Genomic DNA, 142755 nt, shown 5'->3' with positions numbered 1-142755 from the left:
AAAAAACATTCAGCACACCAACATGGCTTAAAAGCATAACTAGTCTGGGCACAGCTTTCTGCACCCGTCTTAAATCCATCGTCTGCCCATTGGGTAAGGGGAGTTGAGGCTCCCGACGGCTCAATTCACCGGGGGGGGGGGCAAATATGACAGCGGGGAGTGTCGGGTTAGTTGGAGGGGTTAAGCTCAGCGCAAGGGGGGGGTTGGCTGACTTTTGCCCAAATATGGACACACGGACTGGGAGGGGCGCATGGTGCTGCTAGAGGGCAAAAGAGAGGGTGGGCTGGGTGGAGGTGAAGGGGAAACCTGCCCGGCACCACCACAATGGCCGCCTTACTCCCCTCTGCTCCATCAGTGACGCTCCTTATCCCCTTACAGTCTGCTTCACACGCCGGCACAGGCTTCGTCTCGGTCCAAACGCTCTCTGCCCGCCGGAGAACACTTCTGCAGCTCGGATTCCTTCGTACGTCAAGCCGAGTTCATTTTAGAGCGCTCGCGGGTCTCGCCAAGAAAGCATAAATTGACTAACGCAGACTCACACTTAGTTGAGTCGATGACGCTGGAGCGCAGTACTCTGCAGCAGTACTCTGTTGTTCAGCAGCTGGTTCTGTGTTGCCTTGTGGTTCAGTCAGCTGGGCAGTTAACACTTACAGACCCATCACTATCCAACCCACACAGCTGGTTTCTGGAGCAAAGAGGAACAGGGTCATCACAATGGCTGCGCAGACTACAACCCATAGTGGTCAATTTTATCCTTTCATAGAACTCGGTGTGTGTGTATTGGGGGGGGGGGGGGGGTATCGTAACAACAACAACTCATAGAAAAACAAAGTGGACTACAGGGGAACAGCCTGGCAAGACCTGTGGACAGACAGAACAATGGACGAAAGAAAAGAAATAATGCTAAACCCAAGTAGGAAAGCTAAGGAGGATGTCTGGTATTTGGAGAGGAGGAGGCAGAGTACCCGTCTGTCTACTGCCAGCCATCGCCGCATAGAGTGGGACTCCAGGCGTACAAATTCCTCCTACGACTCTGCTCAATGCCACTTCTGTTCTGCCAGCCCCGCACATCAACAGCGCTGCAGATACAATGGGAGCCATGCTTGCGTGTGACCGATTCCAGTATGGAACCAATGCTGCTGCTGACTGTGTACGGAGGAGCATCAAGTCATCTCCACCCATACATGGTCCTCGTCTGCTGGCTGGACGCACCCAAGACAGACCGGCCGACACGTCGACACGGGGACAAGATAATCTTGACCAACTTAATCAGACGTATGATCCACTGGCAAAGTGCAACTCACAAAGTCAGGGGATTGTAGCACGAAATTATATTTTGCTAATATTGTCCGGCAGTAAACGCTGACACTATAGTTCAGGGCTAAGAGGAAATGTTTCAGGGTGATTTGTGTAAAAACATGCTATGCTAACAAATCAAGCGAGGCACGAGGGTGTTCCTCATGAAAACAAACCTTTATTTACGGCCTTCCTTAAACACCGGCGACGGATCAGCGCTAATCACTTCAGAATGCCTCACATGGACGATACTGGACCTTTACAGACCGTGACTTTTGCCTTGGGGTAGACAAGTGTGTTAGCTTGATCAAGGCACGAATCCAGCGCTCTCGGTTGGTTAGTCATGCAGCATTTCCAGGCTGAATGCTGCTTCAGTGTTATTCTTGACTACACTAAACGCGCACAGCGACAGATAAACGAGCGAAGCACAGGCAGAACATGGAGGAAGGGAACTACCGAAAGTGATAGCAAGGCTTTGTTATGTTGACCTTTACCAAATTGAGGCGCGACTAGTTTAAAAACAACCAAGCATTTTTATATTTACGCACACACAGCATTAATCACGCAGTCTTGATTTGAACGGAGCAGGCAATTTAAGATTAATACTCGCCATTGATTAGCAGTCATCAATAGATCGTAATCAGGATCAGCGTTTCTGTCATTACTGTTCAGCCCTTTCTCTCTCACACACACACACACACACATTAAGACAGTCATTTTGAGCTTCCCAATATTACCGCTGTCACGGACAGTTAGCGTGCATGAACAATAAACAGCCGTACATTCCTGAACCACTGAGATTGGTGAGAGTGCTACTGTGGAGCAAAAAAAAAAAAAAAAAAAAACACACACCACAGAGGGAGGACAAAATCCTTCAGCCAGCTGTGGACATGCAGAAAAAAAACAGGTGGTGAGCTAGCAAACATTTAGCAAGCTAATCGCTGCCGAGGTAAAATTGTATGTTTTATGCATTAAGCTAACTTTATGCACTGTAATGTATAGGTTATCATAAAGATTTTTAACATGTCTTTGGAAAAAAAAAAAAAAACAGGCCCCACGATAAACTGGCGACTTATCCAGAGTGTAGCCGACCTCTGCCCGTAGTGAGCTGGGATAGGCTCGCGACCCGATCCACGTAAGCGGCTGAAGGTGCAACGATTACCGATCGTCTCGCCTTCAAGAAAATTAATGTTTGGAAACAGTCACAACATGATTCGCTCTCTATTCGGGGAGCAGCTTGATGCCGTGAACATCAATACTGTGCTGCAAGTTCTATTCTTCTTCTCCTTGTCCTCTGTATATATCATCATTATAATCTATGATAGATTGATTGGCTAACAGCTGTCGATGTAAATGTTCAGGCTGAAAACTCATAATTGATCCGGTGCCTGTAGCACAGTATAAATATGACAGGTATTTTGCAGGCTGTGACGTTCCAGACGAGCTTCTTGCTGTAACATATTTTCCAAAGCTTTCCAATTTTCCAGTGGCCTAGAAAGTAAGATGCTTTGGGGCATTTGTGCATGAATAAACTGCCAAAGCAGCAACGCCTATAGTTCCAAACTGTTTGCACCACATTCACAGCACAGATGGCATGCATTTTTAATGACCCTGTTGAAAAACCACTCAGGTTGATGACATGCTGCAACATTAAACAAAGCCAAAATAAAGCTAGCTACAGAGGAGAAAACATGGATGCAACCATTTCTCATTCGAGTCGGCATCAAAAAGGAAAAGAGGTCGACTTGATTTAAACTCTTATACATTTAGAATTAGATTTGCAAACATCATGAAAGATAAAAACAGAAACTGAATTGAGTTTGACAGAGCACATTAGGGTTTGTGAACATGGCGGAGCTACGATTACAACCAGGGAACAAGAGCACACAAAATAGACTCACAGAGAGCTGTTGTCCCGCTGACAGGATGCGAGTATAAAAAAAAGTGAAACGTGAGTGGGAAGTGTGCAGGGTCATAAAGCAGCGCAGTCCGACACACTTATTTTCACAGACAGACTGGCAGGCAGACGGGTAGTTATGGGTAAAACAGGAACTTTGAGCCCACAGTTTGATTCGCACTGTATTTTACTGTGACAGGCATGGTCATAAATAATTTCCTGAATCCTGAGTGGAATAAAAACAGGAGGGAATCAAGGACGGCCAACAATGAATGTAAATACTGGACTGTTATTACAGGGTGGCATTCATTACTGCTGGCCTAAATGTTAGAACACGCTAAGCTCTGGAGACAGAAGCAGTTCTAACCGGCGACTGAGGATTTGTGTTTATTTGAGTCTGTGTGCCAGTCACCTTACCAGCTGAAATAAAAATGCTCTTCTCTTCTTAACAACAAGCTACTTTTTTGTAGAAAACGCGCACGTTACTAGCCTTATCATTGCTATTATTACCGGTATATTTCCGCGTCACATCATGTCTTGACAATTCCACAGCAAGCCGACGTGAATAATTAGGAATTACAAGGCAAAAACTGAAGTAAACAAAGCGAAATGGAATTTAATCATATTTTGCTTTTAAAATGCACACCCTTATTTTAGTGGTTGATGTCACACGCACAGCTTTCATCGAGTGGGAACACTTTAATGTGCACAACCGTTCAGTTCATTTCATTTTGCAACCACTCTCAGTCACCCAACAGGATGTCGTTCACTTTCTTCCTATCACGCAACACCACACACACACACACACACACACACACACACACACACACACACACACACACACACGCGCTCCCTGTTAGCTGACCATCTGAGGCTCGAGAGCCGGTGAGAAGTCTGTTGTACTCTCTGTTCCAGCCCAGATGGCAGCATTGGCTGAGTCAGCGGTGGCTGATGGTCTGTCCACTGTAAACCGAATGATTATTCCTCAACAACAGAGCCAAGTATTAAGAGCTGAGCGCGGAGGGACCTCTTAGCCAGTGTGTTCTGTCTGAATGAATTCATAACTTCAACAATGTAATATGATGTATGAGAATCTCTTGAAACGATGTGTACGACTGCAGCCATGAGCTGACGAATAAAAACAAGACGTTTGAGGCTTCACATGTCATTCGTGTTTCGGAAACATTCTGAGAGCGCAAGCCAAGCGTAGCCAAATTTTACAGACATAAATGTGATTGAATGTGGCAGAGAGCGGAGCTGTAGGCTAATTTCACTTGGCACTGCAAAATAATTATATAAGGCAGTTTTATATTGTTGTTCAGCAAAACCCTGAATGCGGATACGAGACTTAGCACGGGTGCAATGCTAGAAGGAAATCGTTTAGCGTGACACAACAACTTGTGACTCGTAGCTGAACTCTGAAATAGGAAGAAAATGTGTCTGGTAATATGAAAATACTGCAATGCATGTATTGTACTATGACTGTAATGTCTGCAGTCCACATTAGAATGCAGCATCAACGACAGCTTGCTAACAATGTTTCAGGTGGATACTGCATTATCATGATGAAAACAATAATGCCAAGCATTATTTATATATATTTTTTTCAAATTCTATTTTCAACAAGAGTTATGACAGCTAAACATTGCTAATTATGTGCATCATAAAGTCTCACCCTTGCGGCTGCCAGTCTGCAGTGTAAATTCTAGAATTGACGAATACCCCTGTTGGAACGGCCGATGAGTGTGAAACGCCATTTCCTGTTCTCTGTCGCAGATGCGGTTTGAGAAGAGAACAAAACGACTAGATTTCGAACTGCAATAAAACGGCTCTAAACCACATCAAGTACAATTTCACACACACTATTTGCCGATACATTTATAAACGTCGGCAATGTCTGCTTCCGTTGTCAGAATCATCCCATTTTCGGCACCAAATCACATCAACAAGGCATCTAAAACTCTTCGCGTGCCTCGCAAGTACCACGCAAAACGCAACAGGAAGTGATAGTTAAAACCAGGCCGCAGAGACATAAGGCTCATCACAGGGATGGTTCCAAAGTTATGCATGAACTGGCTACGAAAGAGATATCCTTTAGAACTGAACGTTTAGAACGTTGAGAATCATGAATAATTGAATAGTGAAATTTGAAGCACTTTCATTTTATCATATGGCTTTTATTCATTTGCAGACAAAGCTCTGACGCGTCGGCGGAAGCAAAACAATCAAGAAAAGGTACTTTTAAACCAAGTGCAACGTCACGTGGGCCTCCTTTAGTGACTTGCTACTTATAGAAATGGCGCGGCGTTTCCCTTTTAGGCCTCGTGTGCCCATACGCTCTATAAGTGAATACCGAGGCAGACAAATAAATCAGAGAACAGACAGAACATGCCAAGCATTGCAACGTCTCCCAAAAGAGATCAGGTTCATCCACAAGTCATTGTCCTGTGCTTCAGTCAGAATTCAACCAGCATTCCATTGATGCTGCAGTTAAAGCCTGGTGTACCAAATGAAACAAAACACACACACATACACACACGCACAGCTTTAGAGAAGTGCAGCTGTCGCTGTACGTCTTCGGCAATAAAATAGCGCCATTTCAGAACACTAAAAGGCCAAGATAAAGCACAAAAAACTCCCGAAAACTCTCTTCACGAGTTGATTTCCAACGTAATGCTGGCCAATAAATACCTGTAGCTTTTAGATCAAACCCTTGCATCGCCATGTAAACTGTTTTTCTTGATCAGAGATGATGGCTTGCAGACTTCAAACAATCAAACTCAATTACCGGAATATCCATAGTCATGATCAATTAAAACAAACAATCAATACCATCCCCTCAGTACCCGTCATACGCCTCACAATATTGGAGTGAATGAATGTATTGCTTTTGTTGGATGACTTTGTGCTACACAGTTGCTAGGATACAGTGATTGAGGACTGGAAGAGTTGTTAAATTTAAATTGTGGTCAACCACAATAACACATATAATTTAACACACCGATTCCAGCTGTAAACTGGAAAGAAACGCACCTGGTATTTGTATGCTACTTGTAGCTTTGTTTTTTTTGGGGGGGGGGGGGCTAACCAAACCCGATGGTACTGCAGCCAACTAAACTTCAAAAGGTACTTCCGCAGTAAAACCGAGTGCAGTACATTAAACGAGGCACGGACAACAACGTATAAAAGTCCTGCTGCACTTCCCTTACGGTTAGCGCCACCGCACAACCAATGGATGCGCCTGAAAGCTAGCTAAAGTTAGCTCGTGATTTAGCCTCCTCCCCGGCATCTCTTCCCATGTGCAATCTTCATTTGACAGTCGCCGATTCCGCTGGGTACGCCATCCAGCGCAACGCCGGATGCAGCGTATCCAGCAGCGCCCTCAAAACACCAATAAAAGTTGGTGAAACGCCAGAACTCACCTTCACGACTATTCCGGATGTAATTTCTAGGATTTTGTTTGAAAGACTTCTGGGGCTCGGTGCGACTTCAGCGAGCTGCGCTCCTCTGCTTCACCCCCAGAAGGTACAGACAACGCTCGCAGCACGCAGCGCTTCCTCCGCCACTGTAAAAGTGAAGAAGAAGAAAAAAACAAAACCTAACGTCAAGCCCCGCCTATTCGCGTTTGTGATTGGTCAATATTGGGGACAGTGCGGAATTAACCAATTAAATCCTTTCTTTGCGTAATAGTAATGCTTGCACGTTTTACTTTACTTCTGCAGTGCCAAGACATAAAGCTCCTTATTTTTTAGGATTGTTGCGTTGTTTTAATGATTTAATATCAGACATTTTAATCCTAATTTAAGTATTAAATAATCCATGTTTTAAGGATACATAATTGGTGTATTTTTGATCACCCCTCATGCTTTAAAATATGTAAATATTTCCCATAAAGACTGCTCTTAGCAAAAAATTACATATATTTATTCCTATTACATTTTACATTCATTTTTTTACGAGTAAAAACATTTATGACATTGTTAAAATATAATGAATGATTTCAGTAAACAAAATTTGTTTTCCTTTTTTATGTAAATTGATTAAATTCAATTCATAGCACACGTCTTGCATCTAATGACCCCAGCCAGCATTAGGATTAAATGGCATGTTTGATGAGCAGTTAAATGGCATGTTTGAACATTAGGGAGTCTAAAGTTTTGGAAGTGCTTTCATATCTAGGTCTGAGGGCTACGATATAATGGAAGAGAGAGACACAGAAAGGCCAGAGAGAGGAGAGACGGCTGTCAGCGGTGTGGTTGAAGGTATGTGCAGGGTAAACACACCTCCACAGGACCATGGGGGTTGTTCAACTTAGACGATGGGGTCAGCGTACACCCAAGTGTTCCACGACCACAACAGCCATTTGTCTTTGAGTTAGGTTTCCTTTGCAGAACAACAACAAAGAGACAGCACGCTGATCTCCAGTATCCTTTGCCAGGCTGGAAACATCCATTGTGAAAGTTTACATTGGACTGTATTTATAGTATAATAAGTCTCTGGTGGAGCCATGAAGTCGGCCGGTGGTGAAAATTGTCCAAAGGTGGCATCTGGTGGTGAGTATTGGTGAGTTCCTATAACTGCAGCAGTAGTAATTTATCACACTGTCACAACAACTTAAGATCAATTGTACAGTGAAAAATTGTACTGCATGGCCCATTTGATACATATACCCATGTAGCATTTACATAGTGCTAAACTGTTGAAGTTAAACCTTCCTGTGTACAATTTGGTACAAGTATATCAGAGCAAGTTCACTCCAAAAATAAAGATACTCAAAGTACTTTGCATTAACACCATTTAATGTTGACACAGAACAGAATCTTTGGGCGTATCAGTTTTTGAATGCAAGACTGACTCGCCCTGGCTTCTGGAACAAAAATATTGTATTATAATATTTATAATATGACATATTTAAACACTGCTTGTGTTGTGTTTAAAGCCAAAAAGTCATGGAATTGTGATCGAGATCACTTGGTTTTAAGATGCATAGCACCAGTTCTTCACTAAGAACACATTTTGAATCCTCCCTATCCTCTTGATGGCAGTATAGCTCAGCACACTGCTACCCCAGCTGGCTTTGACTCTGCCGACACAGACTTCAGCTGAATTTAACACAATGCACATCATCTTTACTTCTGTGAATTATGCATGGCTGTGCACCGAGACTACAAACTACAGCATGTGTAGCTTTTGCAAGCTTCAAAGGGATTTTTCATGTACTGTATTTCTTAATTCTTATACTCTGTCCTTTGCCTGTGGGTGACATTCACCAGCAGGTAACTGTTGTGTTGTAGGGTTATACTATGCTGTGACCATTACCATAAATTGTTCAAGTATATCCTCCATACATACAGCATGCCAAACATTAATTAACCTGTGCAGTACAATGCCTCTTTTATTGGGACATGACAGAATCCCTTTAAAACCATGTTAATCATGGTGATTGCATTGATTTTTTTACAATTATTATGGCAAAGAATGATGAAATATCGGTAGGTAGACTAGAAAGGCCAGCGGTGACCCCCGCAAGGACACACAATCCTTGTTTACTGTCTGCACTCCAAGGATGGGGATAGAAAATGTGCATAATATGGCAACTGGCTGTTGTTTTCTAAGAACGGACTTCAGTTGCATACTGAGTGTAAAATAATACATACTTTGATATCAACATTCAGTCGCTGGAGGTGGAAGCAAACAGAAAAACAAATGCCATGTTTGTGCTCCTTTCTGTGTTTGCCCTTGGTGATGAGCAGAGTGGAGTTTGTGTTCTTTCATCTCCCAATGTCCACACTTTGGCGGAATGCCACAGCACTGTTGCTAAGGGCTGCACGGATTTGTTTGGATTATCCTAGCGGTTCGACAGTACATTCTGAGAGTATATGAGGACATACGAGGGAGTGTATTTGATATACACAATAAACATTATGCAGCATAAACGGCTGCATTCTAGCTTAGCACTAATTATGCTTACCCTCCTTCATTCCCGCCTTTGCGTGTTTTGCAGATCCATTTGGCTCCTTTGGTTCTAAGCAGAGGCCGGGAAAATGTTAAGTGATATACATGCCAACATTTCCATTTTATTTGTAGGTCAGAATTTAAAACCTGCCAGAACAGATGTAAGTATGCATAGACTCTAAATGTCACCGCTGCTGCGCGATGACAAGGCTCTTCGTTTCCAATGCATTGGATCAGGGGCATTGAACTGTATTTGCTACATCCTCTCAATGTCTCTGTACAGGAGGGCATTCAAATGTCAGTGCCTGCTTTGATGCAAACATCTATGGACTTTTTCAAGGTGACTGGAAAGGATAAAATTAAACCTTTTTATTTTGCTGGTCTGGTGAGCCAGGACTAAACTGCTCCACCCTGTTTTTACTTTACAGTGTAAAAACTATACCACAGGGAGTGTCAGCTTAAAATACAACAAGTGAAGCCTCACTCGACCTTGAGGCTGCTGGCCCAGCATACAGTTAGCTATCTGCTTTCATTGAGGCCATCCATCCCGACTCGGAACACTGCATGCTGGCTTCCAGTCTGCAGAGGATTCTCAGGTTATTGATGGCAGCAATGCCTCCTTTTGTGTTCTGATTGATGGTAAGAGGTCCACAGTGGAATTATTGGCGCTGTCAGAAAACAGTGCAGCCCCAGCCACAGCTCCAGATATAAAGATCGACTAGATCACACCAACAGTGTAAAGAAACGTCCTTTATATTTAACCGAAGGAAAAACAATTTCAGAATCTTTATCTAAATTTAAATCACCGCTGGAAACCGTCCCATAGCCCACCGCCACAAACAAACAGCTTTGTTTGGACCTATTGTGTTTCCAGTCCTCTTTCCACAGGCGAAGACTTGAGTGGCCGTTTGACGCCATTGTGTTATGCAATCCGCCGAGGCATCGGAGCGTGACTGTCGAAGAGGCGCGAGGGACGACCATGTGCCAAGAAGAATGACTGCTGCTCCTCAATGCTAGGAGGAAGAATGGGGGAAAAGTGACCATGAGGGAGGGGGGGTCAGTGCATCAGTCCATCCATCTAGCCATCCATTTTAGCAGGTCCTTACCTAAGTGCTAACCTTTACCTGCAAAGAGGACGTGGCGACAGAACAGGGGAAGACGTCAGGGCTAAAACCTTGACTCAGACGAGTCAAGGCTGATTTTATGTATGAGGCTAACATCCTTTTTGTTCAGGCCATCCATCACTGACAGCTCTGGGCGCTGCCGTCAGGCTCGCCTCTCATTCTACCGTCCTGATGGTTGCCGCCTACTCAACACTGCTGCTGGTAATGATGCTGTGAATGTACACACAGTCTCCTATGCTCTGAAAGTAGAGCGTGTGATGGAGAGGCAGTGAAATGAGAGAGAGAGGGAGAGAGAGGAGAGAGTTAAAATGTAGCCAGAAAACTCAAACACGGCGGCAGATGGAAAGAGAAAAGGGACTGATGGAGGCTCCGCGTGTGAAAGAAGAGAAACCTTGAGAGCTTTTCTTTTGTTTTAAATACTATAATCAACCAGACTTTTCAGAGCTTTTTCAAAAATACATCTTAATTGAGGGAAAGGGATCCTGAAGGGAAGAAACATCAAGCACAGGTAATGTTTTCCCCTCTCCAAAAATTAATACCACGGCTTGATGAGGAAACAAATGCAGCAATGACGATCTGATTCGCTGAAGTGTCACTAAAAATGTATCCAGGGTGTGCCTGAAACCAAAGCACCATGTCCACACCATCATTACGGATACGATGGATCCGCAGCCGAACCGGATCCAGTCGGTTTATGTAGGTAATGCTAGAGAAAAAATGGTTGCCTAGTTGCTTCTGGGAACCCTGATGAATCCAACCTGATTACCGTAAACAGGACAATTCTTCCTCGAACAAATGTAAAATAGAATTTTCCATCAATGAAACAGTCAGTGCTCTTCAGGGTGTTGTTGCTACGGCATTAGCGCCCTGATCCGCAATGACAGGTGGTTTTCTCACAATCAATCCCGTGTAACTGACGACCGAGTGAGTTTCCTTCCTGAGCTGCTTTCACACACTTGTTTAATTGCCACATGGGGCAAAAGTGGGCCTAATCATGCAAATGTACATCTTGCTTAAAGCTCAGCTGTTGCATCCACAATCTTCTCAGGAGATCTAACCCTAGTTAGGGTTAGATCTCCATCTAGTTGATTAGCTGTACGCAGCACGGAGAAGTTCAAATAGGAGTTGGAATAAACGTTAGTCTTCACATAGGTACCGCACACTTTCAAGACAAATAATATTTGTGTGGGGTATTGTTCCCGCGACGCCATAGGGACAGTGTTGTTCACTGTTTCCTAATTAACTCCATAAGAAAGCAGCATGAGGGAAGAAGAAAGGAGCTTCTTTCGGTAAATAATAGATACTCTTTGAAATATACATGAAAGCCTCCATTCGACAGTCACAATTATGCAATCCGGGGCTCTGTGGCTCCAACACCTCCCAATCGCACTCCGAGTTGGAGTTGTGTAACACTGAGGTGTACTCAAAGACCTGGGGGGGCATCCGTTCTTCTTAAGCAAACGGCTTACCCTGCAGTGAACAGAGGCAGCTGTTACCGCCTCATATAAATATAACATATAATTGCAATTTTTGTTCTCTGTTCTCTCTCTCGGTTCTTCTTTTATTATTCGACACCCACACACGCACACTGGCTGCCGAGCCAAGCCAGACAGATGCCACTGATTGCTTTGCGTTTTGCTTTAACGGGGACAGACGTGCAATCAGTCGGTTGAATGTTGATTCCTGTGCTGATGGGACATGGAGGAGCTTTTGGCATCATTTGCATCAGGTTTAAATACATAATTAAACACATACAGTTTTCATTTCATCTTACACTGTCTTCCAGATTGTACATTTCCACAATAGCAGGTCATTTCTGCCCCCCCCCCCCCCTTTTGAAATAAAAGAACAATTAAAAATTCACTTGACACAGTGGTTTGTATAGAATTGATGTGGATAATTGATGATAGAGCTCTATAAAGGAGGTGAAGATTTGAATTACTGTTCTTGGGGAGTTAATCAATAGCACAAATGAACCTTTTTAATCCTGATTAGCTCAATGGCTGTATCACCACCAGCAGATGCAGCCACCAAAGCCCACCAAACACACTGTATCAGCTCAGGCGGAGGTTTTTCCCGGAAACCTTGGCTGTGATTCATCCTTTTGATTCTAAGAGAGAATGACCCTTAGTTTTTTTTTTTATACCTTGCCTTTTTATCCTTTGCAGTATAACGTGACAATTATCTGCTAGCAGAGCTGATCCCCACTGATTTATTATTGTGCTTCCAAGGGCAGGCATGGGATTGGCAAAGGACGATGCAGCCCCACGTGGTCAGGTGAGATGTGCCACACCCAGTTTCCATGTCCCAAGGTGAAAGCGACAAGCAAGACAAGGAGGCAGAGGCTGCTTTAGTTTTTCATTCCCTTCTTCACTTTGCAGCTCGTACAACGTAATCCACAGCAGACATGATCCCACTCCAGTTTTTTTCACTTTTTATGAACTGGTCTTCCTGGAAGCTGAGAGAATGCAGCAATACTGCAGAATCGCAGTGATGGCCATGCCGTCGGACGGACTGTCCCGTCAATAGAGCCTCGGTGACAGATTCAGCATCGACCCAGAACCAAACCAACAGCTTCAGACAGATCTCAGTTCATCCATTTTAACAATATTAATTGCCATAAACGTTAGTGCGGTCGTATAAATTCCCCAAAAGGGATGAATCACACTGACCTTGATGGTCCAGTGACTTCAAATGTCACCATGAGGTTGACGTGCAGGGTTTAAGGCAAAATGCATCAATCTTTGACACAGACAGTTCATGGATCAACATTGGAACTTGTTTAAGACTTTGCTTTAAATATCTCCAAAGCTATTTACAATTCCATCTTCCCCAGCTGCACCTTGCATAAGGAACAACTTAGCAAGCAGCGTACCTGTCACACTGTCAATAATCAATTCACCGCATGCGCAACAATCTTAAGCTCGACAGTGATCGAAGACAGCAGTTTCTGACCTGTTGAGAGAAAGACAAACATTTTCATTTCCTTTACTGCTTTGTTATTGCTTTTTGCATTTCGCCTCGAGTCAGAAAACATCGCAGTTTGGCGATCGATGAACGCATCAGCCAATAATGGGGTGAGAATCTTCTTTCATTGTCTTGCCGAGATGGATTGTCTTCGTGTGGACTGCAGTTGGCACCCACACCAACCGCAATCAAAACCTTTCGAGTGTCAGGAGACGGAGTCGTCCTCCTGCTGAACTGCTCACTTTGATGTAACACCGGCTGATCGAGTGCCCACATTTTAACAAAAAGCTCGCAGTGTCCCCGGATGAAAAAAAAGTACATCTGGACAGGAGGCAAACTTCAAACCATTGCTTCTTATTTTTTTTTATGTTACTTTATGTTATGCATTTGATTCATATCAGGGTGAATAAATACATAAGGATAAAAGAAGACCAATGTTTATCCTCTGTTTTATAAATATCCTTTTGAATGAGCCGTAAGATCAAGGACTTCATCCTTTTGTCTTTTTGTCTTTTTATTACCTGAGTGGTCCTGAATGGCAAATATAATATACTGTTCATTTAGACAGCACGTAACAATAGCAACGATACTTAGGCTTCGATGTTTAGTTACACTTAAAGTATGGGGGGGGGGGATTCAATCAGTTCCCACTTTCCTTGGATTTAACACCAAATAGTTGAATAAATATTTACTTTCCAAGCGAACCCCTGACTGTCAGCTCTCAGCGACGACGTCAGTCTCAAATCGGTAAATTCATGAATTAACTGAAGCAAATTAAAATTCCATCTCTGCTCTGAATGCATTTTACAATTTCACTGCCTCCCCCCCCCCCCAGCCTTTAACACCAGACACCCCCCCGGGCCGCAATCAATGTGTCTTCCATTTATAGAGACGGTCAATACTGTTATCGAGACAAAGCTGAAAGCCTCTGCCGGCACCTCCTGACTGTCTGCAGCGACCTGCCTCCACCCGCCCCGCTCCTCCTCCTCCTCCTGCTCCTCCTCCTCCTCCTCCTCCTCCAGCAGGGAAAGCCTGAGAAGGAGAATCCCTTTGTATAGACTGCAGAGCTCTAACCCACTCAGCCAGGCAGGTTGTCAAGTTGACTGCAGAGGTGAGGACGTGGAGGAGACACAGCCAGATGTGTCTGTTTGCATCTCTCCCTCTCTTCCTCGCTCCCTCTCTTCCTGTCTTGCTGGGCGGCTCGCTCTCTCTCTCTCTCTCTCTCTCTCTCGCTCCCTCTCTGATTAGTATGCAGAGTCAGGCCTGCTCAGTTCTGCAGTGTGGGTTTGTGAACGCTGCTTCGTGTCAGAGCGAGGAGGGAATCGCACTGCAGTGGCGGGTGGGGCGATCACGCACATCTGCACACACACACACACACACACACACACACACATTTGGACATGCATTTACACACATTTACAGACACACGCACGCACATTAACACACAACCTGACACATGTTTTCACAGTGAAAACTCACAGAATAAGAGGCTGGCACACTTTATCTAAGTTCTGAAGGTGACGAGGCAAAAGCAGGAACACAGACAGCTCTGAGTTTGTGGATCAAAATGAATCATCGTTTTAATGCTGGAATATTTGACATTAATGGTCCTAAATGAGAGCAGACTCCAGTGGATGGAGAGCATGTGTATAAATATACACATTTGTCAACACATTGTAAAAGAAAACTCACTACTTCACTGATCATTGTATGAATATAAAGACAAAAAAATGAATGTTTGTGTTACTGGTTCATGTTAAGTGGAAGATGTCTGATGCCCTTCATACAGGAAGGGGAGAACTGATAACTGGTTTTGGAGTTTTATGCAGTCCTCCTTCCACTGGTGGCATTTATTATTTTCTACTCTAAAGATATTCAGATGTTTATCTCGGCACATTTAGAAGAATCCCTGACAGCGCAGTGCGTTTCAGGTTGAAATATTGCTTTAGGTTAAATCCTCTGCAACAACAGATAACAATAGTTTGTTTTAATGTTCAAACGTATTTCATTTGGATAAACCCCTTGAGAAGAATCGCCTTTGTTTTTGAGGGAGTTCCAACGTCTATCAGAATCATATAAAGGGAGATATTCAACAGAAACATGAGTGGGAAATACAATTGATCAAATAAAATGACTTACAGAATAATTTATTAATTAATAAATAAAAATAAATATCCACAATATCACAAAAAACATTCTTGCAACCATCAAAAACAGAATATCTGATCAGCTCTCAGTTCATCACATGACCTATAACGATCAATCAATACACAGTAGCTATAAAAACGCAGGTCTCCCCTTGGTTGAGTTCAAGAGAGTAAATATGTTTCTGAGAGCATCCAATTAGTGACGCTTCACTTTTACAAAATCAGCTCCACGGAATCTGCTGGATGGATTTCACAGCAAAACCCGTTAAAGGCGCGCTGTCAGCATAATAATGTTGTTTTTTTTTTTTTTTACTGCTCCTGCAAAGAACCCGGCCTTGTCTATACAGTGTAGCTGCAGAACAGTAATCAGGTCCGTGCTGTACTTCAATCACGATGATGTTACAGCAAATCAAGTCAGAATGCACTGGAGTGGAATCCCCATCAGACCCAAAGCAGCTAAGGAGGATGGAAAACCGAAGCATCCAAAATTGAGGCGTTCCTTATTAGCACCCCCTTTGCTATTATGCTATCTAGCATCATTCAGTGTCCAGTTTAGGAGCGATGCAGCAGGGATGTGGGAGTCAGATCAACAACCTGCCCTCCACGGCCCAGAAGAGGAGGCTTCAGCGGCTTTTCTCTCCTGGTGCTGGTTGAACCCAATTACCTTTGAAGCAATAAATCCTTAGTAATGCAATTTCCCTTCTAGACAAGATCTGTAGGGCTTCCCCCCCCCCCCCCTCCCCCCGGCTCATGCTCTCCACTCCTCTTCCTTTCTTCTGCAACACAATCTTTCTCTTTGTCCTTCCACTTCTTTCTTCCTTCTCTGGTCATTTGGTTTTCCTCCTTTGTCTTAGTTTATATATCTTTCACTTCTTTTACCCTCCTGCCCCCCCCCCCCCCCCTTGCTCTTCATCCTCCCCGCCGGTACTCCCTCGCTCTATTATTACACGGTTCTCCCCACGACCCCCATCGTTCCCTCCTTCCTTTTTCGGCATGTCTTTTCCACTTATCGCCGCGTCACCTTCCTCCCACCGTCGTCTCATCGTAGCCCCCCTACATGTTCCAAAGCACCTTTCTCTTCGATTACACGCCTCCATTTGTCTCGCTGTCAAAAGCCACACGTCTCTCTTCCTGCACCGTTCCAACATTTCTCACATTTTCTTCCTCCCTCCTCTCCATGCTGGTGTTTTCCCAGGTAATTACAGGGAAAATATGAGGGATGCCTTTGACTCCTAAGATGATGCTGCGTTCCATAAAACATAGAGAAGATTCCTGTGCTTGCTGCAAGAGCAGTCTGAATGAAACTGTTGTTAATAATAAGGTGGTAGAATTGCTCAATAGTCTTTATTGAAGATGTATCAACTAATGCCGACATTATAATAGTCAGCTTTCTCCAAATAAAATTAAATTTAATTGCCAAATTTTCATGCTTGAGAATGCAGCTGTCAATAAAGCTTTAACTCTAGTTTAGAGTTGACTGAGCCTGTGTTTGTTCCTGAGTGATAAGTCATGTGGATCAAACAGCAAGCTCTGACCCTAAAGAGGATTAAATCTCTTTGTACATTATCTCAGGTTTGAAATAGAACCTGGGCTGCAAAAGGCTCCTTTCTGGGCCGCAAAACATTTTGACACAAGGGAAATGTAACACTTCTTAGGTACGACTCGTATGTGTGTCTGAAGACACTGAGCAGGTCCGATGAGGAGTTCTGTGGGCTTCCTTTTGTACTGCTGGCCCACTATAATATAAACCCGGCTCTGTTCAGTTCTGGTTCAGTGCAGCTTGACATTCACTCTCATGCTTCTGTTGCATGGGTGGATTTACTGCTGATTACAATTTCATTGTGAGACTCTTGAACTTTATCTGGTTTCCAGCGTATTATCTTCTTGATGCAAAAGTGTAATCCATTTTACATTTGCTTGTTTTGATTAATTTTTTTCCTCTGGACAAAATAATATCAGATATTATTGTTTGTTGACGGCGATTTTGTACACATTATTGCCTCTCGACTTTCAATTCCATCATATTGTAGTTTACTCTTATAGCTGTCTGCATGTTTTGGTATGTTTGAATGAAGGGACTCTGATCTATGTCACGTTAAAAACAATGTTTTGTTCTTTATCCTAAAAGTAAACTTTATTTTAACTTTCTTTAAATCTTTTTTTTCTTTCTTTCAGGACCAACATGGAAACAAGTTGTTTTTAATGACATAAACCGGACACCTCCACGTATCCATTGCTCGTAAAGTGAATTTAGAGACAGAGATTCATTTATATTGCATCTTTTTTTTGGACTGTGGGAGGAAATTGTAGTACCTGGAGGGAACCCATGGAAGCACAGCGTTGTAACTACATCCGCTGAAGAAGAATAGCCTTATTTCAAAAGCTGAAGTCATGTTGCCAGGCCGCGGACATCATATCTGATCAGTCACCCATGCAGATTAACCTTTAAAACCTCTGAAGAGCAGCAGCAGCAAGCCTGTATACACGATAATACCCTTTTGACTTGATAAACCCAGTCTCCTATTTATGAAAGATATAACTTGCTCAGTAAATGCTCTGTGATGTTCACCAGCTAATGTTAGCTTAACCCCTTGAGGGAAATACGTTCAACCACCTGCTTCTGTGACAAACACACTTATTTTCACTTACAAAAAAAACCCCACATCACATAATATAATTCATGCATTTTCAGAATATAAGAGGAAGAATTGATCTAATCAGTGCAAAACATTAAAATTAATATACACAATCAAAACCTACTTTATTCACATTCATTCTGTATTTCACGCAGCCATCCGAATAATCAGCATGACATTTGCCGCAGCTCCTCAAAGCGTTGAGAACTAGAACTCGTCATGTAATTCCCATTCCTCCTCGAGGAGTTTTCCTCCTTCTAGCCTTACAGCCTGCAATCAGCTTGCAGAGCGATGCAGCGAGAGCTCTCCCCTATCAGTCACGGATTGCTTAAGATAGGGCTCTGAATATTTAATAGGGAATCTTCGGAATGTCCTATTTTTACCCGTTTGCCTCAATAATTCAAAAGCGCAGTTCCTTACCTGCGGTAAAGTTTATGTGCGCGTGTGTTTTGTTGACATGCAGGTTTGTCTTTATGCATGTTTGCTTTGTGACAGCGTGACAAAGACAATCAGCTGAGAGGAGAAGCTTGTTTCTGGGCTGTATCAGATAATGCATCTGTCGTCCCCCCCCCCCCCCCCCCCCCCACGATGAGTTATCAAACACTCCAAACTCAGGAAATTATTTTTGTTTTATGTGCTCCTGACCGGCTCCTTGTCCTGTCAAAGCCTGCCAAAAAAAAAAAAAAAAGAAAGAAAGTGGGATTTGTGACATTTCCAACAAAACCTGAGATGAGAAGGAAAGCATGAACTGACCGATTTTTTACACAGCTTGGAACTCTGGCTCCAGTTTTACATGTCGGCCCCCCCGGAGTCTTCAGTCTCTTCACGTAGAGGCTTGTTTTTAATATGAAAACCCCAATCAAGCTCAAGCATTCAGCACTTGACTCCCAATCAAACAATCAAGCGAGCAATCAAAGACCTCGCTTCTCCAGTCAGGACGAAGGGCAGGCTTATATAGTCGATGTCTTCTTCAACACGGTCCAAAGTGCTTTTGTTGGTTCAACGCATTCTTTGCAACATTCTTTAATCTTGTTTTTTTATATATATTTATATGGTTCTTTGTCATGCATTTCTTTTTTTTATGCATGCATTTGATTTAAACACACGGGATGAATTTGTATTTACACCATATGGACTCCTGTAATTGCATTAAACTCTACATGCTTGCAAACCAGGGTGCATCCATGCGTGTCCTCGTGCTCGTGGGCGTGAAGTCAAATTCACTGCAGGGACAGATGGCTCAGGTGCCCTCAACTTCCATGTGTGAGCACTGCTCATGCTCTTTTGCGTCGCTATGCTGAATGTGTTCCTGCCTGCGTGCGTGTTTCACGCCGGTGTGTCGCTCTCTGCAGTGACCGGAAGTGTTGCAGTGGGCCCTGATGGAGCCAGAGTCGGGAGCACCGGCAGATGGAGAGTCACTGGAGTCACATGGAAACATATCCCACAAAACCCACAAGAGAAGAGAAGGAACTTTGTGTTTTAACTGCGATCCGTCTGGATACAAAAAAAAATCTGGATGTCCCCATTTACTTATAATGGAGGCTTTTTCACTACGAGACAACGTTTGTCTCCTAGTTTTTGTGTCAAATGTTAAAATTGGGCCCCCAAAACCATAACTGTCATTAAATTAAGGGTAAAAGCAAAAACCTCTACGACAAATGAACCAAACATCCAACAGAAGCGGGTTAAAATAAAACCTCATATATGCAGAAGTATTCAGATCTTAGCGTAACAGTTTTTTGAATTCCTCCATGCAGCATGTGCATCTAATATTTGCATTACGCGGCGGTGTAATACTTCGAAATACGTTCACATATAGGCCGGACAGACTGTTCCCGAGCTGATGTGCAAAACATTAAGAAGGACTTGAACACAGAATGAGAAGAGCACGCTGTAATAATCACATAAATCTAAATACTAATGCAGGAGGAGGCTGGGGAGAGAGGCGGGTGGGTGGGTGGGATACAAAATGGACAGAATATAAAACATCTGACTATAAATTGAATTCCACGCTGGACTGAACTATCTCCAGCTCCGTGTAGTATATCCGACTTATACAATCGCAGACTGCTGCATTTGCACGTCTTAATGATACAACAGCAGATATAGACGTTGACTGTGTCGGCGTGGGTATTTCTGTTAGCGACGCCCACACGACGCTGCACATTCTAGTATTTCCCTTGTCGGTTGGGATGGATGGATGGCGATGTGCCGCCTCATTTAACGATCCATCCTCCATCTCCATCCTTCAACCGCTGTCATTCATCCATTCATCATTTCGCACTCCTGCTGCAGAAGCTGCATTTCTGTAAGAGATACTGCGCAACTAGAACACTAAAAGACAAAAGGAGTTCAGTGGAACTGCGTTATGGTTTCTGCTACGAGGGGAATGAATTCAAACGCCGCTCACTTGTGCTTAATTGTGTTTCATAGAATAGATGGAGGAACTGTATGTCGAGAAAGACTCTTAAATCTGTCATCGGAACAAACGGACTGATTCCCTAAGGTTGAATCCATTGATTTTATATTCGACCAGCAACTTCACGCCTTCGTTTTTGAGTGAAACAACTGTACGGTAGGACCATAGCATTTTCTTTAATTTCACGATTCCCAGAGGACGAATCATCAGGAGGGTTTTTTGGCGTTTCATGTAGCATCAGGATGAGGCTGAAAGTTGTAAAAAAAAAAAAAAAAATGAAAAAAAAAAAGTCTGATGATATTTGATGCAGATATTCATGTTTCCCTCGAGAGGAACCAATAAACACAATATAATCAAATACATTTATATATTCCAGTACTTTGGTTTGGTTTAAATTATACCCTCAAAACAAATATCTTTCCAATCAGCCTCAACTGCACTCTGTATGCATTCCTAATTAGCAGTTGCTAGCATGCTAAATTGCAGCACTGAGACGGGGAACATGCAGGTATCAATTCAGTTGGTTAAAATGTAAAACAAAAATTTTCTTAATCAAATTATTACATAAAAAGGTTCCACCTTCAGGTGAAACGGAAGTAAAGATTGTCCGTAGACGACACGTGCACGAATCCCGTCTCCGTGACCGTGCAGTATTTAGTATCGCACACTGTCCTCACCCTGAGTACATATACACATTTGACATTAGCGGAAGCCCCACAAGCCTGAGAACATCTAAATGCAATCAGCTGATCATAAATTGAATTAACCCAGCTGTGATAAACATGTGCAGTAATGAATTGGAAGTGCTTAGAGAACCAACGGTGGGTTGAAGCAGTAATTAAGCGATGAAGGAGAGCACCGCAGTGTTCCTCAAAGGGTTTTAGCTTATTAAAATATGATTTGACTTTATCAGGAGTATAGGCATTTTAGAGCACACCACTTTGCCTTTTATTTTGGCCCATCATCTCTCTACACATCCCAGGAGTCAATGATTATTAGAAAAAAGCTAGGGGGGGGGGCTTCCGCCTGATAATCGTACTTCTATTTGCTCAGTATTACCTGAGTCGAGGATTCTTTCCTGAGCCTCAGGGAGCTTAAGTCCTGAATCATCAGTCATAAAAAAAAAAAATCTGGTGCAAAACATGTGCTGGATATACTGAATATTGAAGGTCGGACATGGCTTTTAATAGGATGTACCTTCCTGCAGTTTCAACGTTATATAAAGTGTACAAGGGGGCGAAAGTAAGACAGCCAGCACTCTGATAAACATGAGGGAGGCCACTAAAATTAAACACTTCAAGCTGACGGAACAGCTATTTCCTTTTGGACACCCATGTGAGATACATTTGCAATTATCTCCTTTGTTTTCTATGCCCTTAAGAGAGAAATCAAAATGCATCAGGCAAACTAAGTACAAATAGGTTATTGCTCTCATCTTTCGTCGTCAGACGGGTGAAGGCTAGAACTTGCTTGAACGCTATTATTATTATTTTCTTTCAAAGGCCCGTGACAATCGTTTTATCAAGGAAAGGCAAACTCCAGCTGGTTTGAAGGACACTGCTAAGAAGCAGGGCTTTAAATCACACGCGTAGCCTTAACAGAGGAATTCATGTGTCAGCGAGGGCCATATTTTCCTCTCTGATTGATTAAGCCCTTTCAGTTAATTTGTCTACACAGGAAAAGGGGCTCAATCATCGTGAGTTCGGTAGCCTCAGTCAATTTTGAGTTCCTTGATTAGCATTTATAGCAATAACTTGTCACAATGGAGATCACTGCAGTTAACGCATGTGCTGGATGCACGTAGATTTGTAGCAGTAGCTATTAGTAGCACAAAAGACACACATAAACCTGATCCAGTGAATATGTGGCTCCGTCTATTTCAGTGCAGCTGGCTGAGGGCCCGGGTTCCACCGGGGGCTCGAACACGGCCACGTGAAATCCATCGACATGAGACGCTGGCTGGGGAACAGAAAGAGAGGAGAGCGGGCTTGTAGGCAAATGCTCTTAGAAGCAAAGACATGAAAAAATACAGCCATGTGTTCAAAATGCACCTACATATCGACGAAAACGCGTCAGAAATGAATTTAGAATTTGACACTAACGGAGATGTAGTCTAAAACGCAAGATACAGATCTCTAAATGGTCCAATTTCCTCCCTTTAAGTCCGTCAGCTGCAAAGTCGGTCTATGAAACGCACCAAACACAGCAGAAATAGAGACCATCAGCACGGTTTCCTCTTTCCTCTTGTTCACAACGTCTTTATTTGTTTTATTGTCAGTCTCTATTTGTTCCCCCCCCCCCCCCCCCCCCCCCTTCACCTGCTATCCTTGTATTTGTTAGCATGTCCATAGCACGAAATCCCTCTTGATGGTATGTTGCCAATCATCCTGAGAAACATTTAGCCCAATTTTTCCTTTTCCCCTGATCAAGAAATTCTTAAATTTCAGCCACATTTTGAGGACTGGGACATTCCTGACTGGCTGCAGACTGGGAGTACGGCTTGGCAGCGTCTCCTAACTGCTGCATTTTCTCATCAGTGCTTCATGTGTGGGACTTTAAGCAGTGAGCTCCCTTCTTAAATTAGCTCTCTTTGAAGTTTCGCCGAGGAAAACATTCTTGAGCTCACAGCAACCGATAGAAGTCATATTCCATCTCATGCCGCAATCACGAACGGGAAATTCTTTCATCCCAACTTGGAGCCATGTGGGACGTTGAAGACGTGTGTTCCTAAAGCATAGTTGGTGATTATGGATTCGGTGTTATTAACACAGAGAGAGTAAACCTATAGAGGCTCATTGAGAAGACACGGACGAGTGAGTCCATGACGAGGATGTTAAAGTCCTCACGTGCTGAACACGACGTCCTCTCCTCTCCTGTATGCATGCAGGGTGCAACAGATTTGACCTGGTTCTTATGGCCTTTAAAAGCACACACACACACACACACACACTAGCATTCAGAGCCATACACGAGAACAGATCTGACATTGCTGTACTGTCTGACCTTTGTTCTCGAGCAGCGCTGCTTAGACTTCCAGATGGGCTTTGAACATTTTGCTAAATGTCCACAGGCACACGCTGAATGTCCTAAAATTATTGCACAGGAAGGTTTGTCCAACGCACCAGCTGCAGCCGTGAACATACAGATATGAATTAGACGTAGAAGTGTGTGTCAAGACATCCAAATGTGTGACGTCCGACTGAAACATTTGCCTCGGTGTGAACACGCCATTCGATCGGTGTTTGGCACTTGTTCTCAGACCAAAGAGTAAAATGAAGTCTGTGAATCCATCCATATGTTTTCTTCTGCTTTTCTGCTGGAGCCTATCCCAGCTTGCTTTTGGGCGGGAGGCAGGGTACACCCCGAGTGTGTCGCCAGCACATCATGGGGCTGCAGAGAGATCGATAAGCATTCAACGCTACGGACAATGTGGAGTAATCAGTTCACATAAATTGCATATTTTTGGAGGCGGGAGGAAACCGGAGAACCCGAAAAAACACACGGACACGGAGAGAAAATACAAATGTTCTCCCTGTGTAGGATTCAAACACGCTACCTTCTTGCTGTGAGGTGCCAGCGCTAACCACTACACCACTGTGCCACCCTCTGTTACAATTAAATCATTTTTTTGAAGTATTCTTTGGAATAAAAAATTAGCACAGTATTCCTCGGAAAGGCTTTTAGCTCTGCATGAATTTTAATTAATTTTTTTAATTTAACATTATTGTTGTCTCGTATTTATTCACGAGCTTTTTAACTTTGGGACACATAAGAAGTTTATTTGTTTAGGTAGGGAGTGTGTGACTTTAGAGCTGTACTGGATGTTCATTTGAACACTTAGGCAAGATTATATTGCGGTGAGATTAGAAAGAGTGAAACCAGTGGGTTAGGAAAGTTGCCGAGTTAGTGAGAGATTTCAAGAACAAGCGTGTGAGTGAGTCAGAAGAGGCAATGAAAAGAATGGGAAGGGAAGGAAGTGAGTGGGTGAGCGAACAGACTGTGGAGACAAGCAGGGAGTGAATCACGGACCACCAACAAGTTATATTCTAATGCCGACCCGTACAGCCTGCTGAAGGTCAAGGCCCACCGAGTTCACACTGGAGCCATCCTGCCGTGTCATTCAGGCGCCAATAGATCCATTCTGTTTGAAGCGGCGTCTCTTTCTTTGTGTTTGAAATGGAAAAAAAACAGAACAACAAAAAACAGTTTATTTCCTACAGGGAAAGAGGCAGAAAGAAACACAGTGTCACCGATCGATTTAAATATTTATGATTTTCTCCCTCAGGTGTAAAATCTAATAGCAGTGTGCAGAAATGATGTTTGTTCCATCCAGCAAAGGATGCTGAAAGGCAATCTTCCCCATCCATGTGTCAACTGGTGATAAAAAAATCAACAACAACAACAAAAATAAGTCAGTCAATGAAAGCAAGGGAAAAAAGGTCGATAGGTTTATGGAGAACAGGAGTGAGATGGTCAGGGAGAAGGACAGAAAGTCCAATAAAATGTCTGAACGAGACGCAGATGGAGAAAATAAAAGGAACAGGGCTATTTTTGATGTTTGACAGGCGGAGAGATGTTTGATGTTCGCACAGCAGAGAATAATTCAGCACCGAAGGAGCTGCAGCATCAGTGCCGTTACGTAAGACTCTATCACAGATCTTTCTACTCTTCCATTCAGGGCATAGAAAAAAAGCACGCTCCTATTTCTGCTGTCTTTAAACAGCGAGATCCCCGCCTCCCTGCCTGATACTTCATTTAAAATCTGGAAAAATATGACAGCGACAGAAGAGTGGAAACCTACAATGCAGGAAACCGCATTGTCGAGTGCATGACTGACAAGACCGGCTGTCATTTGAAGCAAAGCTATTAAAGAGCATGGGATTTACTTACATGATTGTTCTCCGGTAATGTTAGCTCGGTGGATATTTCTGAACGGCAGGATTTACTGTATCAGTCAGGATGCAATTAAGGTCAACGTTGCATTCAGTGGTTCAGCGTTCTGTCTCTCTGATAACAAGTCCATGCTAAAACCAATTAAAGCCATATAAATGTATTTTAGCATTTGTGCATTTGGTCACATGGGACAGAAAAAGCAGCCCATTTCAAATAATTTCAATGGCGAAAATAGATTTTATATGAGCAAACTGAGCTATGACCTCGTTGGGGAAATAAAAGTCAAGGTGTCTTTGCACTTTGGTGGAAATATGGCACATGAGGAAGAAAATAATCCAATAAATCCTGGTGTGGAACCCAGAAAAAGAAAATCTAGAGATTTATTTATTTAAAAAACTCAAAACAATTAAAGTTCTAGCTTTGTGTGAGCTTTCTTTTTTGACAGCTGCCTCAATGTGTTTAAGTTCAAGCTCCATGTATGCTAACCGCATGTAAGTCTATCTCAGTTTGTTTCTCATGAAACCCCAAAACATTTGGCTTTAGAGAGGGTAAATAAAACTTCAGGGGCCGTTCACATGGCAACAAATTGCAAAACCTTTTACCGTTCGGTCTTTTGTTTACACAAAATGTTTTCAAAATGGTCTCAGAGTCTACTCCACTAAAATATATTCAAAAGTATTCACGGTGTACTGGGTATTTTCTCTGTCCTCCCCAGAGTGCTTACACCTGTGACACCCCTGGTATTTCAGAAACCCTCCATGCCTTTACGAGAATATATAACGAACACAACGGCCCCAAAAGGGAGAAAACGATTCTGCATATTTACTTTCTCTTGCCAGCAGACACCAACAGGGAATTCGCCTGACTTGTAAATGAGCTACCGGCTACGCAAAGATGCTCAGTGAAGCTGAAACCCTCCACGCCAGCGCTCAGGAGGTTTGCTGCGCCCTCCCACACACAAAGATAAATGCTGCAGCATTCGGAAAACCAAAACCACGACTGGCATACAAACTCCACAAATGATGCGACATAAACAGCATCCAATTTCTGCAGAGAAGAAAGCGCAGGTTATATTGATAGGGGAAGAATGTTAAACATGCTTTGTATTGCATTTGAGTATATTTCTCTGTTAAAGAAAGCAGCTGTAGATTCTTTGAGTTCCTGAGTAATCCACCAATTCATGTAGTAATCAGATTAGCTTCATTAAAGAGAGATTAGCGTTTACCAGTCTATATCTGTTTCATCGAGCCAGTCTATCGTCGTATTTCCGCCTTTCCTCTCTCTTTATCCATTTACACGATGCACCTCCTCAAGGAAGAGAGGGGGATCTGTGTGTTTAATGTTGTGTGATGTAATGCAGGGGCGGTGTTGGACGGTGGCGCTGCCGAAGGGATGGAGGTTTACCCGGTGGGTAAACGCCCTGCTGTTCCACAGCGTGGTTGCTTGGGTTCTTCGTCGTTTACCGCACACCCACATCGGTGGGGTTATAGCTGCATACACACACACACACACGGAATAAAGGCAGCGCTGACCTACAGCCCGACGGGCAGGATCGTTGCTGCAGGGCCGGAATCGGGAGCCATAGGCGAGGTTTGAGGTCGTGCATTTGTGCATCACAATGTTCATCTGCGTTCGTACTTTCACTCTGCAGGTTCTCGTAACGGCTTTGGGGAAGACTTACAATTTTATAATAATAAAAAATGTTAATTTATAAATGACTGAATGCATTTAGGCAAATCAATTGTGAATTCCCAATAATGTGGGCTTGATGAAATCCTTTCCTCTTACTAATTTGAACCAGCTCTCTAGCGAATATTAATCCTGATGACTCACAAGGTCCAAGGACACGCTGCAAATTAGCAAGTCTCAATCAGAGACTTAACACAACGGCCACACAAGTTACATCAAGTCGACAAGTGGAGATGCGTTTAAGCCGCACGTTAAAATAAATCCAGCGCATCATTAGCAGCAGCTTTCCACCGATGCTGTTTGTATCATCGTGAAGGCAGGTTTCATTCCGCTCTGAATGTGAACAGACTGAATGACAGCTAATTTGTGCGACCGAATAAAGAGCCAGGCTCGCCAAACTGATGTCTCCCCGTCACAAAGTCTGCGTTTCGCCCGCCAGCTCTTCTCCCTGCTCTGGTTTTGCTGCGTCTAGCTGTAATTACAGCAGCTGTTTCCCTGGTTGATTGATTCTCATGAGGGCCCTCATCCACATTTCCTCATCAGATGAGACAGATCCCCCCAGTATACAGGATATGATGGTGGCGAGACGCTGCACACATCTGCTAATCAGAATACAGCCTGGGCTCACAGTGCATGGCTGAGTTTCCCCAACTTGAAATGTGTATTCTTTTTTTTTTCCCCACCAAAGTAAATTTTTCCAGTGTGAAATCGGGTCTGAATGTATTGTTTCTATAGTGTCATGATTGTTTATTCTACTTAGCCAGGTAGTTTTCATTTAAATGCTAGCAAACGATAACAAAATTCACTCCTTGCTCAAGTTACAGTCTGTAAACCTATAATTATAGAATAAACTTTTACAATTAGATTTATTTGAACACAAGCAGTATATAAATTATGTATCTTTGGCTGGTGGTCCAGGGTAATACATTTTTATAATTATGTTGTCTGGATAATAAATACAAATATTAACCATTAGGCTTAGAATATAAATGAGTATGAGAGGTAAAAAAAAGATAATGTTGCAATGACAGTTTAGGAATCACAGTTCCATTGGTACAAAATACAAGAGAGAATAATTATTAGCAGTTGCAGCTGAATCTGCAGAGGCAGAATCCTGTACAACGATCCTCCAGAGTGTTTTACAGGTTACAGCAGAGGTTTCGCTACTTAACAAGCACTACATGCATGTTTTTCTCAAACAGCCCCCTCATTGGCTTATGCATCATATTATATAAACCTGTTAGGAACTGTTATATATTTAATGTGAAATATCTTTGTTATTTGTCAGAAAGATTTCAGCAACAAATGAATGCTTGCAGCACATCGATGGGAGTAGATTGATAGTCTGGAAACATTTGATCAATATAAGATTTAATTATGCAAGGGAATTACGTGCATATGATCAAGTATCAATAAACTCTTCCTTCCAAGCAGTTTCTGTACAAAGAGATTTTTTCACTCAAACTGCATCAAAACTGGATTCTCTCTGTTCTGACATCCTCTAACTCCCTTCTTTTTAAAGCAATTAATAAATTAACCCAAATGCAAACACTGTGAAGTAATGTTAAATTACTATTTTTGTGTGTGTGTTTGTCTCACTTACTTTGGAGATCAAAAACTTAAAATATTTGAAATACAGTTATAGAGGTTTGGTAGTCAAATGAAGAAAAAGTACACAACACAATTAAAATAATTATTTATAAGATGATTAACTGTCTTGACTGAATAAAATGTTTACATATTTATACGGTGCGTTTTACAAATGGTCTCACAGGCAGACTTTCTATTCATGCAGATGAAACATTAGACAATAAACTACGATTTAGGGCTTGTTTAAACTTTTAAAGCAGTGCACTGACTTTGCTTAACCTTAGTCTGAGGAGTCTCTTCCCAGACAAAACACAATAAAAATAGCCCCATCAATGTGACTCATTTAATGATTCTGAAAGTTCCATCATATTAAACACCAGGTGGACTGAGATCACCGATAAAAGACCACACTGGTGGACGTGCTTTTATAGATGATTTAAACAGATGAGTCAGGGGTGAACTCGCTCTTATTGGTGGTTTGGGGTTTGTTTTCAGACCTGAAGCTGCGTTGCCTGAGGTGAAAGACTGGAAGTGACATTTAACAGAAAAATCTATACAGCAATGAGTCACTTCGACTGTGTTGGAGGAAGAGTTTGTTGTGTGTGACGCGCATTCAGCTGCTAAGCGCCGGTAAAGTTGAAAGATGTTAAGGTAAATCAGACTTTGCTGTAATTTGGTTTGAGAAAATCAAAAAACTGTCATCTATCTATCCATCCATCCTGTGTGCCGCTATCGCTTTGCCAGAGAACATTCCCAGGAAGTGTGACGATGCCGACGCAGCTCATTATGATGGAAGATGCTAAAATAAAAATATCTTTATCGCCTAAATATATATATATTTCATTTCACAGCTACATTAGCACTTTATCATTTTGTTATTGGAACTAATCATCCACATACAAAAAGAAAGCTGTAAAGCCAGATGTTGAACATCAGTTTGGATGTGGTGGTGGTGGTGGGTGAATCAAACAAACCTCCACCCAGGGAACCAGCATTCATGTCCTGTTTGAGACTGAAACAAAAGAGAGACACATTTAAACTTTGTTTGTAATTTAATACTAACTCATACATGTATCATATACTTTCTTATCTTACCAAAAATGTTTTCCGAAACTGAAACAGCGAGTATTTATGCCTTACGTCTATCAACTTAAACTGCAGGTCACATGACCTGAAGTACTCACCAAACTGCCTTCGTTCCTGCACATCCAAACCTCATTAAAATCAGACAGTATTAAATGATTGGTAAATAAGACTCAACTGCGTGAAATGACTCATAAAATGTCCATAATAGTTCTGTGCTATTTATACGCCATCTCATTTAATCCTCCACTCTCTCTCTCTCTCTCTTTCTAAATCCTCCCCTCCCCTCGTCTATCGATCGTCAACAAACAAAAAACAAAAAACAAAATAAGAAATTCCAAAACTAAAACGTACATTTTTCACGCTCAGTTTCTGATGTTACACAATCAGGATTCATCCTGCTGCAGCCTGAATTCATGAATGCTTCAACATTTGCTATTCTAAGCCCAAAGTTTCATAATCCCCCCCAAAGAGCCAGCTGTGACACGCTTATAAAACCAAATATGATTCTTACGAACAGAAAAAAATGAAAAACACACCAAAATTATTGCAACTCTGTTATGTGCTGATGTCAATTCCTCTTAAATACTATTTCAGCAGTCAGAGGACAGGGCAGTGTTTCAGAAGTATGATTGAAATTCTTTGAAAATATGGAAACCTGTGTTCTTAAAGATCTTAAAACTGATCGGCACGCTAAGATAAATGGATACCGTCATCAAAATTGAAAGGCGCATGTAATTTTTGTGTGCCTAATTTCCATGCAGCAGTGAGCACGTGTCCCTCTGTCATGTCAGTCAGTTGGAGGCTAACCACGCTAACTTGATTTGGCCAAAGACAAAATATCTTTGTCTTTCCAATGTTTCCTCATCCTCACAATTACCGGTAGTGAGATTTAAATTCTTGCTGTGACCAGACCGGTAGTTGCTTGTCATCTCTCACAGTTTCCATGGTGATGATAGAGACAGGGGATGCCTCCACCTGACAGCAGCATAATTATTACTTTGTACTGGAGAACACATCAAAATGCATTTTTGCAAAGAGCAACATAGACATTTCACATCTGCCTCCTACAATGGGTGATTGATGAATTTTTCAACATTCAAATCTCACGTGAAGGCCGTATTAAAATGAATCGGCACGCGATACAAGACAAGACGTTTCGGTTTGCGTAAAGACCGAAGGATTTGTTGAGGGTCCCATCAGGATGGCGTAGAAAACAGTAGGCCCTATTTTCTCTACACATTATTATGATGAATTACAGCTGTCAGGAATATGGCTTTGCCCTCCTTATGAAAACCACTCCAGATTACTGAGAGCCAAATCATTTCCCCTTGGAGAACCTTGTAATAAACTTCTAGTCAAGTTACAAACATTGTAAAAGCAGTGGCTCATTTTCTGACATCAAAACAATTGCAATCCCGGAGGCTTATTTATTGGTTAAAATAAAAACAATCAATTCTCTTTGGCTGAATTCTGCTCGTTTGGCGCGGTGAACGTTCTGTCCTGATGCTGAAGAATAAATGCACTAATCCTACATGCATTTTCTACGCTGCTTGCATTCAGTCGCTGCTGTGGTTTCTAGCGAGTCTACTTTGTAGAGCTGTAATGGCGGCGTGGGCAGGTGACGTGCCTGAGATGGATACCGATGTTAGCGAGGAGATTTGCTCTACGCCTCTGCCTAAAGGGTGGGAAAAGGCGGAGGAGAAGTCAATAAGTTAGACATTAGAAAAACACATTGGTGCCTTGTTATTATGAAATGACTTCTGCGTGGACGCCGCATCAATATTCACATCCTTTATCTCGGCTCCGACTTGTTTCTGCCCTTGAGTTCCCCGCCCGTAGAGTTTTTCTCAATCGCGATCAATAAGCGTGGAGCAAAGCTATCAGAAAATCCTGTCCTATTTGCGAGTGCATCAGATACAGGAAGTGCCGCTCCTTCGTTGAGAGTTCATTTAGTCCTCCTGCAGGTGAATCTGTTGTTTTTTTGGGTCTGTTTTTAAATAAAAAGTGGTTGTCAAGAATTTTACCTGTTGAAATAAAGGTTTAACAAAGAAGCTTTTAGTTATGCTCATGCGATTTGATGTTTCAAGTCTCTTCACGTATGGATGCAACGTCTATTACTTTCTTTTTTTATTTCAACCTCTTCTTAGCAAAAATCAGGTTGCATTGAATTAGAGCTGCTGCTGGACGATGGTTTTAGGTATCTTTGACGAAACACTGTAGTTTTATTTTTATGTAACTCCTTTGACCTTTTTTTCGAACACACTGCATTTGTTGCTGCTCCGCCGCTGCGGAAAGCATTCTGAGATTCTCTCTCCGGCTCAAGCTGCAGGAGCAGATCGGGGAGCGGCTGAACTGATATGGCCTAAATTATTCTTCACTTCAGAGTCTTTTTCTGCTTAGCTCAGCACTGCAGCACCTGGTGCACACAGCAGAGCCTGGTTAAAACGTCACACATAGCAATGAAATCACTCCAAATCTCATTTTGTTATTTCCATTATGAGTGTATTTGGCACCAATTGCTCCATTTTATTGCAGATAATGTGACCTATTTGCCATGCATTGTTGCTATCGACCGTCTGTTTGATACCATTTCCGATTTATCACCCCGCTTTGTGTTGGCTGTCATGGGTGAAATCTAAAATGCATTATTCATCGTGAAACCAAACTGTTATTAGACTCTAATGTAATTTCCCTTAAGAAAAAAAAAATACCACCAGCTTTCTTTCATGCTACTCAGTGAAGTGTCTCAGAATATAAATGACTTGTTGAATCCCTGTCAAGCTATTATGCTAAGCCTGTTCAATACCCCCAAAGAAGAGGGCAATGAGAACAGTGAACCCGAGTCTCTTACTTTGCGTCGTCATGCAGCGATGAGAACGAGAAGACAGAGGCAGGCAGGAATCACGGAGGCTCACACAGGCACGAAGGGTGTCGGCGATGTCTTCAAAGTTCCATCGCACAACAAACTCAAACTCATTTAGAGTTAACTGTGTGTCGCCTGGGTTTGGATTCTTCTTGCAATCCACACCATGACCATGATCTGGTTAAAGGATTATTCCGGTAATACATAAATGCAAAAGGTGGCACAAGGGTTTGAGTTTTATACCCACCAGAACCTTTTTTGTGTGTGTCATAGTGAAATATATAAATCAGTACCGGTAAGTGCCCTCACTGACTGATGCCCAGATTCCAGAACTTTCATTTCGACGCACATTAGCCTCTGGGAGGAAGGAAATTAAGCATGGCCCAGTTGAACCATTTGGTGCACACACTGTTATAAGGCAGAAACTCGTGACACAAGCACTGAATAGTCCAATATTAAATTTAAACATCTGAGAGACTGTCATGTCTGTGCCATGGAAATGAACACGCATGGGTTTAAAGAGAGAAGAATGGGATCGTGCTCGACTCCACGAAAGGCTTTAGGTGTGTGTGCTCTCTTATGTGATATATAGTTGTGATCATTTGTAGCGTGCAATAATTAAAAGATCCAGCAGTTAAAATCGACTGCTAATAAACACAAAGTGCTTTGTTAAATTTCCTGTGGGCCAGTTTCCTGCACAATAAACATAACTCACACAGCAAAATTAACCGAATCATCGTACAGTAATTCCAGATCAATTTGAGGTTATCTGGAGTAGAAATGAGTTCTAGTAGTAATTAGTTGCTTAATTCCTTTCCATTATTGTCCCCATTGGCACGACTGATTATATTTAACATATCATGGTGATTATTAAAATAAACATTAAGCAGCTCCTATTCCTCTCATTAACAAACGCAACATGGCTTCGTTAAATATATGAGAAAGCCGTCATGATGGTTTCTAAACTTTTCCTTTCAATGTTTTTCTTTTGGTAATCGGCCATTTCAGCTCGGAATAATCTCTTGAAATTGTCGAACTTAATTGAGGAACTGATCCCAGTGCAGCTGGAGCGCACGTCACTTCGGTTGTCAGCGTCAACAAAGTGTTTGCAAATTTGACGTCCTCTAGCCTCGCCGATATTTTCAACAACATCATTACTAATCATTAAAAGCTCATCATGCGAGGACGTGAGGCTGTGGCTAAAAGGAACAGTGACAGGGCAGATGAGCTCCTTGCTAATGGAGTTTGGCATAAAGGCGGCCTATATAGGCATTAGCCTTTGATGGGAATGGCACTCGGGGGGCCGTCCACGAGGACCTGAAAGACTAATTGACTTTTCACATGAATTCTTCCCATGCTATCGATTACCATTAGAGTATTTGGTCCCAGGAGGCATTTCTTGTCTTCATTTACATATGTAACATGGGGACAGAAATGTTGTATCTGCATTAGTAATATGCCCATGAATTTACATCCCATCTAATATGACAATGGAATCTGGAGAAAAGACTTCTACTCATTACAAGTATTTTTTACTTTTTCTTCCAGAATAAAGCCCCGTCATGAGCTGAAATCTGTAGAAATGTGTTTTCGTATCCAGCAAAAATTCTGTCACCTTTCTTTAGCTGATCTTTATTCAGAGGCTGCAATTTAGGAAAAGCGCCAGCTGGCCTGGAAACTGCCGTCCTGCAGTGGCACCCACAATCTGACGAAACGCCAGCGAGCAGCCAGCGCGAACTCACCTACTGCCAAGTCGTGTGTGAACACGGACCAGAGGGACTCCGTGTTTTAAGAGGAAAACAGAAGGAGGGGGACGAATTTAGCCTTCTTGTGCGCCATAAATCTTCACTGGCAGTTTGAATGTCAGCTGAGGCCTAATTTGTTTAGAGGCCATCATATCTCTGCTATGAAATCTGTACATTAATATTAAAAAATATGTGCTGGAAGAGATTCTTTTTCTCTGTGGCTCCGTCTCAAATGGCTTTTTTTTACTCCACTGAACACTGTAGAGATTATACAGGGTAATAAAGTTACAGCGCGGTGCAGCATCTGTGAACTTTTGACTGGGGGGCATTTTCAGCACTTTGTTTGCTGAAGTATAGAATAGATTTCAGCTTATTGCCACTTGAGCTTGTTTTTTTTTTGTTTTGTGTGTGGCTTTTATCCATAATTTTCCAAACTTTGTTCACCAAAGTTATTGTTGGGATCTGGAAACAACTCATCTCCACAACTTTAATGATCAATGATCAGATGATCAGGTAAAAACCAGTCAATCATTTGGCATGATCATTCTAAAACAATGCATTTGGAGGTAAACTTTATAGATGGGGGGAACTGAAATGTCAAAACGGGCAACATGTTGGTTAAATATTTATTGACTATGGGATCAAATGCTATAATCCCCATTCTGATGAACTGACTGAAATTAACTCATTGACTGCCAGTCATTTTCAACTCAGCTATGTGCTGATTGCCCCAGTTTTTCATGCATTTGTCCCAATTGTCCAAGCCCCACAGAATATTCTTTACTATGACTATGCAAACGCCGAACCTACCAAATGAAAGATTAAAGTATCTTCTTTAATCAGGAAAAATAAGTGTGTTCCTATCATTTTCCGTTCTGGAGTTATTGGCCGTTTCCATCATTGATCGTCCTGCGCTACAATATAAAATGTGCATGAATCTGCAGCCACTAATGATGCAGTATTTACTCCTGAGCTTGAGCATATATTTAATTATTACCCCCATATGTCTTCAACAGGCGGAAATACCTTCATGGATGAACAACCCTGCCATCAGACCAGATGATTCTGCAAAACACTGACTTATGTTCGATGATGATTTTTGTTCTTTATCATAAAAACTAGTGAAAGATTATGGATAAAATAAACAGCGGCATAAAGGAAAAAATAGTTACATATAGGAAAAGGCTTCCTTATTTACAGTTAAATGGCTTCCTCTCTCCTCCCACATTGTTGTCATACTGATGGTGAGTCATCAAACTATCAGACAAGCCATACCATCGTCTGTGAGTCGGCTATAAAGCAGCCGTAAAAGGATGTTTCCGCTACAAGCCATTAGCACTTGTTGGGAAGTCATGCAGGTGCCAGGTCGGCTCACGCTCGAATTATAAATCTTTTCTCGATGTTAATTTTTTTACATTATTTTTCCCTGACTGATGCCAAATAACAAAGATACAACATCCATGGCAGCAAGTTCACGAAGAAGGTTCAGCTTCCCCTCGATCCAAAAATTTACACATGTATTTAAAAAAAACATACAAATAACTGATTGGAATTAAATTCAATCCTGGAATGTGAGAAAAAAAAAGTCTAAAAATGAAAATAAAACTTTTCTTCTCAGTCAGGGATTTCAACAAGCACTATGTGGAGGAGTGATTGAAGCAGTTAGGAGAGTAAGACCTGTGTGAACTGAGGGTTTATATCGTTCCACGGCAAATAAATCTCACTCACCGTATCGTGTGACACGCTCGACTCTCCAGTCGCACCTTTGGTGCTGCTTTTTACGTTGCATTGTACCGAGCGTCAGTTCACACGTCTCTCCGTGAAAGGTCTCGAGGTTCCAGCTTTAAAGTTTAAAACTCCCGTTTGATAGAAATACACGATGCTGAGCAAACTGGCTGCAAAATCAGCCTTTTTGGAGAGCATCAATGAAATGAACTGACTTACAGGTGCGCTGTTCATTGAATATGCCATGGAATATGGATGAAAAGGTGAACACAAAAGGGGACGAAATGGAGAAGAGAAAAGAGCCAACAAGACCTTTGGGCAGAGTAAACACATTCAATCCACACCATTGCATGTGTGCAGGATTTTTCTGTAATATCACGTGGCAGTGATTTAAAGGGTGATGCTGAAAGTAGTCTCTGTCTTTGCGTTGACATCTTAAAAACATAAATTGTAAAGTAGAACATTACAGTCCCATTTCCACTCGGGTTCCAGACGAGACTCGATTGTTTCTTGCATTTCCATAAGGTGATGTGAGACAGTTCCCATTCCATGTAGCACATGAACCCAGCGCCATTATAAAAGTTCAGATACTTTCGACCATTTCTCTCTCTCTCTCTCTCTCTCTCTCTCTCCACACGGGAAGAAACAGCTTGCGTCCCACTCCATATGCTACCCATGTTTGTGTTGAAAATATTAATCACTTCAACTATACAGTAAACTTGAATTATCATCTGTCATTTTAATTGAACACCCAAATAACCTGGGAACAAGCCTTGTATTCTAACCAGTGAGAAATTAATCTTAATTTGGGAATCTTAGTGAAGCTCATCAATTGCAGGTGGCGAAGAATAAAGATTTGATCAGAGCTCTGGAGAAGCTTTAGCAAACGACTACAGTTCTTTAACTCAAAGAAACAGTCTTAATCGTCCTTGATCGACTAAACTAAAATCTGTGCTCCTGTTCAAGCATCGCATTCAAGGTCTTTTTAAGGACTTTACGTGACCAATTCCCTGAAAAATGAAGACCCAGCCAAAATAGTTTGAAGCATGAATCAAGGTTCATTACTGTTATAATCACTCATGGAGACACATGTGACAGTTTTCTCCATACAAGTGGTGCAGTTCTATATTCTTGCATAAAATGCATCAATTTCTCTTTACAAGTTTTCAAAAGGCATCCAGGACCGTGCGTGTTCCCAGCTCAACTCACCAGGAGCAGCTTTGCAGAAGGGTCGCTAAATTATTAAACAGGGACGATCTCATCAATTCAATCCTGACTGGGACAAATCGGATAAGACACCGCTCCTCGTCTTCAGTTTTGCCCCGAAACAGACCCTCGGTCTGGTGAAGGCAAGGCTTTTAAACATTTTGACCAGGCCTTACTTCTACGCTGCTTCTCTATTTTGGCAGTGACGGTCGAAAGGCACGCCTCCGGGAACGCTCCAGCCCAGCCCTATCTCCAAGACCCCTGAGATCCTACATTACCATGCAGCCCCAGCACAGCTTCATTAAAGTTTCATTGTGTCTGGAAGCAGGCTTGACAGGCGCTCTAACCTGCCTGCCTGGATCTCACCTCCGACCAAAACGACAAATGTTCCTCCACCTGACACCGCTTCCTCACAGTTTTTTACCTTCATGTCTTCCTCTCTGCTCCTTCACTTCCTCTTAAGTCATATGAAATGCTCGCCGTCTATAGGCCTGCTATTTAATTAATGGGCCTGAAGACTTGCTTTTAGCTGCCTTTTCCGGGATCTTAGCTTAGAAACATAACAGAACATATGAAGAAGGTAATTATCTGTACACCAAACCATATAACCTTTCTGTCTCTGCCTTTAGAAGTCCATCTGTGAAACGGAAATAACTTTATTTTAGTTTGAGGCGGTTATGTGATGGCTTTTATCTGGTGTGAGGCTCTCTGATATGACATTAACAGTACTGGAGTGTTATCCTGGAGCTTCCCAGCAGCGGTTGTGTACACACCGAGCCAATCTGTCGATGGACTCGAGAGGATCCTCTGCTAAATGCAGTCTGGAATCCATTGGACTTCCTTGCGGCTGTATTTGTAGCACAGCAGTTACCGTCTGTGTGCCTTCCCTGCAAAGGGAGTTCTGCTTAAACAGAACAGGATCTCTGGGAGATTCTTTTTTTGGACCAGCCAGAAAGACAATCCCATCATCCCTGTTGTGGCAAACAATTAAATGCAATGGCAGCTATTGTATGTGTGGCCAGTGTGTCAATAGTTCTCTGCAATCAAATCATTGCTGTCATACCTTCTGAGCGTTTAGCAGCTTTTGAAGCTGCGGGAATTCAAAGATCAAGAGATTTGCTGCGCTATTAAAAGATACTGATAGATCTGCCTGTGCTCAGGGCAAAGATGCTATTTTTAATCCCATTTCTACACATCTTTAATTCAATGCCGTTGATCTCATTAGTCATATCCCGCTAACAACGTCGTTCTTACTGGTGAGGGTGACACAGCAGTGCTACTTATGCTCACTCTTTCCTGCTGCTTGGGCTAAGGTTAGGGTTATCTACCCATATCTACCTTACCTGATTCTTCTAAGCACCTTTACTGTGAACATTCTAAGTCTACAATAATCTTTAAACTCCTCACACTGAGCTGATTTTAGTGCAATAGAGGAACTGTCAAAGTGAACATGTTTAACAGGATCCCTTACTCCAAAAACACATCAAACATGCCTGTTATTTCCACACTGCCTCTATGCAGATGATGCAGGTGTATACCTTAGTTTACATTTTGACTTATGACATCCTGGCCATGCATTCAAAAGCACGCTTTCTATAAGTTGTTATAGGTCATGCCTTGTTTAGACTGGTCACCAGAGACACACAAAAACAATTATCATTACCAGCAATTACTCTCATCTCATTAACTGCTGACAGATTCTGTAAGCCACATCCTTTCAAATCCATCCTGCAGAAATTAGAGGTGCTTCCCCCTGAGGTTTTGGATGAGATAAACAGGCCAAATAATCAACTAACCACACTGTGAACATTCAAGCACTCAGCGGGGAAATAAGCATCCAGCGCCGGGCTGTGGTTCAGCACCGCCTCTTTTCCTCCTTGTGTCAACATGGCGTTTGTTTCTGCTGAGACAGGGTGAGCAAGAGAGAGATAGTGCGGCGGTTAACAAGTGAGAGATGGAGACAAACAGAGTGATGGAGGGACTGATGATTAGAGGGAGTGATGCATCCGCCGGGTGCAGCGGTAGGTGGGGGGGGCCGTTCAGCATCCAACGGGCCTGATTCACACACAGCAGCTGCAACACAGGGAGCAAACTAGTGTCATCTCCCGTAGATGAGTGATGGCTGTGGGAGAGGGACTGAAGATGTGGTGTGGCACATGGCCTGTTACCATGGTGATGAGTCCCATGTCGACCCACAGAATATAAATTAATTGCAGTTTTTTTTTTTTACGTGAACATTCTTCTCCGATTCTCGCTAAATTTCCGCATCAACCTCTCACCCACTTTTGTTCATGCAGACAAACGAGAGCCGAAACGCTCTGACATTTTTAGGTGGCGCTGATTGCAAGATAATATATCAAGCATAGCGATCATTTGTTATCACACAGCTGTAACCAATGCTGAAAGGCACAAAGCAGGAGAAACAAACTTGTCCCGGCAATGCTAAAAAAAAAACATGCCGATTTCCATTTTATACTGCACCTTGACGTGTCTGACAGGCTGCTGTGGAGAAAAAATTATTCTGATGTTCAGAAGATGAAAGACCGCAGGTGGCAATGAGCAGGAGAGAGGCGACCCAGCGACAGGAAGGAAAAACACAACGGCAAAATGTACAGACAATTCCTTCGCTCTTGTCAGTTAATATTACCGCTGGAGCACATCAGACGTGCGCTGTCGAGCAATTTGCATGATTTACATGAAACCGAGCAAATACTTAGAATACCCAGATTAATGCTGAATATAATCCCATAGCAAAAAGGCGCAGTAGTTACTTTGCATCTCATCTCAACGGCCGTTGTGGAGGCCGCTGTCTTGATTCACGGGACCCAGAAGGATGGGCAGCTGCTTAATCCACTGAGTGTTACAGTCATTTATTGCCCTTATAATCTTGATCTTTATTGGTTTTGCATGTGAACAGAACAGCAGTTTGAAAGGATATGAACCTGCAGCTCCCCTCATCCTGAGTTTTAGTCCGTAGCTCCAGCTCCGGCTACAAATCCAGCATGTGCCTCAGGTAGACTGCCTCCGCATGACAGTTTAGTTAGAAGTTGTGAGGAGGAGGCTAGGATGCGACTTGAACCACCCTGCAGCTCCAAATGTTTATCCTTTTGCCTTGTCTCCACCATAAACAGTCAGAATTAAATGTTGCTATTTCATGTTCACAGCAAATGCAGGCAGTGCTGGACCCGAACAGCGAGAAAACAAAGTACTGATGTTTCTGTGAAATCACAAATGCATTCAAGTGACTCCGGAACCACATTATTAATCTTCCACAGTTAGTAAAATTGGTAGAACACATGAAAGGTGCATCATGGGAAGCACAGAAGGAGCACAGCAGCGGTCTAGTACTAAAATCTAGCAACAAAACAAATAGATGATTGTTGCTTTAAGACTTCATTTCCCGTTCCTCTGAGCCATAGAAGGAGTCCCCTGTGAGCAGACACCACAGACTACGGGAAATGAAGCAACGCCATTGGCTGCAGCCTTTCTGATAGCATCCTGCGTCCCGGGCACAGTCTGTGGGCCGCTGCCACGGCGAGAGTCGAGCAGGAGGTGAGAAATATTGATCATCTTTGCATGGCACATGTAGTCACAGCGGTCGCGAGGCCCTCGTAGCAGCTGGAGATATAAGCCTGGCTTTGGAGAGTAAAAGGTTGGGGTTAGGGTTAGGGTTAGTTGGATTGGCGTAGTCGACGTGCTTTAAAGTGTCAGGTTTAAAGACCGAGAGGAAGAACATGAATTTTTGTGGGTCAGAGTGTTTGAAATTCAGCGTCTCCATGTCAGTTCTATGTCAGTCATGGTGTTTTGAATTAACTCTGATGTCACAACCGTTGAGTTTCTCTGATTAGGTCCTCATACACTGAAATAAGAATAGAGATCCAAATAATGTGTTTGCTTGAAGACTATCTACAGGTTGTCTGTTGCTTTTCTCATCCAGTCTTATTTGGCAGGAATGTTCATTTATCTTAACGTCTATAAGAGAGGGAGCAATATGGAAACAAGAAACCCGAGCAGAGGCAATTTCTCACAATCACAACCGGTTAATAGATTCTCGAAATTTGTTTTGCTGCAGTGGTTCCCTCGCGGACGGCTCTCTGGAAAGGAGGGAGATTAAAAAATAAAGTATTGCAGGCAAAATGTCAGTCCGACTCCTCGCATTAAAGTGCAGCTCATCAAAAAAACAACAACTTTGTTTTCCAGGAGCAATTCATACGGTTCTCAGTCAAAAGAAAAACAAGTGGATATATTTTCTGACCTTACTGGGAGGCCAAAGAGTCTGTTGTTCCACATAACATCCACAACACTCATGCTTATATATTTCCTCTATTCTCCACATGACTTCATCGCTCTGACCAGATCACGACACTTAAATAGCCTCGGCGCCAGGACGGACATAAAAACATTGATTTTATTCTATGGAGGCTACACCCGTTCTCATTTTGTACGATGTCGACTCCAGTAATCCCTGCAGGGACGTGTGAGATGGCTGATTGAGGAGGTGTGATCCTGGGGTCAGAAAGTCCAAAAAAAAAAAAAACTCCTGCAGTTTTTCACACTTGCACTGTCTCGATTGTGAGATCGAGGATGGAACCAGCGTCACATGGGAGAGTCAGGGGTGTTTGTGTGCAATGACGATCAATGACCTCAAATAATCAATTTCAAAGGCAGCTCTCCTCTGGCCTTTCCTCCCACAGCTGAAATAAATATGCCTAATTACAAACACCAAATGCTGTGATTTTTTCCAGAACGATTAGAGCACACAGAGACACTAAGCTCTCTGGGAACGATTTCACTATTCCGGAGCATTTCCTTGGAAAACGAATGCTTTACAGTATCTGAGGGGGAACTTTGGTAAATCTGATTAAATAGCACATCATCTGCGGCCTTAAGCTTCTCCTTTGCAGCATTCCCCCACCGTTGAACCGAGTCTCACAGCTTCCGTAAACAGATGATCATATCACTGGTGCAGGGAAACGGTAGTCATGAGATGCTGTGAGGGAAAATGTTCAATGCTGCGGATCGCGAGGTTCACTTAGCGGGCATACAAGTAATTTCTGTTCCGGCTTTTCCCAAGCAGAGGTAAAGTTCTCGCAATTTAAAGCGTTACATTTGTGTCAGTCCACATGAGCTGGTCCGTCACAAACTGACCATCAAAGGTGTGTCCGGACTGTTACAGATTGCAGACAACTTACTTCATTAACATTAGCATGAGCTCATTAAAGCAGGCGCTGCTTCTAAAAAGGTTCGGATGAGAGAACGAATCCGGCAGCCGGGCCTCTGCGGATTAACGCCCTCTCCCATCATGCCTGCGGGGCGAGCCGGGGCGGCAGACAGCGATGATTAGCCGCTGCGTGCGGTGGATTTATGACAGCTCCTCATTTTCGTGTCAGCTCAGCGACTGTGCTAACACGAACACACACATTTAATATCCTCCTCTTTGATCAGCCCGATGTGAGCGCGTCGTAGAATCTGTGTTATCGGTGGCGTTTACTGTATGTCCTAGTCAAAGTCACAACTTCTGACATTTCACACCTGATCATTATAGGATCAGCAGAAATGACCTCTGGAGACAGCAGGGATGCTGAAGGCTGCCGCTCAGCGTGGGTGGATCAGAATGCTACCGCAGAACGCATGTAGTGAAGTACCTCATTGTTCTTATGAAAGACGTCGGCACTCGTTGGATTGGGCCGTTACTGAATGACCCCCCACCTACGTTCTTTTAACAGAAAAGCCGCTCACTCCGCTGGACGTCGCCTCACAGAACCAACCAGCAGCATCGGATGCTGCTCAAAGCCTGCGTCGGTGTTTAAGTCTCAAACGCGTAATGATTTATTGCAGCCCTATCTCCATCCATTCACCGACTGCCTCCGGGGCAGACTCCGACTTACACAGGAGAAGAATCGGATCGTAGTTGCATCACATTTCTTGTTTTTTTTAATGAGATGGATTGGATTCCTGCAAAGTGAACAGAGGCTTCTGCATTGTGTTACAATCACCCCTCTGCACAATACCATGAAAGCATCTTGTGCCAACAGTCCCACGATGCAGAGTGTTGCATTGTAAAGATTTTTGGTTTTGCTGTAGTCACACTCACAGTAACCCCAATCTTCAGTCAACATATGGAAGGAAGAGTAAACAAACACATTTGTTTCTGTTGCCATGTCCGACTTAATGAAAAGCACCAGTAGAGCGGCTTTAATAAAACCTCTGGACAGCTGTCCTGGCTGCCCCCCTCCCCCCCAGTGACTCCCCCAGCTGATCCTGGCTCAGTAGTGAGACAGTAAGGATGCTCGTCACGCCCAGGCCGGTCCCATGTCCCTTCAACAGCCATTTGATTAGAGCTTTTCAGCAACAGGGAGACAATGAGGCAAAGCTGCGTCCTAACGCTGGGCTGTGAAATCCTTTTATTGTCCTCTCTCCCGTCAGGAGACCCTTCAGCGGTCTCTGGACCAGAGTACAGATTACTGCGTGGGCCGACGTGACCGCTGGGGGGACACATTTTTGAGTGTTCATAAATGGTCCTCATTGGATAAATCAAGTGTGATTCAACAACTTTAAATTCACCAAAGCGCCACTACACAATACTTTGGTCCCAAACAGAGTGGCTTCTCTGTAACGTCGCCGCTGGTTATAAATTAAACACATGAAACACTTATGATTAAAGGATCCATGAAATGGCGTTTGGAGAACCGAAGGTGTTTGGCGCCGGTCACTTTTATGGCACTACAGCCCGGCTCAGAAGTGAGCAGAGGCGATAGATGTCCCGGTGTCTATTTTTAGTCTTCCAGTTGCTCGTCTGCTGCTCCTTCTACTGTCTGTGGTCCCCTCATTGCTATTGTTCTAAAAAAGGATGTGGCTGGTTTTTTTTCGTGTTCTCGCCACACACATGCAGAAGACAGTCGTTATTTTCCCGTTTGCCTTTTCACTCACGTTGTCTCTTCATTCAGATCCTGCGAGACGCCCAGGTGAAAGACAACCTGCCGAGTCAAAGAATGGCTGCTGAACTATTAAAGGCATACTGGCTGAGGCCCATTAATTAGGATTGCCAGTAATATGCTTTCTAAGTGCATTTCTCGATGGTTCTTCCTACACAGAGGAAACATGCAGGTGATTCAAAAGGCACAAAGGGAGGAGGAAGTGCGTCGGGTCTGCATTGTTTTGCCGTCTTTCCATGAGCGTAATACACTTGCTTGGATTCTCACGCTGGGATAATGCTTGTCTTCCACTCCGCCTAATGGAAATAAACAAATGTGTGCATGCCTAATCCCTTTAATTTTAGTGCTGGGGAGGAAATTAAAAACAAGCGAATGGAAATCACTGCCAGGTTTCATTTCTGCTGTCGTTTCACATCGTGGATCCCTGGTGCTGCACTGGAAGATCTGGACAAATGCTGTGAGACACTGCTTTCACTGACACTTATCAAAAAGGAAATAAACCCAATTCAGCGTCCTCGGCCGCCGCTGTCTGTGCTTGATGAAAAACACGGATTGAATGCCTCGTGACTGAATCCAATTATATTTGGAAAGCCGTAGCTGTGTTGTTTCTTTTAGATTTTGCGCTCGCCTTCCTGCCAGCTGAGACGCCGCGCTCGTCAAGACTAAATGCTCCCCAAAAAACACCAAATACAATACTGGGCAAAATTAATTTGGGAAAATAAAACTGAGGGAACTCCTGCTAACATAAAAAGAACAACTGAAGCTAGTCCCAAGAAAAAAATAAATCCTAATTAGTAATTACTTTTTGATTCTGCCACTTTGCAAAAAAGAACCTGAGGCAATCAAAGAGTGTTTAGAAGGCAGGTTTAGCGTTTGAGCTACTGCCAACAACAGCCCAGAGCCCAGAGGCCTTAATTCTGCTGTAATTACCTGGAGTCTGGACTGAATAGTAAACAGATGCTGAGGCTATTGTATAAATAAAACCCAAATTTAGTGACTACAGACTGATGCCGACCGATGATCAGAGATCACCTATACTTCTTCTTACTATATGTCAACGATTTTTTACTTTAAGTCCAAGAACTACGAAGCATGCTGAATGAATAGAACATTAGAACTCAGTAACAGAATCTACAATGGAGATGGATCCAAACATTATCCGGGCGTCAACGCAGGTAGATTTTTTAGTTAGATGAATCCTGGCTTGGAACTTGAAGTGAGAAGACTTGAAGGTCTCGGCTCTGCTTCCACTCATGTCTCGAACATGGACCGTATGTTTTAGCCGACGCAGGTGCCGCTTCCAGGCTACAGCAGCTCCAGTAAGTGCAGAGTCCATGTTAAAATCAATTGAGCACCCGTCTGCTGTCGTATATCTGGAGATCCAAATCATTTAATGAAGCAACCTCACTGAGAATACAGGGAGCAGTCGTATCGGCGAGTTTAAAGATGTGCAAATTTAATTTATTTATAAAAAAAGTATATATTTTATTAATATTGAATTAAAATTTATTGTAATATTGTAATGGAAAATTTTGTTGTTAAAAAGGGTTATTCTAATTATGAGCTTAGAAAGAACTATGTGTAATTATTTATTGAAGGTTTTCTTCACAAAACCCCCTGAAAAACATGTTTATGTTAAATATCCCAGCTTGTCCGTATAGCGAGTAAACGCTCCTATTGTTTATCACAATAATAAACAGGAACCTTGTTTTGACTAAAGGTTCTTTTGTATGTGCGTGAAGATTTCTTTTTCTTTTTCTTTTTTTTTTGCAATTATATGATTTTATTTGAAACATTTCCACATCCAGCTAACGTCCCACTGAACCACTGGAGGGTAGGTAGCATACAGTGAAAGGAAACATGTTCACACATCAACACAAACTATTACTGTGATGATACACATATCACAAATTACCGGTACTCTAACCGGTTTATACAAATATTAACATTTAAATAGTGTATAAACAGGAACAACAACTGAAAACTTACAATTTAAAATAGTACATTTCAAACCCATAATAAGGGCTGTGCATAGATAGATAAATAAATAAATATACACACATAACACTAAACGAATAAATAAACAATAAAACACTTCCTAAAAATGAGAGCATTTTTCCAACAGGTAAATATAAAAATGTAACATGTTTTATTTCAACAACAAAAAAATGCTCTGGATGTCCTGAAGAGAGGCACCTATACCCCTCCACTGCCGAGACACAGGCTGTGACTGTATTTGGACATCCCATAATCCAAGCACTGTAAATGTGTACAGATGACAGAGCACTTTCTAACTAGCCATGTAAAGACAGAGAATTAAACAGAACCAGAATCACTCACAAACACCAGGAGGATCAAAAAGCGCAGGAAAATACGGAAACAACCACGGCAACAAATCAGCCGTTCGAGATCTTCATCAGCACTGCCAGACACCCGGGTGGCGTTTCTGGCGTTCATTTGTACGGGTGGGGACGGTGGAGGTGTTTGGGCTTGGCTCGCCTTGAAAGTCCGATCCGAATCGGCCGTGAGCAGGTCCTCAGAGGCTCTAGTTTCCTGGCTCGCTCAGGAGGTCCTTCACAAAAAACAACGACAAAAAAATATATAATATATGAGCCTGGCAGTCTGCTCGCGCTGCATTTGCTTCTGCTAATGGTTGCAAAGATGTTCCTAAGGCTTTCAGCTTCTTAACCGTAGCTGACGAGATAAACAGGGCGCCTCTCAAAGTGCAGAGAGAGAGAGAGTGGCCGTGTTGTCAAACTGACATGGTGAACAAACTACATCTCCACGTAGGCAGGTTGTTAGCCTGACTGTCTCCTTGGATATGCAAGGGGGGGCCAGCCTACTTAGCTTCCAGAAGACGAAGATAGATAATACAGTGGAAAGCAGCTAAAAAATATCCACACTGCTTGGGCGCAAGTCGTGACACAATGTAAAGACTTTGAAAGGGTCCTAAATGATTCGACTCGACAGCTGAATGTGATTCCTCCCACTCTATGGATTAAAAAGCTCAGTTTGGTGTTTTTTTTTCAGTCTTTTGTCCACCGTCACTAAATGAAACTCACCGTCGCTCGGTTGTTCTGAGAACGGCCGACGTGTGAAGGATGGACTCCACATTTTCTCTTTCTGCTCCGTCTCCTGGCGCTCTGGAAGAAATGGTCAGAGACAGCCAGCTGGCTAACCGGGTCTTATTTGCTTTTTTTTTTTTTTTGCATTCATGTTTGTGTTATCATTCCACTGCAGCCCAATGGCGATGGAAATTAATATTTGTGCATTCATGTTGGAAACTGTCAGTTTGCAAGTACAAATGAATAAAACTAATGATATTTCCTCTCTAAATTTATCCTACCTGACCTTCAAAGGGCATCGTGTTCAACTCAGATCCAACTAGTTGCTTTACGTCTTCATGGTTGGCAGGTTTACATCTGAGATAATCATTGTCTACGAGTTTAGTTTACTGACGTTCAGTCCTTCACTGCGGTTCTTCTGCTTCATAAAAAGTGCATAATCAGCTTCTTTTGTTGTATTTTTTTTAAAACTGATATTACTCGAACCTGCGTCTTTCTTTGGAGGCTTTCTGGATGCTTCCAGCTGGCTGCCGTGGGGCACTTCCTGCTCGTCCTCACCACTTCCAGAGGAACAAGAAACCACCGGATCACCTACGCACACACCCCGGCGGTGGTCTCCTTCACCTAAATGATGTGCATGAAACAATTACTGCAGTATCTGAGGTTCATGGGTGTCGCCGATACTTCTGGAACCAGTCGTATTTAATGTAATACACCGTACAATGAACGCAGTTATGTTACCTGATGATTTGTCTTTGTGCTGGCTTAAGTTTGGGCTTCTGAACTGCTCGTCACAGCTCGCCGCGTCCTCCATTAAGGCTTCCGGTACTTCACTGTGCCACTCCGGCGATGCTCTACTGCTGCTCATAAAATCACTCGTGCTGATGTTAAAATATAAGTTCAATTCTTTCAGGACCATGTTGAACTGATTCCTCATCTCAAACTCCGGGCTGGGGCTCGCGTCCGAATCCAGACGACGACTCTCAGAGGAAACAGAGCAGGAAATTGACTGCGGCGCTTCCTGGATGCCCTCAGAGGGATTCCAGGCTGACCGTTGCTCCGGCCACCCGAGCGCTTCAACACCTGCCTCTGCGAAGAGGTTCAGGGGTTCGTTCCAACTGTAATCACTGCTTAAGAATCCACGTGCCATGTTTTCCGCGTCATTCTCCAAATGTCGCACCTCCTCCTTGCCCTCGTTGCTCTCTGACTCCGGCGTTGAATTGTGACGTCGTCGCTGAGGTGTTGTGGACAGCTGCCCAGGCAGGCTGGTGGTGGCCGTACTGTCGCTCGGAGCAGCGCAATCCTCGCAATCACCTTCTAGTGAGAGTCGGATCCTTTGGAAAGTGTCACAACCCCCCGGCACGCTGTTGTCGAATGTGATGGCAGATGGCAGTGGAGGAAATTTGTTGCAACGTTGATCCGTTTTTTGCAAAGGGAATAATTTGCGCGGAGCGACAGCCGCATTACTCGTTGCGGAGAACGAAAGGTCATCTTTGCTTTCCAGCGTGAACGGCTCAGCCTTGCGTCGGTAATCAGGGTCAAATTTGCCCTTGCTTTCTTGTTCGAGTTGACTAACCGGGGTTAAGTTGAAGCGGCGTTGACTCGTGGTGACCTCGGCCCTTTCACTGGTGCCGTCACCCGGCGATCTCGCCGTCGCGTCTTCTTTCTGTGGATTTGGTTGTGGGTGATTCTCTGTTGCTAAAAATAGGTTATCGTGCATGTTGGTTTCTTGTCCTCTCTCGTCTTCCTCTGCCGTTCTTTCCTTTATTGGGATTACTGCACTGTATATGTGATCTGACATGCACTCAAGGCCAGCTCCCAATTCCTCGCCTGTAGGTGTTAATTTGCTGCCGTAGCTACTTATTCCATCAGCTGTCATGTTATTTTTGCCTTCTTTGAGTTTTACGTTTAGCCGAACAACTTTCCCCCCTGAATCCACAGCATGTTCTGACTTCCTGTATTCATCGGTTTTTCTTTCTTCTTCTTCTTCTATTTCTAATTCGTCAGTTGCCCCGTCTTTTCCGTCGCTTTCAATCTCCGAATATTCAGCTTCCTCTTTCATGACCTGGTCAAGACTGAAGAAGTAAAGCTGACTGTCCCCCCCTAACTCGCGTCCTCCGGTCTCGCAGCACTCTTGCCTTCTGTACCCAGCAGATGGAGACGCTGGAGTCCTGCTAGGACGAGAATTCAGACGACCGCCTGCAGTCGCCTGTGGTTCTGCGTACGACTGACGCACGTCCTCTTTTTCATCTCTGGACTGGTGAGTAGACCGCCAGGTTCGGACGGGCGCTGAAACATCTTCTGATGAACGCGGTGGAAGAGGCGTTTCCATTTCATAGACTTTTACTGATGGATATAATTGAGCCCCCGCAGTGCTTTCTGAGTCGCAGAGTTTCTCTTCAACCCCCCAGTCAGTTTCACTCCAGATTGCAGGGTCAATTACACTCAAAGGACCTACACCATTATCTCCTCCAGCAGGCTCTCCACTGATTCTCGCAGGCTTTGGCGTCTCTGTTTTGAGATCAGGCATTTCACTCCGAGCTTTGGCTATCATCTTAGCGGCAGCATGCTCTGTTTTGGCAGCATCGAAGACGACGGCTTCAAGACTCACATTTTCATATGCAGTATCTCTGGCTAATAATACATTAGAGGAGAAATCTGACCCCTGTGCACATTCAGCAGAGGCAGGAACGGAATTTCCGCTCGGGTCGTTCTCATTAATTTGGCCTTTTGTTTTGCAGACAGCGAGATTTTCATTTCCACAAAGCTGCAATTCTAATAATTTCTCTTTGGTTTTTACATTCTCGGCTGAGCCCTCAGAGGGTTCATCTTCAGACTTTGAGAAGAACGACTCTAGTCCATAATCACTGGAAGCCGCCAGACTGTTAATCTCCTGGGTCCCTTTGCTGAACTGCGTCTTCTCACTGACTCCAATGTCTTTTGTCTTCTGATTAGGTAATGCAGACTGGCTAGTAGTATTACAGGAACCTGTTTCTTGCAGTATATTTCCACGAGTGCAATCAGCCTGACACACGACCTCCTCATCACTTGAGGCGTGGTTGAACGCTTGGAATTGACTGACACTTTTGTCCACCCGTCTCCCATCTTCTCCATTACAAGCAGGACGGTCGCAACCACCAGGGGACTCGTCTTCAAAGGATTCTCCGAGCTCTTCGCAGTCGGGATGACAGGACATGTCAGTGTCTCTTGAGGTGTTAGATTGTTCTAATGCTTCCCCTGCATCTAACAGCAATGGGCACAACGTGTCCCTTTCAGTTACCCGAAGCTGCTCATTTTTAATCAGATGAAGGAAGTGTCTCTCAGCAGCAATGAAACGGGGCTTGGGTGACCCGGTGAGTGTTTTGTCAGCGTGTGAAACAGTCAGCTTAGTTACAGGGATCAGGATAAAGTCCGTGCCTCGTTGCTCATCAGTCGTTTCACCTTTGGTATCCACAGATTCCGCCGTGAATACGAGGTCTGCAATCCTCCGTCTTGCAGTTAACAGCGATGGGGAGCCAGTACCGGTAGTTTTCTGATATGTCAATAGTTCTTGAAAGTTTGCCAATGTATATTCTGTCTTTGGCAATTTTGGGGAGAGTGGTGAAGTAAGTTCTCTTTTAGTTTCTGGACTGATATACTGGAAATCTTCTTGTGTGATTTCATCCATGTTCTCTTATCTAAAAGAAACAGCTCGAGTGTGACTACAACTCACATCAAGTCATGTAAAAAAAAATGGAAGATGTCATTTCTGGAAAAGTCCATTACACATTTAAGGGTTTTCAGGCTGGAAGATGGACTGAACCAACAGTGATTCAGTCTCGTCTAGACCTCAGTCTGTAATCTAGTCCGAATTTCCATCTGCATTCCTACAATACATGTGCATGGCGGCGCAAACAAAAGCTACACAACAACTCACCTTGCACCAGACTTGCCGTTTAAAACATGTAAAGAATCCAACAGCAACCCTTTGAAGAAAATATAGAACACGACAACATGTTATTCAGCGTGTGGATTCTCTGTAGCAGAACAGATTGTTACACAGCGTGATGCTGATTCTGCACAGAATAAAGCGATGGCGCTGTAGCGCTGTGGCTCTCTGCGACAGGAACCGGTGGGCATCAGAATCTGACAAGGCTAGCTGCGGTTTTCCTGCTGTTATATATTATATTATTACAGTTTTAAAGTACACAATTTTCACAACTCAAGCTATAATCAGATATTAAAAGCGCAATAAGGCAACTTTTCTAAATTACAAAAGATGCTAGCATATTCAAGTCTCAACTATCTTTATTTAACCCATTATAATACTTGAAAACTGAGATATAATTTGATTACTTTCAATATTGATATTATTTGATCATATATTCTTCCTCTTCATCCAGCTAGATTTCATTTCTCCCAAGTGACTCACCTTAAAAAAGCTTCCAAATGACTGAAGACCGACATGCACCGTAGCACCGGCTAGCTGCTTTGGTTAGCTAGCTAGTTACTGTCGTCTTTTTCTTTTTTTAAATATCCTTTTTGTGGCGCGAAACTAAAGAGGCGCGAGCCTCTCTCTCTCTCTCTCTCTCTCACTCCCTCTCTCTCTCCCTCTCTCTCTCTCGCGCGCTCCCTCCCTCTCTCTCTCCCTCTCTCTCTCTCGCGCGCTCCCTCCCTCTCTCTCTCCCTCTCTCTCCCGGAGGCAGCAGTATATCAGCAGCAGTGTGCGCGCAGCATCACAACGCGCACCGCGCCGCTTTACTTTAGGTCGAGGGTGACTTTTCTCCCGTAAAAAACTTTTACAAGAATTAAACTAAACGTCCGGAAACACCTTTAAGCAGCCATTAGCTCGACAGGGACGCAGCTTCGGTCGTTTCCCGTCCTCGCGCAGGTTTTTTTGGGGACCGCTCCACGCACCAGACCGGACCTCTCCAGGTAGGATGAAACGCTCCGCGCTGTGCGTCGTTAAGGGCTTCCCTTCAGGAGTGCATCATATACCATAAACGCGGCACGATGCAATCCAACTCACGCATTTATTGGTGTCCATATTAACGAGGCGCAAATAACATCATCATCAGGGATTGATCCATTTCGACGCCGTGCGCGCGTTTGGCACGCAAAGTGCGTGTGGCATTTAAATCACATCGCTTAAGTTACTTTGCACGGGACGTTTATGGGATGAAGACATGGATCTACATGTTGATGTAGTAAGGGTGTGTGTGCGCGCGTGTGCGTGTGCGTGTGCGTGGGGGGCGTGGTGTGTCTTCTTATCCCTTCGTCGCCCTCATTCGACACTAAAGATACTTTTTTTTTTTTGCAAATCAATACAGCCGCAGGCTCATCCGACTGCGCCTTTACGCTCATTCTACCTCCAGAAGACGCACGCGTGCGCGCGCGCGCACAAAACCGTTGCTTAGAGGAGGATTTAGAAATATTCCACATGTACATTTTCCAGATTCAGACCCAGGTCTTGTCTGATGTTGTCTCCGCCTGGCGTGACCTCTGCCTGGCTCTCAAGGTCATCGCCCTGTTTGGCAAATGATGGTGGAGAGGGGCAGTTACATAATGGCCTGCATGGCTGGCTCTGGAACAGAACTACATGTGTGTCTATCCACATCCTGTTTATTATTTATTTATTGTTTGGCTCTTAAGGGGCTCTTAAGGGGCTCTTAAGGGGCTCTTAAGGGGCTCTGGTGGACAAAGGGCCGTGGCTGGTCTGGAGTCAGCATTTAATGCTCTGCTCTGCATTGCACTGCAGAATGTCCCAGAGTGTCTCGTCCCAAACTCGACTCCTCGCTGGCGTTGCTGCAGGTTGAAATAAAGCCGATAGAAAGCATTTTCCTATAGAAAGCATTTTCCTATAGAAAGCACGAGGACATTTGTATTTTGTATACAATTAAAAGCTAACACGGTGATGTTATCGTGTCTCACGCCTCTGCATCCATCGCTAATCACATCCCTTTCTCTATACATTTATTTGCCCAATGCCTTTTTTTGGGGGGGGGCTGCTTTTGTAGCTCATCCACTTCTCCTGTATTTAACATTCGTTATCTGCGGGATGCTGACGGTCAAACGATAGCTGAACCGAGAGATTTTGCATCGCACTGAAAGACAGTTTTCATTTCCGACTTGATGCGCTGCAGTACGAGGTCGATGCGGAACAATAATAGGACGGATACGAGAGGCTGGGTTCCACAAAGCGACAGGTTTGAGGTGGAATTAGAGAATTCAGAGACTATACCTGAAGAAGAATAAAAAGCTATTGTTTTGTATCCCGATAACGATTCCACTATCATCTTTATAAAGTTTTTAATCTGCCTGGGCGGTCCTTGGCTTTCTTGCATTCGTTGCAGCAGGTGAAAGGTCACTAGAATGTGAGAATCTCATTGTAAGTCTGCTCATCCTGTATGAAAAAGTAGAAAATAAAGGCGAATAAATGTTGCGTAATAGCAAAATATATGGTAATTAACAGTTCAATCAACCTTTTTGGTAAGAAAGGATAGCGAGAGTGCCCTAACCCTCACCCCAGCACTTTAATGCTGTAATAGATAAAGTAATAATTGTGATGTGACGCTGGGCTGTTGGCAGCACACGGACGTAATTCAGATGCAGATTCAGTGCTGCATGAATGAATGAAGGAAAACAGAGACATGAGGAACACACTGCGCACGTATTAGAAGTCATTGGATGCTAAGCAGCACGCAGGAGGTTGCATTATTGGATGATAGCTTCATTCCTCGCTGGCTTTATGTGCTGCAGCATCGTGTTCATAACGAGACGCCTTGAAATGCAGCACTTAAGCTCGGTTCTGTGTGACACGCGGTCTGAGATGCACAGCGCCCACACGCGTCATCACGCCTGCAACTGTTCACTCTTTAAACATGCAAGCAGTATAAATACAAATGTATATACTCACTGTTGCATTAGTGGTACACGCATTTGCTCAGCGTCGTGTCAAGGCTGTCATGTGTCTCCTTGAGGAAAAAATATAAAAACTGAGTGAATCCCTTCTGTAAAATAATAATAATGAGGGGGGCGGGGCAGGGCGGGGCAGGGCGGGGCAGGGCGTGTCACGGATGGATGATCTCCTGAGCCACAGCCCTCAGTCGCTCCCTAAGTTAGCCTCAGCTAGCCCAGTTGTATTATGAAGAATGGGACCGGAATAGCATTGACTCGTCTCATTTTTTTGCTAAGTTATGAAGACGGAATATCGTTTCCAGCTCCACCATATTTACATTCTATAGAATATCTATAGAAGAAGATTAACGCTGACTTGAGTTTTCCACCCACTGACGTCTAACCCTGTCACAAAATACACACAATGTGATTTTAAAAAGACTACAAGACTACCTGTTATGAGGTTATTTCCACCTGAAAGCACCTTTTGGTGAGCCTGGCTGTGATGTTACTGAAACAACAGCCCCTCCCCCCAAAAAAAAATAAGAAAGTGTGCTTGAGACAATGGGAACATTACATTCTGACCACTTCCTGGGCCGCTGCATGGTGCTTCCAGAGGGAGGACACATCAAACAGACTCCAGCTCCTGCTCTTTTCGCACCGTTCGAGAGAGACGAGGCTTCTTCGCCTCCCTGGAGTCCTTCGTATCCAACCGGCTTCCTCTTTTGAGCAGGAGATAGAATCTATGTGCTGATGACAGTGTTAACCTTAAAAAGTCATTTAGGACACAGTTGTTTTAAATTAACAAGTCAAAGTCTGTTGAAATTAACCGATCATGATGAGATGATTCTAGTTCTAATATTTTGGGATCAATCTCCAATCGAATTAATGCAGACCTTTTAAAACTAATAATGACTGGAGGATGTTCAGTCACTCAGTTGGGTCAAAAATGATGATATTCTGGCTTGAATTAATGACAGATCTACAAGATGAGTTTTTTTTTTTTTTTTGCAGAGCATCAGCCTGGTCGAAACTGTTCATGTTTGGGCATTCCTTCAGAGTCTGCTGATGATCTCATGCATTAGCCTGTGTTTTTATTTTAATCGATTTTTTTTATGGTATTTTCTGTTTTTCTGTTATGTAATTAACCGAATTCATGACCACGTGGACAGCAGTGATTTCTTTTATAATTAATTAATGCTGGCACATTCAATCTGCAGGGAGCCTGGAGGAGCGATTCGTCATCATTTGAATTTCCTGACAGTATAAATTCCTCGGCGGAGGTGTGTCTTGCTGAGCCTGGCTGAAAGCATTTATAAAAATTGGATTTCAGGGCAAAGAATATCTATCTTGCTCCGATAACTGGTTTCCCAATTACACTGCAGGGGCTGCCTGAAGGGCCGGTCGAGGTTCTGAACGGGCCCCAAACGGAAAACTGTTCATTTCCTCCTGTCCGTCAGCAATGTGGGAGAACAAATGAGATGCACACACTTTCAGGGAAACATCTCTAACTCTTTTGTAAAATATACAAACTGTATTTGGATAAAGACTCATATAAATGGTTTTGCATCTTGGGAGTGGGGGGTGGGGGTGGGGGCTCTTTGCATTCCTGGCAGTACTTTGAACAGATTTGCGCCACGCTCACGTCTGGCCATCAATTATGAAGCGGCCGCCATAATCCCGTCGGCTCAGCACCCGTAACCCCATAAACGTGATTTTAAACGTTGTGTACTTTTTTTTAACAGCCTTACTTTAGAGTGGAATGCAGACAGGAGGGTGGTATTGGTCTCTTTAAAAATATTTGTATCAGGGTATTTATATATATATATTTTAAAATCTAATTACCTACAATTCATTCATCTTCTTAACCGCTTGAATGAATGAATAATGACCAAAACATGACAGATATTGTATGTGTTGCAAAGCTTAAGGTGTGCTTTTGAAAGATTTGAGGAAGACTTTGAAGAGGCATGCGTAGATCGAGCTTTTTTCAAACCAGCGCGCCACAGCAGGCCTCAGAAAAAGTGCGTCCTCACCCCAGGAACTCACGGATCATCACCAGCATGACACGTCTTGTCCTTCACACTCTTTCCGAGCTAAATATTAAACATCTCAGGAGTGGAAATGCTCCAAAACGTAACCAAAACAATCCCGTTATGAATATTGTAGTTTGGATAATGAACGTGGCGACGTCCGTGCTGTGCAGACACATGAGCTATTCATGGAGGCAGCTGGGCGCAGACAGCTCCCAGCGGAGAAGCGAAGGAACGTTCAACACCAAACACCACAGACGCCATCACCATGACGACCGTGTCATTAAGACAGAATAATCACAGTCAAATGGATTCGACTGAGGAAGGGCTGGAAATTATTGATCCAGCAAATTAAACGTTCTTGGAGAATGGAGGGTGTTTTCCTGATTCAATTGGTACAGTGGTCACCATCCATCCATCCATCCATCCATCCTTCCATCCATCTTTAACCCTTGCCCTGCTTCATCAGTAGAGCAGAATAGATGATCAGCATCTTAGATAAGATTCCTTACGCTCGATCATGTGAAGCATGGCAGCATTTTAAACAGAGACAGAACAATGTGCCGCTGTGTGAGCAGCGCTTGTATAAAAACGACAGAGCGTTTTATCACGGCGACAAAAAAAATAACCCCACACAGCACCATGCGTTCTGCTTTAACATGCAGAATGTGTATTAAACGATTATTACTCTGTTAACTTTCACTTTTCTTTGTGCTAAAAATATAAATCTCAATTTTTTTTTTAATTCAAATGCTGAAGTAAAAATAGACTCCCTGTGCCGGGGCACGAGTAGTATTTAAAAGCATTCATTCATCAATGCAACAGTTCACCAATGCAACAGAAAACTAGATTAATGGCAGCAACATGAAATGTCCATGTGGAGTCTGGGCCTGCAGATGCTGCGAGGTGATTTATGAATATGCATGAGGTCATTATTTACTGATATACTTTACTGTTAGGACTAAAACCAATGAAATGAGAGGACCTCCCATGACAGGAGCTCACAGTTTGTACACTCCTGTCCTGCGTGGTTTGTTTCCAGGGTGTTTAAGTACCTTATAGGAGCTCCAATCATCCAATCATAAAACAAGGTGATGCCCCAAAGCTTGAACGCATTATGACTCTAAATTGCATATGAAAATGTAACTCATTGAGTGCCAGCCATTTCCCCCTCAGCTATATGCTGAGTGCCCCCGTTTTCGCTCATTTTTGCCTGATGTTCCAAGCCCCACAGAATATTCTTTTCTATGACTATTCAAACATCGATTGTGTTAAATGAAAGCTGAAGGCCTTGTCTTTCATTCGAAAAGAATAAGTGTGTTCCTGCCATTTTGTGTTCCGGAGTTATTGGCCGTTGAAGAGAAGCAGGTTCCAATGTCAGGTTTCCAAAAAACGCCTTTAGACGTGAATGGCACTCAAAGAGTTAATATCCTCAAATTCACATTTAAGATACTGCTAATGACATCCTATCTAAAAATTACAAATACATTTCCTTCAGATATATATATATATAAAGTCCTTGTTCTAATTGAAATGACCTTAAGATGACTTAGTCTGACTTTGTGCATGTTTGGTCTTTCTGTAGGCAAAATGGGGAAACAGAACAGCAAGCTGACCCCTGAAGTGATGGAGGACCTGGTGAGGAACACAGAGTTTAATGAACATGAGCTGAAGCAGTGGTACAAGGGTTTCCTGAAGGACTGTCCCACCGGTCGGCTCAACCTGGACGAGTTCCAGCAGCTCTATGTCAAGGTGAGACGCCGCCGATTCACCGTCATTAGATGGTTTACACTCACACACACACACACACAGCACAATACAGCATTCACACTCACACACACACTCACACGGACGGACGGCGTATCGCTTAATCAGTCTGACTAAAATCAATTCAAGCAGAAGACGTTCCGCCTTTAACGACGAGATTGGGCCCGGCTGGAGTGGCAGGAAGGAATATTAATAGTCCGCTGCATTTGGTGTCGATTATTAGCCGTGAATACATTTTGAATAGACGAAATCAATACGCTACAGTTGATATTAACAGGGTTAGGATGAAGATCAGGAGAATACATTCTGCCATGTTTCCATTTGCTACGTCTGTATCCAGGCGGAAAACCAAGATAGAGGCAGACAGAGCCACACCGATAGAGTTTAATCCATGGTTGATTAATCTTGATTTATAAACAGGCAGGACTAAAGTCACAGAAAATACGACATATATAATGCAAATGTTTCTACTTCAGTTCTTTGAATTCCAGATCGTTTTCATGGACGTGAACGAAAGTGTTGGGACTTAATATCGTAAATGCCTCCATGGCCAGCGGTTACGTGAGGTCGCGTTGAGGTCAAGGACTCTAAAATGTGTCTGCTGAGACGCGGCGATGAAGCGAAGACGAAAGCATCAGATGATAAATTCAAATGAAGATCACTTCTGCAGCCGACATTTTTACTATCGGGCCATTAATACTTTAGAAAATGGAACTGGAGAAATAACTCCTGGGTAATAAAAGAAACGCGGCGGCTCCGATGGAGGGACAGAAGCTGGAATGGATGGAATAAATCCGTTTGCATCACAACACGGCGGCAGCCGCACAAAGGGGGCAACACCGCTCAGATCCAAAGGGGTCTTTAGGCTTCTGTGTAAATCCTATCATTGATGCACGCTATTGCGTTTCTAGGCAACAGGGCATCGGTGATAGGGCTTTATTTAAATCCAGAGGGATGATAAGTGGAAAATTGGTCTGATTCGACCTCACATTAATAGGACAGATTGTTCCTGTGAAGAGTGACTCTGTGTCTCTGTAGCTGCTTCTCTTTGTGTGTGTGTGTGTGTGTGGGGGGGGGGGGGGTCATATGTTTAGTGGGAGGGAGAGCGAGACAGAACAGCTGAAAGCGAGTTACTGTGACGGGCAGCGATAGGATGCACATACTTTATTTATCGGTCGTTAGTTCGGATGCAGTCGTGTGAAATGCATGAAAATGTGTGCGTCACTGCCGTCTCTCCTCCTCAGTATTTGTATCAACCACATTTCACAGAAGCCCCACCGCCACCTAGCCTGGAAGCTAAATGCGGTGTTACCTCCACTTGGCTTGCTGCATGGACGCCACACGCCGCCTCGGGAGGAAATAGGCAGACGGTGCTCTCGCCCGTCCGTATCTTTCTTTTATTCTACATCTCTCAGCGCTTTGATTCTCCGAGCCTTTCGTGGAGGTAATCATCTTTCAGACTGTGACAAAGAAGTGTGAGGACAGGAAAACGATAAAGATGGGAGAGTGGAGAGGGAGGGGGGGGGGAGCCATGAAAGAACAGGAAGCGAGAAAAGAACCAAAGGGAGAGCGCAGGTGTCGCACGCTGTCTGGAAATAATAGGTGAGCGTGTCTCAGGGCAGTCTGCAGGGTCTCTTTGCATACTCTGCATTGTTAGCGCTGAGAGAGTCATTTGATCAGCGTCAGCGGTGTCATCAATTACGCTGTCCTGTAAGAGAACTCATTAAAAGTAACACATTTTAGATCATTCAAAGACGTTTCAAACACAAATTCTGAAATTCATCTTGATCTATTATTGTATTCAAAAGAATAATTAAATATGACGCCTACCGTTAATGTAAACTCTACTGAATAGCGGCAGCACCTTTTGTTTCTGTCTACATAAGTATGGTTTCATCTTATTGGGTACATTGACCTCCTGGTGATTCTGACTGACATTACCTAGACAGCCACGCGATACGTTTTTTTCAAGGGAGCTGGATTTTGTGAGAAAAGCGGGCGTGTCAGGTTTCCTGTTGAACTGCATCTCTTTGCAAGCTCATGCTTTCACTCTAACAGCGCTGAATGCCATCGTTAGAAACAGGGCAGGAAATGCAGGGGAGAATAAAACGAGTAATACTCGTGAGACTTCCTGCTGATGTACCTGTGTGATGACTAAGATGAATGAGCGGGACGACAAACTACAGCTGCGACGGTTGAATGTGAAGCGCCTGGACTCCTGTTCGTTTGAAATGTCTTCCAAACTGCTTCCGAGTCAACCTTCAAATATTACCGGTACGTAACCTGGATACAAAAGAAAGAAAGACCAGTCCTGGATTAGACTATTGGTGTCAAGAGATGAATTAATTACAGATCAGAGGACATCAATCTGCGACTTCAGTGTTCAATACCGGTCAGCGTCATTACACTGACCTCCTCCCACAGGTTTCTGTTCCCCAGTGGAGTCTCACGTTTTTAGTGGAACGGCCATATGTCAGACCGCGCTGTAAAAATGGAAGTGAGGCCTCCCTGACAATTCACACTCGAGCGTCTGCGTAGAGCAGCGTGTGAAATGTCTCATCCCTGACACACCCACCTCAGCGGGAGCCATTCGTAACAGGATAACGACACCCTGCGGTGTTGAGGCGATAGATTCTGTCACTGGATTCCTTGTCTTTTTGTTGTTGTTATTGATGCATGAAGAGGCAGCAGCCACACCAATCTACACAAATCTATAAAAAGAAGGAAGGCAGCGATCCGTGCACTTTCGGGGACGCGCTATTCCTTTGTTTAAAAGTTTACCGTATAACTTAAGTCCTGTTAGCCTGATTGCATGAGACGGGTCTGTGCCAGTGAGGGTCGATAAGGACATGATTGCTGGTCTCCTGCCATTTAGTGCACTGCTGATGTTACAGAGACGAGGTAGAGGTCAATATAATGGACTTCGTCATGGTTTGTGCTGCACGCAGCAATCCTCTGTGTCTTAGACTCATTCTGCTATTCCGTCTACGGAAATATGCACGAAGTAGCACAAAGTAGAACTACAGACAAAACATTCAGATTTTTTTTATCTTCGTATTTTGTGCTTGCAGCTACTTCGTGGCAAAAAAAAAATAATAGTAGTCTTATATTTCAAAGGTTGTTCAACATCATCATTTGGATGATTGTGAAAAAGATCTGACATTTCGAAATGAAAAATATAAACACTGAAGTCCTGGTTTGTTGCTTTAGAGTGAGACTGAAGGCAATATTGTGATGAACAATGCGCACACACACACACACACACACACAGAGATGCTGACCTGAATCCAGATGCACTGCTTGGATGAATTCCGCTCTGGTGCTTCTCGCTTACACCGCCCCAAGGCTTTTTCTCTTGGCGGGCGTGGCGTATTTGTGTGTGCATGTGAACTCTTGGTCATTCAAAAGCACTCACTGTGAGAGTCCCTAAAACCTCCCCAGACAGACACACAGACAGACAGACAGACAGCTGGTAGAATGATAGGAAGTCAAATGGAGCAACAAACGGACGCTGACATCATCTGATCGCAGCAGAGATAGAAATCCTGGTTGAGACAGTGGTTCTTAGCTTAGGTTTAGTTTTGTCTCCCACACAACCAGAGATAACAGGGAATGTATTCAAAAGGCAGAGGAAAATAGAAATAGAATATAATCCGCTGTTATTTATTGGGATGTGACTGAAAAGTCTCTGAGGCAAACCACGATGAAGCCGAATGAAAAACACTGGAGTTTAGAAAAAGCAAACAATAGCAAAACAGACAGATGATTTACTGTCTAAAATGTGATGTACTTTTAGTCGTTACTGAGTCGTTACCATGACGAGAAATCTCGAGAGGCATTTAAAAAAAAAACACAATTCAAACTATAAAAGCACTCGGAGCACAGACCTCCGCCGAGCAGCTCATTCCTCTCAAAGCTGGATCTACACCGTCCACATCATGATCTGGATCATCACCAAAAGGCTCTAAATTGTTCTTGGTATCTTTATACACCAACCATGAAAAGTAAAATTGAATCAGAGTTGATGCGTATTTTTAACTGATTTTTGAGAAAATGTAATCTAACTAATATTGATCCCGATATTATTTCAGATTTTACTGGCAGTTTTTCATGGTCAAGGAGACAAATTATTGAAGGTAATACTATAACGGGATTAACGGGATTTTTTTTTACAGCTTTATTTAAATTGTAATCGTGTGTTGAATTCTAGTTACTTTACGTTGCAGCAGCTCAAACTGGAACGGTACCGAACCCTTTTCACACCAGCAAATGGCAGCCTTTTATTTTCCTTGTAAGTGGCCCTTATAATGTTGCGTAACATCCATCTTCTCCTCTTCCCAGCCCCTCTCTCTCTCTCTCTCTCTCTCTCTCTCTCTTCATACATCATTGTCTTTGCCCACTTGCTCTCTTACCTCCCTTCTTTCTTTCCCAAGTAGCTGCAAAATACTAAAAATAGCTTTTCGTCATTTCGGGAGCTCTCATGCCACACACACACACACACACACGCACACACACACACACACACACACACGCAGACGTTCAGATGATACATTTAAGCTGCAGGAAGTAGTTAGCGTTCACTTGAAAACATCTCTTTTTTCCTTTTGCCCCTGTGGATTTTCAGAACAGAAAATTGGTGATGGTTTCCCACTAGCGTCACCGTTAGCGGACGAGGCGCATTCTAAATGAGCTTTAGGAGAGAAAGCAGAACTGAAGGAGCCAATCGGACGGGAGCAGGAACATCTTCAAAGCGCTTCTTATTAGGCCAGTTGACTGTTTTCAGCTGCTTTCTTTTCTACACCAACACAGTTGGTGTTGATTTTAATACGGACTGGAAATACAGTCAGTTTATATTGCATTTGTCAGAGTACCTTTTAAATAAGGAAGGCCTTGCAAACGATTTCCTCTGCCCAGCCTGTTGTGCTTTAGAGGAGGAGATTATTAGGTTAGAGCCGAGCTTACCCTTTCTGTCCCTCCTCCTTATCTTGTGTCCCATTTTTACTCTCTTGTCTTCGCTCTGCCATTTGCGGTCATTCTTATTTACTGATGTAATGGAAGTTTTGCCTAAAAGACAGGGGCTATAAATAGCATTTAATTGTAGGATAATTTAGACATAACAATCAGAAACAATTAAAAAAAAAAAACTTTATGTGAATGCTGGACATCGTAATGACACTTCAGACCTATAGATAAATTAAAAACCATTTAGCACTTTGTTTTAGGATGAACAAGACAAGGCATTTAAGATGTTTTGAGAGCTTATGCAGTAGATAAGATAGAAAGTCAATATTTTGGAGCTGTGTTGACCATAAACCAAAGTAACGGACACGGTATAGGATCAGAAGTCACAGGGTTCATCCTCTGCAGACAATGAATGCGTAAATGACCAAAACGAGGGCTCAACATCTCAAACCACGCAGGTAGAACACATCTGAGTATATCAATCCAAATTTAAATAGTGATCAACAAATGTATTTGTTGACAAATTGCCGTCATAAATGATTTATTATGCTTCATGTTTTTTCGTTATTGAAAGCGATCGAAAGGAAACGTGGTATTGATGACGCCGGACGGCAGGACGGGTTGGCTTTGTCACAATCGTTGCATTTACTGATGCGTTTACGCTGCGGATGTCGTGGCTGCCACAAATAAATGGTAGAAGTCCTTTTTTTTTTATTACACCCTGGAGGAGTTTGAAAAGAGAAGTGAGCATTTTGTAGCAAACCGAGTCGGTAACCCCTCGAGGAACCTCAAACATTCATCAGACGGGGGAAAGTGCTGATATATGTCAGGAATGGTCGACGAGAAAGGGAAAGGGTGGTGCTGTTCTGTGCACAACAAACTCACAGCGGATAAAACTACATGCTCGGACCTCTGGATATTCCTCTGTGGCTGATTTTAAAGCTTTGAGGAAGGCGCAGCATTACGAAAACAACACAGTCACGCATTGGGTGTTAAGTTCAAGGATTTCCACGGACTGTTAGAATCTACTCAGGATGATTAGGAAGCCATTTGATTGGATCCTGACTCCGAGCTGTGTTGTATGAGCCCAAACATTGTTTTTAATTTTTATTTAAGAATTATTTGGAATATGTAATTCATTTATGATCGACGTGTTTTAGTAGATTTTCAACTCGAGCTATTTTTGGGAAGAGCCCCGACATTGAAGATCCTCAACATCGATGTGAAGGCAGCAGGGAGTGCAAAGTCGTGTTTGCATGCGGATTCGTTCAGACGCAAACAGGAAGGATGCGTTTCTGCTCGAGGATGAACATCCAGGGTTGTCCGATGAGTCATGTGGAGCGCAGGCACAGTACGAAAGATGAAGGCAGAGAAACCGAGGGCGAGTCTGCGCGCTCTGATTCCTGTCGTGTGGTGTTCACACACTTCATCTCACTCCACTCTTTCCTTCTGCTCCCTCTTTCTTCCCTTTCTGGCCCGGAGAAGCTCGCAAGGCCGATTATGGGCTTTAAAAAAAAAAAAAGATGGCTTCAGACTGCTCAAGCTGCTGTGGATTTATCTTGCCAAGAACTTGGAGACGAGTCATTTTAGAGACACCTCTGGCGTGATGAAGCAAGCAAGTCCTATTTTTGAAATCCCCCCCCCCCCGTTCTGCTTCGGTTTGAAGCGCGTCAGGGTAGCCTTCAGGTCTGGCTCTCATACGTGGCAGCCAGAAGCGAGTCACGCTCTGCTTCTTGCCTTGCTTAGCTGCTTTTCTATACTTAATATTAGAAAGAGACAGAAAAATAACCTTTGCTAGAATGTGTTAGACGCGATATGAATATATGACCCATACAGGACGTGCGTTTAGCCGCTTTCAGCACCGGAATGGGCGGTTCCCGATCGAGGCCATTGATAGAGGATATCGTTTTGTATGCAGTCGGATTAATTTATCTCTCTTTGCAGTTTACTCCGCTCCTTCTCTCTTGCCATTCTCTCTGCAACGACGATAGCTTTTTCTCGTTAACCCCACGCAACAGCGCCATCTGCTGGTACGCTGACGTTCGAGCTCCTGATGCAGAGTCAGTGCGAACAGATGGGTGCTGAGTCTGTACCAAATTCCTCCTAAATCACGAGATAAACGATCGGCCGGTTGATTCATGGGACGAACAAACTAACAACATACATGTGACAAATGTTCATTATTATTACGCTTACCAACTTTGGGTTACGGTTTAACCAGAAGGCCTCTTTTCTTTGGAAGCCTATTGTCTCTCTCTCTCTCTCTCTCTCTCTCAAATACTGATCCCTCAAGTCCAAGGAATTTCATCGCCCTTGACCGTGAAGGTGTCTGACTAGACGGCCGCCACGTTTGACTTGTCGTAGATTGCGTCATGAATCTTGATGCGTTCAGGTCATCTTCTTGAAGTGACTGCTGGACTGGGAATAATGGCTCCCTGATACGTCTGTTCTGGGATGGATGACAAAGTGTCTGAAAGTTCCCCACATCCTGCGGTTACCTACATAAAAAAATCCAACGCTAACGCTAACTCATCTTGCTAAGTAGAAAGTACGTACTGTTTTATCGGTTTCCTTTAGTGGCAAACCGCTGCAACGATGTACATGAAAACATATTCCCCGTACGTCTTTCGGAGCAACAGGGACCTCTGATTATATTAGCCGTCATTTGGTGATGGAATCGTCATCAAGTTAGCTCAGTGTGTGTTTTTATTTATTTGTTTTTCTGGGGGAAGATTCCTTCGGGTAAACGGCTTCTTCCAACGGTTTTCGAAGATGAGATGATTCGCTAGTTAATGACGAAGAGCACATTTTATAATAACTTCCACATCGCTAATGGACGACTTGCTCGGTGGAGAATCGGCCCATGCTGATCAGCGCTCTGGCTGCGTGTCTGCTGCTTTTTTGGCATGTCACTGAGGGTTTATGTAAGAGCACATGCAGGCTCCATGTCTCTCTCTCTCTCTCCCTCTCTCACACACACACAGTAAATACCCCAGCAGTGGATTATGCATGTATTCCATCTTTCGCTCAGTGGGGAAGCGTAAGAGATTCGTCGATGAGGAGAAGCAAACAGCCGTACAGCCGAGGTCCCGCTAAGTGTGTCTCTCCAAAAATGTCTGTTAGCGAAGGGATGTGTGACCCGTAAGTCACGAGTCACCCAGCCCTCCGGTGCCACGGCGGGAGGAACAAGGAGCAGCTCGTCTTTGAGTGTGTGTCGCTGGCACGAAAACAGAGACCTGCGATTCTTTGAAGGGCAAATTACAGCCTCAGTCTGACCTCTACAACCCGCTGCACATCGTTGATACGAGGCCACGCCCGGAGGGCAGCAAGCGAGGAAGGACGACCTCCTGGGCTTCATGAAAGCTGAGCAGAAACTCGTACATTTTCATTCTGTTTTATTAAGCTGAATTCTATCCTCGCTGTTTGGGCACTCAGTGAGCAGCGAGGGGTTCATTTCTCTTTTGGCACCACTTGCAGGTAACGATAACATTTATCCACGAGTAAAAAATGATATTGAGCCATCCATATTCCTCAAATGAGCTCTGAGGCTCCCAGAAGTGTTTAGAGGTGTGTGTCTGTGTGTGTGTGTGTGTGTTTGGATAATGGAAGCAGCAATGAGAGGGAGACGCGACAGAGCAGCCCGAGGCTGGAGTCGTGGGGCGACGCCTTTTCTTCTGGAAACCGGGTCGACGGGAAGAGGTCCGTTTGGGCCAGCGCCAGGACTCGGGTGACAATAATCCAGTTTCGTGAAATCAGAAGCTTCTCAAACTGCGCCGGAACGCACACGCAGAAAATAAATCTTCGTTGCGTTTAAATCCTGACAGTCGGAGCCTCCTCCCTGGAGGCGTTTGATTTACAGGACGCCGAATCCGGAGCGGACGCCGCTCTCACCGAACTCTGAAGTTATCTTAACTTCATGCGACGCCTGCGACCGGCGAGCCCCCCCCCCCCGTTAGAGGAGAGCTACGATCTCGCCATCAGTCACCGTTCGCTTGGTGTGAAACGGCCTCGCTTGGGTGTGACTGGTGGGGGGGTGGGGGGTGGGGGGGGGTCAGCACCGGTGCCGGCCTGCAGGCTTTAATGCTCCCCTTTCCAGCATGCTGTGGGTCATCTCTGCGTGGAGCTTGCGTGTGTGTGTGTGTTTGCTAGAATGCGCCTCGCCACACACACACACACGCGCCCTCTGACGCAGGCAGCCAGCCAGCATTAGCCTTTATTGAGCCAGCTGTTCCTGCCCGCCTGGCGTTCTGCCTGTCCTTTGATGACCGATCCAAAAGAGCCGTATCAAACAGCCATAATGGCGCATGAGAGCCCATTTAGAAGAGGACTAAGACTTAACGGAAGCGTTAACGGCCTAATATCCACGGCTACGAAGGCGAGAAGCTGTGGTTTCATGTCGGCGCTGTCTGGGCGCCATCTAGTAAAGATTTTAAGTTTTTTTTAAACCTCGACAAGCTGCCGCTTGTTTCTGACACCTGACAAAGAAACTCAGAGGAGTCTCATCGCCATGTTTTACACAACAAAGTGTTTCATAACTTGCCAGATTGTCGGGGCGCCGCAGTGGCTTCCTCCGCCCATCGTCTCTCCTGCATCACTTCCCTCACACCTCCTCATGTCTCCATCACCCCCCCTCCCCCCGACTCAAAGCTCTTGCTTTAGGAAAGCCAAGTCACATGGATGCAGAGAATGTTCCTGTTACGTTCCTACATGGGGGCTTTCTCCCTCAAATTACTGAGTCTCCTCTGGAGCACAATGGCGGAGTAACCGTCACACGCCCGCTCACATTTTCTCTGCCACACCCATTTATTCTCCTTGTCCATCTTTCAGACTGCTTCATCTCATCTCTGTTAGATCACACTTGGAGTTTGCAACCAGAACTGCCTTTTGCTGTCCAAACCCGTCTTATTTATCATCCTCCTTATTCATTTTCTCTTTTTTCTTTTTTACCTCCCAACCACTGCGATCTCTCCCCACCATTAGGATTCACTGTCTCAATTGACCCCCCCCTCATCGTGTCTGCAGTCAGTTTGTTCTTGCCGGGGCGGCTCCTCTGAGGAGACACAAGGGCAGCATCCATGTCTTGTTATTCGTGTCTGCGTTGAGCAGAATGTCGCTCAGTATGCAGCGAAGGACGCGCTGGACAAGTCTGAACCGCGGAGGACGCCGTCGTCCTCATCAGCTTTACTGAATATTTCCACGTCTCATTTTTTGGATGTTTAAAAACGCTACTTGCTCGCTAACATGTTTGCCAAATAACTCGAAATGTGATGATTTCTGGCGGATTTTTCACAGCTTGTCTTCCCAAATAATAAAACAGTTTGTTGCTTGTTGTCATGTCCTCGGGGAGCCTCCCTCGGCTCAGATTACCGACAGAGTTTGTACCACGTAATATTTGTTATTCAATATCAGACGAAGCGGTAAAGAAAATGAATGAACGCATGAATGGATTAAAACGTTTGTGTCTCGTTTGTGTCTCGTTCCAGTTCTTCCCTTACGGCGACGCCTCCAAGTTCGCCCAGCACGCCTTTAGGACTTTTGACAAGAACGGCGACGGCACAATTGACTTCAGAGAGTTCATCTGCGCGTTGTCCATCACGTCACGGGGCAGCTTCGAGCAGAAACTCAACTGGGCCTTCAACATGTACGACCTGGACGGAGACGGCAAGATCACACGGGTGGAGATGCTGGAGATCATTGAGGTAGCGCGACGAGGACCAATAAGGCTCTCATGCCTGTAGACACACACACACACACACACACACACGTGTCCATCTTACAGGGGTTGCTTCGCTGTTCTAGGATGTTGTTGTCTCAGGATGGGCATGTCTGACTAACTTGTTTCCTCTCTCGCGTTGTATCCGCGCGTCACTCAGGAAGTAAGAAGAGAAGAAGTAAGCTGCTCCTCTCCCCTCTCTCTCTCCCCGCAGGCGATCTACAAGATGGTGGGCACTGTGATCATGATGAAAATGAACGAGGACGGCCTGACGCCCCAGCAGAGGGTGGACAAGATCTTCTCCAAGATGGACAAGAACAACGACGACCAGATCTCCCTGGAGGAGTTCAAAGAGGCGGCCAAGGGCGACCCGTCCATCGTATTGCTCCTGCAGTGTGACCTCCAGAAATAGGCCGGAGGGGCGAGCGGAGAGCTCCACCGGCCGCCACGGACTGCACAGAAAGAATTTCATGTTCCATTCGGTTTGCAGCTATTTCCACTGAAAAAGAAAAAAGAAAAAAGAAAAAAAAATGCTTGGACTACCTTTCAATGGATCTGCTTCTTGTGTTTGAAACACTCGTGTGCATGAGAATGTTATTTGCTATAAAAAAAAAAAAAGATTACACACAACATAAAACAGTGTGCTGGTGCAACACACACACACATATGTACACCTCGCACAGATAATATATAGATATAGAAATATATATATATTTAAATTATTCAAAGATCAACTGCCAAAATGTGAAGTGTGCAAATTACTCCATGCAGTCTCATCTTGCTTGCGCATCCGTGATGTGCCGCGTTAAATTTGCCGCTACTCTATTTATTGTTCCGAGTTTACCGATGCTAGCCGTACGTGTACCATAATACTCAGACACATTAATCCATCCATTTTTAGAAGAGATGGATTAGCATTTGTCCAACTCCTGCTTCCAAAAAACTTGCTTGTACTGTCAAAAAAAAAAAGAACGAAAATGTAAACGTAGTTAATTTGCATGCCTTTAGTTCTGCCTTAAAAAGCTCCTCGTTCCTGCATCCTGGAATTGCAGACAGAAAGCCTTATCCAAGCAGCGCGGTGACACTGGAGAGAAATGACGAGAAAACTTTTCTTTTCTTTTCTTTAATAGGGAGGAAAATTCCAATTAAGCAGGTCCTTTCTTGGTGTTGTTGTACGGGATGTGATTTTTGTGATCTGTCGAGATGTTTTCTTTTTTTTATTTGACTGCTTTAAATGTGGGAGCATGTTTCCTCAGATTAACTTCAGTATATGTCGCTAAAACCTAAAAAAAATCCCTGCATTCAAAACTCACAGTAAAACTGAACTCGGAGGAATCCACTGTTTAAATCCAGATATTAAAAGAGTATATATATATATATATAAAATAGAGATGCAAATAGACAGGAAGCAAGCGAAATCAAACATTTACATTCTGGTTTGCTGGAGAATGAGTGACACTTAGGTTAGCTGGAGTCAGATTAGATTAGATTAGAGTGAACTAAGCATTCATCTATAGCTAGAGTGCATTGTTATCAAACTGTCACCATCTCATCCACTTTTTGTTTCCCCCTTCCTGTTAGCCTGCAGGTTGCATATCAGTATGAATAATTCAATGAGGTTTCTAGAGTCTGAGCATTAGGGAGGAGAAGGAGTAAGACCCACGCAGCCTTTGAGCTTCCTTCATAGTCTTTTCCAGTGGAATTATACGACTGCCAGGAGTGAGAGGAGCAGGGAACGGCGTCTCCTGCCACGCTGTTACTAGTAGAAGACAACCCTCGTTGCAAAGCCATGTGTGTACTTAGATTGGACCGTTTGCCCTGCCTGTCAAAAGTATCGTCCTCTCAATCAGTATATCTTTTTGTACTTTTTTACTCCCTTCTCTCACATTGTACACGTTCCGATGCAAATGCCAAGTGTAGAGAAGTTCAGAGCGGTATACCTCTTGAAAAGGATTGGGAAGTTAACATGTCAGACCACCATTACGTTTCAATGAGTTTACCCGGGAGTGTCTGAAAGCACAGCAGACTCTTTCCAACCTGCATCGATGCTCCGTTGAGTCGAAAAGCCGCAGGACGTTACAGATGCGGCGTGTCATAACACACAGTCGCAATAAAGGCCCAGCGTTGACAGTCCCGTCGTCACGTCGCCCCCCCCAGATAAGATGAACTTCTTTACATCAACACCGTTGGCCAATGTTCCTGGTTCCAAGCCTGCTATTACTGTTACTGCTATCAACATACCAAATGTAAGCAAACGCAAACGTGTACGAGGATTCGTTTGTAGCATGTATTGTTGTCCCTGATGACATGGCTGCAGTACTCCCTGTGTTGTGATTTAATCTAATAAAAGGATCTTCTATGGGCTCTTCTCTGGTCTGTCAAACGAACATTTTATCCGTATAAGCTATCGATTTTACATGAGTTCACTCAGTTACATCAATACAGTTCAATTTTTAAAAAAAAGTTTATTTTACACAAATCATTCACTTCACATCGTTATCAATACTATTGTAAATCACAGCATCAATGACCAAGGTTGGATCTAAATAAGCCAAAGGAATAGAGGCAAAACAGCACTGAAAAACCATGTGCTCTGGGAGATTAAACATCTTTCCCAGGGCAAGTACTTTGACCAGTAAATATCTAATCCCTCATAAGACTTGATTCATGTCGAGGTGATTGAAAACCAGAATATCAGGATACGTCTGCCAATGAAGATCAAACCGAGAGTTGAATTTTGAGGAACATTTTAATAAATCAAAGTTACAAAACTGCTCCCTAGTTGCATTGAGTCGAACAAGTATGGTAATGGAAATCGGACAAACTCTTCAGATACGTAAGAGTATTGCACAGGAATAATAATAAAAAATAAAAATAGGGGGCATGGAAATGAAATGGGAAGTTGGAATTTTATTTTGGAGGGTCTGTGTTGATGCCGTATTTTTCTTTTAGTAGCTTCAACTGTTCCTCTTTCTTCTTTGTATCCATCTTCTGAAAAGCCTATTAAAAGACAAAAAGAAATCCATCTTAATCAACTTTTGACTGAATGTTACATATGTTACAATGTTAAATACCAAAACAAAATTTGTGTTTGACCTATAAGTGAAACACATTCCGTGAGTGCGCCGTAATACCGGCAATAGTAAAGCTCATACGTACTCTGTTTGCATTGTAGTAGAGGACAACCAGGTAGCGGTTGCAGACGTTGAAGCCAGACAGATGGTCGCAGGCGTTCTTGGCATCGAATATGTCTTCATAAACCACGTAGGCCGTTCCTCTTGATTCTGGTGTGTTCCCCCTGAGAAAAACGAAAGGAGGAAAGCGACAACGAATGAGTGTTTAAATTATTGTTAGAACAAGATGAACCATAAAGAAACATTTGTTAATTATCTGCTAGAATCTACTTCCCCCATATATTAACATAAACACGAATCAGCCATGATAGAATTGCCTGACAGGCACTGTGTAGGTCCTCTATAATTGAAAAACAATTGACATTTGACTCTTTCAAGTGATGATTATTGCATAGCTGATCCTACAGCGATATTTAATGAAACAATGACTACTTCCTCTGGTAGATTTTTATCACCGTAAATGCCACAGGGATGTGAATGTGCATGATATGTGTTTATAACACTCACGTTCTGATTTGACGTATTGGCCCATATTTGCCAAAGATGTCATACATTTCCTCTGCTGTGATCTTGTAAGGAAGATTCCTGATGTATAATATTCTGTTCACCTCTGGAGGTAATCGTATCTGCAGCATACAAAAGACAAACATTAACATCTTGACAGATAACAAGACAGTGCAAGGCTTTAGAAACTTTACCAGCAATGCACAGGCATGCATTCAGTCCTCCTTTTAACAGCGAAAAACAAAATCATAAAATCCCGTCAGTTACACCGGGGTAAAAATGTCCTTCGATTAATGTACACGGCCAGTTCTAGTTATTCGATGTATAACAGCGTCCCAGAGAACATACAGCCCTCCTAAAAACATGTATTAGTTACATCAATCAAATTAGAACAGTGGAGAGCAATATAGCTAAACATGGCTAACTATCAGATTATCAACCGATGGCCCTGATGAGAAAATGTCACCTATCAACGCGTTTGTAATAATTTGTCAGACCACAAGATCCTACCCAAGCTGCCTTCTACTTGTGACGTACCGTTACAATAAACGACTGAAACGCTGTTAGGTTCAGGCCGTGTGATTGTTTTCAACTTCTTAGCATGCTTAGCGGCTAACCGTATGCTAAACTCAAATCATGCCACGTCCAAAGCTCATAAATTAACGTTATATCCATTATAGGATATAAAGCATTCAAATCAAATCACCAATCAATTCGTTCAGACTTACATTAGCGCGTTTCGCTGCTTGCATAGCCATGGTCGAGTATTTATGTGTAATTTGCACCGCTTAAAAACAAACACGCAGTTTCGCTCTCGAGTTTAAAATGGCGGCTGGCGATGAGTGACGACTGACTTCCTGTTTCCGGGTAAACAACTTCACGTATTATGACGCTGCTGCCCTCCATCGGAAGAAGACTTTACTACAGGCAAACGCAACCATCAGACATTAATCAAATGTATTCTCTTGTGATACGTTAGCAGGCAAGGCATAAATTATTAAAACTCATTAAAGCTCTCCGCATATTGGCATAAAATCTCACTGAGTGACTTTATTTATCATAAAATATGCATTCGGTTCCAAACCCTCAATATTTTCTCTGAAGATGACTTATTAATTTCATTGTTATTTATTTATACTGTGTTTTGAAAATTTTACCTGCAGAACGACATTTCAACAAATAAACAGTAAACATACTGTTCATGTTAACAACCAGGTGCTCTGTGATTGGAAAAACTACATCAGTTTAAAATGGTACTTTAGCTCCCCCTAGTGATTTGACTAATGCAAAGGTTGGATGGATCAGATCGAAAATAATTTAACAAAAATGACAAGGTAGTTTTGATCAAAAGGATCAATTATTTACATCTCATAATATTACATAATTTCATGTGGGACGCACCACCCCGTTTGCGCAATACTTAATACTGTTAAGAAGAACAACTTGAACAAAAAATATGAAAATATGCTTTCTGTGTAAGACAAGATCAAATGGCGTTCAATTAAATCATTGCCGGGTTAAAGTCTCCTGGTGCAGTGAACAGATTTAATTTGATGGTGGGGGGGGGGTGGGGTGAACAGGAAATCTTACAGGACATTATTTGTTCTCTATGTGAATTATTGCCGTTCCTGTGTGTCGTGACTGAAAGGTAACATTATCTAAGATGGATGCCGTGTAATAAAAATAATAATAATACGTATGTCAGTTCCGGGTTACGGACAAAAAATGGGGGGAAATGTGAGGAGATTTTTGAAGTTGGCCTTTCGTCGTAAGTGATACTAACGCGTCGGTTTGCTGTGGAGATTGTTTGAACTGAATATAACAACCACTTAAAATAGTTTCACGAGCAGTCGAGCGGCTCATTTGTGACAATATTGTTCACCTGAAGAAAGAGTTGCGTGTTTTATATTTAAAGTAACGCGTCGCGCCGCTGCGGCGGGTTTGACGTCACGAGGCCGACATTGATGAAGTTAGCTTGCGGTTTTCACCTTGAGTTGAAGACTCGGCAGAATTTCTGGTAATAATGTGAGTAAATGTTCGCGAACGGTGTCTAGTATGGTACGTAAATGTAAACTTCATGAGAGTCGTTGCATTACTAAATCAGCCTTTTATTCAGCACCTGTAATGTAATTCGCCAATAATGAATATGCTAATGTTTTTTTTTGGAATATTAGCTATGCTAACGCTACATATAAATATAACGTCGGTTAGCATCAAAACCCAAACCTTTGTTGTCCTTAAGTTTTAATTAAGTAGTAATAGAAAAAATAGATTCAACCGAATCGTAAATTTCAAACTTTTTTGAGTCTAAATTATTGACTTGATAGCATTGATTAAGTGATTACACCAATTTTATTTTACAACTTTTCATAAATGTTGGGCCTCAGCGGTCAAGTCCAGATTATAAAATTAATTTCATATAATTGATTTCATTAGCTTTAGCATGTGATCTAAATAATAATTGCTTGTTATTAATCAAATATAATGTGAAACAAGAGACAATATTGAGGGAGCTCTAACTGAGATAGCTCAGTGTCCTCACACATAAAATCAATAATCCCGTTCTGGATTGACCCACATATTATTCATCTTTATCCACAACAGAAATTACTGTTGAGGAAAATTCTGTGTAAATAGAGCAAAAGCAACAAATTAAACTGTTGTTAAAATTCTGTTGTGAATTTTTTTCAAGAGACGAGAAGTATTTTGTGAAAGCAAACGTATTTATGCTTCAAATGTGCAGTATGTAATTTCTTTTTTTCGCAGTATGTAATTTCTGTTGCTGAGAATTCTTTTAATTAAAACCAAAGACATAAAGATGATGTAAATGTATTGAAGTCGCACATGATCATGGGACTTGTTGCCCTAATTTAAAAGCTGTTAATGGTTTTTAAAATCTTAACTCGTGAATGAACGGAAGTGTCTGTGCGCCATTACCTTGAATAAATACATAATGTATTGTGATTACTACTATTGCTCGGTATGTAATTGAATGCGATTTTTTTTTAAGTGTCAATGTCTTTAACCTTTATTTTGGGCTTGTGTTTTTTAGATTTCCACTGCACATACTAAAGTAAGAGTTGTGCTCCATCTCCGGTAGAGCATCAAAGATCAAAAAAAGTGAGTATTTTGGAAGATAATTAAATTTTCTCACATACTGTATCCAATTTTATGAGAAGAAAAAAAAAAAGAAAATCAGTGTTTTGGTGTTTCATACTGCAGCTGTAAAGATGAATAATACATTTTAATTACCTGGACATTAATCTGCAACTTTCTGCAGGATTATCAGTTTATTTTTAGACTCCATTATTACTGACATTGCTGACAAGTAGGCACACTTAATGCACAAATAATGTCATGTGAAATTGGACAGGTTGCACAACAATAAGTGCATTTACAGGCAAAATGTGAGTCTCTCACTCTGTAGATGGGAAGGGTAGAGTTATGGGAGATTTAAATTTCAGGAAGTGATAAATGCTTTCTTTTCCTAAAGTGGATGCAATGCTAAATATATCTGTTTTACATGATAGTACACCAAGTTTTGCAGGTTCTGGAGTGTTGCTTGGAAAAAGAAATATCTCTCTGAGATTATACAGGCTGCATGTTTTCATATGGACATAATCAGCAGATTAATCAGTAATGCAAAGTGTTATATTCAGCCAAAAATCATTTCCTGTTCTCTTACATGCAGGTGAAACAAGAATTATGGGTGTCAGGGTCTTTGTGTTTAATTTATCTTTTCTGTCTGTTATGTGCTTCTACATTTAACAGATTTCATCCGGTACTCACATAGCTGTTTAATAAATGGTGATAAGGCACGACTATCTGGAACTCATGAAACGAACAGAATGTCATCAATCAAAGGACTCCCTACACGAGGATCAGATGTAACAATTCTGATAACAAAGGTCCACTTGCATCCTCTTTGTGTGTTTGTGGAGTTCTGGGGAAAGTTTAGCGAGTTTAGAACAGCAGATTATGAGTGCCTGGCCAAGGAGATTCAGTTTCCTGGAAACACATTTAGGGAGAATGAAGGAAGTCCTGGTGACAAGTGCTTGGTTCAAATAGACGGCACTTGGCACAGATCTCGTATCGTCTCGAGAAATGGCTCAAAGTACATTGTGTTTCTCATTGACAAAGGAATGTCGTACAGCATTTCAACAAGTAACGTGGCATGGGGTAAGCAGGAGCACTTCTCCGTGCCACCTGAAGTTGAACATTGTGTGCTAGCCAACGTGTTGCCATCCTCACCAGAGAACAGATGGTCTCCAGTGGCTTTCGAATTCCTGAAATCCCTGTCTGGAAAGTCTGTGAGGGCACAGGTGCAAGATGTACTAGTTCAGCAAGGAACATTTGTCCTGCAGATTCATTGCATCTCCAAACAAATGTATGAGATGGGAATGGCTAAGAAACTGTCTCCAGACATATTCCAGTACTTTGTTCACTTATCCAATACTGGAGTTGAAGTCTCTCCAGAGACTCCGCAGGTCTCAAAAGGAGCAAGCGAATTGCTGCGCAAAGACAAGCTCTTCATGTACCCAGAACTGTCAGAAGGAACAGTCGAGACCGTCATAGTCACAGAAGTGACAACTCCACAGCGGATTTTTTGCCAATTGAAGGTGTTTTCAAAAGAGCTGAAGAAACTCACAGCACAAATTACAAAGAGGTATGAGGGCAGAACATTCAGCTGCAATATAAGTGCAGAGATGATTGGGGGCCCATGTGCTGCAAAAGGAAGGGATGGCAAATGGTACCGCTCGATTCTTCAACAGGTATTCTCTACCTGCGGTGTGGTTGAAGTGCTGAATGTTGACTATGGAACAAAAGAGTTTGTTCACATGGCGAATGTAAGACCACTGGATGCAGAGTTCTTCAGGATGCCTGTTGTTACTTACATCTGCTCTCTTTACGGAATCACTGAAAAGGGAGTTGGATGGACAAACAACCAGGTGGAAGATCTCATGACCCTTCTTCTACACAAAACCGTGATTGTAAGATTTGAGTACCAAAGCATCTCTGAGGGTGTTCACTATGTCACACTCTATGGAGATGAAAATGCAAACATAAACAGCATTTTTAGTTCCCAGGAACGTTGTTTGCTGGATTATGAGAAAACGCTCGATGATTATGTCTTCCAGAGCTCTGCGTGCGGCCACAATACTGCGGCGCAGCAGGAAAGAAACCCTGCGAAATGTTTCTCTCATGTTGAGGCTGCTGAGGATAAAGTACAAAAGGCAAGCGTGGAGAAGCTCCCAGTTGAAGAAATGTCTCTCAGCTCCTCACATGTGGCAGTTGTTCAGCATGTAACTGACCCGTCAGAGTTTTGGATTCAAACACAAAACTATGCAAATGAGTTTGATGAACTGATGGAAGGCATCAACCATCTGTGCAAAAATGCATCGAATACAGATGTGCTGAATCCAACTGTCGGGTTTTACTGTGTGGCCAAGGCTGGAGATGATGACTTTTACAGAGCAACTGTGGCCGAAGTTACTGAAACAAAAGTCAAGGTGTTCTTTGTTGATTATGGAAACACAGACGTGGCTGACAGGTGCGACATCAGGACCCTCCCCGACAAGTTCAAAAAGCTGCCATGCCTTGCTGTGAAATGCACCCTGGCTGGTGTCAGGCCAAAAGATGGGAGATGGAGCCAAAGTTCCTGTGAATATTTCAACAAAGCAGTCACAGATAAAATGCTAAATGTACACGTGACCGCAAAATACGAGGAGAGCTACGATGTCCAACTTTTGGACCCCAAAGCGGCGGGAGAAAAAGATCTTGGCGCACTGATGTGTAGCTGTGGCCTTGCTCAAAGGGCTGAGACGCAGAGACAATCCAAAACCGAAATGACCATGCAACCTGCTGTTCTTTGTAACAAGCAACTTCCAGAGACCAGAGTCTCCGGTGCATTCAGGAACAGTGACAGGCTTTTCCAGCCTTTAAACACTTCTGGGGATCAGGGAAGCATTTCTTCATTCAAGGAGCACATGTTCACCATTGGAAGCGTCCTTGATGTCACTGTGTCCTGCATCGAAAGCCCAAATAACTTTTGGTGCCAGCTAGTTCAAAGCGCACGGCACTTGAAAATGCTCCAGCATAACTTGCAGATTCATTATGAAAACAGTCAGTTTGAGCCTCTTGATGGAACATCTTGTGTTGCTCTCCATCCCCACAATGGAATGTGGTATAGGGGCCTTGTTACTCACAAACATGAAACGCATCACGTTGATGTGTTGTTTGTTGACTACGGCCAAACGGAGAGAGTCTCCTGCTGTGACCTCAGAAGGATCTGTCCGGAATTCTTAACTCTGCGTGGCCAAGCTTTTCGATGCAGTCTCTTAAATCCTGCTGATGCCACATCTGCCACGAATAAATGGAATGAAGACGCAATAGCGAAATTCCATAGCTTTGTGGACACAGCTACATCCAAGTGTGTAGTTTTGAAGTGCACCGTATATGCCATTGTGTACAGTGAGCAGAAGATTGTCTTCAACATTGTGGCTCTTGAAACTCCCTTTGAAAGTGTCGCCCACAGTATGGTGAATCTCTTCAAAGCTTCATCGCCCGTGACAGACACAGAGCCAACTTTCCACCTGGACACATACTATTACTCACCACACAATGTAAAAGTTGGAACGGGTGAAGAAGTCCTAGTGACGTGTGTGAACGGCATCCATCAGTTCTACTGCCAGCTTGAGAGAAATGCTGATGTGATTGAAGATCTCAACAAAAAAGTGAGCAGTATCTGCAATAAACTAACGAATGCACAGATTCCGACGGTCTTTGGAACTTTGTGCTTTGCGAAGTACACAGATGGGCAGTGGTACAGAGGAAGGATCATGACCACAAAACCAGTCATAAAAGTTCACTTTGTGGATTATGGTGACATAATTGAGGTGGAAAAATCCAACTTGCTCCCAATTCCCAAAGAGGCTAATGACATAATGTCTGTGCCTGTACAAGCAGTTGTGTGCAGTCTTTCTGATATCCCCACGGATGTTTGCAGTGAAGCGGACCACTGGTTTGAGAGGAACGCAACAGAGTGCAAATTTCATGCGCTTATAGTGGCCCGAGAAGATGATGGCAAACTGGAGGTTGAGCTGTATCGTGGTAAAATGCAGATGAATTCAAAGCTGAAGAAGACGTTTCAGATTGAGATGCTAAGAAAAGAACAGATTCCTCACCGGGATGAGACGGTGTTCGAGGCTTGTGCGAGTCATGTAGCTCGAAAAGTTGCCCTAAAACAAACAACAGACACAAAAGATGACAATCAAACCTTCATGATGAACATTTCTGATCCAAAGCCTGCATGTGCAATTAGGGATCCTGGCTTGTCTATGCAAACTGCAGCAAAGCCTTTGAGCCATGTTGATGAAAAACGTCATAAGGTAAAAGCTGCTCCATTACAGCTCTACAAACCTCCACAGCAAAGGCAGCCATGTGAAAGGACATCAGATAATCAGAAAAATGGTTCTGAGGTAGCTTCTAATATCAAACCAAGAGAAGAGTGTCTTTCCAGAGAAACTACAGAGCTTGTTAACACAAAGTCATCTGGGAGAGAATCTCATGCAAAAACCGAAGCTGCAAATCTCCCTAAACTTGTAGATCTACCCTCAAAATGCATCACGTCAGGTATGGAAGCAGATGTCTATATCTCACACTGGAACAGCCCTTTGAGTTTCTATGTGCAGCTTGTTGGAGAAGAGGATGAGCTATTCTCTCTGGCGGACAAGCTCAATGAACCCCAATCCATCCCCCAAACTGTCAACATCACAGATGTGCAGCCAGGTGACCTCGTTCAAGCAGTGTTTCCAGATGATTCCTTGTGGTACCGAGCCTTTGTAAAAGAAATCCACAGTAACGAGATGGTGCTTGTTGAGTTTGTTGATTTTGGAAATGCAACAATGCTCCCAATTGCTAAGATCGCCCGCCTTGATAAATATTTTCTGGAACTTTCTGCATACAGCACACATTGTATGCTGATCAATGCTGCAGCTCTCGGAATGAAGGAAGATTCTGATTTAAAAGTGATGTCATCTGTTAAGGAAGACACCAATTGGAATGGAGAAAATGGCGTCAAGTGCCAATTTGTCAAGCAGTCAGGATCCGCCTGGGAAGTCTCACTTGACGATGGAGTATCTACTAGATGTGCAACTGATGTTAACATCAATGCAGGGAAAGTTGAACAAGCGAAAGAAAAGCCTGGCCAGACCTCTGATGCCAGACAAATGTCAGAAAACCCACAAGAGTCCGCAAAGAACGCCTCCCCTCATTGTTACAACAAGCAAGAGCTTCTAGAGGGGCAAAAATTAGAAGTCTGCATCACTGCTGTAAATGATACTCTGACGTTTTGGTGTCAGCCTGTGGACTCAGAGTTTCTAAAGTTAACATCATTTGTCTCACAAGTTGGGGATGCAAATCACAAATGTGTTGATCCAGACACTCTAACCCCTGGCAGCCCATGCATCGCTCCTTTTTCAGACGATCATTCTTGGCGCCGTGCAGAGGTCATTCAAAACGATGGAGGCAAGCTGTCGGTTCGCTTTGTAGACTATGGACACGTCACCCAAGTCAGTGTTGCAGATGTGATGGAAATGCCCACCCACTTGATGGAATCCCCTCCAAAGGCCATTTTGTGCGAGCTCCAAGGCTTTGGTGATACTTGCGGATCCTGGGACAGCGGTGCGGTAGATAAGCTTTCAGGGCTGATGATGGACAGGGTGTTAGAACTGACTGTCACTGGAGTAACAATGGAAGAAGGACACCTCAAATGCTTTGTGCACATGGAACTGGAGGGCCAGGTAATCAATGAGGCCATGAAAACCTGGTGGAAGAGCTCCGTGACAGATGTCCGACCTGGTGTAGTTGGCCCAACCACTTCTTACGAACCAGCTCTACAATGCCACTCAACTATGCAAGACAAAGCACCGCCGAAAGACCAACTGGAGGTTGCTGAAAGTCCTGAAACTGGGACTGCTGTTGCTTGCTTTCAGCCTTGGAGAGATCACAGTGACAAGCAGAGTGATAGTGATGATGATGTTGACCTTGATACGGAGGTTCCAGAGCTAGCAAGTAGTAATGACTCTCAACATTATGCTTCCGAGTCTAGTGTGGAATTCCCAGAAGAAAAGAGGGATCAGATCGATTTAGGAGAAGGTATGATCCCTGAAATTCAGCCACCGAGAATGCGAGAGATGTCAAATAACACGGATCCCAAAGATGTGAACATTGGCCCCCCTGTGGTGGTCTATGGTGATGGCGAGTTGGAAGAATCCATGCTCCTTCCACTTGAGAAGAAAGGTGGCGCCGTGAGCTGTGATGAGGTTGAGTTGGAAACTGATGGAGGCACTGAGGAGGAGGAGGAGGGAGATTCAGTGATGGAGACACTGGGGCCGGATCCCTTAAGCTCTCTATTGGATGAGAGTCTTGCTGAGCCTCTGCTCGGGGAGGTACCTACCGACAGTGTGGGAAGCGGCTGTGACATCACTCATTTGGTTGGTAAGCAACACATTAATTAGTCCTTCCTAACCCAAATCAGTTGGTTCAACATGGTCAGTGACTGCAACGTTTTGGTTTTCCTTTCCTTTATCAGATCCAAATAAACAAAGAGACGTCGAAAGCGAGGAAACCATCGCTGAGGAGAATCATCCTGGCAGTGCCTCATCAGCGGAAATGGTGGGTGTTTCAGTGGCTTTGAAGAACAAGCACATGGACAAATGCTACCATTGATATTAGTGTAAAGGGGTACATGCATCAGTGGGTGTTATATTCTTAAGGTTTCCCATGAAGAGGATTGTTCCAGTGTTGTTTCCAAAGAATTAAAGCAGGTACAAAATGTTTTATTGTTATTAAACCGGGTACAAAACGGCACAAGAATAATCAGGTTGAATTCATGCATTCATCGACGGGTTTTTAAGTTGCTTGCAGTTTAAACATATGTTGTTTTTATGGTTTTTAAGAGACATTTGGGTGGAAACAAACCCTTACAAGGAAACCATTTCATCAGCTCTTCAGTTTTATTTGTGTGTTTTGTCATCTTTCAGATTCAGACTGAACTGGAGCTTTCCTCCTGTAAACATCCTGCCTTTGGTGAGGGTTCTAATTCTAGCCACACACACACACACACTCATAAAGCATAGGCTCACACTAAATGATCTGAAAATAGGATCAAATCGAACGAAAGCTCTCCCATTAGTGTGAAACACGCTATAATCTCCAATTAACTGTAAAGAAATGACAGAAACTGCTTCATATTTAATAAATTAAAGCACTTTGTGTCAGCAAATATAGTCCTGCAGGTGGAGCTGTGTGTTCTGAAGTCAGTAAATGTCTTCGTAGAGTCTCTGCCGGAGAAGGACGTTGATGCCGCAGACGTTGTCCCAGAGGAAGAGGTGCCACAGGTTGAAGTACACAAATACTGTATTTTGGATAGTGTTTTCTGTTCTTCTTGTGGAACATGGCCGTTTGTTTTATATTATCTGTACGAACGACTCATTTCAGTAGCAGCGTATGACACCATCATGGATGGTCTCTCTGTCTTGTAGCATGAGTTGATGGCTGAGGAGACCTTGGACTATTATGAGGATACACTCTCAGGTTTGACAGAAAATCTGTCACAATGAATAGCGGATCACTAAGAATCATCTACGATGCGCCTGTAATTCCTGCCGTTTGTATCTGCAGTCTTGCCTGCTGACCGTACAGCAGCGAGTGACCCCCACGCCTTCAGAGACCCCACTCAAGATCTGGTAATGGGTGTGAATCCCCAAAAATCTACACTGGGGCTGTAGAACTTTTCATGTGAGACGTGCGTCTTTATCGATGCTCCAGGCTGATGGTGTCGGACGGTTGATCCATGTTGTCGAAGAGGCGGCTAGATTGACAGATATTTGCACAGGTATCACTTTATGATGACTTATGAGGGTACTTTTGATATATTTCATGCTTGTTCATTTGCATTGTGGGTCCAGATGAACTGGGGGACGCCACTGGAGGCTCCGGGGCGACGGATCCTTGTCACCCCAGTGAAACGGCAGAGGAACTGGTGAGTTACATCACGCTGAGCTGATGGACATGCATCTGTAGGGGCTTTTGTGTTGTTTTTATTTTGCCTGAAATCATTCGTCTTTATCTCGTGTGACGTTGGGTCCTAGATTCGGGATGAGTCGCTGCTTCCTTGTGGTGAGTCGTTTTACACACCACACAATAGGCTGGACAGAAATCAATACTTAAGCTACTCTTTGATTACGTCTTTAGAATTGTCCACTATTCTGTCTTCTTGTGTTCATGTCCAGAACGACTGGGATATAATCATCTTATTCCTTCAACAGAATTGTCGACCTACTTTTACTGTATATATTTTTCCACTCATCAAAAGCATTTGATGTTTTCGCGTCGCGTTCCTCTTATTTGCAGCCGCGCCACGCGACACTGAGCCGCAGACGCGCACAGAGCCCGATCCAGATTTGGTAACAACAATCGATCAATACGTTTAGAAAATGATAGATCAAAGGCGTCTCATCACTGATGGGCGGATGCCTTTTGTTGCTTTCCAGATTAACATGGTTGAAGAGGTGACCACTCTCATCAGACAGATCAGCCTGACAGACGACAGTAATGGTATCGGATATCGTGATGTTGCAGCGACGCAGTGGAATTTATACAATTATAAAAAATAACAAGATCCACTCTCTAATGCCGCAATCTTGCATTTGAAAGTAACGGTTCATAAATCCACAGTTTGACAGCTGAAACAGATTCGATTGATGCCTCATTGTTGTTTCACCCAGACTCGCAGCGATCTGAAGCGGAGGACAGCGACCAGCCGGTGAGCGCCGCCTCCTCTCAAAACGAGGTAAAGGAAGGCTGCTGCGTCCTCGTGAGGTTCAGGTTCATCCTCATGCATGTCCGTGTGGTAGCTGCAATTAGCAGCGTTGTGTTACAAGGTCTAATTTGTGTTCCTCATCGACACGCAACTAGACTGTGGAGGCAGACATGCCACTTTATTAGGGGATTAAAATGCAAATCCATTTCTGGCTGTTTCGTGTTTTTGTTTATTTGGTTTCCTTGTGAAAACAATGCTACTATTAAAATGAAAGACCGTTCATTTTGTTTTGATGTCTTCTAGGGTTCTGGTGACGGCGAACTTCAGGACGAGCTACTTTCTGCGGATGATTTTGATTTTGGTACGTGATAATATTAATGATTTTTCAGAATATAAACGATCAGGGAGTTGCTGCCTTCCGTTTCCTGGTTCCTCTCCAGCACGGATCATAATCTAATCTAATACTGTGTTTCTCTGCTCTGTTGTTTGATGTGCAGTCTGTGCGGCGAAGACCGAACCCAATAACAAAACAAAGAACTTTCTCTCTCTCGTTTCAGAGGCCCAGCTGACAAATATAACTCATCTCACGCTGAAGATCATCAATTGGCCTGCAGATTCTCTGCCAGATGTGCAGCAGGATGAGGAGTAAACGCATCGTCTCCTTCGTCAGGCGCCTCAAGCCGAAATTTACCAGCTACAGATGGTTTAAGTTACAACGAATGCTTCAAGTTTTCTTCTGTAGTTTCAATGGCAGTCTTTGTTTTATGTGCTGACAATTGGCCCAATGTCTGATTTCATTGTTCTTATTGGGGTAAAAAAAAAACCCATCTGGTTTAAAGTGCCTTAGTTCAGCAACAGTTTGTACTGTTGAGTTCTCCAGTGTTCATTGTACCGTTTCACTTGAAGCACTGTTTGTGCCGAGGATACATTTACGTTGACAAATAAAGATTACACACTTCAAGATAAGAGTCGAGGTTTCCTCGTTTTTAGCGTCTCAGTTGTGTTGTTTTATTAATAATATTAAAATGCTATAACCTGTAGAAATCACTCTACAAAAAGACATTTTCAGTCTCCTAAAGAAATATAGAAAATAACCTGGAGTTTGTCAGAATGTTAACCTGTTTGACACAAACATGTTTCCACAAGTGTTTATTGGATCATTATGGGCTGTTCCTGAGCTGGTTACAAAAACAGCAGAAAATGCGTTGGCTATACAAACCGTTTGCTTCAGTTGTATATAAATGGCAGATATTTCAGACTGGTAGTGTTTAAGGACGAACAGTACGACAGGTAAGGCACATGAAATCTTCACGCAGCATTTGAGTCTTTGTATTCTTTCATGATTTGATTTATGCAGGATCCTCTCCTGAATCGGTACACAAACATTTAATTTACCATCCCAGCTAGTAACCAGCTGAAATACATTTTACCCATTTTTTTTTTAAAATAACCTTTCTGTGCCTCCTCGCACAGTCACACTGCAATCATAGTGAAGCTTTCAGCATTTGACATAACTCCAAATACACCTCACTGAGAATGATTAAAATACTTTAAATTAAGAAGTTGGGAGGTAATAATGATTTAACAAAGAAAAGAACACGTCCACTGAGTGTTTCGCATTCAGAGAAAAATCTGTGCTGCTGGTGAGGTAGAGTCCGGCGGGGGGGAGGGGGGGTCCTCAGCTGATGGCCAGAAGGTTCTTGGCATTCCCTGCAGTACACGCCGGCAGATCAGATGGAGGACTGAATCATCGTGACATTAGTTCCCTCAATCAGGTTTTCATCATGCCCATCAATCAGCGGGTCCCACTGATCAAAGCTCTTCTCTAAACCTGCAAAACAAAATTAAAGATGGCTGTTGTTGGTTGAACTGCAGCAGAACACACAGAAGACATGACGGTGCGAGCCTTCAGTTCTCTCACCGAGATGGCGCTGAAGAAAAGCTAGCGATGCTTTGTTGGAGAGGTCTATGGCGATCTCGGGGTCGAGCTCTCCTTTCAGCTTCAACAGCTTCCCGATCCAGTTTCCCGTCAGGAAGGTGAAGTCCGGGAAACTCTGGTGGACTGTGCCTCTGATGACGGGAAGCGTGTCAAAGGTAGCCGTTTAACCGATGCAACAACCACCACCAACGGAATCAAATTTAGTTTCAGGTTAAAAGAGAACATAGTGTGTCATTTTAAATGCTGAAACTAACAGCCGCTTGTTCAGAGTTATTGAAAAGATACATTTTATGTCATCTGGGGGAAAAATTAAAATGCGTCCGTTTATACCTGATGGTGATCATCTTCCTCTGTATGGCGGCCGAGTCCAGCTTCTTTATTCGGACAATATTCCCTGCCCACTGGAACTTTTCTGAGTTGATGAAGAAGAGCGGCTGTTTGACCTGAGGGAAGATGCTGTTGTCCAAGGGGAACATCCAGGCATCCAGAGCAACGCCGCACCTGATGAGAAAAATAATTGACGTCTTGTATCGTATTCTTTAAAGACACGGCGGCCCGGCGATAAATGGAGGTCGTTCAAATACACGTACTTGAATGCGACTTCTTTGCAGAGAACCTCAATCACCGTCGCTCCTCCGAAGGAATGACCCATGACTGCTATCCTACACAGATCCATGGAGTTCTGTCAGCCGGTAAGGAACAATGATTACATTATAATTCCGCACACTGGGGATGAGACTCGACGTGACAACAAGACACACAACAAAAACAAAAATTGCCTCTGTGTATCCGATTCATTTTATTCTTTTCCAAAGCGGTGGCCCGTGTTCTTATAAAGGATTTTGTCAGAGCAACAGAAGGAAAAGGAAGTTGCACTGTGGTGCGTTATCTACTGTAACCCCCCCCCCCCCCCCGAACACAAAAAAAAGAACGCATGTTCCCTCTGACATGTTCATTCTTGTACAACCACTGGTCTGTTAGGAAGACGCTTCCTGTCTTATTGTGAAAGGACGAAACAACGGAACATCTACAAAAACCAGAACACAAAATGTAACAAAATAGTACCTTCAAGGTCGTCCAGTCGAACTGTGTTCGTAAAACGTTTTGCACGGGTGTCCCCGAGTTGATTTGAGTGAGTTTCTCCAGAGCCAGAATGCACTCGTCTGCTCTCTGCTTCACCTGGGAATGAAAGCAGAGTCACAAACAGCAGAGGGTGGCTTCAAGGCGGCCACAATTCACCATGAAGACCGATGGCAGTATAATAAAGAGCAGTTTATACACAATCATTCCTGCAACGCTGAAACATCCATCCTGGGCTGAGATCACATCCTGCCATTCACTCTGCTACAGATCTTCCTTATCAGGTAAAAAGGTCAGAGAAGAAACGAGAATGTGATTTGACTCATGCAGCTTGTTGGGTTTGTGTGTATAAAGGTCACATGTTGCGCAATCCTGCCGAGCCCACGCATGTACAAGAGGAATGACTGTATCAATGACTCCATTACGTTGAGTAACGCAGGCCCGGTTTTACATCCCATCGCACACGACAAGTGCTCACCTGTTTGTTTCTGAGGGGGAATTCACTCTCTCCGTGCCGCAGGGGTCTGTAGTAGATCCACTCCTTCACCAAGTCGTCCGGGGATGAATCGGATGTTTTAGGCACTTTCGTATTCGCCTTCTCCGACTCCGTCTTCTCACGAAAATAATACGTAGCCGAGGACGACTCGTCTCTGCACAGTGAAGAAACACACCGTCAGGGTGACTTCAATAGGAAGGGAATATTGGGAGTTTTAGCATGAACATCCTGCTTCAAGAGAACCACAATAATTGACAGTTTCAAGGTTTCAGATCATTAATAATAATAATAACTAATAATAAAAACTTTTATTGCAGCTCTGCACGAGGTCAAAATCTGACTTCTTCCCGACAGGGAATAAGCAATCTAATCTGGCGGCGTGACAAACGCACCACTTGCTGAGTGGCTGGACTGAACCTCAGGCCACCAGACAGACACGTGGAACATGTTAACCATGTCACAACTCCAGCACGTGCTTCAGCTCTAGCTTTAGGCTACGGTCAGCGGAGCAAGCCCCTCGGATCACAAGTGGCAGCGCTGTGGGCATTATGCTCATCTCCATATGGTCCCCTTGTCTCTGCGCTCAAAAGAAATGTGATGACCTGGTTTGTGCTATTGATGCACAGAAAAACAGGCGGCCGCTTGCAGAGCAGGCCTGACCTCGAGTATTGTTTGCTTGGCTCGTGTTTAAACAGCATTTCCTCCAATGGGTTTCACTTTTCTAGTTTGTATACAGAATACGAAGACAATCTACGCATTGGTTAGACATGCCTTTTATAAAACATCTTTTTTTTTTTTGCTGACCTGTGTTCCACGGAAGCAACAACGAAGCCGTGAGAGGCCAATTCTGCACACACAGCTGAATATAAGGTCCTGGGGAGACACCAGGGAGATGCAGCATTTACAGCGGCCGCTATGTGAGCAGAACCTCTCCCTCAGAAAGTGCAATGGGGAAATAGATTGGGTTTACCTAAATGCTCCAAGGCCGTGGGAAAACACAACGACCGGACATTTTTCTTTTGCCTGAAATGGAGCATCCAAGTAGGCTGGAATCTTACAGGACCCTGAAATGGAAAAATAGAAGCTCCGTAAAGCAGAATTCCAAGTCGGTATAGTTTGAAACATTTCATTGCCGCTGATTTGCAGCCATTTCTAGAGTGTGAAGATTAGAAATCAGAAAGGGAACCTGTAATCATTGTGGACAAGACAGAGTTATTCTTACTTGGCTGTGCAGTGAAGTGAAAGTGCTTATTAAGTTCTCTCAATTACAATGCAGCACAGCTTTGACGACAATAAAGAAATGTGTGGCGCAAGTTAAAAAAATAAAAGCATTGACTACAAATGTCACCGCTGCTGTAGGATTCTGAGGATAGAAAATAACACATTATATATTATATACGTATATATATATATGATATACGGGCTGGTCTTTTGAGGAGCAACAAACTAGTTCCCACAGAAAGCATGTAAAATAAAACAGAAGTGTGATTCTGCCTGTCCCGGAGAGGCTACCTGAAACAGCGTTCACCCGAGACAAAATAAAATCTGCACATTCTGAATAACAAATTACCAAAGAGATGATTGAAAATCCTTTCACTGAAAGCCCTGTTGATTTTCATAAAGTCCGCCAGACCGTTGAAATATTCCCGAGACGGGATCCATCCCGGTTTCTCTGCTTTATCAGTCTGTCGACAAGGATAGTAAAGCCGGAAGAAGCTGCCCTGCAGAAGAGACCAAAGCAATCACACACACACACACACACACACACACAAAAAAAAACTTCTTTCATGTTTACCATTCATTGGCTTAATGTTGAGGAATATATAAATCATACTTTTACAGTGTGGTCCATCATGAAGTCAGTGCATCCCACAGGATGGGGGCCCTTGGCTGGGGGGATCCCGAGATGATTACAGTTGGTTTGTCCCATGGCGGTGTCTCTACTCTGCTCTGTCAAAGTAAAGAGAGACATTTCATTTGACGAGTCATGACGATGCTCGGGGACAAGGGTGGTGGAGACTAGCGTGACTCGACAAAATCAGCTGCCGAAATGTTTCAACAAGAGAATAATAAAACTACTCATTTCACTACAGCCAAACGGAAACAGCGCGCAGATGTGCCCCGAACTTTTAACGAAAGGAAAACATTTGTACGTCGTAGTTTGTCGCCTTACCTGTCTTTAGCCGCTTGTAAATCCTCCTGCTTAAAAGTTGTATAAATCCCCCTCCATGGCAAATCATCGACCCCCGCGGTGGCAAAATGAAGCGAACCCAGGTATGTAATAGTAAGCTAGTAGCCGCAAATAGAACTACAAAAAAACAAGGTTTACATAAATGACGAGTCTATGTAACTGCATCGATGTCGTAACATTTCCAAAGTGACACATTTTCGAGATTTGACAGCGCTGAGTCAATTTGGGAGTGGCTGACAGGTTGTTATGTTACAGTTAGCTTAGCCAGTAGCCACTACTAGCATGGGAGGGGCTAAAGCCAGAGAAAGCGCTGGGACGTCACGTGATCCCTCCCCAGCTACATGACAACTCATCTAAAACTCAGTGCATACTATCATAAAATTAATGATTAACCACCGTGATCATACATATTACTATCATAATTATAGGGAACGTTTATTTAGAAGAAGTCTTGTTGCAACCAGCGATCTGGATGGAACTAGCTCTGTGACGTTCCTTGTCACGTGCGTTTATTTACAAGTATCAACATTTTAATTTATATTAAATATACATATTTCTTTCCATGCTATTCATAAAGATGCTGTTGGGTCTTTTTGTTTACTGTTTGGTGCTTTTCTTTCGTGTTATAAACTTAACTTCAAAGTTAAAAGCACCCTCCACGTCCATAGAGGGCAGTAGAGGACGGAAGCGATGGTAACACTACCAGCGGTGTTCCGTAAACACTGAAGGACAATGTTATTGAAACCGACCACACGGAACTAAGTTATCCTCCATCACTAGTTTTGAAAATGAAACTGGTGAGTAAATTGACTGCATACGTGCTGCAGCCAGAGCCAGTTTAACATTTGTAATGGATTCTCGTTCATTGTATCTTACCAATATGTACAGAGATGCTAGTTGAGCTAGCCTTCGTCTTTGCTAACGTTAACTAGCAAATAGCTATTTTTTTTGGTAATCTATTTAAAATAAACGTTCAGTATAAAATTGGTCAAATTACTGTTGGTAAATAGTTTTGTCGCGGAACTCTACACGCGTTATTAGAGTCCCGTCATCTCTTGTCTTCGTCTCACGCTCATAAGTCCTCATGACAAGCCTGTCTTCTGTTTCAGTATTGCCTCTCTGGGCATCCTACCCTTCCTTGCAATGTCCTCAAGTTCAAATCCACCACCATCATGCTGGACTGCGGATTGGACACCACTTCTGTCCTCAACTTCCTGCCCCTTCCTCTCGTGCACAGGTGAGAGCCAAAGACGAGAATGTCACCTTCCTCTCATGTTTTGCACTCTAGTGCTTTTGGAAGCAAAAAAATATTCAACTTCACAATATATCAGGAATAGGGACAAAATGTACAATGTGCCAGTTGTTTACAATAAATGCAATATTAAACAACCTGCTTCTGTGTTTGTTTAGCCCAAGACTCTCCAAGTTGCTGGGCTGGTTCTCGAAGGATGGAACGGTAAACTTGGAAAAGGTACGGACTTGATCCCTACACCTTTTTAAGACGCGTATGATCATGTGTTATTACTGTTTTGTGAGTCCACCTGAAGTTGTTTCTCTCTAAATATAAATTAATTTCAAACTCATCGTTGTAAAGTAAACATCTCTTTCTTTCCAGGAGCTGAAGGAATGTGCAGGAAGAGTGTTTGTGGATTCACAGCCAGAGTTCTGCCTGCCTGAGGTAAATTCATAAAACGGCAGCCACACAAGCGTATTTAGCTATTTTTTTTAAATCTTAGAATATGACTACTAAACATATTTTCTAAATATTTTCCACATTGTATTGAACACAGAGGGAACTGCTGGATCTGTCTACCATTGACGTCATCCTGATCTCTAACTACCACTGTATGATGGCCCTGCCCTACATCACGGAACACACTGGCTTCACTGGGACGGTGTATGCAACAGAACCCACCCTGCAGATTGGCAGGTAAGAAAATACGGGGCAGGAAATATTCCTCATATGGTTTTTAGATTAAATTAAATGCTGCTTTTTGTCACATTTGACAAAAAGCAAAATCTAAACAATTATTATAATGAAATAATGACATTTTGTGCTTTCAAGATTGAAGAATAATTTGTCAGAAAGGGCAGATGACCAACAGACTAGGGTTACAGATGTAGTTAGATATTTATATAGAAAAACTAATTGATTATTGTGTTTGTTGCCCACAGACTGCTGATGGAGGAACTGGTGAACTTCATGGAGAGAGTTCCTAAAACCCAGTCTGCCACCTGCTGGAAAAACAAGGAAATACAAAGGTAGGAAGACGTGAGAAAATCTGTGATTCACTAATTGATAGTTTGCATCTAGAAAATTTAAACTCACACAAAGTCAGCTTTGTAAATATCTGCTCATTCTGAATTTGATGCCAGCAATGCTTCTCAAAAGTCAGGAGAGAGGTGACAAAAACTGGGGAAAGGTTGTGGCATGCTTAACAGCACATGGCTGGATTATTAGGCAACGATAAGGAGATGTTCACCGCAAACCATTGTTTAATGTACGTAACTACGAGAACGCAGGATGTTTGTAGCGGATTGCATTCTGTTTTATTTATCGTTGACAGTAGTAGAATAAGAAATGTATGTTTGTGTATCTGTTTAAAAGTATCACATTTTAATCTGGTGTACTATTTCTTTTCTAAATGTGACACGATAACCACAATCGTATCTCGGCTTTTTTCCTTCAACTTTTTTCACTGCTTTTCTGTTGATCTTTTCTTTTTTTACTTTTGTTTTCATGAAAACATTTTTTTTACTGAAATCTTTAATTATTTTAGGCTCCTCCCGGGGCCGCTGAAGGATGCTGTCGATGTCTGGACGTGGAAGCGATGCTACAGCATGCAGGAGATCAACTCCGCCCTCAGCAAAGTGCAACTTGTGGGTTACTCACAGAAAGTGGTAAGAACCTCTTTCCTAAGACACGGACTCTGCAGAGACGCACGGACACCGACTCTGAGACTGTCTGACGTTACGCTGTCGGTGAAGGGTTAACGATCGTTCTCTTGCTGCTCTCTGCAGGAGCTGTTTGGTGCTGTTCAGGTCTCCCCCTTGAGCTCTGGTTACTCACTGGGCAGCTCTAACTGGATCATCCAGTCCCATCATGAGAAAGTCTCCTATGTCTCCGGTTCATCCCTCCTAACCACACATCCACAGGTCGGCCAATCACGCCCTCGAATGCTCCCCGAACTGAACCGCTTTAAACACCTGCTCAAACCGCTCTTCTTGCATTCTGTTAGCCGATGGATCAAAGCTCGCTTAAGAACAGCGATGTTCTGATTCTGACCGGCCTCACCCAGATGCCCACTGCCAACCCAGACGGCATGCTGGGAGAGTTCTGCAACAACCTTGGTGAGCTGTTTGTGGATGCTGACATAATTTGTATCATTATTGTCGTAAACGTTAAGCCTATGTAAGTAAACACTTTTTTATACATGCTTTAGGCTTTAGGTGATTGGTGAATCTTTTAGAACTTCATTGATTGGTTGGTATTGTTTGTGCCTGTAGCCATGACGATTCGCGCCGGAGGCAACGTGCTAGTCCCGTGTTACTCCTCGGGGGTCATATATGATCTCCTGGAGTGTCTGTACCAGTTCATTGAGAGCGCCAACCTCGGGACGACGCCGTTCTACTTCATCTCACCTGTCGCCAACAGCTCGCTGGAGTTCTCTCAGATCTTTGCTGAGTGGTGAGAAACGCAAGCGAATCATCTCATTTTAGAAATCCATTTAAAGGTCTAGCAGCAGGAAAGGTGTTTGACCCTGACGCAGTGTTTCATATCGTGTAGCGATGCTTGTTCTCAGCGACCTTTTTAACTCTTCTGTGCGATAATTTTGGGAGGATCTGATTATTTGTCTTCGCTTTTGCTTCAGGCTTTGCCACAACAAGCAATCAAAGGTGTATCTTCCCGAGCCTCCGTTCCCTCACGCAGAGGTGAGTCCTGCTGCTGCTGCACGTCCTGCATGGACGTTTGGGTATATGGCAGCACATCCTCATCACCTTCTGACAAATATTAACTGCCGTGACCCTGAAACGGTTTTTGAAGCTACTGTAAATGAAGTTCTGTACCAGTACAAGACGGTAATAATCGCTTTAAATGCTGCGAATAGACTCTGAATTGTCAGTGTCGCGTTAAATCAGCATGACTTTGATGTGTGTTAATTTAACAACTACATCCAGCAAGTAAATATTCATCTGTGTTTTATGTTGATCAGCCTTTTCCATGGAGACAGTATTTAACGCCAGTGAAAACTCTTAAACTCCAAATTAGTTTAAAATGTGGAGCACTTATCAGGATAATCGTTTATTAATAAATAAACAACTCAAATAAGAACATCTGGCTTCAGTTTCCTTTTCCTGCTCCATCGTTTCAGCTGATCCAGACCAACAAGCTGAAGCACTACCCCAGCATCCACGGAGACTTCAGCAGCGAGTTCCGCCAGCCGTGCGTGGTGTTCACCGGTCACCCGTCGCTGCGCTTCGGTGACGTGGTTCACTTCATGGAGTTGTGGGGCAAATCGAGCCTCAACACCATCATCTTCACTGGTGCGTGCCGCCGTATGGAAGTGTCCCACGACAGGTGCGAATGCGAAGAACAAAATGTTTCTGAAGACCGTGCGATGTCGCCGTCTTTCCACCAGAGCCGGACTTTTCCTACCTGGATGCTTTGGCTCCCTACCAGCCGCTCGCTATGAAGTGCGTTTACTGTCCCATTGACACGCGGCTCAACTTCCACCAGGTGTCAAAATTGCTCAAGGAGGTCCAGGTACGATCGATGACGATGATTGCCGTCCGTAAATATGACAAATGTTCCGTTCGCGTCGATTGTAGGCTGCAAATAAATGAACCAGCCGACAGGAGCTGAGTTTATGAATGGAATCCTCTTCATTTAAGAAGATTTGAATAGCTGGCCAATAGACTGGAAACCACTCGGCACTGGGAGCGCAATAATCAGTAGCAGTTGTGTTGTTTTAAAAGCTAAAAGGCAGAGTCACAAAGACCGTGATGGGATCATTTATTATTCAGAGCAGAGGAGGAGAGGATGCTCAACGGAGGTTTAAATGGAAGTCATTCAATGACTAGTTCCTGTATGACGCATACATTTTAATAATGATCAAATTAAGCTCAGTAAAAGCTGCATGGCTAGAATATGTGAGTCACTTCATTTCATAGCAGCTAATCCTTTTCCTCCTGAGAATCAAAGAATCAGTCGGATCGGTCGCTCCATGAAATAAACGTTATTATGGCCGCTGCTTCCCACAGGCGTTTGTTTACCAGTTGTTTTGTTTTCGCCTCCCGCAGCCCGTCCACGTTGTGTGTCCGGAGCAGTACGCCCAGCCGCCGCTGACCCAGTCCCACCGCTCCGATCTGATGCTGGAGCTGCAGCCCCCTCCCATGCCCTACAGACGCTGCTCCGTCCTCAACCTGCCCTTCAGGCGCCGCTACGAACGCGTCTACATACTGCCCGAGGTGAGCGGCGTCTGAGCAGCAGCAGCAGCAGCAGCAGCAGCTCACACACCTTAAACTCCCGTGTGTGTGTGAATATATTCTTCAACTTGATCGGTTCAAAGAAGCAGATTCAGATCAAATAAAAGATCAAATCAGGCCCTTTGAAAGCAGATGGTGAGGGCATACCTAATGAAAAAAAATACACTGCTCCTGTTTGGGTAGGAAACAGTGAGGTATGGAGGGGGGGGGGGGGGGGGGCTGGAGGAAAGCATCATGAAAATACTCCACAGGTGGTATAAAGTCTGAACTTTCTACCCCCAGCTGGCCAACTCCCTGGTGCCCTCTGAGATTAAACCCGGCATCTCCCTCGCAACAGTGTCTGCAGTCCTGCACTCCAGGGACAACAAACACACCCTGCAGGTGAGTGTGTGACCATTTCTTGTGGCATGTGAAGTTGTGGACACTGTTCGCTCCCCTTTGAGTTGAAGTGAACTTTTTCGTCTCCCGTGTTTGGCAGTCGGTACCAAAGCCACCTCCAGCGCCCCCCAGCAAGAAGAGGAAGCGGGTGATAGAGGAGCCTCCAGCGATGCTGGCCCCCAAACCCCTCCTGAGCGGAGCGGTGCCTCTTGAAGCCTTCCTGGCGACGCTGCATAAGGTGACAAGCCGTCGCAGACAGTCGACGCAGAAAAACAGCGCATATAAACCTGTGTGCATCCCCCCCCCCCTTGCAGCATGGTATTACAGAGGTGAAGGTGGAGGAGACGGCAGACGGACACATCCTTCACCTGCAGGAGGAGGACGCGCTGATTCAGCTGGAGGAGGACGGGACACACATCGTCTGTGATAGCGAGCCGTTGCGCACAACGCTGCGCGACCTGGTGCTCCGCTTCCTGCAGAAACTCTGACCGGAAGCCCTTTGTCTCCTGATTGGTAGATTGTTTTTTTAAACAGTATTTCTATTACTGGGCTGTGGACAGCAACGGAGAGGATATGACTGTCTGCACCTTAATCTTATTTAACATCGCAACACTTGGGCAGTTTTTTTTTGCTATAAAATCCAGTTATATTTTGTAATAAAAGATTTTTCAAAAGTGTTCCAAGATTTTCTCCGTCTACATTGCAGCCTCTTCCGTCAGATACACTAATATAGTAAAACTTCATCAGTCATGAGCTTCAGGGTTCCAGAGGAAGTGAAAGGAATTAAACAGGAAATGTGCATCATTTGCATTTCAAATTACGATTCACTTTTAAATTAGATGGCAGCTCAGTTTCCTCATGAAACTAATTTTCTTCTTACTGAACTGTCTGGCTGCACTTCTCTAAACAAACCCGTAATGGAGCCTGGTTTGCCTCTCTCTGGTAGGTCGGCAGGTGTCGCTTGAGTCCGGATGAACTTGAGCAAGAAGAAAATCACGAGTCTGATGCAGGCGCGTCTTTATGATCCGTGTGGACCGCGTCCACATACCTTGCCTTCCTACAGAAAAATCTAAATCTGATTAAAATGTCTAGGGTAATCCTGTGAAATGGCTTAAATGTCATTTGCAAGGCCATGTTTATCAAACTGATCACATTGTCCAGCAGATATAAAAATCGGCATTGACAAAATTCTGTACAGTTGCCCTTCAAAGGAAGACATGAAATATGAACTTTTGCTTTTCCTATAGAGTGGAATAGAGAAAATTATTCTGAGCTGTTAATCACTGAATTATCTTGAGTTAACAGTTTGTCTCAGAGGGTAAATTAATTTATTATGTGAGACTGCCTCGCTGCATGTTGACGGTCAAACAGACAAAAAAAAGGAAATCTCCAAGTTTCTCGTGTCACAAAATATTTAATTGGTTCTGGTTTACATGCAGCTAAAACACATTTAATAGGTTTTCAATGTACAATATCTTACAGTGTACTGTATGACCATTGCTTCGATGACAGGGACACTGGTGGACAATTCAACTCCACAGACTGGCAGAAACAACACAACTCAAATATAGCTGACTTGTAGCATGACATTATTAAGATGCTAACTTGAGGCTCATCTGGTTTTACCGGTTGCATTTGGGGTAAAAAAGATTTAAATGTAGATTTGAAGATCTCTGAGGCTTAAAACATAAAGGAGGAACCCAAACCCCAGGATGTGAACAGGTGGAATCAGCAGCACATGTTTGCATTATATAACATAACATTTCTCCCCCCCCCCCACCCACCACCACACACACACACAATGCCTTCATTCGTTTTAAAGGATGGGGGCTTTCTTGGAGAATCAATTATGTGACAGGCTTAAATTAAAATAAACAAATTAAACAGCTTGATGTGTTGTTGTTGTTGTGCGTTGTTCCTTCGGGATTTTTGTTGCCCAAAGTGGCCAGAAATGACTATTGCAGGTTTTACAAGGTGAACGCTTTGGAAAGAAACTTTGACTAAATGGATTTTTAATCTCTGAAAACACTTACAAAAAAAAGAACAAACTTTTCTTTCTCAATAAAATTCTCCGGGTTGGTACCGACTGTGTGGACCTGGACCTGCACTGTGTATAAACAGTACAGGAGGAGCAGGGGGGGGGGGGGGGGCGACGACACACGCACAAATGTGTGCTACAAGGAAGAACTGCTTCCACCGCTTCCAACCGGATTCCCGTGTCCGTTGTGTCGTCATCCGTTTGAGGTTCATCCTCTTCCTCTACTTGGATTCCTTCTCGGTGTCGAGCAGCGCAGAAACGATGCCCAGCTTCTTAAACTCTTCAACCAGATCACCATTCTGGTGCATCTGGAGCAAGATGTCGCAGCCCCCCACAAACTCACCGTTGAAGTACACTTGAGGTATTGTGGGCCAGTTGGAGAAGTCCTTGACACCTGCGGAAAGCAGACGGCATCGGTGTCAAGAGTCAGAAACAAACTAAAGCACCATCACGCCAGGCGGCTCACAAGCCACTCTGTTTGAATGCTACTCGTTCCAAGTTATTTTTTTGTATGCGTGATGACGCTATTGCGACAGGAACCTCTGTTAAAACAAACACCCATTCAACGGTGGAGCTGATGCAACTATAAAATGCATTTCCTTGTCTCTCCCCCAACCTATGAAAGTGTTCCAGCTGTAGCCGCCTCAGCTTGTGGGAGGCGGAGAAATGCACCATGTTGATGGTGAAACGTTTATATTCACGGACCCCACCCTTTGGTCCTTCTGCAGACCACTGATAATAAAAAAAAACCAAACTTTGACACCTGAAGAGCTCAAAAATTAGAGTCGTATTTGAATGAATAAATGATGAATGGAAGAGGATAGTAAATATTAGTTACGGCAGTTCCATAAAAAGCTTCTGTTTTTTTTTTTTTTTTATTGTCCATTAGGAACTAACATCGACATGCAGGTAAGCGCTGACGTCATGAACGCCTCATCGCGCCTTGGCTGACCTTGTCTGAGCTGCTGGTCGTCCAGCACGTTGTACGCAGCGTAGTCGTCCACGCCGTGCATCCGCAAGATCTGAACCACGGCGTTGCTGAAGCCGCACATCGGCTGCGCCGGCGTCCCTTTCATAAACACCACGACTTTGTCCTTCTTCACGATCTCACCAAGGTCTTTCCCCGGATTCCCCGGCGCGCACAAGAAGCGAGCCGCGTTCGACCACACGAGCCCGTCGGTTCGTCTCGGCAAGTGGGTCGCCGCGCCGGAGCGCAAACAGCTGGCAGTAAATCTGATTAAACTATTCATGGTCTTTGGTGAGCGTCGGCTTCATGCGAGAACGGGAAACGTCGTTGATACTACCGGCGTGCCTTTTAGCAACAGTAGAAAACAAGTCTGTCAACCTCTCGGTGTTCGGCAAGAGGGGCGGGGATCTAAACGCTGATTGGACAGCTGCGTCCAAATATTTAATAATCTTATTAGCCATTGGTCGAAAACAAGCGTTAATTATATTAGTTACACAAGGAATAGTTTTCGTTCTTTAATGACATACACATACATTCATATAAGCATGGTATTTGATACATACTGATTCACTTTCGTAGAAAATGTAATAAAAAAAAAAAGTAGCAGAATTACTTCCGGGTTACAGAGGCATTAATAACTTCCGGTTCCAGGGCGTCCTTTGCAAAGAAGGAAGATGGCGGCGCCCGAACAGAAAAACAACAACCCGGGCAAACCTGGAAGAAAAGAAGCTCAGCCCATAATAATCGTTAAGACCCCAGCGGAGGAGCAGCGGCTGAAATTGGAGAGGTTGATGCGAAACCCCGATAAGACTGTTTCCATCCCCGATCGGCCCAAAGAATGGAACCCGAGGGCTCCGCCGGAGTTCGTGCGGGACGTGATGGGTTCCAGCGCCGGTGCAGGCAGCGGGGAGTTTCACGTTTACAGGCACCTCCGGCGCAGAGAGTACCAGAGGCAGGATTTTCTGGACAAAATGTCAACAAAGTACGACGCGAACCTGAAATACTTGGATAAGGTGGAACTAAACAAGCAGGCAGCCGAGGACAGAACGGCGAAGCGGAGGAAGAAACGGGAGAAGCTCAAGCAGAAAAGGCTGATGGCGAAAAAGGCAAAGGTTGAGACCAAAGACGGAAAAGAAGAGGACGACGACAAGAAGTCGGACAAAAGCGAAGAGGACGAAGAGGAAGAGGACGAACGAGAAGACGACGCTGAGGCTCCTAGCTTCATAATGGGCAAGAAATGATGCCCGGGGGAATGGACTCCGGAGTGACAAACATTTACCAGACGCAACATTTGGAAGAAGCCTATCCATTTGAACTCGTTTCATAAAAAAAAGAAGAAAGAAAGAACTTTATGTATAGGAAAGTTTTAGGCAGACACGGTGAGAGGAGATGTTTTTTTTTTTATCATGTAGTTCGTTATCTCGCAGAACTACTTGTAACGTTCCACCTCAGATGTGTAAATTTCAGGGGCTCCTCAAGTTTGGGACCGTCTTAAATATGCTCAAAGATATTCTGCATTGTAATGTAATGTTTCTAGTTAAAGAATTAAAACATGCATGGACATTTATGGAGTTTTGCAGTTTCTTCATTTTGACTGTTAAATTGTCCACGTTGACGCCATGTTTGGCTGGGGAATCCTTTCGACTGATCCCTCATTGCATCCTTGTGAAGCTGCTCCTCGTAGTGACTATTGCTTGTGGGCACAACAAGGCTGCAGAAAGCAAGTCAAAGAATGAAAAGGCGTGACTTCCGGAGGCTCGGGAGTTCCACGTGCGATGTTCCTTGGACAGACTCCTGCTTTCCACGGCGGTGGTGTTGCTGCTTCGTAGCCATCACCTTTCTTGAGGCAGGTAGACTAAAACCTGACAGCGAGGTGTTGACTGAAGCAGCAGAAAGCTCTTCCTGTCAGACACTTGCGGCTGTCACAATGATGTAAAAGTACCGGTAGTCAAGGCACACTCTCCCCTCGTGGATTTGGGTAATGATCTAAAAATGCTGTTTGGATATATCTGTCTCATTTTTTCCAGGAATATAGTTATGAACAAAGTTCCTTTTTCAAAAAAATCTCATGGCTTTTATCAGCAGACAGTCGGTTGATACACGAAATTAAAGATTTGTTTACATTCATAGCAGACATGTTAGTGGGCTTAATGAGATATTTCCCTTCGATCTGAGCCGATATGGGTAACGTATTTCAACCATATAGTGATCACCATGGTGATACAGTACAGCCTGTGCGAGCACACAGTTTGATGTCTGCTAATGTTAAAATTTTCAGTGGTGTAAAATGTCTTCTTGGGACCTCTGGAGGCTGTTTATGGTTTGGACCAGCACAAAGTCAAAGTATGATTGATAAAGTTTTGATTAATGAAACATCTCAAGCATGTACTTGTATACAAAACCACAATGAAGGAGGTAAAGTATCTGGGATGGCTGTGTTGTTGGGTTTTTATGCATCCAGGCCTCCGCCTTCCCTTCCCATTCCCATTGAACGAGTGATAGAGATAAATCCCTATCATCGTGAATTTCTAAATATTTTATACAACCCTCTCGTTTGTCTCAAAGATGAACTGATTAGAATTTGGATCTCAAACATGACCAAATCTAGTTTAGTTCTCGCTCCTTGATACGTTCTTTGAAAATGCCTTTGCACCGTGTGCCAAAGTTCACTCTCAGACACTACATCTGAATCCGGACAGACATTCTCAGACCCTGCGACTTGACTGTGCGCTGAGGCATCGAACCTTGAGAAAGTAATTCTAGCTCTAATACATATTATTTTTGCAAGTTTGGGGTTATTCTGCAGGAGTTGTTCCACATTCCCAGTTGTGATTGAGTCTATAAATTCAAGCTTGGACGACCAAGGAAGAGCCTGTCGAGAAAACTGAAAGAGAGCATCCAGATCACGTTCATGATTACACATCACAGTTAGGTTACCATCGCTACTGGAGCCTGAAGGTAAAAGTGTATTGAATAGAAAGTATATCATGTTGGTCCCCCTGAATGCTAAATACAACTACATCCTGGGTATTCATGAAAATTATTTTTGCCACGTATTCACCTGAAAAGCGCTGCAAGTTGAAGAGGATGAAGGCAGAAGAAATGGACAGCATTAAAATACCTATAAACAGCAGTGGATATAAATGTCAGGAAGATTCAGAGAATGTTGAAGCAGTGTTTCAAAGGAAGTCTGGATCACAAATGAAAGTAGGGACCGACAGCACTGCATTTGAAATGGAGAGGAAGAAAGAGGTGTGAAGATGGAAGAGTTGCCAGACAGAATAACAATAGTGATTGTTGTGAGAAAGACTGATATAGGAGTAGTATTAAAAAGCAGACCCTGGTAGATGAAAACAAGATGATAAAGCTTTTTTTGTTGAAAGGAACAGTTGAAACAAAGAGCTTCAGAGAAACAACTGAATGACGCTTGTTCCAAAATGTGAAAAGGTGAATGAGAGGGTGGTGGCAGACAAAAAAAAAAAAGAGAGGAAGACAATTTGATGAACAATTTAGGGAACAATATAACCGAGAGTTAAACAAAGAGCATTTAGTTTGACACAAAACTAAGCAGGAGGGAGAACCCAAATGTGGGCTGCATTCTCCTCCATAACGTCGATATGAGCATTCCAATCCTTTTCAAGGACCCATCTTGAAAAGACAGTTGGTATAAAAGGTTCCTGACACGGACCTTTCTCAATCTAAAGCATTCACTATCAGACCTTTTGTTTTGCAGCCTTCCCAAATGAGCAGAGTCAATGGTTCTCTGATAAAGTGCAAACAGTAGAGGAGATAATGCCCGCCTCTGCCTGCACCGACGATGCAACGTGAAAGCTCTAGATTTTAGCTTAGCAAATTGGATCCGAGTATAGTGCTTATACTTATTTTAAAGACAATTGGACCAAATTAGATTTGTATTTTTATTAATTAAACTGCCAAGGACACTCGATCAAATTCCTTATATGCATTTAATGCTAGAAACATTGCTTCCTGCCACTTTTCCTGGGGGGTTTGTTGTTATTAGATTCTGTAGCCTACAGACATTATCGCTTTAACATCTTCCGCATCTACGGGTGCCGAAAAGATCACAATCCAGCCATGATATGGGTCGATAGATATGACTGGCATTCCGTCGGATCCTTGCCCTCTTCATATTTATCACTACTACTGATGCATCGTGCCAAGAAGGGGCCACGCCTCTGGACTCTAGTGCATGGCAATAGGCTTTTAATACTAAAGGGGGATATTATACCTTTAAAGGTTTTGACAAATTCATCAATGTGACCATGACCATTTGCTTCTTCCATCTCACTTTCCTTTATGGGCTCATCCGCAAGCAGCAAGAATCTGTGCTTTGGTGGAGGGATCTATAGAATTCAACGAATTATCTCAGACTTGGAGATTTTGTGGACTTTCTATTTCTACTTGAAATGTATGTGAAGTCCATTCTGCTTGGTAGGTTATGTCTCCATGCATCTACAACACCAGACCCTTTGGATTGTTCATCTAGCTCCATTCTTATCCTTCTCTGTGTGCAGGTTGCCTGTCCAGAGCCCGGGACGTGACACAATCGATGTCTGATGTCTTTCTTCCATTAACAGGAAGGTACTCCCCGGGTGAATTGATGGCCAATAGATTCCTTTGCAAAACACACTGATAGAATTTGATCTGTTTTTGGTTCAATCTGACTTCCTCTTCCTCCCTAACAAATGTGAAGCAATCTTCAGTCTGAATCTAACACTCTTGTCTTTCATCTCCTTCTCCACAGAGAGAGAGGATACGTTCTCTTTAGCAGCCCCTTGTGTCCCAATCTCATTTGAGCTGGAAATGCTCCTGGTGCTGTGGATCCCGCTGCTTCATCTTCAGATGAAGTCCCCTGCAGCACAGCCTTCTTATTAAGATAGGCTTATTAGCCCAATTTTCACGAATGAGCCAAACAGGGACGTTCAATGCTCGGCCGATTCCATCTGTGTCACTAAATTTCCCTCAAGGCAGCATCTAATGATTATATTTGCTTGTTGCCGGGAGCAGAAATACCAACATCTCGGCTGTTGTTTCAGATAAACACACATTAGCTACACTTTTTATTTTTTTAAGATACTTGGTGTTACAATAAACAAATTATTAGCCATAATTTATTCGGTGTTCTTGTGAAGTTAATTCCCCAAATGCTCAGTTTATTTGTTTTAAATTCCAGGCAGAAATATTCCTTTAAATTGCAGTTCATGCTGACGACCACACGGTGGCACTGCAGCATCACAGCAGCAAGCATCTTCTATAAAAGACTGTCTCCTATACTCTGCTGAGAATCCCATCATTTGTGCCATTAATTACATGCCGTATTGACATGGGGAGCCCAAGCTGATAATATTTAATGAGCTCTTTGACATTTAATCAACTCTCATTGTGTTTTTTTTATTTTATTTCACACACTCGCCAACAATGCAGGCTTTTTTCCACAACAGCATGCGACTATTGGACACAAGTAGATGTTATTTTCCCCATTAAAATGAGGTTTTATATTACATAGTGTGCATCTGTTGCACAAGTGTTCAAAGTCCCTGTTTACCGGCAAAAGGGACGCTATCCTCACTGCCTACACTCATTGCTACTGAAATTCTAAGAAACTATGCTTTCATTGTTTGCTTAGAGCTCAACCCAGGGGTCAAAATCTCATCCCGGGAATCAATACACTTTCAACACCACCTCCCCCTCCACCCCCGTGCAAAGCCACAAGAACAACACTTCCCCAAAGCTGGAGTTTGGCCGATCATCCGTGAGACCAGCTAGCGGTATCTCTGAATTAGGCTAAGCCGGCGAATGGCGAGAGGAGCAGCGATGGTGTCTGATACGTACGGTTGTTTAACCGTGCTGGTGTTGCTGGCGGGTTGCGCAGGGGATGATTCGACTCTACCACAGCCTGAGAAATTCATCACCGGGCCTCTGCAAAAGCAGCAAGAGCTCATTTGGCGGCAGCAGCTCAACACTTCAGCCCTAAACACAGCCTTGGCCTTTGATCCTTATCATGACCTTGCCGCCAGAACCTCTGCCGTGCCCGGGGCCCAGCAGGAGCAAGAGCAGCAGCGCAACATCTTGTTCTCGCCCATCGGCCTGGCGTCAGCGCTGGCCCTGTTGTCCCGAGTGACGGGGTCCGAGAGCCGGAGCCAGGCCCTGGAGGCCCTGGGGCTCCAAGCCAACTCTACTGAGCAGAGCTACGAGGCCACCGTATCTGCTCTTACTAACCTGCTGCATAGCCTCGCTCTCCAGGAGGGAGGGGACGGGAGCGGGATTCAGGGTTCAAAGTCTGAGGATGGAAACGGAACAGCTGATTGGAGCGGGGCTGCAGCAGAGGCGCAACATGAAGGGATGGACGCTGGAAAAAGAGCCGATCTAGATGATGGAAGGACTGAGGACGGGGCCCATGCGGGGGGTCAGTTACGAATATGGAGCGGCCTACATGTTGAAGGAAAACCCTCACAAGACTACGATAACGTCCTGTCCAGGACTTGGCACAATGGACCCCCCCTTTTTAACGCAAGCCTGGAGGCATTGATGAAAGACTTGCAATCCTCTGACAAACTTGAACTTAACAGTTATGTCTATTTCAAAGGTAGATTCTTGTAGTTTGGGCGATGAAAACACATTCAAGCAAAACGTGAATGAAAATTAATCGTGGCTAAAGTGAGCAGAAACATCAGGCTAAAAATATTGAAGACTTTCGGTATTCAAGTCTGAGCAAAACTTTAAAATCTGCGTTTTTGAGCACAAAATAATCCATCCACATGACATACGTGGCAAATTGAGATGCGAGCGGAGGGTGTGGTTTCACAGGTGTTTGCTGGAATGGCGTTAAAGGACACAATTTTGCAGTGCAATTTTTTCACAGAACCAAACGCCACAGATGCAAATCTGTGGCGTTTGGTTGAATTTCTGGCAAAGTCGGCAGGAAAGTCCGCCGTGCTGCCCTGAATGTTCAATTTCACAAAAATGACCCCTCTTCAGTGTCATTTTCAAGAACCTGGCCTGTCGCCTCCAGCCCAGGGTCTCCTCCTGTGTCCCGTGGAATGTTTACCCAGCCCTCTTTGTATATCTGTGAACTTACTGAATGCTTGCAGGCGTTTGAGCACTCTGTTGACATATTGGTCAAGAGCATCTCAAACACATTCAACGGGCGATGCACCGGCAGCGTCAGTCAGTAGTTGCTGTCAGCTTTTGGTAACTGCGGACAGTTCCTAGCAATACAGGGCCGTGCATCACGCTGCAACCCGAGGCGATGGCACGACAATAGGCTGCAGGATCTTCAAATTACCTTCCCGGCTTGTACCATAACCTCACTGCGCTGAGACGCTCTGCTCACACCTCTGACAGGGAAACTGTTCTCCCACGCAATGCCGCACATGCTCGTCCCGGTGAGGGTGATGGATATGCAGATCAGCTTCCCCCCCCACTGAGATGCAGAAATTCCATCATCGTCCAAATCGAATATAGCATCAGCTGTTCGGGAAGCCTGGGATCACGCAGGAGGAGAAGATGGACGCCGGATTCCGGGGCTGGCGTGGTTACACCGCGGTTGTGAGTCTGTAATGGATGTGCGGCCAAATCCTGTGAAACAACATCAGAAAATGACTGATGGGAGCTCAATGTTTTTCTGTCACATACACAGACTCTGTTGGACTTTCCCGCATCAAGCGCGCCAACCTGCACGCCCTCTCGAAATGTGCGACATCTGCAGCATTGTGTTTACGTGATAAAACTCCACGGTGCCGAGTGGCCTTTTGTTGTGACCAGTTCGAAGCACACCTGTGCAGCAATCGTGGCGTTTAATCAGCGCGTTCGCGTGCCGAAATGGATCATTTTGGAAAAGCTCAGTGACACGAGATTTAAAAACTGCTCAGAGTGAGTGAAACAAACTGCGGGCTTAGAACAAAGTCTGTTGATTTCAAATAATGAAACACAAAGGAGTGAAAACATTATTCAGGCCAGTACACAGAAACGATTCCGATACTGCGTTCTGAGTACCTGTCATGGATTTTCGTTGGTAGTGAACTCACACAGCCGAGGATATTTATGTATGTTTTCTCTCTCTCTCCACATTTCATCCTTAACACATTCCCTTTCCTTTTTGGACTCACGTGGCAGCTTCTCAACCGTTCGAGCGGCGCCAGACGGTGCCGCGGCCCTTCAAGCTGAACGCCACCACCAGCGTGGAGGTGGAGATGATGTTCAAGGACGACTCCTCCGAGGTGATGATGCTGTACGACACCAACTGCTCCGCCACCGTGGTGCGGCTGGGGCTGGCCGAGACGGAGCGCCTGGCCTCGCTGCTGCTGCTTCCCAAAGCCGAGCTGCAGCCCGTGGAGGACTGCCTCTCCGACAGCCGCATGAGCTTCTGGCTCAGTAACCTGAAGCCTGGGTAGGTGGGAGCCAGCGTTATTGAAAACAACCCATGTCGCACTAACCTCTTGCTCACAAGGCGTCCCTAATGGATGTTTTTTTTGTGTGTTAGCATTTATTTTCTGCCATTTTGCATCAGCTTTTGAAATACATCAAGTTTTTGATGTAGATTTTTCTCTGACAGTTACAGAACTTCATGAATACATTTCAGAGAGCCCATCGACCGATCCGCAGCCACCCAGGAATATATATGAAACTGATTTGTGTATGTTTGAAGTCGTTGAGTTTTAGTATTGCAATCTTGAAGGCAGGAACAATACCTGAAGCGGAGTCTCTGACAACAGAAGGCGCGAGTCGGCTGCTCTGTGTTGTTACAGCAGAGTGTAGAAAGCTCCTGTCAAGGCATCTGCTGTTCGGTCTCACTGAAGAGAATTAATAAAAAAAAAAAAAAAAAATTCAAGACAAGGCTCAGAGGAGAAGCTCTGAGTGTCGATATAAGAAGGCTGAACTTGAAAAGATGGTTCACATAAAACTCGTTTAACTCGGCATGGTGATAGGAGAGTGTCAGCGAGGATGAAGGGAAAGGCCTACAAACAGTGGTGAGGCCAGCCATGATGGACGGCTTAGAGACGGTGGTTCTGAGGTAAAGACAGGAGGCGGAGCTAGAAGTGGCGGAGATGAAAATGCTGAGGTTGGACCAGGTTGGATTAGAAATTAGGCAATAAGAGGGACAGTGAAATTTCTGGAGGCACTAGGCTTGTTTAACAATCCCTGCAAGCTTCCTGAAATGCAAATAAATAATAATAATGATAATAATACAAATGTCAAGGCTACATTTCTACCATGTTTGACTCATATCACCTCTGGCAGCAGCTCTTTACATTACTTCACCCCCATTGGTTAATATAACCGATGGAAACTTGTCTGAGGCGATCAGAGTCACTGCACAAGTTAACATTTTTCAGAATGCAATAAGGTCCAAAGAGCGTTGGAGGTCGGGGTTGACACACGCACACACACAAACACAAGTTCCAACATGAAAGCAAACAATACATTCCCACAAATAAATATACTTTGGGATGTTAAGAGTGTGCAGGAATTCCTTTTGCAACTTCTCTCATATGTAACTGAGGCCAAAAAAAACCAAATAACGTGCAACCTTTTCTTCTGTCTAAATATAACCACAATGATGTTTCATGTCAATAACATGTTCGAAAAAAACTTTTTTTTTACGTGTTAGAACTAACCCTCTAAAAACTGAAATACAGCTGTTTATACATGAAGCACATACATGAAGGACTGAACATGTATATAAGCAGGTTAAGCCAAAGGTTAATATGTAAACTCCATGTCCTGCATGACGTGTTTGCTTATCCTTGAGTGCACAGCATCCATCGATCCATGCATGGCGCAGAGCAGCGGCCTGTCTCCCCCGCAGCCAGTTGTTTTCCGTTGTTTGGCTTGCATGAATGATGCTGAGTAGATTCTAAATCAGCAGTAATTACTGCTCCCTTACGATCAGTGACTAAAAGCCTGCGGAACGGATTCCGCTCGTAGTAACAACACAATTTTAGAGTAAATCTATTCACACATTGATTTTTGTTTTCACAGGCGGGCAGAAATCCTTTTCCCAAAGTTCCAACTAAGAAAATCCTACAGTTTAGAGAGCCTCCTGAGGAACTCTGGCGTATCGACCGTGTTTTCAGAATCGGCTGACTTCTCGGGAATATCGCAGCAGACGCTCAGGCTCGTCAAGGTTAGGAGAGAACACAAATAAAATCCATTTATCCCATTTGTCAGAGTGAAAAGTATGAAACTACCCGGCGCTGTCATGCTGGCTTTTTCCTCCTCTCTCCTTCTCCGTTGTCTACATTCACTATCTTTATCTTTCTCTGTGTTGTGGCTCTCAGGCTTCACATGAGGTTCTGCTTGAGGTGGAAGAGACTCGGTCAGAAGACAGGGGGAGACCCGACATCATGCTGGACTTCTCCGTCCCACCGAGAATCACCTTCAACAGGCCGTTCATGCTCATAATCTACGACGATCTCACGGGGCTTGTCCTGCTCATTGGGAGAGTTATCGATCCCACAGAGTGAGCAATGCGCTCTCCGCGTTGTCCTTTTTTTTCTTCTCTCTTTTGCGATATAACACTGCATTAACTAGCTTTATTTTTAATTTAATGCCCTTTTTTTCCTCCCAATTGTACACCACATCATTCCAGGAAAAAATCCATTCCCAGCAATTTCCCTGAAGTTAGTAGAGCGTGTTTTGCTTTACCTCCAATTTAGCAAACGTTAAAGGATGATTTATAGCTCATTTTGCCGTCTTCACCAAATGATGAAACGACTTTTAAATGGCTGTAATTTATCCCTGTTACTCTGAATCTCAGCTATTCTTGCAAAACAAAAACATAAAACACCTTTCTTCCATTACAAAATCATTTTCTCGTTTGTGTTTCTTTTTATTTTTTAAACTCCACAACACACTCCCTTTCTTGTTAACTTTTTTTTTCTTTATTGGAAGAGCATATTGGCTTATTTGCTAACACAACAGAGTTCAGCAGCTCATTTCTGTCTCGGCTTGTGGAGCTGTCACTGTGATATTTAGCTCATTGAGGTGACGATGAGTGGAGGACAGTTTGATGAATAGGAAAACAGATCTAGCACAAGTAGCAAATGTCAGCCCATTAATAAAGATGGGTCCACTTGGCTCCTGGAAAACCCTGGATTGGTCAGCCAATAGGAAGCATGTAGGGTCGCTGAGACACAGATGCACTTCATGCAGACACTGACCGGTGTCATGCGCCAATAATATATACCAGTGAGTGGCGAACATGAGCTGCAGGAGGCAATTACACATGAAAGTAAATATCATTAGGTGAATTAAAGGTCACTTAATATAACATTTTTCCACAAGTTAACGCAGTTCCAAAACACTTATATGAAATATCTGTGCCAGGCTTTGGTCCAAATAGCAAACAGATGCTGCAGGACAGCGTCCCTCTTCTCTGTCTCAGACAGCTCCGTCAGAAAACTCACCTGCAAACTCTAATATAGCTTGAGTATGAAAATAGTGTCTAAAATAACTTACTGCAGGCACATTCAGGATTTCAACACTTTCTTTGTTCAGGCTGACACATTCTAGATTGGACCTTCATCTGTAGTCAGGCTGTGCCGAGTTTGTTGTGTAAAGTTCAGTGAAGACAGGTGATAAGGCAGTCTGATATTTTGGGATGGAAAGCAGGGGCTCGTCTGGGTTAATTTTTGACTCGACTGTCAGCTGACTCCCCTCCCTGCCATATATAATGGGGGAATTTCTTGCAAACTGTCTGCGGCAAAGAGGGCATCAAAAGGTAAGCATGTGTGTTATATACCTGACATTGCGTTTAAAATAAAGTTCTCTCTAACACTATTGTGACCTGCTGTGATTAACCCTCCGTGGTTTCCTTGGACGCCTAGGCTGTAAAGATGAATGCTATCATTGCTAGTTGCACACTTACAGCACTGCTGCTGGCTGTAGCCTGGGCAGAACACCACGGCCACCACCACGATGACGACCACAGCCAGCATGTTCACCATGAAGAGATGAGCTGCCACATTCTGTCCCCTCACAACGCAAACTTCGCCTTTGCCCTCTACAAACGTCTGAATGCCAACACTCCGGCTGGAGAGAACATCTTCTTCTCGCCGCTGGGCATCGCCAGCGCTCTGTCCATGCTGTCTACGGGAGCCGGAGGGGAAACACACAGGCAGCTATTTTCCACCTTGGGCTACGGGAATTACAGTCAGGAAAAGATCAACGAAGCGTATCAGCATCTCTTCCACATGTTTCAACACGGCAAGCAGAATCCAGAGTTTGTTACCGGCAATGCCGCCGCCGTGCGGATTGGCTCCAGTCCCCTGAAAAAGTTTGTGACGGATGTCGAGAGCTACTACTCCTGTAAGTTCTTCCAAGTTGACTTCTCGAAACCTGAAGAGGCTGCAGCCGAAATCAACCATTTCATCGCGACCAAAACGCACGACATGATCAAAGATCAAGTGAGCGACCTGGACCCCAACATGTTCATGGTGCTGATCAACTACATCACCTTCAACGGTAGGACATGCACAGATCACGTATGCAGTACATGATGAACTCATTGAAAAATACCATATATATACACAGGTTCAAGTTTATTTTCCCTTGTGCATTTTAAGGGAATGAGAAACCATGATGATGCAGTAATGAAAATACGCCAAATATTGAAGACATAAATGTAATACATTTTATTGCAGTGTTTTGTTCAAGAATCCTCTGCAACACAATTGCATTGATTTCCCTCCTATACAGGAGAATGGAAGAAACACTTCAATAATAACCTGACACATAAAGATACATTCCACGTGGACGCAAGCACCGAAGTCGAGATTGACATGATGAAGAGGATGGGTCGCTACAACTTCCACCATGATTTTGACAAGAACGTCACCGTCATCATGCTGCCCTACAAGGGCACCACCTCCATGATGATCGTCCTGCCCGATGAGGGCACCACGATGGAGGAGGTCGAGGGATTCATCAACAGGGAGACCATCAAGCACTGGCTCGACTCACTGTTCACAACGTAAGACACAAACTAGATCTGATGTCAAAATCGTCCTTCGCGTCGGTGAAAGCTGTGTCATGAGTTCAGGTGTTCGGCCGGGTCAGGAATATTTGATCACTCCTCTTTCAGTGAATAAACACGCTAGGAAACAGTTACGGCATGTCCGATTCAGACCTCTGTTTCTATTTTTCTTTCAGTTCTGTCGATCTGTTCCTGCCAAAATTTCACATCAGTGCCAAATCACCCCTGGAGGTCTCTCTGAAAGAAATGGGAATTGTTCATGCTTTTGATAACTTCGCTAATTTTTCTGGCATCTCCGAAGAGGTCAAACTTAAAGTCTCAAAGGTGGGAGAGGCAATGGAATATCAACGCTTTGACAAATGTTCACCGGAACAGATCTCGTACAGACTTTGTTTTTCTTTTCTAGCATGACACTGATTACTTCTGGTTCCTCCTCAGGTGTCCCACCAGGCTGTGCTGAGCGTGTTTGAAGCAGGAACTACGGCAGTGGGCGTCACCACCATGGAGGTGATGCCTATGAGTATGCCTGAAAGAATGCACGTCAACAGGCCCTTTTTGGCCTTCATCATGGAGGACAGTACCCGGAGCATCCTCTTCATGGGCAAGATAAGAAATCCCAATCCCATGTAAAGTGGCTTTTTCAAGCTGTAGCCAGCTTTAGTGGCTTCAGGACAAACTTCAGGGAGCCCCATGGAGATTGCAGTGACAATTAGAGCGTATTTTCAATAATGAATCGTCTAGTGAAGTCCGATGAATACGTAACAGATTTATCAATAAGTAACATAAATGAGATTATACGACATTTCAGTCTGTCAGCACATCGTGTGCCGTTTGAAACCGGATAAGTGTCTAAAAGTCCAAATGCAGCCCTTTGAATTGAACTGCTGTTGAAATGAGGTGGAAATAAAGACTTGAGGAACCGCTGCTATGATACGTTTTCATTTTTCTCTTTCACTTTTTTGAAATAGCGATTCATGTTCATTTAATGACAGGAGGACCAATTGCTGTTCAGATGGTATTGTTTTATTTCCATTTCAAAGGGTTTGATTTGTGGTGTTTCATTTCATATCTGTAATTTGGTCATATTTTATGAGCTCCTGGATGTTTAATTTAACTACCATACCACTTCAGCAGAGATAGCCGGGCAAAAAACCTCCCAACGCAGGACTGACATGCATATGATTTTTAGCAGAAATAAACAAAGGATCATAAGTACAATTTCACTTCTGATCAATACAAAATGTATACTAACCCTAATAAGGATTTTATTTATTTATTTTTCCCAGAACCGAAGGACAACTATAAACTCTTTGTAGCCATTTTAGCTCCGTTCACTAGCATTGAATTAGGACTCCCTCCCGAGCGCCCAGTGGATGAACTGCTGCTGATTTCAGCACAGTGAAATGAATTCACATGCTGTATGAAGATTACAGGATGAAGAACGTACACAGACTGCTGGATGCTGCTTTTAAGAAGCTGTGGGTGCAGCTGGGTTCATTAAGCGGGGGTCTGCCTTAGCTGATGGCATGCAGGTGAATTCTCTCATAGGGCAGTTACAGCAGCAGTAAGAGGTTTTCATGGTCGGATAATTGCCTCAGAATAGAGTATGGCAGCATCACACATAGTAACCAGATTGTAGAACGTGTAATTCCACATGCTTTAAACATCATCCACATATGGCATGTTTTATAAAGATATAAACAGTTGAATTATTTCACTGTAGAAATTCATCCCAGCATGATTTTTGGATCAACATTAATTAATTAACATTGTATATACTGTATTTAAAACATCTGCAGAATATTGGCACATACAGTAACTTTAGAGCAGGAGCCACCAAGAAAATATTTACATAAATAACCCCGCCTCTTACTGGGTAGTTACAAGAGATCAATCAGTTCCAAAAAATAATTGAAATGTCTGATTTGATAAAGCATAAAAATTAAAGACCTATTGAAGGATTTATTGTTAACAAATCCCACAAAATATTACGATATTATATTTTGTTGATACTGCACACTGCTACTTCATTTTGCATGTTTAACCAAATAACCAAAATAAAAAAAACAAAATAAAAAAACAATTACAGCATTAATTTCTTATTGCCATCTTCCTATCAACATAATCTATCATAATGTTAAATCCATTTGGTCATGAATTATAAATACATTGTGCTCCTTTGTTTAAAGTGGTCCAGCTTGAGAACATTCAGCCTGGTGTAAAAAATGCCCGCTCTTAAACAGTTAAATAAACTTTATTTAAGTTTATTTGCCTTATCTTACTGCAGAGAGAATCAACCTGATGGCCATCCGCCTCACACGACTCCTCGCCCTTTGGCCTGTCAACAGAGGCGTCGTGTGGGAGGGTTTACACAATCAGCACACATAACACTTTGTCCCCGTCAGCACTTACACGCAGCGACTTCTGTAAGGGACATGAGTAAGATGCGACAGCTGAGTGGGCAGTTCTGTTGACGTATTGGAATGCTTCCAATTGGTCCCGTCTGCGTTACATAAGCGTGCAGAGCGTAACACTTCTGAACTGAAATCTGACACGGACACGGGACAGTCCCAGGAGAAATGCACAGTGATTCCTAGAGATGGAAACCAAAAGCCAGGGGGGCATCAGTCAGCAAAAACAACTAGGAGGAAACACACCAATAGCAAGGGACGCTGTCCTAAACATTTCGAGTGAATGGGATGGCCCCCTCCCACTTTCACATCAAGGCTCAGAGGCTCCCCACTTCGTTCCAACGCGCAACTCCAGATCTGATAAAAAGTAACAATCCATATACATCAGAGTCCTGATCGGGAGTTAACGTCCGATTCCGATCGAGTCTGCAAGCACGCAATTGGTCCCGATTTCCAATCAGGTGATCGGATCGGGACGTCCAGGCCCAGTTTCACTGGAAAGGAAGAACCTTTGCTTGACCACATATGGAAACTACAGGACATGGCAGTAGAATAATGTGTTTACACAACATCCAGTGATGTATAACATATAAGCTGCTGAGCAAACCACTGACTAAAGAGCTGCTTTACAAAACTAGAAATGCTAACGCTAGCGATACGAATATGCAAAGGTTAAAATGAAAACATTCAGAGAAATCAGAGCCGCCACTAAAATGATGCTCTTTGCTCACATTTCACTTTGTTTGAATTTGAAGCTCCATCCAGTCTATTAAACTTATAAGAATACAAATTATATTGTGAAGCTTCTCTTGGATTCAATTATGTAGGAAAAGGTCTGTATTATAGATGACACCCCGACCCCCACTCCCATAAAGCACCACACACTAAGCATCGTTTCTGCACCTCTCCACACGGACATGTTCATTAGTGTCGATCTCCACGACGCTCCTTCCTCTAATAGTGAAGATCTCTCAGATCCGACTGCTTTGGTTATTACTCCTGCCTGAGGAAGATCAAATGTGCGGCATGCATGCAAATCAAGACACGTTGTGACACAAGAAGTGGGCATCTATAATGCATGCAAGCGTAAAGTTGAGTGTGCCTGACGGCGGTTATTCTCATCCGCCGTTCTCTGGCGGCCCACTCAGAGGTGGCGACAGGAAGGCATGAAAAATGAAACGAAGGGATGAGCAGGTGTTTTCCGGCGCTTTAATCAATACTCTTATTCTAATGAGGTTTCAAATTGATTGTTTGTGATGACTGTCAGTCGACCTTTTGCTAAATGAAGAGGTCAAACACAACTAATATTTCCTCATTTACGGTAAAATGAATTTGATAAAAGTCATTCAAACAGCTTCTTCTCGTGATGGACTCCTCTTCTTGGCCGTGAGAGGCCGGCTGAGCTTCCAGCTCTGCTGCGTTAACAGGATCGCGTTTAAAATGTCCAACTCTTTTATGGCTCCGGCACCAACGAAGCAGCTGTCAGCGACAGCCGCCGTGACTGTCCTCTGCTTGAGGTGATCTAAGAGGGCAGCTGCTCCAACGGTAAACTCCTTGCCCCTGCGATATTTGTGAACGCAACTTGACGTGAGCAAAACCTCCACCTGGAAGCTTTTCAAAGCAAAGCTTTTGTCACTCCCTCAAGTCGCTGTTTATTGGGGTCTAATGCCCCGAGAAGTACAGGAAACCAGTAAGCAGATTACACACAAGTTTGATGGGGAAAGTTCAATCCTCAAGCACAAACAGTCAAGACTGACAGCCAGCCTGGACAAGGGAGTCCTGCCAGCAAAAAGTAAATCCTTTAGAGGTTGTGGAGGTTTAAGGAAGGGATAAATGTGTTGAAGATTTATCTTTTGAATGATTTTGAAGAAAAATACATCAGACACTGATTATTGACAGGAGGGGATTTTTAACATGTTCAAATGAAGATTTTTTATAGACGCAGAAGATAGTTGCTCAAATAAGCATTGGTTCAAGCTGTGCACAAAAATAGTACTCTGTCACACACACCTACACACCAGCAGGTGGCAGTCTTGCGTCATAGGACCAGACCCTCTACCTTTCTATTGTTCACTTATGACCTGCTCATTTGAGTTGGTAATTGAGACCAGAATTAAAGGGCTTCTGCTCCTCCATTCATTGTTCTACTTTCCACGTCAAAGTCAAATGAGTCAAAGGTCACGGAGCGGCTTTTCTCTCTCGTCTGTTATCACGTGTGTGCCATCTGCACCATCTCAGCCAGTAAAAAACGTGAACCCCACCAAGACCCAGAGGTTTAATCCGGACGGAGGAAAAAGTGTCCTCCCATTCTGGATTGAGCTGTTTATTTACACACATCTAGAGGATGGCCGAGCGTTCTGTTTAACAGTGCGCTTCTTATTAAGAGGCATCCTAAAATCACCATAGACTTTCTAATCAGCATTGAGGACACAAAGAATGAAACCCGTGCTGCTCCCCATTACACAAGTGTCAGTGATGAAACCTCCGGAGCACACAAGTGGGGCAGACCTAACAAATGTCGGGGTGCAACCTTGTTAAACGTGCTTAAAAGCGAGCAAACAAGAGGAGGCAGGCGCTGGGCTGACAGGAGACTGCTCCTGCCTCAAAGGCAAACAATGGGGACTCTGGTAATGCTTATTATTTACGCCCGTGTGCCACAGAATCAGAGATGTACAGGGAGACATGCGGAACCCTTCATGTTGAAGGCCTCCGTGGCAAAGAGGAGACAAACTCACAAGAAAGGGACCTAAAAATGATCGTATGTGCAGCAGGATGTGTCTTTGATGCGTTATCGCAGTAACTCGCGCTGACAGTCCAAAAGCGCATCTCTCACTGAATGCGCTGACCTGTGCACCACACGCAAGACACGCACAAACGCAATCGCCTTGCGTAAAGCCATTCGAGCGGAGACGGCTGCCATCACCACATTGCTGAAAGCGTTGCTCGACGCCACGACCTTAAAATCCAAAAGTGTGTCTGCTGTTGACAAATGAGATTAGAGCATAGAGCGTCGCAGCGGAGAACCCGCTGTGCGGGAGGATTGACTTCCTCTGTATCTCAGCTCTACCATATCAATGCAGGTCAGTCGTCAGACAGCAGCTGCGTTTCATTATTATTCCCCTCCGTCATATCGCATCAACCCTGCAGAATCACGGCGCTCTCCCAGGTAGTGTTGGCTTAAAAAAAAAAAACACCTGCAGAGTTAAGGTGTGTGGCTGATCCGTCACTTCTTAATGCTTGGTGAAATTGCTGCTGGTCACACATCCGTGAACACACACACACACACACACACACACACACCACTCCACCACCTACGACCTGTCTGATAGAGGCAATCAGTAGACAGTTAGAGGATCATAAACGATACTCTGCAGGTGTTGACTTAAGGAGCCCAAATAAATGTTTCCTCCCTGGAGTGTGAGGTTAGACCTGAGACTTCACCGCTGAATTATTTTACAAGAGTTCACTTATCCTCGAGCAGTAAGTGAAACAGCAGCACACGATAGGAGCACTGATGTATTATTGGAGTAAAGGAATGGCTGCCATCCAATTAAAGCCCTTTTAAAGAGTCACACCAAACAGTGGGACCGACTGTGGGGTGAGATGTTGGCCGAAGTGGAAACAAATCAGGAAATAACTTCTAATGAACTTTAACATGGCTCCAAGTTGAATATAGTAAACAATAATAAAGTTACGTGATCAGAGAATTTGATGCAATAAAGCGGTTTAAACTATCATCATTTCGATAAGTGCATACTTTTCTCGCTCTCTTTGCATTTGCACGCCGAGCCAAAGGTTTGGCAGGATAAAGCTCTACTTTATTGGATGTAAAACATAAAAATGGTAATAAATGCTAATCATGAGGTAATGAAGCGGCAGGCACTTCTACTAGCGAAAGAGACACTAAAATAGTATCAGGTGATAATTCAAAATCACACCTGAAAATTAAGAGTTTCAAAGAGTTAAATATAAGTAAAGTGTTAATATTCACTCAGATGTTAGTGAACATATGCCAGACAATAAGCTTCAGTGCCTTTGTGGTTAACTTAGCATAAAGACTAAAAACGGTTATAAATAGCTCGCTTGTAGTTTTAGTTGGTAATGGTAGGTTGAAGTTTTATACAATTAAAGTCTGTTGCATATCCGAACCACAGTTCTCCGTTTATGCACCTGATTTTAAAAGTGGTTTAAAGTGGATGCTGCTTCCCAACACAACCTCAAAGGTGAGGTTGGTAAATTCATTCTGCAGTCTGCCCCCTAGTGGCCATTATGTTGCACAGACCGCTCAAATAATCATAAAAGACCACACTCTGTGCCTGCGGTAAAATGTTTCATTGAGAAGTGTAGTGAAGCTCAGCAAGACGCACAGACGCAGCGCTGTAAGGCACCCAACCCTGACACCCTGCAGTAAACCCACACACACCTAAAGACAAGCGTGGGTATTCCTTAGGATTCGGCTCAAATGCAGAAACAGCGTGATGTCATCACTGACAAACTGCCTCAGGGCAAAACTTCATCACCTCGTCTCCTTTGTCTCTCACCGCTCTGCCCTAGCTGGTTTCTTCCGTTGCTGGGTTTCTGCATGAAAACGGAATCTGACTTGTGTGCTCTGAAAAGCGTGGATAGCGGGGGGGGGGGGGGGCGTGATGAATAGACAAAAAACGATCTTGCTCCCGTGGCTTCGAGTGGACAATAATCAAGACGAATGGTTGGTTTTGATTGCTCACGACTGTCACAAACTCTGAGATGTGGCTGTTCCTTTGACAGCGGGGCCGGTCTGGTAGGCTGAGTGACATAGAGAAGGAGAGAGAGAGAGAGAGAATCAATGGGTCATCTATTATGTCCAGTGCTTAATGAAAAGGCTGTGCAGCGGATGAGTAAAGTGCTGCCGAAAGGAAGTCTTTAGAGGCATTCTCTGCCCTTAGCTTGATGTCGTGACCAGTTTAATACTCAGGCTTCTTGTCCTCCACTATTGATCCACCGCTTAATGGCTTTTCTTAAACAAGCATCATTCAAAATGCATTTTATTACTGCTCTTTTCCTATCTATCTATCATTTAAATGAAGCCAGATTAACTCATGCTTTAGCTGGCGGGTGCTGAAGTCATACATTATGATTGCTCATATATTCGTTGTCCGTGAACTTTTCACAGACACATTAAGAACGAACATGTCGGTGACTTTGCAATTCTTTTCGGTTCTTAACACGGTTTCAGTCAAGTGAAAATGCAATTATAGTTTAGACAAACTTTCTGTGGCAACCTTCCGAGTCCTTAGAAAGGCCCTTTCTTATTTCATCCCGACAGTTCTACCTTGCAGAAAGACGTGCTAGGAAATGGCTTTATGGGTTTTTGGTTGAAGAGCTTAAGAAGGACTGACCAGAGCTTTGACATTAAACTCCATCCAGCACCTTTGAGCACCGACTGCAGGCTGGGCCTTGGTTCTCAACAACGGTGCCTGACCTCATTAATGCCAAATCCCCGCAGTCCGGTTCCAAAAGAGGAGCGAGAATAAATAACCGCCATTTTTGATCATGTATGAGACAATCACATCACTCAACCTGGATATCTTCAATTAGATATCAATGCTAATTATGCACAGGATATAAATGCACATGTCCGCCACCTGCAGCCTGAGCCCATATATCTGTGATCCGGCGACTTCCGTGGAGCTCAGATGCTGCTTCTGTGCGACAGCTGGGTGTTGCAGTGTCCTTGTTAAAGTACTCTTTGTGGCTTACGCATCCGCTGCCTCTCTGAACCGTGGCCCTGGGATTTACACCACCTCATTACCAAGCCATCATAAAACCCTCATGTTTATAAATGTTAAAGCCCATGATTTAGTTTAAAATGTCATCTATGCATCACAGCTGAAAGGTGTGTTAATGAGGGAGTGTGGGCTGACGGACGGACAGATGGAGATGTCAGATCAGGGAGGGAGCGGAGAACGAGCTTTTTGATGTCTTTTGCTCCTCTGTCTTTTTCTTCTTTGCTTTATGCTCGGCAATTTGTCACAAAAGCTGCGTCGACCCATCGTGTCGCATCTGCAATCAAATTAATTATGGATTAATCTTGCCTTTCGCCCCAGTCAGACCCACCACTGTCTTTTGTGCCACTTTGCCAGCGATGATGATAATTCTCTGTTCCGGTGATTGATAATGCGATCTACCGAATGGGGCACACGCGTGTGCGTCTGTCTTCTGACGTGCCATCGCACACGTTCACCGATGAGATCGCTTTGAGGAAGACATAAAACACGGGGAGAAGGAGAGTCCCTCCCTCTGCTCCTCTCCTCTCCTCTCCTCTCCTCTCCTCAGGAGGTGACACACTTCCACTACAAAGTTGGAATTGTGGCTTATTAGTGCGGCGGCGTGAAACCAGTGGCACGGCTCAAACGTTCCTTTTCAATTTCACCTTTGGATACAGATTCATATTTATACATGAAAGACATGTGACGATCAAAGCAAACAAAGCGCCCCCTCCTTATTCCAGAAGAAAAGTCCCGATTCCAGCATAATGATCGCTTTTGATCCTTTCCATGTCTGAATGTAATTCTTATCCACTCAGACTGGAGAAATGGAAGCTGCCCTCTGCGTGAAGGCGAACCTGGCTTGAATGAGGGGTCTTTGATAATGTAATAATAATAATAATGAGGGATGTAATAGCCAGGCGTAGCCTCTCCGTGGCTAAAACAAGCTGATTCAGCAAAGAAATGCTGATAATATGTTCCAGATTTCTGGTAAGAGGTGCCACTTAGGCAATTACAGCAAATACACGACCTCATGGATCGCCTGCTTTTCACTTCTTCCAAACCGCTCTGCCACATGTTGCCATTTGTATCGCCAGTAACAAAATGTACTTGTATTTGGGCGGCGGAGCAGAGGCTGGGCTGCGATGAGGCAAAATGAATGAGCGGAGACCATCACATGCAGAGATGCCTGTCGATTGAAGCAGACACAGCCCCCATAATAATTTTTCCCTCTGTAGCTTTATAGTTTTACATTAACAGTGGATCAATCGACTGTCAAATATGTCTCGGGGAAGGGGTTTGTGTGTTACAGCCGCACCGAGACACATTAAACGGATGAATAGAAGCTGCCGATTCGAGCCTCCTTTCCTGATAGAAAATGTCCCTGTTTCTTCATTCTTTTTTTTCATTTAGTCTCCACACAACATTTTGCAGATATTAAAGCAATCTAATGAATTCCCAGGTGCGTCTGTAGCAGCACAAACCCACTAAAGCAGAGAAGCAACCCTCGTATACTGTCACCTTCCGGCAGGGGCGTGGTGTGTGAGCAGAGTATATGTCGTGTCCGGGCTGATTGCTGACGTGGTGCAGGTGATGACGGGAACACAGGTGACGGGAATGAGCTGATTGCAGGAGCACCGGGAGGCGAAGACAGGAAGAGTTAGTGGGGGAATGACACCGGCCCTGCCTCAAGGTGTGACAGTGTGTGTTTTTTTTATTAAAACTGTTTGTAAATGCAGTCCTAATTAAAAACCTTTCTCAAATCGAACCACAGATCCGGAGCGCACGGAGTCATTTGTTTTACGTAATCGGGTGTTCCGCAGGAGACCGAACCTCATCCCATCCTCGCTCGTGAACTAACCTCTTTGTTCTATAGTGTTACGCAGCGCTTTGTCCTTTTTCGCTCCCTGTAGCAACATTTGGATATGTTGAAATGTATAAAGTCATGTAATTTAATGAGATGAAACATTGAGTATTGACTGCAACTATCATGAAAGCGCCTCATTAAAGAAGTTATTCTTTTAAATTAGGGTTGCTCATCTCAAGATTTAGCAAACTTCCCACGTGGAATCCAGTATTCCCTCTCTTTACCTCTGCCGTCCCCGTCAGTGAGGTGAAATATGCAGTTGCTGATTGCTCCTCTGTGCTCTCCAGCTGCAGACTGTTGTGTTGTCTTGCACAGACAGTGAATAGAGAAGCCATGTGCTTCTAACAGCTGGACATTATGTTACTGAGAACTGGGTTTGTGGGCCAAAACAGACTGTTCTATAAAGGCCTGGGCTGAAGGGCTGAACTGCTGCGGTGAGGCGAAATTCTGAGTGAACTTTCTTGCCATAAATTACGTCTTTCATAGTCATTTGATCCATTGTTTGTATAAATAACATTTCATCAGTGTGGCTTAAAATGATTTTCAGACTTGGCTTCTACTGCTGGCGGTCGCCACTTGGATGAACCTGCCTCGTCTCTCACTCCAAGTTATTTAGGAGTGATTTCCGTCTCTCTGTCTGGCTGCATCCCCACATATGAATTCCTATCTGTCCAACCATCTGTCAAATTCATACACTCTACCTTCTACCTATCTACATAAATGGGTTCTAAGTGTAAATGTGTGTGTTTCTTTGGGGGGTGGGGGGGGGGGTATGTCACACAATTTCATCTGCTTTTCATTAAGGATCAGCTAAAACTGTGAAATCCAGACCAACCTCCATGCTGATTTATATTCAGTGACGCTGCATGTGTTTGCTGAGCGCTGTGTTTCTGTTGATTCCCAAGAAGATACGGCCTTTCGTTTATCCGGCCCTGGATTCGGCTCTTGTTTCAACCCCATGAGGCTTCTGGGTTGGTGTCTTTGTGTTTTCCGGCCATAAAGCCGCCCCACCAGCGGTCCTGTTGTGCAGCGTTTGGCGAGCAGCGGAACAACCCTCTGGATGAATGGGCTGCGAGGTCCTCTTGTCGGCAGAGACAATCACCTGCAGTCTCCAGGGGGAGACTGGAGACTTATGTGATTGCCACAGGTGCTATTGTTTTTTGGCTTTGATGCAAAACCCTCATCACCTGACAGCAGCGCGCTTCTTCAGCCTTTAAAAACAACAACAACCCATATTGATTCAAACAAGGAAGCCGATTTAGTTGGAACACACATCCAAGAGCTGGATTATTTTGGAAAAGCAGATTTCTTTTTTTTTTGTGAAGTAGTAAATCATGAATTAAAGATGAGACTTGGAGTTTCTCTAACGCCGTGCGGAGCTAGCGTTGAATAACAAAAAGCTGAATCACTTTCTTCTTATGACATTCACATTGGATCGCACCGCTTGATGCACAACATGTCCACGATTTAACTGGACATTACCCTAAACCCCAGCTGTACAAGCGGAACAAAGGGGCCGATCTATACAATGAAAAACAAACTTCCCTCAAGCCAATGCTGTGTTGTCATGGCAACTGTGACCAGTGGCACGCCAGTGTATTCTTGAATAAGGAGAAGCAAACAGACCAATAACAGCTAAGGACCATCATCAGCTGCCCAATTAAAGACAGAAATGACCAACAAGATGAAAATGAAAGAGCCCATCATGTGCAGCCTCTCCAGCGCCCCCTTACATCCTGGATGTTTAAGTGCGTGTGCGTGAATGGAGCAACCAGAGAGCCCAACTCGGCATGCGTCATCAGAGGGTGCATGTGGGAGAACATATCATGGGATATAGAGCTGGTGTGACAGTGGGCAGTGTCATCGTGGGGGGGGTGGAGGAGAACAGCCAGAGAGGCTAACAAGCTCTCGGTGGCTCCTCGCGTCACTGTAATTACACCAAGTGTGCGGAACAAGCAGCACCTCTGAACCCGGCAGGAAAAGGCGAGCGTGGTCTTTGGCCTGTCTGTCAGTGTCTGCAGGCTGTGGCTGCTACTCTTCTGCTGTTTTCACATGCATCACGTTAATCACATGAATCGTGTGGATATATGCATGATTTTGCAAAGTGATGACTTTAATCGTATCAAAAGTCTGAGTGTTTATTAGCACAGGCCTCTTCTCTCCTTGAGTTGTTCTTGGATAAAACAAAAACACCAACTGGGGTCACGCCATAATGAAACGTCATTTGTGTGCTGCTCTGTTGTCCTTGGCGTGTGTTATACTGTTAGCAACCAGTATTCTCCAAACATGGCAGGCAGATGAAGTCCCTCTCATTTGAAACACACTTCCATGTGATGATGACGTCCCGCACCATTCCTTTGGCTGCTGTCCCTCCAGAGCAGGGGAATAGAGACATCCAATGGAGGTTGAAAGGTGACAATATGAAATTTGACAGTTATGTAGGAGAGGGACTTCTACCTTACCACCGAATTTCATCCAGATTGGATCTGGATTACGGATGTCATTGAGATTTTTCTAAAAATGGGGGCACACTTCTGTTTCAGCCTTACTATACATTTAATATTAGAGATGGAGATTTGTGTGATACGAGAAGTAGAAGTTAATCAGAGCCACATAAAGATGAAAGAGCATTAGCGCTCAGGACACGTCTTGGGTCTGCTGGAGATGAAAGCCTGTTTTGACGCATCAGCAGTGTTTTAACTGCGTGCTAAACTCCGGCCATTCCTGCTGCGCTGACCTTTCCTTATCCGTCTGTCCGCCGAGTTCTTCAATAATCACCAATTATCTTCGTTATTAGTTTAACTTTGAGGCCTGCGATTTTATTTCCATTTAATGAGGGTCTCCGTCTGATACTCGTCCTGCCTTACACGAGTCCAAATGATAAACGCATTTGTTGTGCTTGTGTAAACACGAGGGCAGGTGTAATAATGCAATGTGCATTTGTAGCCCATTGAATGGTGGAGATATTAAATGCAGTAAAACATCATCAACAGCATAAATAGGGATGTACACAGTCTCAATTAACCAAGTTCTGAATACATTCCAATAACAATAATTCTAATCAAGTCTGGAGGTTTGCTCTATGTACTCCTGTGGGAAATAAGAGGCTCACTTTGTTAAATCACAAGCTTGATTTGATGGAAGCAGCACAGATGCCGCACATCACTCAAGAGCTGCTGGCCAGGGACTCCAGCGTGGAGGCTGTCAGTGGGATTGGGATCGAAATGATGAAGAAGAAGAACTCTGATGTTTTAAACCAACTCTCATATGCTTCGGGAAGGAATCGATACTAATGCCCTAATTCACTCATGAGGATTTGTCTCTACTGGATGTCTTGTACACTTACTCGCCTGGAGATGTAATTGTTAAAGAAATCTTTGACATTTGCTTTTTTTTTTTTTGGTTTGGCTAAAGGCTGCATTCTTTTATCTATTGTTTGAGCTCGTGCATCGGCAGTCTAGTTTCTCCATATTATCTTTTTGGACCATATTAGTTATTTACTACAGCCTTTGAGAATTGACCGGCATGTTAGCGGTCAACAAGCTGAGAAAAAGACGGGCACAGCTGAAATATTCTTGCTTTTCATTAATCATTAGGCAGAAAATAGGCTTGTCAATACTTCCATAATTCCTTTTGGGATATCTTTTTCATTTAAATTGTTTTGCTTGGCAGCTCCAAAAGGAAAAAAAAAACCATTAGCTTCATTATCCACTTATTAAATGTCCTATTTTAGTGTAACATCAATCAAAAAGAACTGCATCCATCACTGCCACAATATATTCATTTTCAATAAATGTGGGGTAATTGATTGGTTATTATTGTCTGGATAATTAAAGTTAGCTAAAGCTAAACTGCTTTATTTGTTGATGCACCCGTCTATTGAGTTAATAAAAGACAATTGGACAAATTAATGGCTCAATAATTTTGTATTCACCCAGCAATATATCCCTCATTAACTTCCACAGGAACTGATAAGAGGAGAAATCCACTAAAATAGTAGAATTAAATTGTAAAAAGAACCCAGGAGGCTTACTTTCTCTTTTCAGGATACACAGTAAAAGGGCTCAGACCCTCACCGCATGAGATGCTCTCCCTCAAAGAAACTCAATTTTCATTTTAAAAGACCGATCGGCCAGCCTCTGTCAATCCCTTTCTCCTCCGGTCTCCTCTGGTGTCCAAGGAGCTGTTCCCTCGGCCTGGATGAAGGACGACTTCACAAATATGTCATCCTGGAAATCCCGACACTTTATTTCCTCTCAGACAAAGAGCCAGTGACGGCTGATGAGTTTCCAGCTGCTGGGGGATTTGACAAGACTCTGGGGGAATAATAAAGCAATTTCAGACTGCCGGGAAAGTTGGAGGGAGGGGAGGAAAAAACACACAGGAGGAAGATATAAATCACCCACGTGATGGCTGCAGTTTTTTGGTGCAGAAATGAGACGGTTAAATTGTACGGAGAGATGAGTGCCTTGACCACAACATAGCTGTGGTGTGAAAATTACACGGTGGTCAATGAGGATGCATTGAGAATGGTGAAAACTCCAAAAACAACGGTGACTGGTGGGTTAAGAGGGTTTAAACGGTCCTACTACTGTAACATGATGGAACAAATCCTAAAAGGTTTAATTCATTATGTTAAATATTACATATACACGTTTACATTTTACATATTTTCATGCTTTTATTCGTGTTTAAAGTTTCTAAACTTGATTTTTAAGCTCACTTTGGGAGCATTATTTTAAATTTTTATTTTTTTTATATATTTTTGAATAAAACAATCAATTGAGCCGGTACATGAGCTGTGAATTTGAATATGCAAATGCTACAATTGCCATGTAAAGGAAATAAATGTTCTCAAATGACCCAAATTCAGATCGATGATGCGGGAAACCTTAACTGATAGAAGCTCGAATGCAGACACAGAAAACACAGATGCTTCCGAGAGCAGACGTGACAAAGAGCAAGAGAAATCATTTCGCTACCAAACACCTGTCACATTCGGCGCCCCAGTTCTCCGTCCAACCCCGCTGAGTCGTTCCGAACCCCTGATGCTGACCGCCAAAAACCACAATCCCAACCACACAGAGCCGCTCATGAGGTTCAGCGTTTTCTAGACACGTCCCTATAACCCTATAAGCATTCGTGAAAATGCCAAATTCGGAAGAATATGCAGTCAGCATCAAGGTTATTCGGTTTGTCAAGGTCAGTCTGTCCTGACCTGAATGAGGACATAAATAAATTAAATGTATTTCTGCAATTCGGCTATGAAAGAAATTCTAATTTTTAACCAATCTGAAATATGCGGAAGATATATAGATTTTTTTTAGTGTGTCCTTAATCACCTTCCGTAGAATCCAGGGGAATTAACTTTCAACTGCTTTGTGTTGTGCCATTACAGCATCTTTTTTGCTGGCGTCACAGATTTACTGATCCAAATTGACATTCATCACCCGTGATTTTCTCCTGTGTGTCTTGCAGCAGATATTTGTTTGCTTGGCTGAATGAAACAGAGTGAATCATTACGCCCTTTTGCACTTGAGACGGTGGAAAGAAATATGAGTGACAAAGAATTTCTGACTCTATACGTAATCTAATAAAAATGTGGCGTGATTTTCATACATCACGGCGGATGAAAACCAACAGAACGTATTTCACGACGCCGCTCTCATAGCACCGGTGCAAATTGCTTCACTGCAGACAAGAGGCCATTTTGTGACTTCACGTTGTAAATCCGCAAATACAGAGGTTTTGGGAGATTTGCAGGCTTCCAGTGATATTTCAGGATGACAGCAGCAACGACTAACAACCACCCCAAAGCTTTTCAAGTCTTTTCCTCCCTGACATTCCATCCATCATTTACTGTCACTTTATGGCATCCCAGCAGAAGAAAAGACCGTTTTTCTTATCCTTCATCAACAGACATAAGAGAATTTCCAAGTTCAGCTCAAACTGCGCAAATTGCCCGCTGTGGTGTTCTGTGCCCTGTGTGGGGCTGTGAGGCGACAGCAGCTTGTTTGATTACAGAAATTGTGCGCTCTTTGTTATGGTAATGAGCCCCTTTCAGAAACAGCACCTTGTAACCTTTGTCCTCCAAGTGCATTAAAATCTTTTTGAGATGCTGCCTTAATGGAAAAGCACACAGTATAATCAACGGCAAGTTGACATTTATAACATGAAAATTGCAAATTGGAGAGCCGAGCGCGTCCACCGGGAGGGAGGTGGAGGTTCAGGGTTGGGGGGGTGGTGGATGAGGCCCGCGTCTCAAAAAGATCACAGCGCATCCTGGAGGCAGCTTACTAAGACACAGCGAGAGGCTTGCCTCCTCCTATAATATCATAATATGATGCAGCCTCGTGGATTAACAACAGGCTGCCCTCATTTCTATGCAATTCAGGTTTTGTACTTACAAATTAGAGCACGCAAGGGGATATAACCGGTTTGATTAAGGCTGGTGCAGTGAGCACCAATCTACAACCCCCCCCCCCTTCACACACAGTCTTGCTCTCACGATTCTTCTCCACTGCACCGCACAGCATAGCGCTGTGCTTTGGTGCAACAACTCCCTCTGTGGGGAGCGAGGGAGGCTGCTTTAGTCCAGCCAACCATTGGAAACTCATTATTACAGTACTAAGTGATGGATCATTTCCAAATGATCCCCACGTACGCCTCAACAATTAAGCCAGCAGCAAGGCAATTACAGATCAGCAATATAGCGGCGGGACACTGATGCATTGCCAGACTTTAACCTTTGGGCTGGCGGACAGATTACACTTATTAAGCCACTGCGTTATTGCACCGGTAAAAATCATTGTGCGGCCATTTCGGCCCGCATAACTGCAGACCGGACATCCTTCTCACTGGGGGACTGGTGCTGGTGAAAGTCATGCTTGGGGGGGGGGTGAGGTTAGGTAGGTCCTTGTTTGAATGCATCCATCTCCCTTTAGTTTCCATGTGTTATGTGCTTTCTCTCTTTTGATGGATTCCACCGTACTATTTCCCCAAACCTCTGAGCAGTACGGGTTGTGCACCAGTCAACCAGACGGGGCTGTGGAGAACACAACATTCGTACTTGTGGCATATCCTGCCACTATCTCACGAGACTAGACCATTTTGATTAGATAATAATCTGAGGATAAATGATTGCAATCATATTGATAAGGATTGCCATCTAAAGATGGCCAATAACAGCAATCCCCTCCGAAAACTGTACTTTAATCAATACATGACGCCCCCCTCCCCGCCCCTCCTCCATTCTATTAAACAGTCCAGTGTAATCAATGCTGTTTTGGATACATGCCAAAAAATTATAAATGTTCTAAATGAGCAATAGCATTAATAAAAAAGGACAAAATTACCATCCTTCAATGTCTCCAGGTCTATGTATGGAACAGGCAGTGGTGGCGTAGTGGTTAGTGCTATTGTTTGTATCTTCTCACCGTGTCCGCATGAGTTTTCTCTGGTTTCCTCCCACCTCCAAAAACATGCAATTAATGTCAATTGATTACTCTGTAGATTGTCCATGCTTGTGTGCTCGTGTCGCTGTCTGGCCCCCGCGATGCGCCCCGCCCCTCGCCCATAGCAAGCTGGGAAAGGTTCCAGCAACTCCTGTGACCCACAAAGTGGAAAAACGGAAGAAAACAGCTGAATGGATGTCTGGAACACCGTGTTCTGCCCTCTGAGTATTATCCAGCTCCTTCGTCTTTTCCAGACTGAAGTATTATAGCGCGACTGCATCAGTTGTGAAGCGCAGATATTAAAGTGATCCTGATTACAACAGTTCTGGTACATATTTTGGGAAAGTTGTTGGAAATATAGTCCTCTGGTTGTTTTGCTTGTTGGAGGACAGAATAAAATCAATTTGCCATTCAATATACTGTTTACTTTTCAAAATTTGCTCCCTTTTATATGGTCCACTCTGTAAATTATGTCAGCAAATTTTCAATTTAGTATTTTTCATAGTCCTGTGTCAAATGTCCTTGTTCATTTTTATCATTATCCTGCTTTTAATTAACAATTCAGCCAATTTAATCGAGCCAAAACATTTTACTTTTCATCTGATCATTAGTTCATGAAAAACAGAGAAAAGTATTAATTCTGAAATTCTTTCTGTTTCTCTTAACTTGAACTGTACATTTTGGAATAAGAATTTTTTTAAGAACATGGAAGCATTTTTATGAGGTTCTCGTTGGCATGGAGCGGACTGAATACTGGCAATATTGGAATCCAAAAAACCCCAAACCTAAACTCAAAGAAAACTCAAATAACTAAATTCAAAATGAAATAAATCACACGGGGCTATTTGGTCCTGAAAAAAGAAATCCCCACAGGCTGGTTCCCCAGTAGCCCCCGGGCAAAAGAGCATAAGCAAATCCTCACCACCTGCTCATTCGGGCAATACTAATCTTGAGCCGAATAACAAGCCAAGTATCTTGAGTCTATGAAATCACCAAAGGCCGAATACTCAGGTTGTTTTATAAGTTACAGTTGAATAGCTCACAATGGTTGGAAAGCTGTCCGCTGACAATTGGCTAAAAACAACAACAACAACAACAGAATGCAGCCGGCCCTGGTCAGAAGCTCACAGCCTAATGGAACGCTGCCAAACCATTAAGCTATAGTTTATCTATTGTGACACTAACTCGCAGGCTAACGCACATAAAGCTATCAGCTGAAACTCAAGGTGACAGGAGAATGGGAGGAAAATGTACCAAAGAACAGATTGAAATAGAAAAGATGGAGGTAAACGAAGACGTTTTTCAAGAGGATGGATTAATTCAAAGACACGTGCCATCTGCTAGGAGGACCTTAATGAATTGCCTCTGTCTGAGCTCGACAGCAGCTCTTTTCACATTCTTTGTTGTCCTCCTCTTCTCCTAAGTGGTATTTCATTGAAACACCCGCACGTGTGCTGTTGTGTGTAACACCGTGAAATGTCAAGGGGACAGGTGAAAATGTTCTTTCACCCGGAAAACAAAGGAAATAAGACCACATCTTGTTCTCGTGCAAATCGTTGCATCATAGTGCAAAGTACCTTTTTTACTTAGATAACATTTCTGGATTTTTCATAGCGAGAGTAAATTCTACAAAATGAAAACCTACTGAGCAAGGCATCAGCAGCACAACGTCCACTCATTGGAGGCAGGGATCTTCACCCTCTGTCCAAGCGATGTAATAAGAGATACTTGCAGATTGTTATGTTTGATAAGAGCTTAGTGTAGAAAAGTGAAATAAGAGGTAGAAAAAGAGTCTAATTTTGATTTCTTTTTGCCTCAAATAGATTTCCACGAGCTCTGAATTTTGGTTGATCGAGCAGTGAGGTCACCGCGATGTGAAAAACCTGGCATACACAGACAGGGACGTCATGCACCGGTCCTCTGGTCGGTACCCACAAGCTTTATGGATGTAGAAGAATTCATCCATGTCAGCTTCTGTGTTCTGTTCAACCCTGGGTTTTGTGTTTGCATCTTTTGAGTTTGCAAATGACTTAAAAATATCCCGATTTCTGTTATTTTTTGGAGTACATCCCCATCTTTGATGGGTGCAACCCACGAAGACGACTCCAACTATCAAAGTTACCTCCACGCACATGCTGAAAATGTTTGAAAGACAGAAGGAGATGTTGCAGTTGTTGCCTCATCAAGAACAGTCTGCTGTTTGCCAGCGAGCGGCAAATAAAACCTTAACATGGACTTAACATTGGGAACTGTTGCTGCCGTTGCTGTGTTACAGCTGCGGATTGAAAATCCAAAGGGCCACCTGTGATTTAAAGCGCTACAGGGGTTACTGCAGTCGTCTGATGGGGTGTGCAGCGGCTAACGTAGCCTCAAGCTTCTGACCTCAGAGATTAGAGGTGAACGGCAGAGGTCTGGTCGATTTCCCCCCCCGACTCCACAATCCCAGACTCTTTTATTCCAAACTTGTACTCTTCAGCTCAAACTGACTTCGACTCAGCCGGTTTTACTTGAGGGCTTTTGTCAGACTTAATAAAATGCTTCATGCAACTTTTTTACGCACACAATTTATTTTAGATTTATTGTTAGTTTGCATCGGTGGTGTAAAATCATTTTATTTTTCTAATGTTACTTTGCATCAATTGAGTTATCAAATATTGGTTTTATTTTTATGTTTTATTATTTTTATTTGTTAAATTTGTATTGTTAATTGTCGATGATTTATGTACTAAGGACTTTCAACGGAAACAAGACCGCAAGGGCTTTTTTGAAATGCTCCTTTTAGGCAGGATGTTTGACTTTATTTGTACTGTAATACAAGCTACTGTGTGACTGTACTTGTACTCTAACATTCTATCTAATAAATATATTCATCATCACAAAGTAGTACTCCACGAGACCTGTAAACAGCTACGATGCGTCAAATCAGTGCAGCTGTCCTTTAAAGTGTATCCCACAACCGCAGCACGTCAACCCTTTCCTGCATTGTCTCTCTCTGGATATGAAATAAGGGTGGAGAAAAAGGGAAAAAGTTGTGCTGCACAAATGCTGTGATCTGCCTCAGGGGTCCAATTGTAAGTGATTTGTAACCTCTGGAATAACTCGCATACAGCGGATCCTGTTGTGCACGCATACACCCCCCCCCCCCCCATGGGATTAACGCAGACTCGCCCGCAACGGCAGACGTTTCCTACTAGATAAGAACAACACATGGGCATATGCATGAACTCATTAACATCAACCTTTTCATCTATTCCAACTGGCCTTCTGGTGACTTAATGCATTTAGTGGAGCTGCAGTGCTATTGTAATCAGGCATGCATATTGAGCACGCCCATTTGCTGCCATTCAGTCTGGCAGGAGGATGAAGCTGAAGAACAATAGGGCATTGTGAACATTTCTAAGTGATCCAGAACAGACCTTTACATATGAACATTAAACCCTGCTGGCAGTCTCAAGCTTTTAGACAGAAGCTAATTTTCTTCTCAAGACATTTAAACCTTAAATTGCTGCCTTTTAATTATCAGACTATGACTGACACATGTAGCTGAAGAACGCTGAAGGGAGAAATCACATTTATCTTTTGTTTTAAAAGCTGAAAGAACACTCACACCGACAAGGGAGACAGGTCTATCTGAGGAATTAACAATAAATATAGATCATTTTAAAACAGGCTACATATGGCCATGGCTGGTGCTGACAGAAAAGTGAAATATTTTGAAGGTTACATTTTTGTTTTTCTAATTTGATTGCGTAGAAAACGCGAAGGAAGTCATCACACGATGAAGCAGCAGGAAACTGATTCAAACGTGATTTGAATAAAATGGCATTTTCTGATTCCTAGCGATGCAATTTTAAATCGTGGTTTCTATGTTGGATGACTTTCACTCCCTGGCAGGGCGGGCATGGAAACATAACACAATACCTGTACATACAAAAGAGCAGCAAACAAAGCAGATGATTTGTAAAGCCAATTTGTGAAATCGGGGCGCTGCATGAACTGAGCTGTGACATCAACTGTGTTGTCTCTACTTTGTAAACCGAAAATCCATATTTCTCTCCATAGTTCATTTTTCTAAATTGTGTCCAAGTGTTTTTTTTTTAAATCCGAGAACCAGCACTTCAGCGCAAATCCTGAATCTTCTTTTTTTTTCTTTCCCCACAACACCCTGTTTGAGCTGAAAATTAGGACAATCAAGATGTACAACCATCGCAGAAAAAGAACTGTTGCAAACAGATAATGAGAGCGCTCCCCACATCAGTCTTTGACTCCACAGTGGAAGGCAAGCCATTGATCACAGCTCTGTGCGAGAGCATTGATTTTTATCTCAGAGAGAGTGGACGGACTGAATCCACTCAGTGGAGGGAGAGAAGGTTCAACTTCAAAGTGACAATGGATGGGAAAGAGGCTGGGCTTTGACTCTGTAAGTGTGTAAGCTACTTGCATTTAGGCAGCACTTCCTTAACTACTCTTGGAATAATTACATATTTCAGCATCCGTTCTTGTTTTGAGGGAAATGGAATTATTCTTGTTCAGTATTTTTGCACAGCAATAGTTGACATGTGATGTTGACTTATTTGATCTTCATATAAATGGCTATTCATTTTAAATAACTATGTTGCATGTTACAAATAATCAAAATGCAACACGTCACAGACTACTGATGCCTTCAAATAAAACAAATAAATGTGCACTTTGGTCTCTGAGCGATCGCCACTTTCATGTATCATTCAGACTAAGTGATGATTTTGGCAGTGAGCTGCCTCGATGGATGGATTGATGGAAGGAGCAAAGATAACGGAAAGAAATATTGTCCGATGGCCCTGGAGGAGATAAGCTCAGCCCACAGGCTATCAAATGATGACTTCCTGAGCTCCATACTAACGGCCTACATGCTGAAGAGTGACAGGAGGTGGAGAGAGAGCGAGCGACGCTAAAGCACTCGAGTAAATCAGCAAGCAAAATGAGAGGCCAATGTCGATGGCAGCCAACTAACTGGATTAGCATGCATGGTAATACTAGCAAAGGCTAATGTTTACAGATGCAGAGAGGCTAATGCAGGCCAGCGCTCCATAATAGGATGGACAGGTCAATGAGACTGATTAATTGTCCAACTCAATGGCTCGTGAATACAATATGAGATGTTCTGTAACGGATGTGAATGAGAGCCGCTGCATACGAACATAACGAGCACAAGCGTTCACTGGAGACTGATGCAAAAATGAATCAATGAACCGCTCGATGTGCCGAAATATAGACTCTCCAAAACAGTAAAGCCGTGTTTTGCAAACAAATATGCAAATGACTCTAAATGAACAAAATTAAAACCACAGAGAGGAAATGACATTGGAATTGTTCTGTGGCTGAAAATACATTATGCAACATAAAAGTATGCGTGTAAATGTAATAAAAGGCATCTGCTATCGTCCTCCTCGTCGTGGCTTCTGTCTCAGGCTTGGATGGAACAGTGCTGCAGTTACCCAAGACTGCACAGCAACAAACCAGGCATGAGCGAGAGCGAGGGGACTTTAGCAGAGACGTGTTTGAAAAATACATAGTTTTCCTCCTGTATTTGTAGGCTGATCATATTGGCTGACAGCTGAACGTGTATCCCGGCTGTCACATATTTCTTAGTGTTCCGTGTTTTGATGGAGGTCATTGCAACACAGATTTTCCATTTTGTGTTTCCCCCCCCCCCAACAGCCTCGGGGATAGATAGGAAGTTCACACCAAAACACGCTTTCTATTATGTCTTTGACCTTTGCAATTATTCCCGCCCATTTGTTTTGTTACTCAATTACTGTTTTAAATAAATTTCATGTACAATGATAACAATTATGGGTTGCTAAAATGCCTACATTCACAGTAGCTTCTCTTTAAGCTGTAACTGCCAACCAGTCCACCAGACATGCCTGCTTGACTTCTGAAGACAAATGGAAGAATGCAGAGAATATAAATACAAATACAAATACAGAAAAATACTGCAAATATCCACTCAGTATGCAACCTGGTATGGTTGTGTCCTTTTTTTGTCCACAGGAACCAGTGGGTATACTGGTACCCCCGGTAAGACCTGTGGAGGTGGACTGTGTGTTTGCATCAATAACCGGTGAACCAGCGCTTCAGTAGTTGCTGCTCATTGCCGGCGGCAGTTGGAGCACCTAATGTTGAAGCGTTGGCTGTTTTATTTACCGAGGGAATTACGGTGCCATTATGACGCCAGCTCGTTCCTCCTGCCCCCAGTGCCGATACTAATGAGGTGCTGAGTAAGATAAATGTCGCCATCGGTTAGCAACGAAGCTCCCAGGCTTTTCCTGAGACTTACCTGCGTGTGAATTTCACCAAAAAGGGGAAATGGCACTCTGGACAGTTCACGCTCGTTGTGATGTTGGGACTGATTTTCTCTGAACCCTAACCTTCATGCTGAAGACTCCAAATAACTAACAGAGCGCTCTACTTTTTGTCTAACTTGCTCCCACCCATCCTCTCCTGGATGTGTGGCTTTATATGGTAACAGCAGTTATATGATATTGTGTAATTATAGTGCATTTTGGGTGTGTGCATGTTTGTGCAAGCTGAATGCTATGAAGCTTAGCCATCTCTAAAGTCCTCCGTTAATAAATAAGAACAAATGTACTAGTCCTACAGTGAGGTATGTGGGGTCATCCCTTCCTCGGACCACCGAGCCGTGACAATATTCCCAACACACAGGTCGCTGCTGAAACGCTCGGTGACCTCCGCCCAGTGGCCGCCGACTTCCATCGTGATGAAGTGCTTTTGAGCTGATGGTTATTAAGGCTGCCCTCCCTGCGTCACTGGGCCCTCTCCAGTTTGCTCCCTCCAAACGTACTCCATCACGTTACGCATCCCACACTCACTTTTGCTGGTTCTGCTGTACGTTGCTCCTCCATATGCTGTGTCTATGGTCCGAATGGCAAAGGAACAATGTTGAGTTTTGATGTTGATATATGGCGTAAAGTAATAATGGGCGAAGTGCAGCCATAAGGTTTTGTATCCCATCAATCATGTGCCTTATGTTTTAAAATGCAGTTCCAATGTGCAGTAAAAATGTTGATAAATGACATTTATTTGAATTACGCTTTGCTTTTTTCAGGAAAATCCATTTCTGAAATGCCTCCTGGACATGATGGAGCTATAGCTCAACCACGATATAATATTCATTCAATAAAATGTTATTGAATAGGGAAAATAAAGCTCTCAGAGCGAGAAAGCGGCAGAAATCGTGAGCTTCTTTGCTTTCCACGGTCACTAACAGGACAACCATCGACTCTTTTTACAAACCACGGCGGTTTGGCAGAGGTTTTATATCGGTGGGCAACAAGGTGGCTACGATGCTGTCCTTGTCTTTTTGGACTCTGGTTGTCTTTTTCAAAAATAAAAATTGCTCGGAACAAATTTGACTTGTTTGGTGGATCAATTAAACATTTGACATGATCCTGGTGTTCCCAGGATGTAATGCTAATTAATAACTATAAAAACAATTTATGAAAACCTGAAACTCAGACCTTTTTCACAGGTTGTCATTTGATTAATCTATCCTGTAGCTGCCGTGATGCTGAGTGTAACAATATTTATTAGAACCCAGGTGGGAACCTAGATTGCTCCTTAAACCTAACTAGGTTGAGCCATTGCCTATTTATAGACAAACCTCGTTTATATTTGGTGTCATTGGTACATGATTTTTATTATAGTACTACTGTGTTTATTTGTCTAAATGTTGTGTGTTGCTTTGATTGGGCCATTCTGTCTGTAATAAAGATTTCATTGATTGATTGATTTAAACATAAGAGATGGGAATACACATTCAAAAAGGAGTGAGAGGAAGCATAACTTATAAGCTCCCACCCTTTCCCCTTATACAATTTCGGGTTCCTTTGCAACCTTTCTAAATGCTCATTCCTAATATAAATAAAGAAATCAAAATATCCATATATCCTTATACATGCACACATATCCATCCATATATATATATATATAAGATCAACTGATAAATAGCCATATGCACCCTTGTATTCACACAACTCGTCCACCGGACATGGCTGCTTGATGTCCAGTGTGTTGGATTGAGAGCTGTGTGTGAAAAATATATCTTCTTTTGAACAGACCAACACATTGTCATCCATAATTCCAGCAATAACAGACAGGAGCAGCGCTAATTGCGCCACAAGAGACCTTTTCCCACAGAATTCATTGTGACATTCCAATAGAAAATAAACACAGCTGATAACAATTAGGATGATTATGGTTCAATTTCATTTAGATCAACAAAAGGAATGTAATATTTTGTACTTTGAAAAGGCGCGGGTCCTGTAAATGGCATGTAAACATAATTAATCTGATCAGCTAAACATGTTTTCACATCAATATGGCTGCCATGATAAAGGTCCATTGGATAAGTGTAATAATAGAGAAGCACCATCAGCACCACCCTCCTAACTTCACTTACACCATCATGCTCACTGACTTTGCAAACTGTCATTACATTGAAAGTAATCATACATTTAATTATCTACAATGTAAGAATTGAGTGTAAAGTTGAATTAATTTCCAGACTAACGCTCTCAGAATCATTTTTAATCTGTTATTCCCTTCATTTCTCACGCTGTGTGTGTGAACAAGGCCATTGTTTAACTTAATAAATGTGACTGGTAGTTTTCAGGAAATGATGGCGGGGCGGTCAAGATGAACAGGCCTGACACTCTCAATTTAAACCCCATCAGCAAGTTGCAAGTGTGAAGCAGGGGGAAAATTATCTCAGCGCATTGTCTGCTGAAATTCAGATTGTTCATTAGGTGCTTCCAAATCATTTAACAAAAATTAAAGCAAATGATATTACGTTTTGTGGCACATTAAATCTTCAGTCACTATTCCGAGATTTTCCAGAACTAAAGTTTAATTGTGTATGTGTGTTACTGTATGCAAAAGTGTTAGCGATAAGTGTGTGTGCTAGCGCATACTATTTTATATAGTCACATGCCAACTCCAGGATGAGGAGCGACTGGGGCTGGAATGAACAATCCTCCTAATCCTATTAGTGAGAAAGACAAATATGTGTAGGAGAATTTTGATCAGCTCATTGTTATGGCTCATACTTTCATTAAATATCTCCTGAGCATACGCCACGCTGTAGCTGCTGTGATTCCAGAATTCATTGTGGAACTATTTTTTTTATAAATCTGCATACATGCATTTGATAAATCCATCACAGACGCATGTCCGACTGATTAAACATTTCAAATCTAGAAATCACACTTGAAAACAAACAATAGAAGATTGCGCAAACAGAGCACCAGGGCACTGGAAGGAAGAAATTGCTTTTAAAATCCTTGCATTCTTTTGGAAGGAAAAGGTAAATGCAAAAAAAAGAAAAGAAAAAAGACACCTATAACAGTAAAGTGGTGACGAGTGAGTGACAGTCGGTTCATTTCTCACCGAGACTCGCCGTCAGGCAGCCAGAGCCGCTTGACGGATGGAGCTTTTAATTGACTTGGTCGACGTGGGATGAACAACGGCCAATCACCAGAAGAGCTGAGGCAAAACAACTCAGGGCCTTTGTTTCTAACAGAAGGGCCTCCATTAGACCAGATAATAGGCCAAGCTGTTGATATTTCCCTTCCTCCTACCGCGTCTACTGAAGGTAGACACACTATCTGTCACACCCATCCAGATGTTTTTAATTTGGCTCGCCTGTCGTTCCTCTTGACATACCCTGCTGTCAGGCCCCTTCAGCTAAGTTTTCTTCTCTAATGTATTTCTGGCGGTGCCACAGTGGTGCTAGCCACAATTCATGTTGGATCCAGTTCCAGCTTCTGTGCGGGTTCTCCGGCTTGCTCCCACCTCCCAAAACATGCAACTTACATGAATTGATTACTCCAGTTGTAAGTTGTCCAAATAAAGATGGACATCGACACACTCAGTCCAACAAAAGTTAGATTGCCCTTCACCATCCACATATCCTGCCGTGTTTGTACATGTAGCTCTCGAGTAAAAAGAATAAATAAATCCACAATCTCTTTACTTTGTTCAGCTTCCCTTTCTTTTAATGGACATGAAATGAAAAATCATTGAAGGGCCCACAATGCGCAAATAATGTTTTTTTTTTTGGTTTCCTTAAACTGATGAAAGACTCTGGCCTTTATTTGAGAGAGGCTTTTGTTAGGAGACAAGCCTTTATTTATACTTTGGCTATCCGAGCGTCATGATGAAACTCTCTAATCATATTTTCTGATCCCATTCACTTCAATTATTTGGGAGAAAAGAAGTCAAAGAAACCTTTCTTCACAGAGAATGTCCTTATTCCATTAATCAAATCCATGACTACACAACCTTGTTGTTTTATATATAAATAATGCAGTTCATTCATTTGCCATCACAACTTTGCTGTTTTGCTTTGCTCTCAATTCTGTCACCAGCATTGTTTCAAGCAAGAATCAGGCAGCGGTTTTTCCAAAAACTTTGATAAGTCCGCTGTACACCACCTTCCCAATTATCAGACCAGGAAAAACGAAACAAACAAATAAAACAGGAAATACAGCTCCAAACACTCATTGATCTGTTCAATATCAACAAGGGACATGGGGGACACGTCGAGGCGTACGAAGCTAGTTCAAAGCTCCAGGAGGCAAATCCATTTGTATTATTCAACCAACTATTTCATTTGTTGTCTTCGGGACACGGTTGCTAATAAGGACCGCGTTGTGTTCCACAACTCACACAGAGAGCCTATATTCATGCCATAGCTTTCTGTACTTTCTCTATCAAGAACAAGTCAACTTTTTGGGGAGCAGGTATCAACTTTGTTTGTCTTGAGTCCCTTATGCACAAGTTTTGGATTCAGTCTGAATTCTCACATCATAAATATTCAAAGATAATTTCCCATGACACTGGCAGATGAGCAGCAATCAACCGCTGCTGTCTGCATCCGACAACAGGACGTCCTCATCGGTATCCTCACCACATGATGCCTGTTCCTAACGTTCAAACCTCTTTCAAGAGACAAAAGTTTTACTACTGGGCTGAAATGTATCCATGCGCAATAATTACCTCATCTTGTGCATGTTTGCAATATCACAAAGTGGAATCATGTTACCCACGATTCCATAACCAAAAGCATCAAATTCTACAACCGTAGCCTCTCTATGAAGTTACATTCCTGTGGACGTGTGACAAAATGATGAGTGAAAACTTCAGACACGTCTACGGCCACATCCAGGCAAAGCAAGCATTCTGAATTGCACAGTTGCAGATAAACTTTGCATATTATGCTGTCAGGATGGGATATTCTGCAAGAAAAATTGGTTTTGCACATCAAAGTTTGTATCCAGGTCTACTGCATCTTACTCTACAGGTGAGCCAACGTCTGTCTACATAGGACAGAAAATGATAGGTCTGCAAATATAACTGGGCCCTTTTTCATAATATTCCAGAAGTGTCACCATTTCATTTTACTGTGGTATATTTTAATGGCATAAACTGACTATTCATGAAATCAACTACGCCTCTGCGATTGGAACCATGTGAACTCGTTTATCTGAGATTTATAGTGTAGCAGTTTTACAGGATGGCATCAATTTCAACAAGGCTAGATTACAATTGTTCCTATCGTCACCAAGAAATTATGATTTATTAAAGTGCAATCCATAAACTGGTAAAATATTGCTCATACAACCATTTTTATGGGTTTATTTTGTAGCAGATTGGTGCTCGTTCACACTTTATTGTGGCGTCTGTAACAGGTTGTTAATTTCACACAGCCTTTCCTATTTCAAAATAAACATAAAAAGAAAATCTATCTGAATTCCCACCTCCTGTGTCCTAATACAATTTCTTTTCAACCAAAACTGTCCATAAAGCGCCTAAAACTCTGGGGAACACAACGAGCAACGCTGCGAGACATTGTTACTCATATTTATGCTGTAATGTCGGTCATCATCCTTTTTATTTTTAATTTTTTTACTTGTACCAAAAATAATAAATCGACAGAATCAAGTCTTAACACGATAAAAAAAAGAAAAAGAAAATATTCCCGGGGTGTTATTTCACTATAAATTTTTCTTCCCCTCTGATTACAGCTATTTCAATATCTCTGTTAGTCTGATCTGATGAATCACTGCACCATGTACCGCTGCAGCTCTGCAACTCAACATTAATCTGTGAAAGTGCAGAACATATTAGATATGATGTTTAAATCAATGTTACAGAGGACCTTCAGGGTGTTTTTTAGCGAGGAATCGTCAAAGAAACAAAGAGGATTATTATGTTAATAATGTGGAGAGCTAATCAAAAGATATGGGAAGAAGATGTTCAGCATCAATGAAGGATGTGCTATAGAGCCGAGTGACAGCGCACGGAAGCTCTAATCTCAGTAAAGCCCCAGAGCTCCTCTCCCTCGACTCTGACTGCATCTCGGAAACTTGCTTCTTATGTCCCAGTCAGATGTATTCAGTTCTTGTTGCCTCTTCAAGTAATTTGTAGGAAAAGAATAATTGTGAATGCATAAATCTATATCTTAGAACTATGCATAAAAAGCCAATGTGAAAAGACATCTAATAATGAAGAAGCCTTCACACAGAGATTTAGCTTTAGCTATAACTTACAGAGCGTCTGTGATTTGCTGCTAAGTCATGAATCGCATTTAAATAAAAATATATTCGATATTCCATCCATCCATGAATTCTCTTGCAGCCGCATTTACGCTTTGTGGGTCACGGCCATTGGAACATCCCAGCTGGCTATGGGCAAGGTACACCCCAGACACGTCGCCAGTACATCACAGGGCCACAGAGATGGAGAACCACTCATGCACACACTCATAGTTTGAAGTAATCAATTCACCTAAATTGCATGCTTTAGGAGGTGGGAGAAAACCGGAGAACACGGACAGAACCCATGCGTACAAGGGGAGAACATACAAACTCCACACAGATAGGATTTTGAACCTGGTACCTTCTTGCTGTGAGGCGACAGCACTAACTACTACACCATCGTAATTAATTAATTGTGATGACGCTCTAAAGCTTAGTCTAAATGTTATTTGTTGTTTTAATTTTTCAGACCATGAAGTTAAGGAACATGTGAAAATTGAACTTCTCACAATAAGTAGCTTGAATCGTCTTAAGTGGCGTTTAATGAAATGATGGTGAGGGACAAATCTTCTCTGGGAGGATGTGGTGACTGCTGCTGTGTCCAATCTGCATTCATTTGAAAAAAAAAAACCCAAACAAACCTGCATGCAGTTTTTTTTGTTAATTGTTCGTAGAAATGACTGAGTTTGTGCAAACACTTTTAGTAAACAGATGTCGTTGACATTGCCAGGTCATAAGGAATGTAATTTAAAAGAATTAGCGCGCCATCAGAACACAGCAGACTACAGAGTAGCGCAGAGGGAACATTTAAGCCAGCATCACACTCACACAAGAGATGGTGCACAGTCAAGGAATTAGTCCCTCAAATTTATTTATTCATTTCCTTCAAAGAGGCAATTTAACGCATGACTAAATCCATCTTTGCGATGTCACTGAAATGCCTTCTGCCCCGCGCAACACGTGATGCATATTTGGGTCACAGATAAACGCACACATCCAGAACTATTGGATCGCTACAAGGCAGACAAGGGAGACAGCAGAGGAGGGATG

General features: G+C 43.4%; 9 protein-coding genes, 3 long non-coding RNA genes and 1 other non-coding gene across 13 annotated transcripts; 10 read left to right on the top strand and 3 right to left on the bottom strand.

The window, feature by feature from the left end:
- Positions 1-57737: 57737 nt before the first annotated feature.
- On the top strand, positions 57738-69205 carry vsnl1a (visinin-like 1a). The gene is made up of 3 exons (XM_068753503.1): positions 57738-57899; positions 68360-68575; positions 68804-69205. The coding sequence occupies exons 1-3, from the start codon at positions 57738-57740 to the stop codon at positions 68999-69001; spliced, it is 576 nt and encodes a 191-aa protein (XP_068609604.1). The 3' UTR covers positions 69002-69205.
- Positions 69206-71034: 1829 nt separating this feature from the next.
- On the bottom strand, positions 71035-73081 carry sf3b6 (splicing factor 3b, subunit 6). The gene is made up of 4 exons (XM_068753819.1): positions 72956-73081; positions 72231-72349; positions 71749-71887; positions 71035-71589 (listed from the first exon to the last, which is right to left on the bottom strand). Exons 1-4 carry the CDS (start codon positions 72983-72985, stop codon positions 71500-71502), a joined length of 378 nt encoding a protein of 125 aa, XP_068609920.1. The 5' UTR covers positions 72986-73081; the 3' UTR covers positions 71035-71499.
- Positions 73082-76075: 2994 nt separating this feature from the next.
- tdrd6 (tudor domain containing 6) lies at positions 76076-81956 on the top strand. Its single transcript, XM_068754073.1, has 2 exons — positions 76076-81725; positions 81820-81956. The coding sequence occupies exons 1-2, from the start codon at positions 76076-76078 to the stop codon at positions 81954-81956; spliced, it is 5787 nt and encodes a 1928-aa protein (XP_068610174.1).
- A 968-nt stretch (positions 81957-82924) lies between these two features.
- Positions 82925-83271, top strand: LOC137909031 (uncharacterized). The gene is made up of 3 exons (XR_011105988.1): positions 82925-82975; positions 83058-83124; positions 83198-83271. It is a non-coding gene; the product is annotated as an uncharacterized lncRNA (long non-coding RNA).
- A 379-nt stretch (positions 83272-83650) lies between these two features.
- LOC137909054 (uncharacterized) lies at positions 83651-84082 on the top strand. Its single transcript, XR_011105989.1, has 3 exons — positions 83651-83695; positions 83783-83846; positions 84017-84082. It is a non-coding gene; the product is annotated as an uncharacterized lncRNA (long non-coding RNA).
- Positions 84083-85184: 1102 nt separating this feature from the next.
- On the bottom strand, positions 85185-90002 carry pla2g7 (phospholipase A2, group VII (platelet-activating factor acetylhydrolase, plasma)). The gene is made up of 11 exons (XM_068753686.1): positions 89740-90002; positions 89401-89516; positions 89137-89287; positions 88537-88630; positions 88371-88439; positions 87549-87720; positions 87056-87169; positions 86581-86672; positions 86321-86491; positions 85973-86121; positions 85185-85882 (listed from the first exon to the last, which is right to left on the bottom strand). The coding sequence occupies exons 1-11, from the start codon at positions 89804-89806 to the stop codon at positions 85782-85784; spliced, it is 1296 nt and encodes a 431-aa protein (XP_068609787.1). The 5' UTR covers positions 89807-90002; the 3' UTR covers positions 85185-85781.
- A 537-nt stretch (positions 90003-90539) lies between these two features.
- On the top strand, positions 90540-96260 carry ints9 (integrator complex subunit 9). The gene is made up of 17 exons (XM_068753830.1): positions 90540-90554; positions 90867-90994; positions 91168-91228; positions 91373-91435; positions 91548-91687; positions 91933-92019; positions 92538-92658; positions 92779-92913; positions 92997-93108; positions 93265-93445; positions 93630-93690; positions 94131-94302; positions 94398-94522; positions 95059-95226; positions 95527-95625; positions 95723-95860; positions 95937-96260. Exons 1-17 carry the CDS (start codon positions 90546-90548, stop codon positions 96108-96110), a joined length of 1974 nt encoding a protein of 657 aa, XP_068609931.1. The 5' UTR covers positions 90540-90545; the 3' UTR covers positions 96111-96260.
- A 765-nt stretch (positions 96261-97025) lies between these two features.
- On the bottom strand, positions 97026-99005 carry glrx5 (glutaredoxin 5 homolog (S. cerevisiae)). The gene is made up of 2 exons (XM_068753849.1): positions 98613-99005; positions 97026-98054 (listed from the first exon to the last, which is right to left on the bottom strand). The coding sequence occupies exons 1-2, from the start codon at positions 98908-98910 to the stop codon at positions 97882-97884; spliced, it is 471 nt and encodes a 156-aa protein (XP_068609950.1). The 5' UTR covers positions 98911-99005; the 3' UTR covers positions 97026-97881.
- Positions 99006-99296: 291 nt separating this feature from the next.
- On the top strand, positions 99297-100183 carry prkrip1 (PRKR interacting protein 1). Its single transcript, XM_068753911.1, has one exon. The coding sequence runs from the start codon at positions 99302-99304 to the stop codon at positions 99866-99868; it is 567 nt and encodes a 188-aa protein (XP_068610012.1). The 5' UTR covers positions 99297-99301; the 3' UTR covers positions 99869-100183.
- Positions 100184-100281: 98 nt separating this feature from the next.
- LOC137909722 (small Cajal body-specific RNA 13) lies at positions 100282-100557 on the top strand. Its single transcript, XR_011106011.1, has one exon. It is a non-coding gene; the product is annotated as a small Cajal body-specific RNA 13 (non-coding RNA).
- Positions 100334-103729, top strand: LOC137909625 (uncharacterized). The gene is made up of 4 exons (XR_011106002.1): positions 100334-100605; positions 102965-103079; positions 103163-103229; positions 103393-103729. It is a non-coding gene; the product is annotated as an uncharacterized lncRNA (long non-coding RNA).
- A 715-nt stretch (positions 103730-104444) lies between these two features.
- Positions 104445-109114, top strand: LOC137909213 (alpha-1-antiproteinase 2-like). The gene is made up of 4 exons (XM_068753649.1): positions 104445-105234; positions 106764-107037; positions 108630-108774; positions 108929-109114. The coding sequence occupies exons 1-4, from the start codon at positions 104445-104447 to the stop codon at positions 109112-109114; spliced, it is 1395 nt and encodes a 464-aa protein (XP_068609750.1).
- A 1245-nt stretch (positions 109115-110359) lies between these two features.
- On the top strand, positions 110360-112536 carry LOC137909214 (alpha-1-antitrypsin homolog). Its single transcript, XM_068753650.1, has 5 exons — positions 110360-110370; positions 110477-111113; positions 111348-111621; positions 111801-111948; positions 112063-112536. Exons 2-5 carry the CDS (start codon positions 110486-110488, stop codon positions 112252-112254), a joined length of 1242 nt encoding a protein of 413 aa, XP_068609751.1. The 5' UTR covers positions 110360-110370; positions 110477-110485; the 3' UTR covers positions 112255-112536.
- The last annotated feature ends 30219 nt before the right edge of the window (positions 112537-142755 follow it).

The sequence above is a fragment of the Brachionichthys hirsutus genome, chromosome 20 (genome assembly GCF_040956055.1).
Source record: "Brachionichthys hirsutus isolate HB-005 chromosome 20, CSIRO-AGI_Bhir_v1, whole genome shotgun sequence".
NCBI lineage: Eukaryota > Metazoa > Chordata > Actinopteri > Lophiiformes > Brachionichthyidae > Brachionichthys > Brachionichthys hirsutus.
The sequence above is the reverse complement of the archived record's forward strand: the minus strand, read 5'-3'. Positions and strand labels throughout refer to the sequence as shown.

Bases quoted from the DNA above. Each gene is read 5' to 3' on its own strand.
- prkrip1 (XM_068753911.1), top strand. From the start codon at position 99,302: ATGGCGGCGCCCGAACAGAAAAACAACAACCCGGGCAAACCTGGAAGA.
- tdrd6 (XM_068754073.1), top strand. From the start codon at position 76,076: ATGTCATCAATCAAAGGACTCCCTACACGAGGATCAGATGTAACAATT. The intron at 81,726-81,819 runs GTAAGCAACACA...TTCCTTTATCAG, and splicing joins TGACATCACTCATTTGGTTG to ATCCAAATAAACAAAGAGAC.
- pla2g7 (XM_068753686.1), bottom strand. From the start codon at position 89,806: ATGATTTGCCATGGAGGGGGATTTATACAACTTTTAAGCAGGAGGATT. The intron at 89,517-89,739 runs GTAAGGCGACAA...TTACTTTGACAG, and splicing joins TTACAAGCGGCTAAAGACAG to AGCAGAGTAGAGACACCGCC. The intron at 88,440-88,536 runs GTAAACCCAATC...GTGTCTCCCCAG, and splicing joins CACGGCCTTGGAGCATTTAG to GACCTTATATTCAGCTGTGT.
- ints9 (XM_068753830.1), top strand. The intron at 91,688-91,932 runs GTAAGAAAATAC...TGTTGCCCACAG, and splicing joins CCCACCCTGCAGATTGGCAG to ACTGCTGATGGAGGAACTGG. The intron at 95,861-95,936 runs GTGACAAGCCGT...CCCCCCTTGCAG, and splicing joins TCCTGGCGACGCTGCATAAG to CATGGTATTACAGAGGTGAA.
- vsnl1a (XM_068753503.1), top strand. From the start codon at position 57,738: ATGGGGAAACAGAACAGCAAGCTGACCCCTGAAGTGATGGAGGACCTG. The intron at 57,900-68,359 runs GTGAGACGCCGC...GTCTCGTTCCAG, and splicing joins TCCAGCAGCTCTATGTCAAG to TTCTTCCCTTACGGCGACGC. The intron at 68,576-68,803 runs GTAGCGCGACGA...CTCTCCCCGCAG, and splicing joins AGATGCTGGAGATCATTGAG to GCGATCTACAAGATGGTGGG.
- LOC137909213 (XM_068753649.1), top strand. From the start codon at position 104,445: ATGGCGAGAGGAGCAGCGATGGTGTCTGATACGTACGGTTGTTTAACC. The intron at 107,038-108,629 runs GTAGGTGGGAGC...TTGTTTTCACAG, and splicing joins CTCAGTAACCTGAAGCCTGG to GCGGGCAGAAATCCTTTTCC. The intron at 108,775-108,928 runs GTTAGGAGAGAA...TGTGGCTCTCAG, and splicing joins AGACGCTCAGGCTCGTCAAG to GCTTCACATGAGGTTCTGCT.
- sf3b6 (XM_068753819.1), bottom strand. From the start codon at position 72,985: ATGGCTATGCAAGCAGCGAAACGCGCTAAT. The intron at 71,888-72,230 runs GTGAGTGTTATA...CGTTTTTCTCAG, and splicing joins CCAATACGTCAAATCAGAAC to GGGGAACACACCAGAATCAA. The intron at 71,590-71,748 runs GTACGTATGAGC...GTCTTTTAATAG, and splicing joins TCTACTACAATGCAAACAGA to GCTTTTCAGAAGATGGATAC.
- LOC137909214 (XM_068753650.1), top strand. From the start codon at position 110,486: ATGAATGCTATCATTGCTAGTTGCACACTTACAGCACTGCTGCTGGCT. The intron at 111,114-111,347 runs GTAGGACATGCA...CCTCCTATACAG, and splicing joins CAACTACATCACCTTCAACG to GAGAATGGAAGAAACACTTC. The intron at 111,622-111,800 runs GTAAGACACAAA...TTTTTCTTTCAG, and splicing joins CTCGACTCACTGTTCACAAC to TTCTGTCGATCTGTTCCTGC.
- glrx5 (XM_068753849.1), bottom strand. From the start codon at position 98,910: ATGAATAGTTTAATCAGATTTACTGCCAGCTGTTTGCGCTCCGGCGCG. The intron at 98,055-98,612 runs GTCAGCCAAGGC...TGCTTTCCGCAG, and splicing joins CGACCAGCAGCTCAGACAAG to GTGTCAAGGACTTCTCCAAC.